The 144,179-nt window shown below is 37.3% G+C and overlaps 1 protein-coding gene across 1 annotated transcript; it reads left to right on the top strand.

Moving 5' to 3' along the window:
* Nucleotides 1-103,096: 103,096 nt before the first annotated feature.
* Nucleotides 103,097-105,639, top strand: LOC107609297 (7-deoxyloganetin glucosyltransferase). The gene is made up of 2 exons (XM_016311189.3): nt 103,097-103,828; nt 104,457-105,639. Exons 1-2 carry the CDS (start codon nt 103,300-103,302, stop codon nt 105,398-105,400), a joined length of 1,473 nt encoding a protein of 490 aa, XP_016166675.1. The 5' UTR covers nt 103,097-103,299; the 3' UTR covers nt 105,401-105,639.
* Nucleotides 105,640-144,179: the final 38,540 nt, after the last annotated feature.

Here is a 144,179-nt window from a genome sequence, read left to right as displayed (position 1 = left end):
AATCTTATCTTTTCAAATAAAATCTCTTTCAATTCAATTCTTTTTCAAATCTTTTTAATATCTTATCTTTCTTATCTTTTCTTTATGAATATCCTCTCTTTCCAAATGATCCTTTTTCAAATAATTTTTAAATATTTCTTTATTCAACTTGATTTATTTCATATCTTATTTTTTCGTTAATCATATCTTTCAAAATTCAAAATTTATAAAGACCTACCCTCCCTCCTCTTCCTCCACATTCGAATCTCTCTACCCCCTTCATGCCACTCTTGCTCTTTTCACACGTCCTCTCTTCTCCTTCTTGCTCAGGATGAGCAAACCTTTTAAGTTTGGTGTGGCAAAAGCGTTTCTCTTTCAATTATTTACAATCCATGGCTCCAAGAAGTGGAAGATCTACCTCAAGAAATAAGAAAGAAAGCGCTCCACCAACAACTACCTATAAACCTTACAGATTCTACTCCAAGCTTCATGAAGAATATTACTATGAAGTAATGTGTAAAAAATCAGTGATTCCGGAACTCAAGTTTGACTTGAAAGAAGATGAATACCCGAAAATCCAAGAACAGATTCAAAAGAGGGGTTGTGAAATTCTGGTCAACCCCACAACCAATATTGGAATAGTAAGCATCCGTGAGTTTTTTGTAAATCTGTAGATGACAAATAAATAAAAGAAAGAGGGACAAGGATTCCATACATGGCGCACCATAGTCTGAGGAAAGACTCTGCATTTCAATCTGGATAAGGTGAGGGAGATTTTCAAATTACCCCTGCAAAAGGATGACCCTTAATCCTTTAATAGGAGGATACTAGCTAATCCGAAGCTAGATCAAGTCCTTGAAGATATATGTCTGCTCGGAACCCAGTGAATCAATGACAAGAAAGGCAAACCAAACCAATTGAGGAGAATGGATCTCAAGCCAGTTTCTAGAGGATGGTTAGACTTCATTGGACGTTCCATCCTCCCCACTAGCAACTGTTCTGAAGTTACTATAAGGAGAGCTATGATGATCCATTGCATCATGTTGGGTAATGAGGTGGAAGTTCACCAAATAATCCCCTGTCAGTTGTACAAATTCATAAATAAGAATTCAACTCAAGCCAAACCGGCTTTTCTAAACCTTGTCTCTCCCTTGGGCAATGAGGCAGGAGTCCTGATTCACAAAGACACGTGCATCTCGGTGGAAGCCCCAATCACGAAAGAAGTTATGGAGAGCACCAAGAGGCCAGCACCAGAAAAAGTCAACAGCCAGATGAGCATTCGAAGAGGAAGACGCTTGAGCCACCTCAAGAGCAGAGTATCCCTCCAATTGAATATTGGACTCAACTGGCAGAATCCGTTAAACAATTGCAAGCTACTATAAATTAGTTGAGAGAGGAGCAAAAGAATCAGTCTTGCATGCTATAGATATTGGTCGAGGAACATGAGAAGAAGGGGCAAGCATTAGAAGAGCAGAAGCGCTAGAAAGTAGTTTCTAAAGAAGGCAATGACCACCATGATTAAGGTGGTTGAGTTTCATCTCTATCCTGTGCCTATTCTAAATTCCTGTTTCTCATATCTAATATTACATGAACACTAGGAGGATTTTTGTTTTTATTTTTATTTTATTTTCCAGTAATTAGTTTTTAATTTCCATCAAATAAGTATGAGATATTCCACTTGTCATTTCATTAAATTTAAATAAAATTTTGTTTCCTGTTAAGAAGCGGTAAAATACAAAACTTCTTGAGTTGATTATATTGAGTTCCTTCTAATTCAAAAGTGGTGGCATTGCATTTACTCTCTGAATGTATGAATTAACTGTGCACAATAGTCTTAAAGTTGAGAGCATTAGATCATGGAGAAACAATGAATCTGGAGAAATATTATTGGTTATCAGAAAAATCCAAATTATTTATATTCTTGAAGCAAAAGGAACAGAATTTCTATTAAAAAAATTTTTCTTTATTCAGGAAAACCAATAAAAGGATCCAAGGCTTTGAGCATCAATGGCTAGGAGGGTTAAAAAGTAGCCTAAAAAGCTCAATTGGGTTGTTATCCCTAACTAAATGCTTGTGGTGTGAAGGTGTCGGGTGAAAAGCTTGAGACTGAGCAATTAAAGTCGTGATCCAAAACAAAGGAGTACACTTAAGAACTCTGGGAACCACTGACTGGGAATTTAAGAACAGTTAAATTCGAATCCTAAGGGATCTCTCAGTTAAATGCATGTGGTATTTATGTATCCTGTGGTAATACGGGAAAACATAACACTTAGAGTCACGGCTAGGCTCAAAAAGGTGCAAAGCACCTAAAGGAAGTGTTCAAGAATAAAGAAGAGCTTATGGAAGAGAACCAGTGATATCATCCAGATTCCAATTCTAAGAGATGCCAATGCCTCTGAACTTCAAAAGAAATTGAGATGCCAAAGCTGTTCAGAAGTAAAGAGCTATTACTCCTATCCAATACTTGGAACTGAGCTTTATTAAAAAACTTTAAGACTTATTATATCTTTCTCTTCTTTTTAGTCCTACTTATTTTTGGTTGCTTGAGGACATTTTAAGTTTGGTGTTCTGATGAGTGGATATTTTATACGCTTTTTGGCACTGTTTTCTTAGTGTTTTTAGTATATTTTGTTAAGTTTTATTATGTTTTAGTAGGTTCTAATGCAAAATTTACTTTTTGGATACTACTTTGAGCTTTTATGTTTTTCTTATGATTTTAGGGGAATTTTGGGTGAATTTGGCAAGTTTTCGCAAAGTCTGATTCAGAGGCAAGAAAGCATAGCAGATGCTGTTAGATTTTGACCTCCGTGCATTCAAACGAGCATTTCTGGAGCTACCCCAGATGACGCATTCTCAACGGTGTTGGAAAGATAACATCCAGAGCTTTCCAGCTATATATAATAGTCTAGACATTTCTTTGGAAATAATGGCCCAAAATGGGCATTGAACGCCCCAACTACCCCCTTTCTGATGTTCAATGCCCCAAGAGGACTGAAGCCAACGTTGAACGCCCAAGACTGGTGTTCAATGCCACAAAAGGGGCAAAGAAGCAGCATATCTACCCCCTAGTTGGCGTTCAACGCCTACTCCTTCAATTTGGACGCCAAGCTCAACCGAAACACTCACCAAGTGGGCCTAGAAGTGGATTTTCGCACCTTTAGCTCAGTTTTGTTTATTTTTGTAATTTCTAATTATTATTAATATCTTTTTAGGTTTAGTATTAGAATACATAAGGGAAGATCACCATTTTTTAGGATCTTCTCCACCACATTCGAATATCACATATTACTTTTGTACTATATGAGCAACTAAACCTCCTAGGTTAAGGTTAAGAGCTTTGCTTATTCCTATGGATTAATATAATTACTTTTATACTTTAATATGTGTTTGACTCTATTCTATGATGCATTGTCATTCTTCATCCTTATGAATCCTGATTCGACATGAGTTCTTTACGAGTCCTGACCCGGATAGTATTAAGCTACAACTTGAGGATGCATCACGGGTTCCAACAAGTTATCTGGGCTAATTGAGGTATGTGACATAAAACCTCATTTGTCAAGGGTAATTAACGTTCCTGTGGTTCTAAGGGCTAGAACCATAAGAGCATCAGTCTCTGAGCCGGAAAATCAGACCTTGTCTGTGGTATTTTGAGTAGGATCAGCAAAGAGATTGAATTGCGCGCGCTTTACCCTCTCCCAGATTGATCTAGTCTGTTTGGATGTTTGGTTTGGACCTGAGGAGATTAATGACCATGACCAATGGCTTAATCACTTACAACCTTGCCATTGAAGGAATCATTCATCTTTGAAGTAGTTGGTATGATGTGTTAATTCAGAAAAAGAAGCATCTCCGAAGCCTTAACTGACTTCTCATTACTATCTCTATCTTAATTATTTATCGCTTTTGTTATTGCTTGTTTATGTGCCTACAACAACCAAAAATTATCTTTCTATTCACCTGATTAAGATCTGCAAGATAACTACAGCTTGCTAAATCTGACAATCCTCGTGGGATTTGACCCTTACTCACCTGAAGTATTACTTGGACGACCTGGTGCACTTGCCGGCCAGTTGTGCGAGTTACAAATTTGGGCACCACTGGACCATACTCCTTCCTTAAGGTTCTTTATCTCTCTTTCTATATTTTCTCTAAACTTGTCATTCCTCACCGATGAACTTTTCAAGCAAGGTTTCTAGTCTTGAGATTCTGTCGGTTTCAGAGGAGGATTGTGTAGCTGGTGGTGGTGGATTAGAATTGGGTGGAGGTTGGAAATGGTTATCTTGTGAAGGTTGGTGGGGTTGGAAGGGGGATTTGTGTATGCTTTTGAATTGATTCTGATTGGAAGGTTAGTGGGTGAAGCTGTTATAATAGTTGAAGTTTTGGTTCCTTTGGTCAGGGTTCTGATTTTGTTGGCCTCCCCACCCAAGGTTGGGTGGTTTCTCCATCCAGGGTTGTAAGTTTTTGCATGGTAATCATATGGTTACCTAGAGGAATTTCCTACAAAATTAGCTTGCTCCCAATCACACTCATCTCCTAAGGTTGTTTCTTCATGCATGTGAGGTGGTGCTGGGTTGGTAATGGCTGACACTTGTGCTTCTCCCATTTGCTTGGCAATAGTGCCTAGTTGTTGTATGATCAGCTAGTTCTGTGCTAACAAGGCATCAATCTGATTCACCTCCATCACTCCCTTCATTAAATGATTGTTGCTTTCCGAAAAGTGTAAATATTGGTTGTTGGCCACGGTTTCAATAAGCTCTATTGCTTCTTCGGGTGTTTTCTTTGTTGGAGCGAGCCTCCTAATGAGTGATCTAATGTGTTTTTTGTTGCTTTGGAGATGCCTTCATAAAAGATTTGGAGCTGCACCCATTCACTAAATATGTTTACGGGGCATTTTTTCATTAACCCTTTGTATATCTCCCATGCTTCATATAATGCTTCTCCATCCATTTATCTGAATGTTTGTACCTATGTTCTGAGCTTGATGATCCTCTGAGGGGAGAAGAATTTGGTCAGAAATTTGTTAACCAAGTCCTCTCAAGTAGTTATACTCTCCTTGGGAAAATTTTCCAACCATTGATAGGCTTTATCTCTTACGGAGAAAGGAAAGAGAAGCAGCCTGTAGATGTCCTTATGAACTCTATTCGTCTTCATTGTGTCAAATATCCTTAGGAATGTAGATAGATGCTGGTTGGGATCCTCTTGAATCCCTTCTCCATACTAAAAATTGTTTTGAACCAGGGTGATCAACTGCTGCTTGAGTTCAAAGTTATTTGCATGCACAGTGGGGGTGAGTATGCTACTTCCACAATTTCCAGGATTAGGATTAGTGAAAGAGCCTAGCACTCTTCTGACTAGTTGAGCAGGGTTGTTGTCAACCTCCTCATTGTGATTGTGCATTTCCTCGTCCATGACTGGGTCTATATACTCTTCCTCTTCTTCTTCTCTAACAACCCTCTTGCCTCTTGCCTTTTGCCTCTCTTCTTAATCTCAGGAATGTTCTCTCAGGTTCTGAACCAAAAGAAGAGGAGGTTGAGACACCTCTTCTACCACCTGGCATACACAAACAACTAGAAGAAAACTAGTGAAATACACCCTATCAAGAGTGTGTTAGAGTTAGTGAAGCAATAGAACAAACACTTAGTATGCTAGCTAAAGTGACTGCCTCTATATTAAGAGAATTAAATGGAATAAACTATAAATGAAAAATTGCATAAACAAAAGTGTTGAATTAATAAAATAAAAGAAAAGTGTTCAATCTAGGTAACCAATAGATTTAATCATTGTCAATCTAGATCAATCCCCGGCAATGGCGTCAAAAACTTGATACAGAAATTGTACAACTACAATTTTTCTCCAGCAAGTATACCGAATCATAGTCAAGTAATAACTCACTTAGAGTGAGGTCGATCCCACAGAGATTGATAGATTGAGCAACTTTAGTCAATTGGATATTCTTGTTAAACAATTCAATAATGAGTATTGGTTGCAGTAAAATAAATGACTGAATTGTAAATAGGCATTAAAGTAAATGACTAGATTAAAGAGCAGAAACGTAAAGAACTTAAAAGTAAATTGCAGTAAGTAAATGACAATAATGATAAAAGGGAAAGGGAGTTGGATTGACAAGAAATTAAACAGCAGTAAAAGAATAGGGGAGAATAAATAGGGAGAATCATTGGGTTCAGGAGATATTGAAATCTTTGGATCAATATAATTCTCACCTCTTCTTCAATCATGAAACTTATTGATCTCTTGGCAATCATGAGTAATTGAAACCCAATCCCTTGGTGAATTAATCTATCTTAACTTGATCAATTGTCAATTCCTTGATCTAATTGCTCATGAGAAAAGATGAAGATTGGTCCCTGATTTTACCACACAATCTCCTAGATCCAAGTATTGGGCAAATTACATGTCACAATATCAAACCCAAACCCAGATCTACTCAGTTGTGAGAAAGATTTTCTAGCATGACTCTATGATTCATTTCCCAAGGCTCACATAGAATCCATATGAACTCAACTTATTTTCCAAGACAATTGAGTTCTTGAATGAAAAACGAAATTCTTTCTAGCAAATCAACGAAAGATGAAGAGAAGAAAAAATTCAATTCACTATTGATCAATCAAAGTACAATAGAGCTCCCTCCCCCAATGAGAGGGAAGTTAGCTAATCACAGTTCAGAGAGAGTACAAGAGATGGGAAGAAGTGAAAATGAGTAAAAATGTCTAAAAGTCCCCTTGGTAAGTACCTTTAAGGGGTTTAAATATTACTCCTATCTAGAAGTGAAAATTACAATTAAAGAAACAAAATAACTAATTCTCTAACTAACTTCCACTTGGACTCCTTTCTCTGAGTGAAGTGTGTTGAGTGGCGTGCCACTCCATAGTGCATGCCCATGAAGGTGTACTGGCGTGCCACGCCTTCGAACACGCCAGTGGCACACCCATAGTGCTGGGTCAGGTTTGCCTTTCAGTTGGATAAGCCTGGCGTGCCACGCGCAAACATGCCAGCTCGCACTTCTGAAGTCCTAACGTGCCACACCCATGCAAGTGCCAGTGGTAGCCCATTATGCTGCAACCATGTTTTTTCTCTGGATAATTGGCCTGGCGTGCCACGCCCAGGCACACCCTCAATGATGCCTCTATTTCCCCATTCTGGAAGATTGGCCTGGCATGCCACGCCCAGGCACGCCAACTTTAAGATCTTGGCGTGCCACGCCTTCGCAAGCGCCAGTGGCATGCCCTTAATGTTGCATCAATTTCTCCCTTCTGGAAAATTGGCCTGGCGTGCCACGGCTAGGCACGCCAGCATACACACCGGTTTGGAGGTTTTGGCATGCCACGCCTTCGCAAGCACCAGTGGCACGCCCTCAATAATGCACTCATTTTGCTCTTCTGGATCACAAGCCTGGCGTGCCATACCCAGGCATGCCAGCATACATGCCAGCCTTGAATTCTTGGCATGCCACACCCACGCAAACACTGGTTGGCACGCCCTCCTTATTGTTGCAGTGTCTCTTCCCTTAGGTCCGGCATGCCACGCCCAGGCACGCTGTTAGACACGCCCACTTAATGGCTTGGCGTTTAGGCCCGAAGTGCCAAGCCAACTGACACGCCCAGCCACTTTTGCTTATTTCCATCCTCTTTGCTCCCCTTTTCTCCTGAAATTAATGCAAAACACAATTTCAAAGTAGTATTCTAACAATTCATGATTTATCCATCAATAATACACTAATTCAATGAGAAATCATTCATTCTGTGGATAAAAACTCTATGAGAAATAGACAGATGATGTAAGTCATCAATGAGCACCTATATGCCCATAACACATGGCTCAAGGTATTATGTCAGTTTTGAGGTTGTCTCCCTATATGCTTTTTAATTAAATATATCAAAATTTTATTGACAACCTTGATGAATCCACATTTCATGATATTTATTTGCTCTATTTGGATGGATTTCATCAACTTTTCTTGCATTTATCTATTGAAATAGCATAGTTTCATAATTTCTTCCTAAATTATGCTTGAAAGTAAAAACATGCTTTTTAGGCCTAATAATTGCTAAATTTTATTCACTTTAAACCCATTTGATGTTTTGATGTGTTTACTAAGTTATTTCAGGTTTCCAAGGCAAGTATGGGTTGAAGAAGTGAGAAAAGAGCATGCAAAAGATAAGAAACCATGAAGAAATGGAGTTTGGAAGTTTTAGCATCCGTGTGTACGCACATTGATGCGTGCGCACGCACAAGTATGAGCTCAAGGCGACGCATACGCGTGACCCATGCGTACGCGTGACCCTTGTCACGTGAGCTTATTAATTGTAATTCGCTGGGCTGAATTCTGGGCCTCGAAAACCCAGTCCAACTCATTTCTGAAGCTATTTCAAGCCAAAGTGAAGAAGAATAAAGGGGGGAGCAATTTGGTTTAGGTTTTAACATGTTTTATGGTAGTTTTCTAGAGAGAGAAGCTCCCCCTTCTCTCTAGAATCTAGGGTTTCTAGCTTAATTTCTCTTTAATTTTAGTCTTTAATTCTTGTTTTAGTATAGTTTCATTTATGTTTTCATGCTCTCTTGTCTTGATCCTCTTCATTTCTTTTGTTATTTTCTTAATTTTGCCACTTTTATGTTTATGAACTTTTGTTGATTTTAATTTTCATTTAATGCAATTTGATGTTTTTATGTTTATTGTTATTTAATTGATTTGCTATTATTATATTCTTGCATTTGGTAGTTTTAGATTTTATTTTTATTGCAATTTAATATGCTTTTATTTTCATGCACACCAAGTGTTTGATAAAATGCTTGGCTTAGTCTTTGTGTAGTTTTCTACACTCTTGGCTTGGAATTGAGGACTTTGGTGACCTTGAGTCATTGATGTCTATTCTTGATTGATATATTAGGGTAGTTAGTTGATTTGGTCTGCATTGACGCTAGTCTTTCACTAAGTTAATTAGTGAGTTGACTAGGACTTATGGATTGAGATTAATTATGCCTATTTGACTTATCCTCTATGTTAGGATTGACTAAGTAGGATTAACTCTTCATAATCATCATATGTTTGTGGTGAATGGCTAGGATAGGTAACCTTAACTCTCAATCCTTGCCAAGAGATTTCTAGCATTTAAATTTCCCTTTTCCTTGATTAATTGCCTTGAGTTCAATTCTTTTCATGCTCATTTACTTTCTTGCTATTTACATTACTTGCATCTTGCCATCAAACCCCCATTTCCTCATAGCCAATAATTGAGAACTTCATTGCAATTCCTAGGGAGAACGACCCGGGAGTTTAAATAATCTTGGTTATTTGATTTGAATTGTGACATCTTTCATTTAAACTTTGATTGAGAGTTAATTGTTGGTCTAGACTATGCTTGCAACGAGATTATATTTTTGTGAAATTCTAGATTAACAATAATTCTCTCGTCCGACTTGGCCATTAGCTTGTGCATAGTTGGGAGTCGAGTGTATTACCTTAATACCTTGTGATTCAGCAAACCTCTTTATTTGTCGACCTGTAAACATAGTTCCTTGATCTATGGTCAATGTTTGGAGAATAACAAATCTATGAATTATCGACTCTTTAATAAAATCAATTATCTTGTCTTGATTGACCTCTTTCATGGCCATAGCTTCAACCCACTTCGTGAAATAATCGACTGCGACCACAATAAACTTATGCCTCTTAGTCGAAGGAGGATGAATCAGTCCTATTAAGTCGAGAGCCCACCCTCTAAAAGGCCAAGGCCTAACTGTAGCATGTAAATCAAAGGCAGAAAATCTTTGAATAGGTGCATGTCTTTGGCATGGATCATAGTATCGATCAAATTCAATACAATCCTTCATCATGGAAAGTGATGATGAGATTTACTCGATGGTCTAGATTTTCTTCTTGTAGAAAAGAATTACTTCGTTGTAAGCATAGCTCCAAACCAACAAACAATTCTCACATCAAAAATTTTAGTTGTCATAAGTACAAACCCCAATGAAAATTAACCGAAGTATTTAGACTCTGGGTTGTCTCACAAAGAATTGCAATGAAGTGCTCAATTATTGGCTATGAAGGTGCAAGGGGTTTGGTTTGATAAAAGGGAAAGAAATAAATGACAAGAAAAGTAAATCAAGCAAGTATTTAAAGAAGACAAGTAAATAAGAGAAAGCAAGTAATAAAGAGAGAGACATTCATGGCAAGGATTGAGAATATAGGCTTTCTATCCTAGTCATACAATGATTAATTCATCTTATTTAGTCAACTCCAACAAATGGAAGAAGGTATCATGTCATCTTCACATAGGGAGGATGTCAAACAAGACTAATCAATCATAGCACAATAATAAACAAGAATCTATCTCATTATGTCATCCTCGAAGATGGAAGAAGGTATCATATTATCTTCACACTCAAAGAAAGTATAACAAGACTAGCTAATCTCAATCTAAAGGCCCTAATCAACCCACTAAGTGAATTAGCAAGAGATTAGAGTCAATGAAAATGATATTAACTAACAACTCTAGATCACCAACATGGGTTGGGTTTTCATGAGTCAAGATTGCCTAATTACTCTTTCCAAGCCAAGAATGCTCAAGATCTACTCTAAAGCCCAACCAAGCATTTTGTCAAACACTTGGTGGGTGTGCAAGGAAAGCATAATAAATGTGCAAGAATAATAAATCTACCAACTACCAATAGCAAGGAAAGTAAATTCACAACTCAATTCATCAATAAAAAGAAACATCAACATCAAATTGCATTAAATGTAAACCAAATCCAACATGAGTATTCATAAACATGAAAGAAGCATAAAAAGTAAAATTAACACTACAAACCATGAGAATGAAATAGTAGAAGCGAGAAATCATAAAGGAAATGAGATGAAATCATGAAATCAAAGCTAGATCTAAGAGAGATTAACCTAAGAACCCTAATTCTAGAGAGAAGAGGGAGCTTCTCTCTCTAGAAACTAACCTACATGATGCTAAGTTACAAACAATTGCTCCCCCTTGCTTGGACTTTAATTCTGCATGAAATACACTTAGAAACAAGTTGGACTTGGGCCTGGACAGCTCAGAAATTGCCCCTAGCGTTTTCCTTTTAAGTGGGTCACGTGTGAGTATCAGCGCGTACGCGCCATGTGCGCGTGTGCGTCGATTAGTTGTTTCTTCATCCGCGCGTACGCATCATATACCCGTGCGCGTCTCTATGCGAAGCCACTTTTGTGCGCGCGCGCCTAGTACGCGTGCGTGCCCATCGATGCATTCCCAATTCTTGTTTCCTTATGCATTCTCCACTTTGTATGCTTTTCTCCTCATTTCTTCCATCTAATACTTGCCTCATGAACCTGAAATCACTCAACAAACACATCAAGGCATCGAATGGAATTAAAGTGAGTTAAAATCACCAATTTAAGGGCCTAAAAAGCATGTTTTTTACAACTAAGCACAATTCAATGGAGAATTGAAAAACCATGCTATTTCATTGAATAAATATGGGAAAAGGTGATAAAATCCCCTAAAATAAGCACAAGATAAACCACGAAATCGGGGTTTATCAAATCTCCACACACTTAAACTAAGCATGTCCTTATGCTAAAATCAAGAAAGAAGCAAAGGGGTATCAATATTTATTCAATGCAAGCTAACCAAATGCAATCTATCTATATGAATGAATCCACTTGGTCAAAACAAGTCAATTTCCAAGAATACATATGTAAACACAAGGGCTAAGGCAATAGCAATCAAATCAACCCACAATTGAATTGAATCATTGAAAGATATTACAAACTTGCAAGGAAAGATGATCATGGGTGGAAACATGTAATCGAGCGATCGAACCCTTGCCGGATGTGTATCCGCTCTAGGCACTCAAGTGTATGGAGTTAATTCACTCAATTCTCCTCTAATCATGTTTTCTGAGATTTCTTTCTCATCTAACAATCAACAATTACTTTATGCATGCATACAAATATCATAAGGACTTTCCCATAGGTTGTAATGGGACAAGGGTTAAGGTAGGGTGCATATGGTCAAGTGAGCTTGAGATTTGAATCTTTGATTAACTTAAACTTCCCACCTAACTTATGACTACCTATACAATTCTAAAAAATCCTAGTTATCCATTCTTTACTTTTCTACACACTCATGCATTCTCTTTTGATCACCACACATATGCATTGATCATTATTAAACTTCACCTTGGGGCCTTTTTGTCCCCTTTTTTTCATTGTAATTCTTTTTCTTTCTTTTATCATTTCATTTTTTTTTCAAACTAAAATATACAAGAACGTCAATGCATATGGTTTACACATGATTAATATATGAGTATGTACCCAATTCTCAAGATTCTCAAAAAAAACACACTTTTATCTCTACCCAATGTTCCCAACTCTCCCACAATCAAATGACAAACACTCTCACTAGCCTAAGCTAATCAAAGATCCAAATTAAGGGATATTTATTATTTTTCACTTAGGCTTGTAATGTGCTACAATTAAGAACAAATGGGTTAACCATAGGCTCAAGATTGGTTAACAATGGAAGATAAAAGGTAGGCTATTTGGGTAAGTGAGCTATTTGAACAATGGCCTCAATCATATAAATGCATGTATACATAAAGTAATGGACATAAAGAATCAAACAAATCAAAGATTACAATCATAGGAGGAGAATAATGCACACAAGAATGAAAGTAAGTGGTTATGTATGATGTAACCACACAATTAGGCTCAAATCTAACATGCTTGTGTTCTTAGCTCAAAACATGATCCACAAAGTATATAATTCAAGCAAGTTCTAGAAAAAAAAAAATTTTCAATCAATAGGGGTGCCCTATAGATAAAATCCTTGGAAAATATCATGATTTTGACTAAGCTTAATATATACTTATGCAAAATGAGAAAGTGCAACTAAAAATCCTAAAATGAAATGCAAGAGTGTTGGGATTAGAAACTTGTTACCCAAAAACGCCAACTGGTCGGACGACCTCCCCACACTTAAAAGTTTGCATTGTCCTCGGTGCACTAAAAATGAGCAAGGGGGTACGGCAACTTTCCGAGTTGCCACCTTCAGCTGGCGGGTTAACCAGTGCTGCGTGTTCTTCCTTCCGCTTCCATTTTTGCTTATGGTGCATCAATCATGAAAAACAAAATAAATACCGTAAGATGAAAACATACAAAAGCAAGGAAGCGTGAATTGTTGGAATGAGGTAAGAACCACTAGAATGGAGTGAGTGAATTAGTGTGACATTAATGAAAAATAGGTGTGTGGGTTCTAAAATTGCGCGCGGTTTAGAATACACACACACGCTAGTATAAAAGTGATGTCACAATTACATAAAAGAGAACATGCACTTCACTCATTCTAGTGTGCTTGGGATACTTTAAAAGACTTGTAGGTTTAAGGCAACCAAACAAGTAGTGAAGAAGCATGAAAGCATTCAAGCAAAAATCAAGCAATTGTTAAATTGGATAATACATGGACATTGATTGATGTGCAAGTAAATTTGATGAACAAAATGGTATAGAAAGCTCACACATCAAACAATGGCACATATTGAAGTTGTTGCAACATCTAAGTGACATAGAGGTGAAACACATGGATGCTATGGAACTTAGGAAAAAGGATATAGAAGTTAAAAATCATTTCACATAGCAAGCATGGTCCACAAAGCTTGAAAAGCTCAAAAATACGTCACTAGGTAAGCTTTTAATCCAATTTCACAATTCCACAATCTCAATGCATGAAATAGGTGATGATCAATTAGAACAAGCATCCAAAAAAAATGCATTGATAATGTACAATTTCCTAACAATGGATGATGAATGCATGGAGGCCAAAACATGCAATTCAAAGAGTTAAGATGCATGAAGGCAATGTAACATGTACTTGGTATTCACAAATGTTCAATATGAAAATTCAAAACCAAGTAATAAATTACAACCTCAACAAAGGAATCCAAGAATGACAATAACAACAATGATGTTAAACTAACATCCTATTAGTAATAAGCAGCAGTAAACAGTAAACAAGATTAGTAATCCAACACTTATAATGGAAAACAAAAATTAAACAAACTAACTAACTAAAAAAATGGTGTTACATGATGCTTGGTAGTGTTGGATGATGTTTGAAGGGTGGAAAGAGAAGAGAAGAAGGAAAGGAAAGGAAAGAAGAGAAGAAAATAAGGTGAGTGAAACAGGGCAATCCACGCGTGCGCGTCAGTGACGCGTGCACGTGGAACGGTAAAATGGAAGCGACGCATACGCGTCAGGCACGCGTGCACGTCGATGGGTTATTTTGCAAACGACGCGTACGCGTGCAGTGCGCGTACGCGTGAGTAGCCTTGCGCGAGAGGCACAAAACGCGCACAGTGTAGGCACAACTCTCGGGAAAATGGCTGGGAAGTGGAAAAATTCAATCCACGCGTACGCGTGCATGACGCGTGCACGTGGATGGCCAAAGATACTTGGGCACGCGTACGCGTGAAGCACGCGTACGCGTGGATGGTGCTCTGTTTTTCAAAATTTTTCTATGTTTTTGCACCAAACCAAGCATTCCAAACCTCCAAATAGCTACCAAAACATCATAAAACCTTATTGAACCTACTAGATTCCCAAATAAACTCAACTAAGCAATCAAAACAATGAATTAAACCTATTTTACCAATATTTACAAAAGAGAAAATGAAAAGATGTTACCATGGTGGGGTGTCTCCCACCTAGCACTTTTGTTTATTGTCCTTAAGTTGGACTTATGGGGAGCTATCCATCAAGGTGGCTTGTGCTTGAATCCTCCTTGAACATCCACCAATGCTTGGACTTCCATTGCGCTTCATCATTCAAAGTTAATAACTCCAAGCTTTGATAGAGTTCTTCACAAACCATGGGCTCCCAAAGTTGATTTTCCTTGTTTGATCCGGGATCCCACACTTTGTTTTCACACCTGTCCTTGAGTTGATCATGGTGATTTCCTCCGGGTGGCAAGAGAGATGAATTCTCATGGAAGCACCAAACTATTCTCCTAGACCCATTCAATTGAGCACTAGTCCAACCTTTGCTCCTTGAAGCTTCAACCATAATGAGCCTAGACTTACAACGCCAACCACTAAACATCCTCCTCTTTCACTAAATTCCACAAAGCGCTCTAAGTTGGCCATCCATTTCAAGCAAACCAAATTCAAGTGGGATAATAAAGCTAAGAGTTAGAAGTTTTACCCACTCAAACGAAGTATTGGATGACAACCTAGGTGGAGGAGTTCCCAATGATCTTGACAAGGCGCGCCCTACTCCCGTGCATCCTCTCCTAGAGGCTTCCACCACTTGGCAAGATTCTTCAAGCTTTACCTCTTGCCAAGCTTCCTCAAGTTCAAGTTCTTCTTCACCAATGTCCTCTAGCTTTTCCCCATCACTCAAATCATACATAAGAGGTTGAGTGAAATCTACCTCATCATCAATTTCGAGCATAGTGGGGAAGGATTCTTCAAGCTCAAAAGGATCATATGTTGGTATGGAATCATCATAAATAGGAGGGCCTATTACTTGGGACACTTCTTCCAATTCTTCAATCACATTGTGCCTTGGAGGTTGTGCACTCTCCTCCTCAACATCAACTTTGAACTCCATGGAAGAAGGCTCTTCAATTTGTGCTTCCTCTATGTACTCAACATATCCTAAGGCTCCAACCACTACTTCCTCTTGTTCAATAATCTCTACCTCCTCCTCTTGTTGCATTTCTTGCTTTAACTCCTCTTCTTCACCTTAGAGCTTCAAGTTCACTCCCTCACTAAGCTCCTTGGTTGCTTCTCCACATTCAACAATGGGAGTGCCTTGATCGCATAGGCTTAGGCGGGATGAGACTATGTTGCCAATGGCTTCCACCATGATAGCCATTTTTGCTCTTAACTCCTCAAACTTCTTTTCATCCTCCTCGTGTCGCCTTAAGATATGAAATTCAAGATCTCTCAATTCTAGCATGTGGGCTTCATCGGGAGGTGATGGTGGAAGAGAGGGTTTATTGTTTGAGGGAAGGTTGTTGTAATTGGAAGGTGGTCCATATTGGTGAAATTCTTGAGGTGGTGTGTGTGGACTTTGTGGTTCTTGGGAGTATTGGTGTTGGAATGGTGGTGACTCTAAGTATGGTTCATATGGTGGTTGGTATGGTGGGTATGGGTTAGGATCGTATGGAGGTGGATGGTGGTATGGGGCTTGTGAGTATGGTGGAGGGCTATATTGAGGAGTGGGATCATGTGCATATGATGATTGTGGTTGACAACCACAATGAGGACCATCACACACATTAGATTGGTATGCATCAAGATTTGAATTGTACCCATAAGAAGCCGGAGGAGGTTGTTGCCAAGAAGGTTGTCCATAAGCTTGGGACTCCTCCCATCTTTGATTTCCAAATCCTTGATGCACATCCTCATTGAAGCTTCCATCTACAACATTGTTTGAACCACACTCATAGCCAAAGTGATGAGAATTCATGGTGATAAGAGAAGACAAAAATAAAACCAACAGGAAACAAAGAAAACAAAGTCCTACAACTAGCAAAAGCCAACAAACAAACCAAAAATCAAGCTATTCACAATATATACAATAGCCAATAACAAAGCACCATTGCAACTCCCCGGCAACAGTGCCATTTTGATGATGAGATTTGCTCGATGGTCTAGATTTTCTTCTTATAGAAAAGAATTACTTCGTTGTAAGCATAGCTCCAAACTAACAAACAATTCTCACATCAAAATTTTGGTTGTCACAAGTACAAACCCCAGTGAAAGTTAATTGAAGTATTTAGACTCCGGGTCGTCTCACAAGGAATTGCAATGAAGTACTCAATTATTGGCTATGAAGGTGCAAGGGATTTGGTTTGGTAAAAGGGCAAGAAATTAATGACAAGAAAAGTAAATCAAGCAAGTATTTAAAGAAGACAAGTAAATAAGAGAAAGCAAGTAATAAAGAGAGAGACACTCATGGCAAGGATTGAGAATATAGGCTTTCTATCCTAGTCATACAATGATTAATTCATCTTATTTAGTCAACTCCAACAAATGGAAGAAGGTATCATGTCATCTTCACATAGGGAGGATGTCAAACAAGACTAATCAATCATAGCACAATAATAAACAAGAATCTATCTCATTATGTCATCCTCGAAGATGGAAGAAGGTATCATATTATCTTCACACCCAAAGAAAGTCTAACAAGACTAGCTAATCTCAATCCAAAGGCCCTAATCAACCCACTAAGTGAATTAGCAAGAGATTAGAGTCAATGGAAATGATATTAACTAACAACTCTAGATCACCAACATGGGTTGGGTTTTCATGAGTCAAGATTAACTAATTACTCTTTTCAAGCCAAGAATGCTCAAGATCTACTCTAAAGCCCAACCAAGCATTTTGTCAAACACTTGGTGGGTGTGCAAGGAAAGCATAATAAATGTGCAAGAATAATAAATCTACCAACTACCAATAGCAAGGAAAGTAAATTCACAACTCAATTCATCAATAAAAAGAAACATCAACATCAAATTGCATTAAATGTAAACCAAATCCAACATGAGTGATCATAAACATGAAAGAAGCATAAAAGTAAAATTAACACTACAAACCATGAGAATGAAATAGTAGAAGCAAGAAATCATAAAGGAAATGAGATGAAATCATGAAATTAAAGCTAGATCTAAGAGAGATTAACCTAAGAACCCTAATTCTAGAGAGAAGAGGGAGCTTCTCTCTCTAGAAACTAACCTACATGATGCAAAGTTACAAACAATTGCTCCCCCTTGCTTGGACTTCAATTCTGCATGAAATACACTCAGAAACAAGTTCGACTTGGTCCTGGACAGCTCAGAAATCGCCCCCAGTATTTTGCCTTTAAGTGGGTCACGTGTGAGTATCGGCGCGTACGTGCCATGTGCGCGTGTGCGTCGATTGGCTGTTTCTTCATCCGCGCGTATGTGTCATGTACGCGTGCGCGTCTCTATGCGAAGCCACTTCTGCGTGTGCGCGCCTATTACGCGTGCGCGTCCATTGATGCATTTCCAATTCTTGTTTCCTCATGCATTCTTCACTTTGTATGCTTTTCTCCTCATTTCTTCCATCCAATACTTGCCTCATGAACTTGAAATCACTCAACAAACACATCAAAGCATCGAATGGAATTAAAGTGAGTTAAAATCACCAATTTAAGGGCCTAAAAAGCATTTTTTTACAACTAAGCACAATTTAAGGGAGAATTGTAAAACCATGCTATTTCATTGAATAAATGTGGGAAAATGTGATAAAATCCCCTAAAATAAGCACAAGATAAACCATGAAATCGGAGTTTATCAGAAAGCCAATACAATCCTTGTCGACGTAAGATCCAATGCATCTTTCGACCTGATTGGTGAGCTCCACAAATACCTCATGTACCTCAGCCATAGTTAGATGAGCTTGTTGAGTATGAATACATTGGAGTAAAGAGCCATCGATACTTTTCTTAAATAAATCTCTCTAATTAATACAAAGCTCAACGCAAAGTATTTAACCTTTCGATTTGTTCTTTGATTGGGATTTTTGACATAGTCAATGATCTTGAACCTCCAATCACTTGGATTAATTATGTTTACACAACAAACTCTTCTTAATTCCAAAGGAGTTAAGTTACTTTCAATTTCAGTAAACTCTTTTATCAAATTAGGAGATATTTTATAGCCAGAAGCTATTTAAGCTAGGTCATTGGCTTCTTGATTTGACTTTCTAAATATATGCTTTATTGAAACAAGGTTGAATTCAGCTAATAGTCGAGTTGCTATCACAAAATATTTAGCTAGATTTTGACTTATAACTCGGTAATTTCTAGCTAACTATTGAATTACTAGTTGCGAATCTCCTATGATTTCGACTAGTTGAGCCCCTTTTCAATTAATAGTTCTAGACCAATAATTAAGGCCTCATATTCTGCTTCATTATTTGATAATCCTGGCTCTAGTTGAAACATAAACTTAGTTGGCATGTCATCAGGAGTGATTATTATTATCCAGACTCTTATCCCTACTGGTGCTTAGATCCATCGACAAATTATTTCCAATGCTTAAGTTCTAAGTATCCTGTGATATTTTCAACGATCCTATCATCAATGTCAACACAAGGGTGTCTAGGAAGTTAGCAATCAGTTGACCTTTTAAGGTCCTAGTAAGGACATAGAATCAAGAATATTCGATTAATCCTAACTTTCACTTGCCAATTTGACCTCTTAAAATTAGATAAGAAGGCATGTATTTAATAAAATTAAATTTCGACATGATATAAATATTCCTTCCAATTCAATAACTTTTAAGTTTAGACGAGAAATAAAGGGCTAAGCAAAGCTTTTCGACTGCATTATATGTAGTTTCTACATCAGTCAACATTCGACTTAAATAGTAAACTACTCTCTTGTTACCATCTTCATCTTGTTGGACCAGCATGCTCTCTAAAGTTATTTCTGATGCAGCTATGTATAATTTCAATGCTTGGCACTCCGTAATAGGTGCTAGGAATGGTGGTGAAGCAAATATTACTTTATCTGGTCGAATGCCTCTTGGTGCTCATCCTCCCATTTGAATTCTTCCCTTGTTTCGATTTCAGCAAAGGAGTAAATATCCTTCTTTTACCTGAAAGGTTTGAAATGAAACGTCGAAAAAAATTTACTTTACCTAAGAAAGATTGAAGTTCTTTCTTGTTCTTGGGAGGTGCTGAGTCGAAAATAGTCTTGCACTTGTTAGTGTTGATGGCTACTCCTTTTTTTGCACTATGAATCTAAGAAAATTTCCTATAAATACACTGAAAGCACATTTTAACAGATTTATTTTAAGTCGATGATATCTCATTCATTTAAAAGCAATTTCTAAATTATTTAAATGAGATTCTTTTAACTCGGACTTCACAACCACATCATCCATATAATATTTCCATAAATTTACCAATGTATCATAAAAAATTGAGTTCACTGGTCTCTAGTAAGTTGTCTTTACATTCTTTAATCCAAATGGCATGACTAGCCATTCATAGGTGTCGATATCTCCTGGGCATTGAAACGTCATCTTCGACACATCTTCTTGGGACATGAATATTTGATTGTATCCTGAGTATCTATCCATGAAGCTCAGAGGTTTGCTTCCTGCTGCAAAGTCGATCAGCATCTCTGCAACTGGCATGTGATACTCATCCTTTGGTGTTGCTTTATTCAAATGCCTGAAATTAATACACACTCTTAATTTTCCATTTTTCTTAATTACATGCACAATATTAGAAATCCATTCAAGATACCTGGCAATTCGAATAAATCCTACTTTTAGCAGTCGCTCGACCTCTTCCTTGATCTTGACCATGATTTTAGGTGCAAAGCATCTGGGAGCTTGCTTAATGGGTCAAGCATTATCCATGATGGGAAGCTTATGCTTGACCAAAGATCTATTGATAAACCACTATTTTATAGTTTATCTTGTGCTTAATTGAGTGGGTTTTATCAGGTCTTTGCACACTTATTCATACAAATTGCATGATTTTACAATCCCTTCCCAATTTTGTTCTATGATTGAAAACTTGCTTCCTAAGCTTTTAAATTGTACATTTTTAACTCCCCTTTTTACCATTCGATGCCGTGATCCGTACGTTAAGTGTTTTCAGGCTTTATAGGGTAGGAATGGCTTAGAGGATGGAAAGGAAGCTTGCAAAAATGGAAGGAGCACAAGAAATAAAGGAGACAACCAGCGAAGAGTGACGCGCACGCATGGCTTATGCGTGCGCGTGAATTGGAGATTTTCATGGCGACGCGTGTGCGCACCTGACGCGTACGTGCGAAAAGCGAGTTTGCATGGCGACGCGTGCACGTACCTGACGCGTACGCGTGACTGACGCGTACGCATGACATGCGCCATGTGCAGAAAATGCAGAAGATGCTGTGGGCAATTTTGGGCTGAGTTTGGACCCAGTTTTTGGCCCAGAAACACATACTAGAGCCAGGTGACAAGAAGAGACTCAACACACATTCTCATTCGCATAGTTTTTTTTTTAGTTTTAGTTTTGAATCTTAGAGAGAGAACACCACCTCCTCTAGGTTTCCCTCACATTCGTAGTTTTAGGATTTTATACTTTTGATTTGGATATTGAGAAGAGTTACTACCTCCGTTGAAGTTTCTATTATTCTAGTTTGTTTTCTTATTCCCTTACTCTTTTAATTATTCATTAACCCTGTTCAGATAAGTATGTTTATGTAACACCCTAACTACCAAAGCTCACGCTTCCGGCTGCGCAACTCTAATAGCTTGGATATTACGACGACTCTTATACTATTTAATACTAAAATATGAGCCTGTCTAAAACTTTAAACCGCAATACCGCTCCCAAAAATACTTTCGTTCGATAACGTACATCCATAAATACCATACAACTTACAACAACTCATAAAGAGTACATCCATATATATATATATATATATATATATATATATATATATATATATATATATATATATATATATATATATATATATATATATATATATAACTTTACAAGCATTAACTAATACAATTCCTATCCCTCTTACAGAATATATCAAGATAATGGCGAGGGTTCAATAAACCATAACTAAAACAATACAGAGCATCTCAACAACAACTAAATAAACTCTTCGTGACTTCTGCGCCCATGTCCTGAAAGGGGAAAAATGTAGGGGGGGTGAGAACATCATCCTCGAAAGGGTTCTCAGTAGAGGGTTTTTGGGAATTACTGTAATAGGATACGTGAAGATAAGCCGTACCAGTGATTAATAACCTTCTTATGCCTCTTTTCAAAAACAACGGTTTTCAATAAAAGTAAAGTCGAAAATCTTTTCTGAAAGAGGAACCATTCAATTCTCAAAAACATCAAAAGCCTTTCAAAAAGGTTTATCTATACTGAACCAAAATAGCCTTTCATATCTTTCCAAACCATAACCACAAAATCGAAATCAACCATCGGTCCATCTCAATTCAACCACGGCCCTAGGCCCAAACAATCCATCCAACAACCTATCACCACAATCCAACAGAGCCCCAATTGCAAACACAGATAGGAAGTTCAAGCACAAACAAACAGTTACAGCAAGTAGAACAAGTAGCAGTTAATCTCAAGTAATCAGATAGGCAAATCAAGTACAATATGCACACGCAAACAATGTCACATAGATGCATATGATGCATGCCTGTCCCTAGTGGCTTATGATATCATCTGTCGGTTCTATAGCCAACCTGACACGTCCTGGTAGCTAACCATGGACAGAAACACCCATCGCGGAACAAGTAGGTTTGAGCTACAACCCAATTGCTACTACCCGCTCAACCCAGAGCCAGTGGAATAACCACTACTGTGGCTACTACCCAGGCGGGTGTTTAAAAGCTCAACCTGGAGCGAGTGGAATCACCACTACTACCGCTACTTCCCAGGTATCACAGTCTCTGACCTGGAGCAAGTGGAATGAACCACAACCCTTGCTACTACCCAGGTATCTCAAGCATATATTCATTCAGTCCCAGCCATGGATCAACATCCATCTCAGCCATCCGGCTTAAATTCATAATTCATAGTCAGCCATACGGCCCATAACTCATTTGGCAATCAGCCATAAATCAATATCATACACAGCCATCCCGGCTCACGGTTCAATCCAGAACCAGCCTATATTCATAATCATACATAGCCATTCCGGCCCATAACAAAACAGCACTTCAACCATTCAACATCATCAAATTCATAAAACTGGCATTTAAGCCACAAATCACTTTTCTCAAGCCATTTCACTTTGAAATCAAATTTCAACTCTTTTCAGCCTTGGCTTTAAAAATCTCATTTCTCAAATCATCTCAGCCTCATAAGCCAAATTTACTCAAAGTGAGTTCCTTGTATAAAACAAAGCCACCCTCGGCATTCTCTTTCCAAAACTTCCAAAACCATGGCAAGTTAAGGATTTATTTCAAAGTATTAAAAACCATCCGTCCAACAATGGGATTTTATAACAAAAGCTTCTCGGCAGAGTCCCAAGTCTTTAGGGGAGAATAACATAACTCATTTCGCCAAATTCATTTAAAATCATTAAAACCTTTGCTTTCCGATTTGAGTAATAAAATAGGATCTAAGCCAAACCGAGTCACGTAATCATTTACTTCTTTCAAAGCCGTTTCCTTTACTTAAGCAAAACCAACTTCAACCCCCATGATAAATTTGAGAACGTTTCAACTGTTCAAAATTGTTTTAGTCTTGCAAGAATTCAAAATTCAAAGAGTACTTGAAACATTTCTCAAAACATTTCAAAATGAAACTTGTCAATAGACATCCAGGTTCTTTCAAAGTCATTGAAACTCCTCCAATTGAAACCCTCAAGTCAAATTCAAAAGCATTGCCCTTATCACATTTAAAACAGCTTTAAAACATAAAGTCTCATCTAAATAACTTCCTCCTGAAAGAGATACAATGCCTTTCTTAAGAAGCAAGACTAAATCACAATTTCCTCTTTAATAATTCATTTCAAAAGCATGAATCATCCTTTTCTTGATAATTCAAATAAAATAGTATAAGTCTTTAACTCATCATTTTTCCCGACAACATTCAATAAAGACTCGGATTTTATAGAAATTTCGGCAGCACCTCCCCTAAAACTTGGACTTTTGCCACCCGGTTTGGGTCCCAACTAAACCGTTCCTCGTTCCTTTTCAACAACTCAAAACCAGAAATCAATTCAAAAACAAGTTAAATCCAACAGTCACCTCAGTGGCATATCTCAAGGAAACTATTTCAAAATCAACTCAATATCAACCGATTTAACTCATTTCCAAAGCTTTAAAGAATCGGTTCAGCAACAAATCATTTATCAAAACCAAATCAATTAAAGCAAACCAGGTTGAATTTCAAGAGTATTCTATCTTTTTCACATTCTCAAGAAAATCAACTCAACTCAAATCAATTCCCAACGGATTAAACTCGATCTCAAAGCTTTAAAAGAATCAACTTCAAAAGCATTTCGTTTCATAAAACCACACAACAATTCAGCCAAACAAACATTCATAATCACTCGAGACAATCAAATAATACATAAGGCTGCTACAACCACCAAATACACATTGTCTCACATCAGTATCCATATGTAATAATTCCAATATAAAATATAGTTTTCAGAAAGCGCCCCTACCTCAAAACGCAAATCCATAATCCAAACGCCTCATAAGTTCTTTTCGCCTCAACTCGAAATCAAAGGCAGCTTCAAAGCACAGCCCCACAAATTTTCGTAGCAGCATAAACAGCTCTAAATTACAACAAGCAACCTCAGTTACTAAACTCTAAGAACATTAATACCGTAAAGGCTTTAATACACGTACGGGACACTAAAGTAGGGCTTTCGAAACATAATTTCTTACCGGAATAACAACACGAACCAGCTGCGATTTTGTACCGGCCCCGACAACAGCTCCGGCGGCGGCCAGAAGCTCCGGTGGGTCATCTATAAAAACCGTGCAGCATCAAAACCTTCTCAAAATCCAAAATGGTAGAAACCTCAATTAAAACCCTTACCGGAAGAGTTCTCCGGCGACGGCAGCGAGGATCTCCGGCGACGGCAGCAAGGTTCCCCAGCGACAGAAACGGGCGAAAGCTCCGGCGATGCTAACCGAGGCTTACCGGCGGCAGAAACGGCGGCGATAGCTCTGCGCAGTGGGTCGCATTCCCGCACGCGCCACTAGTCCGCATCTCCCACCCTCAACATCGCGCGACCTCTTTCTCTCCTCTGGGCTCTCTCCTCTGCGACGGGAAATGCAGCGACAGCCCGGCTCCTCACGCCCGGCGGTCTGGCACGGTGACGCCGCGACAGAGTCTCCCTCTTCCTCTGTCTGGTTCGGCGACATCAGCAGCGGGACGGACTTGATGGAAAGCAGAACGGCGAGGCTGAACGCAGAAGGCGCGACGCCGACGGGCATCACGGCGAAGGGCGATCGCAGCAACCCAAGCCCTGCGAAGTTGGCAGTGGACGCGTTTCTGGGCAACGGCAGTAGCGCGGGGTCCCCACTCTGCCTCCTCCTTCCACTGGTGGCGGAACCCTCACTCTCGAATCTCCCCTTTTTCCTGATTCTGTTTCCTTCTTCCACAGAACAAGAAAAGGAACCGTGGGTTCTACTATGGGTTTCAGGTTTGGTGAACTTGCTGAAGGTGAAAGGGAAGACAGCGTAGGGTTTTCGGCTGCTGGGATGAAGGCCTTGGGGTTTCATTTTTGAAAATTAGGGTTAGGGGCATTTTAGTAATTTCAAATAAAATTGGGGAAAATATAGTAATTGAAACCCAATTTAAATCCAACACTATTTGTATATAGAAAAATACTATTTGCTCATCAATCTTACAAATTATTTTCCATAGAATGCCCAAATCAAAATAATTAGAAATAATATAATTAAACCCTTTATTTTCCAAAGTAATAGTATTAATATTTAAAATATTAATTATTTAATCCAAATCATATAAAAATTCTTATTATTTCACAACTACCAACTTTATAATATAATTATAGAAAATAATCCAATAATTATCAAATTTGGATAATAATCATAACTTATCTCAAATTCAATAAATCAAAACTTGCTTTAATTTTATTTAATAAAGAAATTTCTGAAATTAAAGCTACGGAAACACTGAATTTGAAATTAGCTATTGATGGCCCTTTTTCAAAGGTTTTGGGTCTTACAGTTTATGGTTTTGGAATTTATTAATGCAAAGAACTATTTTTACCTTTAATTAATTTTCAATTATTATTTTATTTTATTTATCATGTCTTCTTTTTATTCCCTTTTATGGTTTACGACTATGGCATTCATATCAATAGAGTAGATTCCCAACTTGACTTAGGAGTTGATTAAAAGAAGACCCTTGAGTTGGAATACTCAAGAGTTAATGTTAATTGGAAATTGTTGGTCAATTCTCTAGTCACTAACGCTAATCCTTCCATAAGGAGAGGATTAGGACTTGTGAATAAGAGTTAGCTTAATTACTTGACTTTCCTTTATTCGGGGTTAACTAAGTAAAAATAACAACCTCTTATTATCATACTCGAGGAATCCAAAAAGGATAGAACTTCCGATTAATCTTCTCCCGGTCAAGGCTTTTATTTTATTTATATAAATTCTCTCGTTAATTTTTATTGCTTTAGATAATCATTATTTTAATTTCCCGTTCTCCAACTCTAAAATTTCTCAGAAAATTCCTGACTAATAAAATAGCACTCTTTTGTCAACTCGTTGAGAGATGACCTAGGAATTCTACTCCCAGCATTTTTATTCTTAATTTGTGATAACCTTTTTAAATTGAGAAGCGAAATTTTTGTTGGTTAAGAACTGTACTTGCAACACTGTTCTTATTATAAATTCTTAATCGGCAACTTTCCGCCACGTCAATTTTTGGCACCGTTGCCGGGGAGTTGCAATAGTGTGCAAAATTATTGGTTGGTGTAAATATTTTTAATTTTACATATTTGCATTTTATTTTATTTTATTACCATGAGCTTTATGTTTCTTTCATTGAATGACGTGTTCACTGCCTGATCCGAGCTTAGCCACATTTGATCCTGAAATTGAAAGAAATATTTCACGTATTAGGTGAGGTCGGCGTCGGTTAGCCTCTAAGGGTGGTGAAGTGGTTACTACCAATTCACCAGTCTTATCTGAGAGCAAATCTGAAGCGCCATTTGAGGAAAAAACTAGCTCTTCTTCTACTGATTCTGTTGATTTACGTGCAGGTAATATGGTGGAGCCCAGAAGGGTTACTCTCCAGGAAGCAGGAGCTCCAGACTTTACACTACAACCGTATCAAGCACGTCACTCAAATCTGGCTGCAGATTTTAAACTGAAGACTGCGCTAACCAACTTACTACCCAAGTTTCATGACTTACCTGCTCAAGAGCCTATCAAGCACCTCAGGGATTTTCAGACAGCCTACTCATCTATTAGGCGTCATGGTGTAGATGAGACTACTATTTGGCTATATGCCTTCCCGTTCTCTCTTGAGGGAAAGGCAAGGGAGTGGTTCTACACTCAACCTGAAGTAGTTGTTACTAATTGGGATCTGCTCAGATGGGAGTTCCTGGAAAAATACTTTCCAGCTGAAGGTACAGAGAGACTGAGGAAAGAAATTTCTTGCATTATCCAAGGCGAATCAGAGACTCTTTATGAGTATTGGGAACGCATCAGGAATCTCTTAGACTCATGTTTCCACCACAAGATTGACCAGTTGGTGTTGATCAACTACTTCACACAAGGCATGAAGCCTCGGGATAAGACTACATTAGATGCTGTGAGTAATGGTTCTCTGAAGAAGTACAAGACGGCGACAGAAGCTTGGCAACTGATCATCGATCTAGTTGAGTCTACCCGGAATGTCAGGCACAGAAACAACCATCCCAAGGCTATTGTGGAGGTTTTCTCTAGTAGTGAGACTGCTGCTCTCACACAGACTCTGGGAGAGATGACCAACATACTGAAGCAGCTACAGCTGAATCAATAACAACATCAGCCTCCCCCACAACAACAGTGTCAACAGTTGGTTCCTCAGAGAGTATGCAGAATATGTGCCTGTTATACTCATTACACTGACGAGTGCCCGCAGCTCCAACAGGAAGACAACACCTTGGCAGCTACTCATAATTTCTATGACCGTCCGAATCAAGGATACTATCAACAAGACGGCAATTATAACCAAGGTGGAAGCTACAATCAAGGTTGGTAAGATAACTCCAACCAAGGTTGGAGAGACAATTCCAACCAGGGGTGGAGAAATAATTCCAACCAAGGATGGAGGGACAACTATAACCGAGGAGGAAGAGACAACAGTGGGAATCAGAGGTGGAACAACAACAACAACAGGCAGCAGAATCCTCCTTACCAGCAGCAGAACCAAAACCAGCCTTATAGAGCACCTCACCAAAGGCAGCCCCAAACGCCTCAGAACAACCAACAACAGGCCCCTCAAATCACTTACCCCCCTTCTTCTTCTAATGACAAGATACTTCGCTCTCTTGCGCAAGGACAACAAGACATTCAGAATATACTTACCTCTACCATAAACGGTCTGAACGCTACCTTACAAGCGCTCATCTCCCGGATGGAATCATTATCTACCCCCAACAATCAACCTTCAAGCTCCAGTGTAATTCCTTCTCAACCTTTACCCAACCCCAAAGGTGGAATCAATGCCATTACTTTGAGGTCTGGAATCACATTGCAAGAGAGGAGTCATAAGAAGCCAAGCTCAAAGGAAGACATTCAAGTGGAAGACATTGTTGAGGTAGAGGATGTTGAAGAAGAGGAAGATGAAGTACAAGACATGGTTGAAGAAGAAGCAGCTCAGCCGAGGAATGGAGTACCAAAGAAAGATGAAGCTACAAGAGAAGCCATTCACATTCCATTTCCACATCTTGCTAGGAAATCCAGAAAGCAGATGGAGCTAGACCCCAAGATGGTGGAAGGAGCACAAGAAATAAAGGAGACAACCAGCGAAGAGCGACGCGTACTGAAGAACTGAAGATTGATGGTTTAGAGGTTATGGTAAACTCTCAATGCAAGTATAGTTACTAAACCAAGCAATCAACCTTTCTTACAAACGTTTTGGTTGTCACAAGTAACAAACCCCTTTTAAAATTGATAACCGAGTATTTAAACCTCGGGTCGTCTTCTCAAGGAACTGCAGGTAAGTATGTTCTTATTATTGGATATGGGGATTGTAAAATTGGGGTTTCAAGAATGAGGAACAAGTAATTTAATGACGAGTAAATTAAATGGCAAGTAAAAATAGATAAATAACTGTAAAGCAAATTTTTGGTAAGGTATGAAAAATTAGAGGTCCTATCCTGGCTATCCTTATCAATGATGATAATAATTGAATCTTAATTCCACTTCGTTAGCCTTTACTAATATAAAGGAAGGTCAAGGGATTAATTGGTTTGATCTTCGGATCCTATTTATTTCTTAAGAAAAGATTGGGATTATTGAAGTTCAATTCAATTAACAAGATAACAATTATCAATCGTGTTTGAGTTTGACAACTCCTGAGTTACTGATTTCTTAACCAAAACCAAAAGGGAAAGTAAATCTACTGGAATAAAAATGTCTTCAGAGTAAAAGCAACAATAGCATAAATAAAAGAAATCAATATTAAACTGAAATACCTCAAATAACATTAATAAAAGAGTAATCTGTAACATGAAAGGATTCATAAAGTAACTTGCAAAAGTAAATAAAAGGAATATTGAACCTGATCAAAAGAAATAATCCTGAAAGCAAATAAAAATCCTAAATCTAAATCCTAATCCTAAAGAGAGAGGAGAGAACCTCTCTCAAAACTAAATCTAAATCATGGAAAGTAAAAATTGGTGAGCTCTCCCTAAATGGATGCACTCCCTCACTTCATAACCTCTGGTCTATGCCTTCTGGAGTTGGATTTAGGCCAAAAAGGGCTTCAGAATTCGCTATGAGCATTTTCTACAATTTCTGGTGCGTGGCCTCTGTCACGCGTCCGCGTGGGTCACGCGGTCGCATCAGTTCGGAGCTTTTCTTGTCACGCAGTCGCGTCAGTCATGCGGCCGCGTCATATGTATTTTGCTTAAGGCGCGCGGTCGCGTCAGTCATGCGGCCGCGTCGCTGTTGATTCGCGCTTGGCATGCGATCGCGTCGCCCATGCGATCGCGTGGATGCCAGTTTCTTCAAGGACTCCGTTTTGTGCTTTCCTTCCATTTTTGTATGTTTCCTTTCCATCCTTTGAGTCATTCCTGCCTTAGAAGATCTGAAACTACTCAACACACTAATCACGGCATCGAATGGAAATAAAGGTAATTAAAATAATTAATTTTAAATAATAGGAAACATGTTTTTCACATACATCACATAATAAGGAAGGGAAAGTAAAACCATTCAATTAATATGAATAAGTGGGCAAAGGGTTGAATAAATCACTCAAACTACGCACAAAATATGTCATAAAATATGGGTTTATCAACCTCCCCACACTTAAATAATAGCATGTCCTCATGCTAATTCCAAGGTAAAGAGTAAGGTAAGGTTAAAGTGGTGGAATGTCATGCAATGTAACCTAACCTAAATGCAACTACCTAAATGAGTCATGCATCATGCAATTATAATTTTTATTCACTCACTTGTATATAAGGCTTACATGTAGTTGAATTAATTCACATTCTCAAGGGGTCATCATATACATATATATATAACCTTACCTTAGATAGTAATATAGTGCCTTTACAATTGAGATGGGAGAGAAAAGCATTTTACAAATTTGCAAGACAATTAAATAATTTAAACAGAGATAAATGTTAATGAGCTATTGAACCCTCACTGGATTTGTGTTTACTCTCTAGTCACTCAGTGTTTATTGGGTTAATCACTCTATTCTTCTTTTTATTCTTCCTTTCTATAACTTTGTTCTTCATCTAACCAATCAACAATTATAGAATATAGACATACCAAAAATCATGAGGTCTTTAATTAAAGTTGTAATGGGGACAAGGTAAAGGTAAGGATATATGTATAAGGCTAAGTGAGCTAATAAGTGAATCCTCAATTAGACTAAGATCTCACCTAACATACATACTTAGTAAAACAAAACTACTTTACCTGTTTTCCCATCCTTTCCCACTTTTAATGTTACATGCTCATGTTTCAATTTTTATTTTTATCCCATGTGCATTGCTTTTATTTTTGCATTTGGGGAATTCTTTTGTATCCCCTTATTCATATGCTTGAAAAATAAATAACTCTCTCTTTTTTTTTTTTGAATGCACATGGTAATTCTTTCAATTTGATTTCTCATGAGCATGCTTCCCGAAAATTCTCATTTTGATTTATTTTTTTGTTCTTTTCAACTCTGCTACCTTTTATTTTTATCATCCATGTTCCCAATAGGTTTCTCACATTTCAAACTATACAAGATTTTCTATCTTAAGCTAACCAAGGATTCAACTTGGGATTTTTTATTTATTTTTCTGCTTAAGGCTAGTAATGTGGTTTATAGAATAAAAAAAAGGGATTTAAAGGCTCATGGGGGCTAACAAGGGTGATGTGAAAGGTAGGCTATTTTTGGGACAAGTGGGTTAAAATCAAATAATGGCCTCAATCACTTTCTTGGTATGTATCTATATTCTACAACTGGACATATAGATTAAAACAAAGTAAAGAACATCAGAATATAAAAGAAGGGCGGAACACACAGGAATAAAAATTATGGTTTGAATGTAACCATACAATTAAGCTCAAAACTCACAGGCTGTATGTTCTCTAGCTCAAAAATCATTTATCAGTTATGTATGTCATGCAGGTTTAGTTAAAAATTCCCATTATTCTCAATGTAAAACTTAAGGTGGCTTTAAAGTTCTAGTGTTTCTCCTTGATGAAATGTTGTTAACTAACTAACATGTAATGCTATATATACAAGGTGTGTGGATTGTTTTAATTCTGTTAAAGTCTCTAGTTTACTTCCTTTTTATATTTTCAATTTTAACTAAGCTATCTTATGCTAAAAAGGGTAAACTATACTAATTAATCCACAGTTTCTGTAACTAATAAGTTAGAATTACAAGCTAAACTAAATAACTAAAATATGAACTAAAGTGCAAAATGCAGAAATAGAATGAAAATACATAAAAGTAGCAGTGTATAAGTACTCAGAAAATAAAAATAAAAATAAAGAGAAAAATACAGAAAAATAGCCAAAATAAAAGAAAAGAGTATGTAGTGGTTCACCAAAAAAGAAACGCCAGAGATGGCGACCTCCCCACACTTAAAATGTAGCATCGTCCCTGATGCTCAGTCAAGCGGGGTGTGAAGGAGTGTCATCACTGGAAGGAATGGTAGCTGGAGTCTCTGTGGTGGTGGTCTGAGGAACTGGCTGCTGCAGAGGAGATGCTGTCTGGATAGGGATCTCAGGATCTACAGCCTGAATCTGATGTGGAACCTCTGCCTGTGGTGAAGCCTGCTCTATGCCTGCCTGCTCTGTCTCTCCCTGGGGATGGGTCTCAGCCTCGGGATCATCCGCCTCCTCCTCAGATGCCTCGGATGGTGTGTCAGGCTCGGAAGGGATGTCGCTAGAGCGTATCATCAGCTTCAGGTGCTCATAGCGTCGCTTGTTGCGACGCTCCATCTGGTCAAGTCGTCGAAACAAGCAGTGCACTAGATGAAAGATGGGCTCTGGGGCAGGTGGAGGTGCAGTGGTGGTGCAGGTGTGGATGTGGAGGAAGAGGGACCGGCAGAAGGTGTGGCTGTCTCAGTAGTGGCAGTCAGGAATGGAGGTCTGTAGCCCAAGGCCAGAAAGTTTCTACTGTGCGGGATAATCTTCTTGCATTCTGCAGCAGGTGGCCTCTCATCAGCATCCTCCCATGGCACGTCAGCTCGACGGCCCAGCTGTGTAACCAGATAGGGAAAGGGAAGAGTGCCTCGGACGTGGACCCTGGCCATATAGTGCCGGATAAAGCGTGGCAGGTATAGGTCCTTACCCTCCATCACACACCAAAGGAGGGTGATCATAGCGGCTGGTATCTCAGTCTCGTGAGTACTCGGCATATTGTAGTTGCAGAATATCTGATGCCATAGCCGAGCCTCATCGTTCAGGTAAATCCGCTTGATCCCCTTGGGCATGGTGGTGTTCTGACCCATGATCCAAGGAACTGTCGGGTCAAGGGCGATCCTCGCCTTTACTGCATCCCAGTCAAATCGCATAAAGCGCATATCCTCCTCAGCTTTCTGATAACCATCTGTCTGATCAGTCTTAGGCAGAAGTTTCAGAACATCTTCTATCGCCTCCTCAGTAACCAGAATCTGCTTCCCTTTGAGGTTCACTGCATCTAGGGAAGTTTTGAAGTAGTTACAGTAGAATTCCCTAACCCAAGATGCATTGACCTCTGTCAGGTTTCTCTCCAGGAAGAACCAGCCTCTTTGTTTGATTTGATCAGAGGTGTACTGCTGGAGTTCTTCTGGAATCTTCAAAGTTCTCTCCAAGTATAGGTTCCTGGAGGTTGCAAACACCAGATACTTAAGCTCACAGTATCGGTTTGCAAATTTAATCGGATCAGTGGCGGGAAGTAGCTGGTCGACCTTCTCCTGCGGGGTGAAGTTTTTCTCCCGCCAGGAGGCATCATGCATGAGATCTATGATAGACAAAGATGATTCTCCTCTTTTACCTTTGCCAGTGGTAGCCTTTCCTTTTCCCTTTCTCTGGGAATCTGACATCCTAAAAAACAGAAAACCAGGATATAATAAAAATAGGAAAACAAATAGGCAAATAGTCAAAAGAAACACAAAGTGGCAAAGGAGAATTAGAATGAGGTAAATGAGTTAAGTGAATGTGCATTAAGGATTGTATAGGAGTGAAAAGTTTGAAAGGAAGAATTCACAATCCAAAATGTAATAGAAGGCATGTTAAGTAGGAAAAATTATCAGTATGCCATGGTTAGAAAGTTAAAAGAAAGTGAAAAACCAGAAAAGAGATTTTAAAAGCTGAGTTTGGTTAGAATTGAAAAAGAGTGTTAGAAAATTAGAATTAGTGAGTTAGTGAAAAATGGGTTAAGGTAAGTGGCATAAGGATAAGTTTTTTAAGTAACAAGCATTCACAATTAGAAGTGATAAGTAACTCAAAACCAAACAAGGAAAACAAGTGGATGATGATTCAGATAGATATAGAAATAACAAAAAATAGAATCAAACATCAAAATTGCAATTTAGAACCAGGAGATCAAAGAAAATAAGAATGCGTGCCTAAGCATTCATGAATTGGTTTGGTGAAATATAAGGAAAGCACAGTTGAAAATGCCAAAACCAAGACATGAAGGGAAATATTTTACAGAAATTTGGGAAGCATTCTGGCTAAAATTGGACTGTCCCGGAAAATAAACAGCACATAATAGTTCATATGAATCAAAATTAAAGCTTGCAGTTACATATAAGGAATATAATCATGAAAAATCAATGTAAAGAGCAGCAATATACAGGAGAGTACAGCATATGAACTAACATTACAGCAGCAGCAGGATTGCGAAAACATAAAGCAATAAACATGAACAGCGCAAATAAACAGACCTAAATCCACTAACCACAGCCTAGGCTACCTAGCAACCTAAAATCCACTACAACATGCATATCTAACTAGCCTAAATATAAACATAAACAGAAAAATATGAACTAACTACGGATAGATAAAAGGGGTGACGTTCTACGGAACCTGGAAGGCCGTAGAATGAGATTGGGCAGAAAGGTGGCTGGTGGTGGTGGTGAAGGCATTTGGCACGGTGGCTGGCGGTGGTGGGGACGGCGGCGCGGCTGTTCGGGGAAGGGGAAAAGGGGTAATGGGAGATAGGGGGGATAGGGGAAGGGGTGGTGGTGCTGGTGGATGGGAGGCGCGGCTAGGACGGGCGGCGGCGGTGGTTGGTGGTGTGCGGAGGAGCAGTCGCAGAAAGGGGGGGAAGAGGAAGAAAGAAGGAGAAAGAAGGGGAGGGAGGAAGGGGGGAAAGGTGGCGGCGGCGTCTGGGAGGTCGGCGGCGTCTTGGGGTGGCGGTGGTGGTGACTGGGTGGTGGTGGTTGGATATGAGAAGAGAGAAGGGAGGGGAGGGGGTTCAGGGGGGGCGCGATAATAGGGTTTCGCGTGACCTGGGAGGGGTTATAAATTTGAATCCACGCGGCCGCGTGGGGCACGCGGTCGCGTGGCTGGTGCGAAATGGGGGTGACGCGATCGCGTGGGTCGCGCGATCGCATGGAAGGGATAAAAGGGGATAGGACGCGATCGCCTGGGGCATGCGATCGCGTCGCTGGAATTTGTGCTAAACGCACGAATCCAGCGTCGTTCTAGCCCAACTCTCTGTCTCCTTTTGGGATTTGTGGAATCCATGCGACGCGATCGCGTCGCTCATGCGGTCGCATGGGATTGATTGTGTGCAAGTGACGCGATCGCGTCAGGCACGCGATCGCGTGGGTCATTTTGTGCTAGACGTACAATGGCCGCACGATTCCAGCCCAACTTTCTGGACGTTGGATCCTTACGCCAATTTCCAGGTCACGCGGCCGCATGGAGGACACTGTCGCGTGGATAATGTTTTACGCCATTCGACGTGATCGGATGGATGATGCGGTCGCGTGAATCTTTTTTATATATATATGCATGAAAAGTGCATAATGCAATGATTAATATGAGTGAGATGCAAAATTCCAGGTTCAATATAATAAAATAAAATAAAACTTGAAAACAAATAAAACTAAATAAAAATTAAAAAGAAACGATCATACCATGGTGGGTTGTCTCCCACCTAGCACTTTTAGTTAAAGTCCTTAAGTTGGACATTGGAGGAGCTTCCTGTTATGGCGGCTTATGCTTAAATTTATCCAAAAATCTCCACCAATGCTTGGAATACCAATAGCCTCCGGGGTCCCAAATTAGGCATGTAAAGCTTCTAAGCAGCTTCAAACAGATTGTCAAGCTCCCGGGGTGACGAATGTCAGAATAGAATCCATGATCCCAAGCCTTGTTTTTAAATCCGCCTCTGTCTTGATCTATATTTTTCCATCCGGACGGTTTAGAAAGTAGATTCTCACCATAGTGACCAAATATTTTCCGAGATCCATTCGATTGAACGTGATACCAATCCGTGCACTTCGAGTTGAAGCGTGGAACCTTATTGAACCTTGTGCACAAGCTCTGAGTACGAGCTATTTCCCTCTTACTCTTAAAGCCGCAGAGGGCTCTAAGCTGGCCATCTGTTTTAAGTAAACCATATTCAAGAGAATAAGTAAAGTTAAAGGTTAAGGATTGTACCCACTTGAAGCCTGTATTAGGCGATAATGACCTTGGGGTAGGTGTTTCTGGTGGTTCTGTAAGTTCTACTCCCTTGTGCTCTTCTGTGAATTCCTCCACTTCTTCACAAGATTCTTCAAATGCATCTGTATCCTGGTCAAAGTCTTCTATGTCTTCCTCATCACTCGAGTCATAGATTGGAGGTTGAGAGAAATCTACCTCTGCATCATCTTCGTATTCATTTGAGAAAGATTCTTCGATCTCAGAGAATTCACTTGCGGATGCAAGTTCATTACTAAGAGAGCTAGACTTGTGACTATCATCATCAAGGAAATTTGTGTCCTAGGTTATTCCGTCTAGTTCTTCATAAACGACTTGCCTCGGGGATTGTGCTCTATCCTCCTTAGCATCAACTGTAACGTCCTTGATGGAGTTCTCCTCAACTCTGGATTCCCATGGAGGTTCAGCGTCTCCTAGATCTTCAACCAACTCTTCTTCTTGTACAATGACAGCTTCTTCTACTTATTCTAGTACGAATTCATACTCTGTCTTATCCACTGGAGTTTCTAGTGTCTCCTTTATGCTACGCTTTTCATTAGATTGTCCACATGGGGCTGTGGTTGGTCCTTGAATGTTCGCGCGTCTAGAAGCTAATTGAATTACTGCTTGCTCCAGTTGTCAAATGGTTGTTTAAAGTTTATTTACTGTTGCCTTGAGGCGAACTTCTGATTCTCGGGGGGATGGATTTGGACATGAGACATAGGGAAGTGGTGATGCCTGGGAGTGATTGGATTGGAACTGGGGTAGGAAAGGATCATACGGTGGCGAATGGTGAAGAGAAGCTTGTGAGTGTGGTGGTTCGAGGTTATGTTCAGAGGATGGTCTATAGGCACGGGGTGGGGCTTGTTGGTAGTTACAAGATTGTCCACCATATCTTTCAGCTGGGTATGCATTGTAGAATGGTTGTTGTCCATCATATCTTGGAAGGTGTTGTTGCCTGAAGGGTTGATTAGATCCTCTTGGCTCCATCCATCCTTGATTGGTTTGACCTTGATGCATATTCCTGCTGTAACTTCTATTTCCATCAACAAAGTTAGAGCCAAACTCAAAGCGAGAAGGGTGAGAATTCATGGTAGCAAATAAAAATAAAAAGGAGAAACAAAAATAAATAAACAAGCAAAAGAAAAATATTTAAAATAACCAATAATAAGGCACACGTTAGCAGTTCCCCAGCAACGGCGCCATTTTGAAGAACTGAAGATTGATGGTTTAGAGGTTATGGTAAACTCTCGTTGCAAGTATAGTTACTAAACCAAGAAATCAACCTTTCTTACAAACGTTTTGGTTGTCACAAGTAACAAACCCCTTTTAAAATTGATAACCGAGTATTTAAACCTCGGGTCGTCTTCTCAAGGAACTGCAGGTAAGTATGTTCTTATTATTGATTATGGGGATTGTAAAATTGGGGTTTCAAGAATCAGGAACAAGTAATTTAATGACGAGTAAATTAAATGGCAAGTAAAAATAGATAAATAACTGTAAAGCAAACTTTTGGTAAGGTTTGAGAAATTAGAGGTCCTATCCTGGCTATCCTTATCAATGATGATAATAATTGAATCTTAATTCCACTTCGTTAGCCTTTACTAATATAAAGGAAGGTCAAGGGATTAATTGGTTTGATCTTCGGATCCTATTTATTTCCTAAGAAAAGATTGGGAGTTCAATTAACAAGATAACAATTATCAATCGTGTTTGAGTTTGACAACTCCTGAGTTACTGATTTCTTAACCAAAACCAAAAGGGAAAGTAAATCTACCGGAATAAAAATGCCTTCAGAGTAAAAGCAACAATAGCATAAATAAAAGAAATCAATATTAAACTGAAATACCTCAAATAACATTAATAAAAGAGTAATCTGTAACATGAAAGGATTCATAAAGTAACCTGCAAAAGTAAATAAAAGGAATATTGAACCTGATCAAAAGAGATAATCCTGAAAGCGAATAAAAATCCTAAATCTAAATCCTAATCCTAAAGAGAGAGGAGAGAACCTCTCTCAAAACTAAATCTAAATCATGGAAAGTAAAATCTGGTGAGCTCTCCCTGAATGGATGCACTCCCTCACTTCATAACCTCTGGTCTATGCCTTCTGGACTTAGATTTGGGCCAAAAAGGGCTTCAGAATTCGCTATGAGCGTTTTCTACAATTTCTGGTGCGTGGCCTCTGTCACGCGTCCGCGTGGGTCACGCGGTCGTGTCAGTTCGGAGCTTTTCTTGTCACGCGGTCGCGTCAGTCATGCGGCCGCGTCATATGTATTTTGCTTAAGGCGCGCGGTTGCGTCAGTTATGCGGCCGCGTCACTGTTGATTCGCGCTTGGCATGCGATCGCGTGGATGCCAGTTTCTTCAAGGACTCCGTTTTGTGCTTTCCTTCCATTTTTGTATGTTTCCTTTCCATCCTTTGAGTCATTCCTGCCTTAGAAGATCTGAAACTACTCAACACACTAATCACGACATCGAATGGAAATAAAGGTAATTAAAATAATTAATTTTAAAGCATAGGAAACATGTTTTTCACACACATCACATAATAAGGAAGGGAAAGTAAAACCATGCAATTAATATGAATAAGTGGGCAAAGGGTTGAATAAATCACTCAAACTACGCACAAAATATGTTATAAAATATGGGTTTATCACGCACGCATGGCTCACGCCTGCTCGTGAATTGGAGATTTTCATGGCGACGCGTGCGCATACCTGACGCGTACACGTGACTGACGCGTACGCGTAACATGCGCCACGTGCAGAAAACACAGAAGACGCTGGGGGCAATTTTGAGCTAAGTTTGGACCCATTTTTCGGCCCAGAAACACAGACTAGAGCCAAGGGACAAGCAGAGACTCAACACACATTCTCATTCGCATAAGTTTTGAATCTTAGAGAGAGAACACCACCTCCTCTAGGTTTTCCCTAACATTCATAGTTTTAGGATTTTATGCTTTTGATTTTGATATTGAGAAGAGTTACTACCTCCGTTGAAGTTTCTATTATTCTAGTTTGTTTCCTTATTCCCTTACTCTTTTAATTATTCATTAACCCTGTTCAGATAAGCATGTTTATGGTTTTGGAATTTATTAATGCAAAGAACTATTTTTACCTTTAATTAATTTTTAATTATTATTTTATTTAGTTTATCATGTCTTCTTTTTATTCCTTTTTATGGTTTATCACTATGGCATTCATATCAATGGAGTTGGCTCCCAACTTGACTTGGGAGTTGATTAAAAGGAGACCCTTGAGTTGGAATACTCAAGTGTTGATGTTAATTGGAAATTGTTGGCCAATTCTCTAGTCACTAACGCTAATCCTTCCATAAGGAGAGGATTAAGACTTGTGAATAAGAGTTAGCTTAATTACTTGACTTTCCTTTATTCGGTAAGGGTTAACTAAGTAAAAACAACAACCTCTTATTATCATACTCGAGGAATCCAACAAGGATAGAACTTCCGATTAATCTTCTCCCGGTCAAGGCTTTTATTTTAATTATATAAATTCTCTCGTTAATTTTCATTGCTTTAATTAATCATTATTTTAATTTCCCGTTCTCCAACTCTAAAATTTCTCAGCAAATTCCTGACTAATAAAATAGCACTCTTTTGTCAACTCGTTGGGAGACGACCTGGAAATTCTACTCCCAGTATTTTTATTCTTAATTTGTGACAACCCTTTTAAATTGATAAGCAGAATTTTCGTTGATTAAGAACTGTACTTGCAACGCTGTTCTTATTATAAATTCTTAATCGGTAATTTTCCGCCACGTCATCTATCCAACCCAGGCATCTATTTATAATGCCAGGAAAAACATTCTTGATATTTCTTTAACACCTCTATTAGCTCTTCTTTGAAAAAAGGATCTAAATGCTTGCTAACATAGGTCACTTGACCTTTTCTACTAATTTCAACTTCATCGAATGGATTTTGTACCTCAACTTTTTTATTATGCAAATCTTCTGAAAATAAGTCAGATTTCTCAAACCCTAAAGAGTCGAGGTCATATATACAATCTAATGTATGTTCCCTGTGCATTCCTTCTTCTCAGCCATATAGGCTGTGAGTCAAGCCCAATGGCTCGATATATCCATCAAATGGATTGTGTGGCCAAGTTTTTCTTGGCCTTCGGGACTAGTTTCATACCATGGGCCATAACATAACAACCTTTGATAAGATTTGGGTCAAAGGTGATTATATCAATATCTAGTGGTCGAACACTAGCATGATATTCCTTGAAGGTGACATTCATTTGTTCAATGTAGCAAGGGCTGTTGCCAGCTTCAATCTCCTTGATTCTTCCATCTTCATCCCAAAGCACCAACTTTTGATGCAGAGTCGAGGGAATTGCCCCTACTTCATGGATCCAATCTCTTTCCAACAGCATATTAAAGTTTTCCTTGGTAGATACTACTATAAACACTGTTGGTCGTTCAACACTACCTACTTTGACCCAGAGTGGGATCATACCTAGGGCAATTTCAACTTACCAATGAATCCAATAACAGCCAGGTTTGTCTTGATTAAATCTTTGACCGTCTTTTGGAACAACAGCAACATGCTTTCAAGAAGCAAATTAATCGTTGCTCCACTAGTGCACGAATCTCCACACTTTCGTACAGCTGTACCAGCAACTACACTGGATCGTCCAAGTAATACCTGAGCAAGTCAGGGTCAATCCCACAAGGATTGTGGTTTGAAGCAAGCTATGGTTATCTGGCAGGTCTTAGTCAGGCGGATAGAAGAATTGGATTTGGAAGATGGAATTATAATGATAATCTTAAAACCTAGATGAATGTCTGAGATGGATGAGGCTTGGAGTTACTTTGTCTTTCTGAATTAACTCTGGTATTTCTGTGTTCTTTGCTTGTGAGTGATCTCTTCTATTGCAGGCTATATGTGATGAACGCCATGGGCCGTGGTCATTGATCTCCTCTGCTACAGATTAAAAGCCATTGGCCGTGGTCATCCAATCTGTTGGAGGGTGAAGCTCTAGTAGTTCATTCTCTTGGTGATCCTACTCAAAATATCACAGACAAGGACAAATCTTCCGGATCAGAGAGTGCTAAAATCCAGATGACTATTAAGGGTAAAATAGTCAATACAGTGCTAAAATCCACTTCTAGGGCCCACTTGGCGAGTGTTTGGGCTGAGCTTTGGTGAGATCCATGTGCTATGAGGCTCTTAGGGCATTGAACACTGGCTAGGGGGTCCTCTCTGGACGTTTGGACACTGGGCTCTGCTCTTTGGGCACTGGACGCCTGGAAGGGGGTAGGAAGCTGGCGTTAGACACCAGTTTTGGGCCTTCTAATATGAAGCAAAATATAGATTATTATACATTTCTGAAAATCTCTAAAAGTCAGCTTTCTATAGCCTTTAAGAACGCTCCATTCAGACTTCTGTAGCTCTAGAAAAACTCTTTCGAGTGCAAGGAGGTCAGATCCGGACAGCATCTGTAGTGCTTTCTCTGTCTCTGAATCAGACTTTTGCCCCAGCTCCTCAATTTCAGCCAGAAATTACCTAAAATTACATAAAAACACACAAACTCATAGTAGGATCCAAAAATGTGAATTTAACACTAAAACCTATATAAACTTAATAAAAACTAAACAAAATATACTAAAAACTAAATGAAAATGATGCCAAAAGCGTATAAAATATCTGCTCATCACAACACCAAACTTAAACTGTTGCTTGTCCCCAAGCAACGAAAAACACAGTAGGATAAAAAAAGAAAATTAAGATACAAATAAATTTCAAAGTTTCCAATGAAGGTCAGTTACAATTAGATGAGCGGGACTTAGTAGCTTTTTGCTTCTGAATAGTTTTGGCATCTCACTATCCATTGAAACTCAAAATGGTTGGCATCTTTAGGAACATAGAATCCAGATGATATTATTGACTCTCCTAGTTCAGTTCTTTTTTATTTTTGAACACAGCTTTCAGAGTCTTGGCCGTGACTCTAAGCACCTTTTTTTCCAGTATTACCACCGGATACAATAATACCACAGACACTTTAACTGCGTGAAACTTTTCAGATTGTGACTCAGTTTTGATAGAGTCCCCAGATAGAGGTGTCCAGAATTCTTAAGCACACTCTTTTTGCTTCGGATCACGACTTTAACTGCTCAGTCTCAAGCTTTTCACTTGACACCTTCACGCCACAAGCACATGGTTAGCAACAGCTTGTTTAAGCCACTTAGACCAGGATTTTATTCCTTTAGGCCCTCCTATCCACTGATGCTCAAAGCCTTGGATCCTTTTACCCTTGCCTTTTGGTTTAAAGAATTAATGGTTTTTTGCTCTTGCCTTTTGGTTTAAAGAGCTATTGGCTTTTTCTGCTTGCTTTTTCTAAATTTCTTTTTTTTCTATTTATTATTTTTTTTCGCCACTTTTTTTTGTATGCAAGCTTTTTCTTTTTCTTTTTGCTGCTTTTTCTTGCTTCAAGAATCAATTTTTAGATTTTTTATATTACCAATAATACTTTTTATTTTTCCTTATTCTTTCAAGAGCCAACATTCTAAAATTCCAACTTCAAATATGCACTGTTTAATCATACATTCAGAAAACAAAAGCAATGCCACCACATCAACATAATTAAACTACTCTTATTTTAAACTTGAAATTCATGTATCTCTCAATTATTTTCAATTAAAATTTTCTTTTAAGCAATATGAGAGATATATGGAACATTTTACATTTTTAAGGCATAAATGCAAATGATCATTGATAAACCACATGACGCGCACGCGTGAATCCACGTGCACGCGTGGATCTGCGCAAATCCAGCGACCTGTACGTTTCTGAATTCGCCCCCAGAAATTTCTGGGCTATTTCTGACCCAGTTTTTGGCCCAGAAAATGCAGATTAGAGGCAATAAAGTGGAGGAATCCATTCATTCATACACACAACTTTCATATTCACAATTTTAGGTTTTTAGATGTAGTTTCTAGATAGAGAGGCTCTCTCCTCTCTCTAGGTTTTAGGATTTAGGATTTCTCTTATGTTAGGTTTACTTCTTCTCCATTCCAGGTTCAATGTTCCATTAATTTAGTTTCTCTTCTACTTTTATTTATTCTATTACTTTAGTTTGTTTCTTTTCTAATTTGGTTTATGAACTCCATGTTAGATTTGATTTCTTATTTAATGCAATTTGAGGTATTTCATATTTATGATTTTAATTTAGCTTTTAACATTCTTAGCTTTGATTCATGAATTGATTAATTGGAGACACTTGAGTTATCAAACTCTTTTGTTGATTGATAATTGGAATTTGCTGGTTGGTTTGGATTCCTCTAAAGCTAGTCTTTCCTTAGGAGTTGACTAGGACTTGAGGAATCAAATTGATTAGTCCACTTAACTTTTCTTTATTTAGTAAGGGTTAACTAAGTGGGAGCAAAAGCCAATTCTCATCACAATTGATAAGGATAACTAGGATAGGACGTCCAGTTCTCATACCTTGCAAGGGTTTTCATGATCATTAGTTTACTTTCTTGTTATTTATATTCCTTGTTCAAACCTTTCAAAAATCCAAAAAGATACTTTTCTCATAACCAATAATAAATACACCTCCCTGCAATTCCTTGAGAGACGACCCGAGGTTTAAATAATTCGGTTATTAATTTTATTGGATTTGCTTTCTTGACAAACAAGTTTTTGTACGAAAGAATTCTTTGTTGGTTTAGAAACTATACCAACAACAAGAGCTTATTTGTGAAATTCTAAACTAGCAGAAAATCCGTTCGTCAAAGTGGCACCGTTGCCGAGGAATTACAAATGTATGCCTTATTTTCAACCACCATACTCACAAGCCACCTACAACCATTCACCTCCTTATGACCCTAACCCCTATCCACCCGATCAACCACCCTATGAGCCATATGAACCATATTTAGAACCACCCCAATTCCAATCCCATTACTTCCAAGAACCACCACTTCCATATGCACCATGTCCATATCCATCGACCTGAGAGCCATATGATCCTAATCATGCAATCCGAGCAGAACAAGAATCACAGGATCGTCTCAAGGAAACAGTGGATCAATTTCATGCAACCCTTCATCAACTGGAGCAAGCAATAAATCAATTAGCTTCCCGATGTTCGGACACTCAAGGAACCCCCATGGCTTCATGTGGAGAATCTAATGAAGAATGTAGTATGAAGGAGACACTAGAAACTCTGGTGGACAGTAAGGAGCATGACTTTGTATTGGAACAAGTGGAGGAATCCAGAATTATCGAAGAAGAAGAATTGGTTGAAGACTTAGGAGATGCAGAACATCCATGGGAAAGCCAGTCATAGAGCCCCCTTCTAAGGAGTTTGAATTTGATGTTGAGGAGGGTGTACAACCTCCAAGGCATATCATGGTTGAAGACTTTGAAAGGGATGATCAAGAGATGGATTCAATCATTGATGAATTCTTATCTACATTTGAATCCTCTCCCATTGGACTTGACATAGAGATTAAAGAAGAAGAAGCACAACCTCCCATGCCCTTGGTGAACAATGAAGAAGAGATCGAATTGGAAAAAAGCTACCAAGAGGAAGAGGTTGATATTGAAGAAGCTTGCAAAGAGGTTGAAGTTGTCAAAGAAGAGCCCAAGGGAATGGAGCTGGAGATCACCTTGCCAAGGTTGTCGGAGACCTCTCCCCCAAAGCCATCATCATCCATCCCTTCATTCAAGTGGGTAAATCTCTCATCCCTAAGCTTAATTAGCCCACTTGAAAATGCTTTGCTTGAGACAGATGGGCAACTTAGAGCTCTTTATGGCTATAAGAGTAAGAGGGAGATGGTCAGTGGTTTGCAACACAATCCTAGGTTCATTGTGGTAGGAAGCTCACGGTTGAATTATCATGGTTGGAAGAATACTAAATTATATGGGTCTAGGAAGCTGTTTGGATGCCTCAGTGAGAATTCGGATTGCTTACCACCCGGTTGGAACAAAGATGGTCAACAAGAAGACGGGTGCAAAAGCAAGGTTTGGGACCCCGGAATTCAGTCTAGCAATCAACTCTCTTGGGGCCTTGTCACTTGCTTAATCTTGCTTGAAGGCTCTTTGCACCTAGTTTGAGATCCCGGAGGCCATTGGAATTACAAACATTGGTGGGGATTCCTGGATGAGTTCAAGCACAAGTCACCATAACAAGGGGCTCACCGAATGTCCAACTTAAGGACTATAACTAAAAGTGCTAGGTGGGAGATAACCCACCATGGTATAATCATTCCTTTTTATTCTTAATCTTATTTTATTTTATTTTTACTAGTGTTCATTCATAATTTCTGCATATTCACCTGCATTCTACATACACATAAAAAAAGGGGGGCAAATCACGCGTGCGCGCAGGCCACACGTGGGCGTTGATAGCAATCTCGCTCCCCCATCCAACGAACAGAAAGTTGTGATGGAATCGTGCGGCTGGTGTGCTCTGCGCACAATTCGACCCACGCATACGCGTCTATGACGCGTGCGCGTCATCTGCCACAAGGGAAATCCACGCGTACACGTCAGGCACGCGCACGCGTGGATAAGGAAATCGGCGTAAATAGCATTTTGGACAGAAAGTTGTGCTGCCCCCACGCTGGAACTGTGCTAGAGGCACAAGGTCATCCACGCGTATGCGTCCCTGACGTGTGCGCGTCCTTTTGCTTCCAAGACCACCCACGCGTACGCGTGGGCGATGAGTACGCATCACATGGCGAATACAGTTCTCATGCGCACGCGTGCCTTGCGCGCGCGTCGCGTCCCGACTTTTCATTCCCTTCTCCTTTCTTCCTTCATTCTTCTTATTGCATTTAATTACTTTTCTTTCTTCAAAAATTTTTCTCTCTCATGCTTAGTTATTTATGGTTTCTTTTTCATTCTTTTCTTTTTCTTCATGTATTTTTATGTTGGTGTTGGAACTTCATTTGGGTCTTATATTATTATACTTGAGCCTGTGGATATCATCAATAGTGATTTGACAATTAATATTAATTTTTGGGGTTGCATGCATGTTTGGAATTCTTGCTTTCCCTAACGAATTTTACATGCATACCAAGTGTTTGTGAAAAGCCCGTATGGCATTGTGAATTCTTACTTATTCTATCCTTCTACTCTAATGCCTGTTTTTCATAAAATTGTTCCAATATTTTATTAATTAAATATAATTGTCAATACAAATGTTATTGTTAGTTTGTTACGAGTGATAATACATTTTGGCTTTTAATGCTTGATCTACGCTACTCATGCCTTTGCCAGCATGCCAATAAACATCTTGCATTTAATTGCCTCAATATATCATGCTATATTTCCATTGATGTCCTAATTACATGGAGTTGCGACCATGTGTTAATGAAATTCTTCTTTACCTTGGCATGATTATCACTCATACTACCCTCTTCCTTGCTCTATCCCTTTGAATTCATGCCCCTTTCTCTTCTCCCTTTTCAGGATGGCCACCAGAAAGGGTACAGAGAGAGCCTCTAACAAACCACCGGCGAGGAGAGGAACGAAAAGCACAAGCATCTTCAACAAATCAGCTGCTCCTTCAGAGGTTGGACCAGCTTGACCAGTAGGCAAAGCAAATGGAGCGCCGTAACAAGCGCCGATTTACATACCTCAAGGAGCTGATTGTTGGCAACCACCCACCTGAAGAAGAACCAGACACTCCGAACTCCACCTTACCTACCAGCACCGGGAGCCATGACGACCCCGACTCTGGAGATGCTGTTACCAACCCCCCTTTGTTCCTGACTGATGACATCGAGGACGGTGCCAAGCTTTAAGTGTGGGGAGGTCGGTCAGTACCTAACTTCCAGAGGTAATTGTGTTTCTCAACACCAATAGCTTATTTTTCTTTTGTTAGGATAGGATAGATTGCATAGTAATAAGTATTTGCATGTATGTTCTACTTGGTTTGAAAAATAATAAGTTTCTTTTTAAGACCTTATTTTTGAAAAGAAAAATATTTCACTAATTCAAATTAAAATTTTGTGTTAAATTTGTTTGAAGACTATAAATTGGAACATAAATTATAGCAAAGAACACACAACCTATGAGATTTGAGCTTAATTATTTGGTTACATTATTTAACCATAATATTTTATTCTTGTGTGTTTTCTTCTCTATGGCTGCAACATTTGCTTTGTTTCATTCTATATGTCCAATGTTTAGTGTATTTACATGCTTGTATATGATTGAGGCCATTAATTATTATTAGCTCACTTATCCCAAATAGCCTACCCTTTCAATCACCTTTGTTTGCCACCTTGAGCCTTTTAATCCCCGTTTGTTCTATATTTTACCACATCACTAGCCTTAAACATTAAAACAAATTAATTACTCCAAATCAAATCTTTGGTTAGCTTAAGTTAGAGATTGTGTATCAATTAAGTGTGAGGAACTGTGGGAACTTGGGTTGATGAAAGTGTATAGTGTTTCATTGACAAAATATTAAGAATTTGGGTACCTACTCATGTGAGACCAGAAAAAATTAAAAATCCATGTGCATTGATATGTTATGTTTACTTTTATATTTTTAATCAATAGAAAAAATTAAATACAAAAAAAGAAAAAAAAGGAAAAAGAAATATATATATACAATATAAATAAATAAATTAAATAAATAAATAAGGGAATAAAATTACCCCAATACTAAGTTGAATAAAAGATCAATGCATATGTGGTAAAACTAAAGAAAAGTTTATACATGAGTATGTGATGCAAAAGTGGGAATTTTGGGCAGCTAGGCACAATTTTAGAGTTACATAGAGTGTGTGTGTGTTAGGTGAGAACTTAGGTTAATCAAAGATTCATATTTTAGCTCACTTAGCCATACATGTACCCTTACCTTTACCTTAGCCCCATTACAACCTTGAAAAGACCTCATGATGTTTGTATTGGTATACTAAATATTTGTTGATTGGTTAGATGAAGAATAAAGTTTAGAAAGCATGATTAGAGAATAGTAGAGTGATTCACCTTAGACACTTGAGAGATTAGAGTGCATATACACTACAAGTGAGGGTTCAATGCTTGATTCTATGTTCCCTGCTTTCATGAGCTATCTTCTTACAAGTTTACTTGTCCTTACTGTATGATTTAAATTAGTGGAATTTGATTTATATTTGTCTTGAAAGACTTATTTACTTTTAACCAAGTAGATAGAATTATCTTAGCACATAGTTGTATTCACATATAGTTGCATTCGTAGGTTGCATCTCATGAGTCTTACTTTCCCTTATTTAGTCCTTTGATCCCCTTGAGCTAAGCATGAGGACATGCTAATGTTTAAGTATGGAGAGTTTGATAAACCACTATTTTATGGTTTATCTTGTGCTGATGTGACTGGCTTTTATCAAGTCTTTACTCACTTATTCATATGATTTGCATGGTTTTACAATTCCTTCCTAGTTTTGTTCTATGGTTGAAAACCTGCTTCCTAGAAATCTATAATTTGTGTATTTTAATTCTCCTTTATACCATTCGATGCCGTGATCCGTGTGTTAAGTGTTTCAGGATTTATAAGGCAGGAATGGCTTAGAGGATGGAAAGGAAGCATGCAAAAGTGGAAGGAATACAAGAAGTTGAAGAAATTACTAAGCTGTCCAGCCTGACCTCTTCGTACTTAATTGACCATAACGTGAGCTATAGAGGTCCAAATGAGGCGGTTCCAATTGCGTTGGAAAGCTAACATCCGGGGCTTCGAAATGATATATAATTTACTATAGTTTCCCTAAAGATAAGTGATGCGCACGCGTGGATTTGTGCAAATCCAGTGACTTGTACGTTTCTGAATTCGCCCCAGCGATTTTTGGGCTGTTTCTGACCCAATTTTTGGCCCAGAAAACACATATTAGAGGCTATAAAGTGGGGGAATCCATTCTTTCATACACACAACTTTCATATTCACAATTTTTGGTTTTTAGATGTAGTTTCTAGAGAGAGAGGCTCTCTCCTCTCTCTAGGTTTTAGGATTTAGGATTTTTCTTATGTTAGGTTTACTTCTTCTCCATTCCAGGTTCAATGTTCCTTTAATTTAGTTTCTCTTCTACTTTTATTTATTCTATTACTTCAGTTTGTTTCTTTTCCAATTTGGTTTATGAACTCCATGTTAGATTTGATTTCTTATTTAATGCAATTTGAGGTATTTCATATTTATGATTTTAATTTAGCTTTTTACATTCTTAGCTTTGATTAATGAATTGATTAATTGGAGACACTTGAGTTATCAAACTCTTTTGTTGATTGATAATTGGAATTTGCTGGTTGGTTTGGAACCCTCTAAAGCTAGTCTTCCCGTAGGAGTTGACTAGGACTTAAGGAATCAAATTGATTAGTCCACTTGACTTTTCTTTATTTAGTAAGGGTTAACTAAGTGGGAGCAAAAGCCAATTCTCATCACAATTGATAAGGATAACTAGGATAGGATGTTCAGTTCTCATACCTTGCAAGGGTTTTCATGATCATTAGTTTACTTTCTTGTCATTTATATTCCTTGTTCAAACCTTTCAAAAACCCAAAAAGATACTTTTCTCATAACCAATAATAAATACACCTCCCTGAAATTCCTAGAGAGACGACTCAAGGATTAAATACTTCGGTTATTAATTTTATTGAGTTTGCTTTACTGACAAACAAGTTTTTGTACGAAAGGATTCTTTGTTGGTTTAGAAACTATACTAGCAACGAGAGCTTATTTGTGAAATTCTAAACTAGCAGAAAATCCGTTCGTCAATCATGCAACAAGAACAAGAGAACAGATAAAACATAATAGAAAATAGAAAAATAATAAAGGAAAATGAAGTAAAAGAAAACGAATCCACATTTAATGGTGGCGGCTAGTGCTCCTCCTTGAGGATCCAATGTGATGCTTGATCTCTTCAATGTCACTCCTTTGCCTCTGTTGCTCTTTCCTCATAGCACTTTGGTCTTCCCTTATGGCTCTTTGATCTTTTCTTATTTCATTGAGGGTAATGGAGTGCTCATGATGCTCCACCCTCAATTGCTCCATGTTAGTGCTTAGTTCTCCAAGAGAAGTTTTCCATTGATCCTAATAGCTTTGGGGAGGAAAATACATCCCTTGAGGCATCTCAGGATTTCATACTGAGGCGGCTGCACAGGCTCTTGTGCATGCTCTCTAGTTTGCTCCATCCTCTTATAAGTGATGGGCTTGTCCTTTCCAATGGAGATATCTCCTTCTATGACAATTCCAACTAAATTGCATAAATGACAGATAAGGTGTGGGAATGCCAACCTTGCATTGGTGGAAGGCTTCTCAGCTACCTTGTACAATTCCTGAGGAATCACCTCAGGTACTTCCACCTCACTTCCAATCATGATGAAATGGATGATGATGGCTTTGTCAACAGTCACTTCTGACCGGTTGCTAGTGGGGATGATGGAACGTTAGATCAATTCCAACCATCCTCTAGCTATGGGCTTTTGGTCAACCGTTCTTAGTTGAATCGGCTTGCCTTGGGAATCCCTTTTTCACTGTTCTCCTTTCAAACAGATATTTGAGAGCACTTGATCCAATCTCTTATCAAATTTGACTCTTCTAGTGTAAGGATGAGGATCTCCTTGCATTAGAGGCAAGTTGAATGCCAACCTCACACTTTCCGGGCTGAAATCTAAGATTCTCCCTCAGACCATGGTGATCCAATTCCTTGGATTTAGGTTCACACTAGTGTCATGGTTTTTAGTAACCCAACATCTTGAATGGGATTGGTTAGGATTTCCCAACCTCTTCTCTGGATCTCACTTCGGATTTCCGGATACTCATTCTTCTTAAGTCTGAAAGGGACCTCGGGGGTCACTTTCTTCTCTGCCACTACTTCATAGAAGTGGTCTTGATGAGCTTTGGTGATAAATCTTTCCATCTCCTAAGATTCAGAGGGAGTGGCTACTGCCTTTTCTTTCCTCTTTCTAGAGGAGTCTCCAACTTTGGGTGCCATGAATGGTAATGGAAAGAAAAAAGCTATGCTTTTCCAACACCAAACTTAAAACTTTGCTCATCCTCGAGCAAAAATGAAGAAATGAGAAGAATAGAATAGAAGAAGAAGAAAATAGAAGGATATAGAGGGAGAGAAGGGGCTCATCCTTGTGGGGTGTATAATGGTATAAAAGGTGTGTGTATGAAGGGTTATGAAGTGGGGTATTTATAGGAGTGGGGAAGGGTATGGTTCGGCCATAGGGTTGGTTTTGGGTGGAAAATTTGATTTTAAAGTGGGTGGAGGTTGGTAGGAGTTATGATGGTTTGGGAAAGTGAAATGGATGTGATTGGGCTACGGTTTATAGTGAAGTATGTATGGGAAAGTGTGAAAGTCAGTGGGGTAGGTGAAAGATACTGTGGGACCCACTGGTCCTGAGAGGTTAGGGAATCCAGATTCCCTGCTTCTCTGCGTTGGCATTTGAACGCACAGGGGCTGCTCCCTGGCTGGCGTTCAACTTTAACACTCCATCCAGAGTGTTCTATTTTCACTGCTGTGAAATTCTGTCTCTATTCTGACTGTTGCATATGATTATGACTCTAAAAATAACTGAAAGAAAAACAAAGTGAAAAAAAATAAAAATAATTAATTAAGGTTGGGTTGCCTCCCAACAAGCGCTTCTTTAACGTCATTAGCTTGACGGTTAGCTCCTTACAGAGGTGAGTATGGGCTCAGAATTTTGCCCCTTACAGTGAATTTTCTTGCTGTCTTCTCATGAATGAGCTCCACATGCTCTAGAGACAGGATACGACTCACTGTATGTGGTAAGGCTGGCTTCTTAGTGAAGACAACACTCATGCTAGGTGAGAGGCCTTCAGTTGGAACTTTCTAGTCCCTCCAGCCTTTAGGTACTTTCTTCTTAGTACCTTTGTGCTTAGAGCTTGTTGTAGGTTGGCCAATACCAAACTTAGAATTGATGTCTGGGGGCTCTGTAAAGCTTTGCACAGAAAGAGAGGGTTGGAACACTAAGTGTTACACAGTTATCTCTCTTTAAGAGGGAGAATTGGGATGAGGCATCTGAAATAAGATGTGATCCTCCCCTAATTGTAGGGTTAGTTTCCCCTTAGCCACATCAATGATAGCATTGGCAGTGGCTAGGAAAGGTCTTACAAGGATGACAGAGTCATCCTCTTCCTCTCCTATGTCCAAAACTATGAAGTTTGCAGGAATGTAGTGGTTTTCAACTTTTACTAAGACATCCTCTACTAAGCTATATGGCTTCTTCATTGTCTTGTCTGCTATCTCTAGTGAGATGTTTGCAGCTCGTACCTCAAAGATTCCCAGCTTCTCTATTACAGAGAGTGGCATGAGGTTTATACTTAACCCTAGGTCACACAGAGCCTTTTCAAAGGTCATGGTGCCTATGCTGCAAAGAATCAGAAAGCGTCCAGGATCTGGAAGTTTCTGAGGTAGCCTCTGCTGAACCAAAGCATGGAGTTCTTTGGTAAGCAGTTGAGGTTTTTCCTCCAAAGGCTTTGAACTAAATAACTTGGCATTCAACTTCATAAGAGCTTCTAAGTACCGAGCAACTTGCTCTTCCCTAGTGTCTTCATCCTCATTAGAGGATGAGTAGTCATCAAAACTCATGCACTGTAGAAGTGCATACAAAGGAACCTCAATGGTCTCTATGGTTTCCTTTGGTTCTGGGCTAGAGGGTTCTTGAGTGGGACTTAAGCACTCAGAGGGTGTACTTCCACTGGCGTTCAATGCCAGCTCTGATAGCTCTTTAGGCGTTGAACGCCCTTGCTGTCCACCCTTACTGGCGTTAAACGCCAGTCCCTCTAGCATTTTGGGTGATGAACACCCAGCAGGGATAGCCTTGCTGGCGTTCAACGCCAGCTTCCCTCGGTGTGTGGGCGTTGAACGCCCAGTGAGGGGTTCCTCACTGGCATTCAGCACTAGAAAGCCTGGATGTTTGGGCGTTGAACGTCCAGCCATGGCTCCCTGGCTGGCATTCAACGCTAGCTCTACTGCCAGGATGGGCGTTGAATGCCCAGTGAGGGGTTCCTCACTGGCGTTCAGTGCCAGGCTTGCTGCCATTGAGGGCGTTGAACACCCAGTGAAACCTTCTTCACTAGCGTTTAATCCCTCCCTAATCTTCTCAGATTCGGCCTCTACCTCCATGGTTATGGCCTTGCACTCTTCTTTAGGATCTACCTTAGTATTACTAGGAAGAGTTTCAGGAGGAATCTCAAGGATCCTCTTGCTTAGTTGACCAACTTGCACCTCCAGATTTCTAATGGAAGACATTGTTTTATTCATGAAACTCTGAGTGGTCTTAGAGAGGCTGGAAACTAGAGTAACTAAGTCAGAAAGGCTCTGCTTAAAGGTTTCCAGATTTCTTTGAGAAGATGAAAATGGTGGTCTGTTGTTGAACCTATTCTGGTTCCTTCCACCTTGATTGTTACTGAAACCTTGCTGAGGTTTCTGTTGGTCCTTCCATGAGAGGTTAGGATGGTTCATCCATGAAGGGTTTTAGGTACTTCCATAGGGTTCTCCCATGTAATTCACCTCCTCCTTGTTGGGTTGATCAGGATCATAAGCTTCTATTTCAGAAAAAGCTTCCTGAGTACTACCAGCTGCAGTCTACATTCTAATCAGATGCTGGGAGATAATATTGACCTGTTGGGTCAAGATCCTGTTTTGAGATGACATGGAATTCAGAGTTTCACCTTCATGAACTCCTTTCTTCTGAGAGATCCCATGGTTTACAGGATTTCTCTTAGAAGTGTACATGAATTGGTTATTTGCAACCATTTCAATGAGTTCTCTTATTTTTGCAGGCGTTTTATTCAAGTGGAGTGATCCACCTGTAGAGCTGTCCAATGAAATTTTGGACATTTCAGATAGACCATCATAGAACCCACCTATGACAGACCATTCTGAGAGCATGTCAGGAGAACATTTCCTGATCAATTGCTTGTATCTTTCCCAAACTTCATAGAGGGATTCACCTTCTCTTTGTTTGAAGGTTTGAATTTCTACTCTAATTTTGCTAATCCTTTGAGGGGGAAAGAATTTAGCCAGAAAAGCATTAACTAGCTTTTCCCAAGAGTCTAAGCTCTCTTTTGGTTGGGAATCTAACCATATCTTAGCTCTGTCTCTTACAGCAAAGGGAAATAGCATAAGCTTGTAGACTTCAGGATTAACTCCATTAGTCTTTACAGTATCACAGATCTATAAGAATTCAGCTAAGAACTGATGTGGATCTTCCAATGGAAGTCCATGGAATTTGCAGTTTTGCTGCAGAAGAGAGACTAACTGATGCTTAATCTCAAAATTATTAGCTCCAATGGCAGGTACAGAGATGCTTCTGCCATAAAAGTCAGAGGTAGGCATGGTGAACTCACCAAGAACCTTTCTGGCATCATCTTGAGGTTCGGCCATGTCTCCCAGTTCTTGTTCAAAACTTTCTGAAATATCTCTTCCAGAGTGTTGTGCTTTAGCTAGTTGTAAACACCTCCTTAGAGTTTTCTCAGGTTCAAGATCAGGAGTCAAGAGGGATTCTTTATCCATATTCCTGGTCATAAACAAGAAAAAGAAAAGAAAGAAAAGAAGAAAGCTTTTTGTGCTACTTGGACAAAAGAGCTTCCAGTGAGATGTGAAGAAGGAAGAAGAAGATAGAAAAGTGAAGATGGAAGAAGAGAGAAGGATAGAATTCGAATATAGAAGTGAATAGAAGAAGAAGTATAAATAGAAAAGATAAATAAGAATTAAAATATTTTTGTTTTTATTTTATTTATTAATTTTTTTCGAAAATTAAGGTTATTAATTTAAAAATAATTGAAAATTAGTTCGTGAATTTTCGAAAATAGAAGAGAGAGAGAAGAAGAAATAGTTTTCGAAAATTGAGAGAGAGAATAGATAGTTAGGAAGTTGGAAAAAGAAGAGAGAGAAGAGAAGTGGTTAAGAAAAGATTTGAATTTCAAAATAAAATAAAAGAGAAGAGAAGATTTGAATTTTAAAAATTTGAAATTTAAAAAGATAAGATAAGAAATTAAAAAGATATAGGAAAGATTTGATTTTAAAATTTGAGACTTGAAAAGATAAGATAAGAAACAAAAAAGATTTGAAAAAGATTTTAAAAGATAAGATTTTGAAATTTGATTTTGAAAAAGATTTGATTTTTAAAATTTGAAATTTGAAAAAGATAAGATTTTGAAAAAGATAAGATTTGTTTATTTTGAAAGGATTTGATTTTTTTGAAAATTAAAAGCTAAGATAAGATAAGATAAAAATTTGTAATTGAAATCTGAATTTTTGTTTTAAAATTTTCAAATATTTAATAAAAATAAAAATAGAAAAGATTATTTTTTTATTTTTGAATTTAATGATGAAAAAGAAACACAAGTAAAAGACACAAGACTTAAAATTTTTAGATCTAGTGCACCTTATTTTCGAAAATTTTGGAGGGAAACATAAAGGGACACCAAACTTAAAAATTTTAAGATCAAAATACAAAGAAAAATAAGAACGCTTTGAAGATTGACAAGAACACAAAGAACAAGACTCAAAAAATTTAAAGAACATAAGAACATATGAAGAACACCAAACTTAAAATTTTTTTAGAAAACTAAACACAAATTTTCGAAAATTAAAAGAAAAATAACAAGAAAACACCAAACTTAGAAACTTGACACAAGATTTAACCATAGAAAAACTATTTTTGAAAAATTTTTTAAAGGAGGATACTGAAAAATCGAAAATTGCAATAAGAACAAAAACAAAGACTCAAACAAAAAGACACTAAATTTAAAAATTTTTTAGAAGAGGGACTCAAAGGTTTAGAAAATTACCCGTGACACAAACAAAAAGACTCAAATAAAAGAAGAAGGTGACAAAAAAAAAAGATAAAGGTTTTTGGTAAAGTTTTAAAATTTTTGGAATTGAAGGACAAAAAACAGGTAAGACTCAAACAAATAACAAAGATTAAACAAAGAAAATAAAAATATTTTTGAAAAAGCTTTTAAATATTTTTTCGAAAAAATAGAGAAGAAGAAAATAAAAATAAAAAAACTCAACTAAAATCAAAAGACTCAATTAAAAATTATCAATAAATAAAAAGTACCTGATCTAGGGAGCAAGACAATCCGTTAGTTTTCCAAACTCAAACAATCCCCGGCAGTGGCGCCAAAAACCTGGTGTACGAATCCCCACACTTTCGTATAGCTGTACCAGCAAGTGCACTGGGTCGTCCAAGTAATACCTGAGCGAGTCAGGGTCGATCCCACGAGGATGGTGATTTGAAGCAAGCCATGGTTATCTTGTAGGTCTTAGTTAGGTGAATAGAAGAATTGGATTTGGAAGATGGAATTATAATGATAATCTTAAAACCTGGATGAATGTCTGAGATGGATGATGCTTGGAGTTACTTTGTCTTTCTGAATTAACTCTGACATTACTGTCTTCTTTGCTTGTGAGTGATCTCTTATGTGGCAGGTTGTATGTGATCAACACCATGGGCTGTGGTCATTGATCTCCTTTGCTACAGATTAAACGCCATTGGCCGTGGTCATCCAATCTGATGGAGGGTGAAGCTCTAGCAGTTCATTCTCTTGGCGATCCTACTCAAAACGCCACAGACAAGGTCGAATCTTCTGGATCGGAGAGTGCTGCTTCTTTGGATTCTAGCTTATACCACAGAGACCCTAATCTCTCCGAAAATCGGCTGAACTGGTGTCTCGAGAAGTCCCCAACAAAGTCGTGGATTAGCCGTCTAAGAGATGTATAAACATAGCTGTTGGTTTGCGCTTTCTAGTCACGTATTCACACGAACCCAAGTAGACGCGGTGTTTTTCAGGCACGTTTGTCTTAGTATGATGAACAGAGCTGATTGTCACTGATCATCCTATTCACCATGTTGAAAATCAAGTATACATCTTAGAAATAAATCAAACACGGATCGAAGAAGAAACAGTAATACTTTTATTAATTCATAGGACTCAGCAAGGCTCCTCCCCTCAACCTAGGAGGTTTAGAAACTCATACTGAAAAGAAAATACAATCTAAAACTTGAAAATATGATGAATGATAGGTGTCTCTCTTTAGAGAGATGTAAAATACACTTTAAATACTAAATAGATGACTAGTAAGGGTAAAACAGTCTATCTAGTGCTAAAATCCACTTCTGGGGCCCACTTGGTGAGTGTTTGGGCTGAGCTTTGGTAAGATCCACGTGTTATAAGCCTCCTAGGGTGTTGAACGCTGGCTAGGGGGTCCTCTCTGGGCGTTTGGACACTGGGCCTGCTCTTTGGGCGCTGGACGCCCGGAAGGGGGCAGGAAGCTGGCGTTGGACGCCAGTTTTGGGCCTTTTAATCTGAAGCAGAATATGGACTATTATATATTGATGGAAAGATCTGGAAGTCAGCTTTCCTTATCCATTGAGAATTCTTTATTTGGACTTCTATAGCTCCATAAAAGCTCTTTCGAGTACAAAGAGGTCAGATCCAGACAGCATCTGCAGTGCTTTTCTCTGTCTCTGAATCAGACTTTCGCTCCAGCTCCTCAATTTCAGCTATAAATTACCTGAAATTGCATAAAAACATAAAAACTCATAGTAGAATCCAAAAATATGAATTTAACACTAAAACCTATAAAAATTTAATAAAAACTAAACAAAACATACTAAAAACTATATGAAAATGATGCCAAAAAGCGTATAAAATATCCGCTCATCATCTACCATCGACCAGGATGCAATTAATCACCAGTCCTTCCACCTTAGCCTTAATGTATAAAGGTTGAAGATGACCCTTTGTTATCTCATCAAGCCTTTCAAATAGTCCTTCTTTGATCAACCCATTTTTGACAAATCTGCACTCATCTCCTGGGTAACATCATCACAATCTCCTTCGAGAAAATTCCAATTGCCTTCAAAGTTACCTTGGAAGTCGAAAGGAAGTACTGACACTGTGGCTACATAGCCAAAGCCAGTCTTGCCAAACATGACATCCAACTCACCCTTAAATCCAAAATCAAAAGTTTTTGTCAATGCCTCTTCCTCTTCTTTACTCTTGAGAATTGGATTGATTGTCAATGTATCTTTCGATGCCTCCTTTGGTTCTTGGCTCTTGACCAAGGATTCTTTACCCTCATTTTGTTCTTGCTTATTAAGTGTCTTGCTCTCTTTACTCAACTCTATATACGGACCTTTTGTGTCGACATAAACCCCTTGCGCTTGAGCCATAGCTCTAGGGATGAAGGAATCTATGTCCTAAAAAAGTTTCATCGAGATCTAGCTCGACCGCCACCTCTTCTGCTTGTCCCTCATCGAGAAGCGCCTCATTTCTAGTTTTAAGCCCAATTTCCAAAGCCTCCTCTAGGAACATTAAAGTTAGAATTCCTTGAGTAGTTTGGAGCATTGTTCTATACCCACTTATTGTTCAACATGTTAGCGAGCAGCACTCTAGTTTGATTCGACACTGACTTGAGGTTTTAGATCGACAATGACCATTATGGGCATTTGCTGCTTAACAGGGATGCTTGCAGAGTCCTGACTCTTATCACTCTGCTTCAGTCGAGCTTGCCTCAACTCTTCTTGATGAACGTGTCCTCGATTCTTTTTGTATGAGTCAAAAGCTTTGGTAGCTTAGCCATCAAACAAAGAACTACATTGAGGGTATATGGCAACATTTCCCTCATCTTCTCTTTTTCTTAGCAAAAATTTCAGTAGGTCCTCCCCTGCTTTTGGGTAAACAAGCCTTTCTGCTTCTAACATATCAAGTTCAAATTGATCATCCTTTCTCGTAGGCTCGACAGAAGCCATGTTGACTGAGAAAACTATTTTCTCAGTTTCAACAAAGTTCGATGTGACCTGGAAAGGATAAGAATCCACTTTCATCTCTGGTTTCTCTGTGAACTTTAGTCGACCATCTTCAATTATCTTCTGTATCATGTCCCTATACACAATTATTAGTATAATGACCATGAGCTTGATAAAATTTAAAAAATTTCTTATTTCTAATTTCAGAAATAGATGGCATACGTTTTCCTTCAGGATGTACGAGTTGTTTATCTTTTAAAAGCATGTTGAATTTTTATTCTACTTTTGCAAAGTTGAAAGAATAACTTCCTCCTTCTGACAAAGGAGTTTTGTCTTTTGCTGGGTTAAGAGATCGAGTCACATAAGGTGGTCTATCTTTTAGTTCTATAGCAAAGGCAGACTCATTATTTAACTCTTCACTCATACAATCAATATAATTCACTTCTTTTTAAAGAAAGTTTCCTTTTATGAACTCATGTTCTTTGGTGCACGAATTGTAAATCACACTTTTTACAACTCGTACCACTAACCAGCAAGTGCACTGGGTCGTCCAAGTAATACCTTACGTGAGTAAGGGTCGATCCCACGGAGATTGTTGGCTTGAAGCAATCTATGGTTATCTTGTAACTCTTAGTCAGGAAAATAATAAAATAATTCACTGATCAAATTTGATTGCAAGGAATAAAAGGGCAGAACATAAATTATACTTGTATGCAATGATGGAGAATATGTTGGAGTTTTGGAGATGCTTTGTCTTCTAAAATTCTGCTTTCCTCTGTTTCTGATTCACGCACGCACGTCCTCCTATGGCAAGCTGTGTGTTGGTGGATCACCGTTGTCAATGGTTACCATCCATCCTTCCAGTGAAAAGGGTCCAGGTGCGCTGTCACCGCACGGCTAATCATCTACAGGTTCTCAATCGTACCGGAATAGGATTTACTATCCTTTTGCGTCTGTCACTACGCCCAGCACTCGCGAGTTTGAAGCTCGTCACAGTCATTCAATCCCTGAATCCTACTCAGAATACCACAGACAGAATTTCCGGATTTTCTTGAATGCTGCCATCAATCTAGCTTATACCACGAAGATTCCGATTAAGAGATCTAAGAGATATTCATTCATTCTACGGTGGAACGTAAGTGGTTGTCAGGCACGCGTTCGTGGAGGAATGATGATGATTGTCACGTTCATCACATTCATATTGAAGTGCGAATGGGTATCTTAGATAGGAACACGCATGTTTGAATGGAAAATAGAAATACTTGCATTAATTCATCGAGACACAGCAGAGCTCCTCACCCCCAACAATGGAGTTTAGAGACTCATGCCGTCAAAAGGTACAAAGTTCAGATCTAAAATGTCATGAGAGATACAAAATAAATCTCTAAAAGTTGTTTAAATACTAAACTAGTAACCTAGGTTTACAGAAAATGGGTAAACTATGATAGATGGTGCAGAAATCCACTTCTGGGGCCCACTTGGTGTATGCTAGGGCTGAGACTTAAGCTTCTCACGTGCATGGGCTGTTTTGGGCGTTCAACGCCAGGTTGTAACCTGTTTCTGGCGTTGAACTCCAACTTGTAACCTGTTTCTGGCGCTGGACGCCAGACAGCAACATGAAACTGGCGTTGAACGCCAGTTTACGTCGTCTATCCTTCAGCAAAGTATGGACTATTATATATTGCTGGAAAGCCCTGGATGTCGACTTTCCAACACAATTGAAAGCGCGCCATTTGGACTTCTATAGCTCCATAAATTCCATTCCTAGTGCAGAGAGGTCATAATCCAACAGCATCAGCAGTCCTTTTTCAGCCTGAATCAGATTTTTGCTCAGCTCCCTCAATTTCAGCCAAAAAATTCCTGAAATTACAGAAAAACACACAAACTCATAGTAAGTCCAGAAATATAAATTTTGCCTAGAAACTAATGAAAATAAACTAAAAACTAACTAAAACATACTAAAAACTATATGAAATTAACCCCAAAAAGCGTATAAAATATCCGCTCATCACAACACCAAACTTAAACTGTTGCTTGTCCTCAAGCAACTAAATAAATAAAATAGAATACAAATAATTTAAGAAGCAATAATATCTCAGAGTTTTTGAGTGAAGCTCAGACTCTAATTAGATGAGCGGGGCTAGTAGCTTTTTGCTTCTGAACAGTTTTGGCATCTCACTTTATCCATTGAAGCTCAGAGTGATTGGCATCTATAGGAACTCAGAATTCAGATAGTGATATTGATTCTCCTAGTTCAGTATGTTGATTCTTGAACACAGCTACTTTATGAGTCTTGGCCGTGGCCCTAAGCACTTTGTTTTCCAGTATTACCACCGGATACATAAATGCCACAGACACATAATTGGGTGAACCTTTTCAGATTGTGACTCAGCTTTGCTAAAGTCCCCAATTAGAGGTGTCCAGGGTTCTTAAGCACACTCTTCTTTTTTTTTTTATTTGGACCTTGACTTTAACCGCTCAGTCTCAAGTTCTCACTTGACACCTTCACGCCACAAGCACATGGTTAGGGACAGCTTGGTTAGCCGCTTAGGCCAGGATTTTATTCCTTTAGGCCCTCATATCCACTGATGCTCAAAGCCTTGGGGTATTTTTTATTACCCTTGCCTTTTGGTTTTAAGGGCTATTGGCTTTTTGCTCTTACCTTTTGGTTTTAAGAGCTTTGGCTTTTTCTGCTTGCTTTTTCTTTTTCTTTCTCTATTTTTTTTTTCTGCAAGCTTTTGTATTCACTGCTTTTTCTTGCTTCAAGAATCATTTTTATGATTTTTCAAATTATCAATAACATGTCTCATGTTCATCATTCTTTCAAGAGCCAACATATTTAACAATCTTAAACATCAATTCAAAAGACATGTGCAATGTTCAAGCATTCATTCAGAAGACAGAAAGCATTGCCACCACATGTAAATAATTAGAATTTATCTTATTAAAAACTCAAAAAATATTGCCTCTTATTCTAAAGAAATTCTTCTATTTTATTCATGTTTAATGATGATGATAAAATTAAATTATAGCTTAATTGGGGATAAAATCAAAAATATAGATACTAATTACTACTATATGACTCCTAAGGTAAAACTAAAATAAAAACAGTTATCACAGAGTTAAGGCTAAGATTGGAATTTAACAACCTTTGTTCTGGGAAGTGGATGTTCCTCTAATCTGCGGGGTGCTTGGTCCTTCAAGAGATAATTTCTGGCGCTTTAATTCCCTTAAATCACGCCCTTGCTCCTCCTGTCCTTTAAGCAAACAGCAAAGAATGCTACTTTGTTCCTTCTGTTCTTTCTGTATTTGTTCCATAGCTTCTTGCATCTTGGTGATAGATGTTTCAAGATACTCCCAGTATTCAGATTGAGGGATTTCTGGGAGAATTTCCTGTGTTCTCTTCTTGATGGGGTCATCTTGTGCTTGTTATTTTTCCATTGATGCTTTGGTGATTGGCCGCTCAACTGAGATATACTCAGTTATTCCCATGCTTACTCCAGCATCCTTGCAGAGTATAGAAATCAAGCTTGGATAAGCTAACCTGGCATCTTTGGAATTTTTGTTTGCAATTTTGTAGAATTCAGTTGAAATCAGTTGATGAACTTCCACTTCTTTTCCATCATGATGCAATGGATCATCACTGCTCTTCTAATAGTGACTTCAGAACGGTTGCTTATGGGCAGCAGAGAATGCCCAATGAAGTCCAGCCATCCTCTGGCGACTGGTTTGAGATCTTCTCTTTTGAGTTGATTTGGGACACCCTTCGTGCTAGTGGTCCACCTGGCTCCAGGGATACATATATCCTCTAGAATCTTCTCTAGGCCCTTGTCTGTTCTCATCATTCTCCTATTGAAGGAGTCTGGATCATCTTTCAGCTGAGGTAGCTTTAAGATCTCCCTGATCTTATCAGGGTGGGTATGAACAATCTTTCCTCTGACCAAGGTCCGATAGTCATAGAGAGCAGATCCAGATAGTCTTTGCTTGTCTGTTTGCCACATATTAGCATAGAATTCCTGGACCATATTCCTTCCCACTTTCGTTTCAGGATTAGCCAGGATCTCCCAGTTCCTGATTCGAATTTGCTCCTGGATCTCCGGTTATTCGTCTTCTTTCAGATCGAATCTAACTTTCGGGATCACTGATCTTAGACCCATTATTTTGTAATAATGGTCTGAATGTTATTTAGTTAAGAACTTCCCTTGATTCCAAAGTAGTTTTGGAACACTCTTTCTTACCTCTTGGAGTGGGTTGTTTTCTTTTAGGAGCCATGATCTTAGTGGGTATGGTTTAGTGATCACGGATAAACACACCAAACTTAGAGGTTTGCTTGTCCTCAAGCAAAAGAAAAGAAAGGAAAGGGATAGAAGGAGAGCTAGTGTAGAATGGTGGATGAGAAGAAGGAGGCCGAATGGGTTTTTAAAAAGGGAGGGGGGTTTTCGAAAATAGGGAGAAAGATAAGATAGAAGATATGATTTTTAAAAAAGATAAGTATGATAAGAAAAGATATGATTTAAAATTGAAAAGATATGAAAGATATTTGAAAAAGATAGATTTGGATTTTTGAAAAAGATAGTATGGAGATTTGAAAAAAAATATTGATTAGTTGAAAGGATTTTTGAATGAAAAAAGATAGATTTGTTTTGAAAATTTTGAAAAAGAGTTGAATTAGATTGAAAAAAAGAATTTGTGCTTATGAATTAAGATACATTTGATATTTTTAAAAAAGGGTTTTTAGAAATTAGGGATTTTAGAAATCAAGGTTTGTAACATGTTTATGCAAGAAATCATGAATTGAAACATGAAAATTAGGATTAAAATGAAAAATATGAAGAAAAAACGAATTTACCTCCTCCCCACCATCCTGGCGTTTGAACGCCCAAACGCTGCATGTTTTGGGCGTTCAACGCCCAAATGTTGCCTCTCCTGGGCGTTCAACGCCCAGCTGTTGCTTCTTTCTGGCGTTGAACGCCAGGAACTCCTTTGTCACTGGGCGTTTTTCTGAACGCCCAGAAGGAGCTTCTTTCTGGCGTTCAACGCCCAGAAGATGCTTCTTTCTGGCGTTTAACGCCCAGATGGCTATCCTTACTGGCGTTCAACGCCTAGTGGATGCTTCTTTTGGGCATTGAACGCCCAAAACAGACTTTTACTGGCGTTTTCTTGCCAGTGAGCTCTTTTTCTCTGTTTTGTGTGCAGAATCCTTCTATAACCCTGTGAACTTATACAATTGACTCTTTACCTTAGTATCAGTGAACTTTACATAAACAAATAAAATCAAGAATAGGGCAAAATGCTTAGAGGAAGTGATGCCCCATGGCTGGGTTGCCTCCCACCAAGTGCTTCTTTATTGTCTTTAGTTGGACCTTGCTGAGCTTTTAATCTAGCTTCAGCCTTGAGCACTCTTGCTCAATATTGCCTTCAAGATAGTACTTGATTCTCTGTCCATTAACAATGAACTTCTTGTCAGAATCAATATCTTGAAGCTCCACATAACCATATGGTGATACACTTGTAATCACATATGGTCCCCTCTACCGGGACTTTAGTTTCTCGGGGAAAAGCCTGAGCCTAGAGTTAAACAACAGAACCTTTTGTCCTGGTTCAAAGATTCTAGATGACAGCTTTCTGTCATGCCACTTTTTTTATTTTTCTTTATAAAGCTTGGCATTTTCGAAAGCAGTGAATCTGAATTCCTCTAGCTCATTTAGCTGGAGTAATCTTTTTTCTCCAGCTAATTTGGCATCAAAGTTTAGGAATCTGGTTGCCCAGTAGGCTTTATGTTCCAATTCCACGGGCAGATGGCATGCCTTACCATACACAAGTTGGTATGGAGAGGTCCCTATAGGAGTCTTGAATGCTGTTCTGTAAGCCCACAGAGCATCATCCAAGCTTCGTGCCCAATCCTTTCTACGGGTACTTACAGTCCGTTCCAGGATTCTTTTTAGTTCTCTATTAGAGACTTCAGCTTGCCCATTTGTCTGTGGATGATATGGTGTAGCCACCTTGTGGCGAATCCCATACCGGACCATGGCAGAGTAAAGCTGTTTGTTGCAGAAGTGAGTGCCCCATCACTGATTAGTACTCTAGGGACCCCAAACCTGCTGAAGATATATTTCTGGAGGAACTTCAGCACTGTTTTAGTATCATTGGTGGGTGTGGCAACGGCCTCTACCCGTTTTGATACGTAGTCAACTGCCACCAGAATATAAGTGTTTGAGTATAATGGTGGGAAAGGTCCCATGAAGTCAATTCCCCATACGTCAAACAACTCAATCTCCAAGATTCCTTGTTGAGGCATGGCGTAACCATGAGGCAGATTACCAGCTCTTTGGCAACTGTCACAGTTACGTACAAACTCTCGGGAATCTCTATAGAGTGTGGGCCAATAGAAGCCATATTGGAGGACCTTGGTGGCTGTTCGCTCACCTCCGAAATGGCCTCCATATTGTGATCCATGGCAATGCCATAGGATCCTCTGTGCTTCTTCTCTAGGCACACACCTACAGATTATTCCGTCTGCACATCTCTTGAAGAGATAGGGTTCATCCCACAAGTAATACTTCGCATCAGTGATTAATTTTTTCTTTTGTTGCCTGTTGTACTCTTTGGGTATGAACCTTGCAGCTTTATAGTTTGCAATGTCTGCAAACCATGGTGTTTCCTGAATGGCAAATAATTGCTCATCCGGAAAAGTCTCAGAGATCTCAAGAGAGGGTTGGGATGTCCCTTCTACTGGCTCTATCCGGGACAGATGATCAGCCACTTGGTTCTCTGTCCCTTTTATGTCTCTTATTTCTATATCAAACTCTTGCAGAAGCAACACCCATTTGATGAGCCTGGGTTTTGAATCCTGCTTTGTGAGTAGATATTTAAGAGCAGCATGGTCAGTATACACAATCACTTTTGATCCTACTAAGTATGATCTGAACTTGTCAATGGCATAAACCACTGCAAGCAATTCTTTTTCTGTGGTTGTGTAATTTTTTTGGGCGTCATTTAAAATGCGGCTAGCATAATAAATGACATGCAGAAGCTTGTCATGCCTCTGTCCCAATACTGCACCAATGGCATGATCACTAGCATCACACATTAGCTCAAATGGTAATGTCCAGTCTGGTGCAGAAATAACTGGTGTTGTGACCAGCTTGGCTTTCAGCGTTTCAAACGCCTGCAGACACTCTGTGTCAAACACAAATGGCGTGTCAACAGCTAGCAGATTGCTCAGAGGTTTTGCGATTTTTGAAAAATCCTTTATAAACCTCCTATAGAATCCTGCATGCCCCAGAAAGCTTCTTATTGCCTTAACATTGGCAAGTGGTGGTAATTTTTCAATTACCTCTATTTTTGCTTGATCCACCTCTATTCCCTTGTTTGAAATTTTATGCCCAAGGACAATCCCTTCAGTCACCATAAAGTGACATTTTTCCCAGTTTAAAACCAGGTTGGTCTCTTGGCATCTTTTCAGAACTAGTTTCAGGTGATCAAGACAGGAGCTGAATGAGTCTCCATATACTGAGAAGCCATCCATGAAGACTTCTAGAAATTTTTCCACCATATCAGAGAAAATAGAGAGCATGCATCTCTGGAAGGTTGCAGGCGCATTACACAGCCCAAACGGCATCCTTCTATAAGCAAACACTCCAGATGGACATGTGAATGCTGTTTTCTCTTGATCCTGAGGATCTACTGCAATCTGATTATAGCCTGAGTAGCCATCCAAAAAGCAATAATAATCATGACCTGCCAGTCTTTCTAGCATCTGGTCTATGAATGGTAAAGGAAAATGATCCTTTCTGGTGGCTGTATTGAGCCTTCTGTAGTCAATACACATGCGCCACCCTGTAACTATTCTTGTAGGAACCAGTTCATTCTTTTCATTATGAACCACTGTCATGCCTCCCTTTTTGGGGACAACTTGAACAGGACTCACCCAGGGGCTATCAGAAATAGGATAAATAATCCCAGCCTCCAGTAATTTGGTGACCTCTTTCTGCACCACTTCCTTCAGGGCTGGATTTATCCGCCTCTGTGGTTGAACCACTGGTTTAGCATTATCCTCCAATAAGATTTTGTGCATGCATCTAGCTGGACTTATGCCCTTAAGGTCACCTATGGACCACCCAAGAGTTGTCTTGTGTGTCCTTAGCACTTGAATAAGTGCTTCCTCTTCCTGTGGATTTAAAGCAGAGCTTATGATCACTGGAAAAGTGTCACCTTCTCCCAGAAATGCATATTTCAGGGATGGTGGTAATGGTTTGAGCTCGGGTTTAGGAGGTTTTTCCTCTTCCAGAGGAAATTTCAGAGGCTCTTTCATTTCCTCTGAATCCTCCAAATCAGGCTAAACATCTTTAAAGATGTCTTCCAACTCTGATTCGAGACTCACAGCCATGTTGATCTCTTCCACCAAAGAGTCAATAAGATCAACTTTCATGCAGTCTTTTGATGTGTCTGGATGCTGCATGGCTTTGACAGCATTCAACTTAAACTCATCATCATTGACTCTCAGGATTATTTCTCCCTGTTGGACATCAATGAGAGTTCGTCCAGTTGCTAGGAAGGGTCTTCCTAGAATGAGAGTAGCACTCTTGTGCTCCTCCATTTCCAGCACTACAAAGTCAGTGGGAAAGGCGAATAGCCCAACTCTGACAATCATGTCTTCAATCACGCCTGATGGGTATTTAATGGAGCCATCATCAAGTTGGAGACATATCCGGGTTAGTTTAACTTCTTCATTTAAACCAAGCTTTCTGATAGTGGATGCAGGTATTAGGTTGATGCTTGCCCCAAGATCACATAAAGCTGTCTTGGTGTAATTACCTTCTAATGTGCATGGTATCAGAAAACTCCCAGGGTCTTTAAGCTTTTCAGAATGACTGCACTGCATTCTTCAGTGAGGAGAACTCTTTCAGTTTCTCTCCAATCCTTCTTATGACTCAAGATCTCTTTCATGAACTTGGCATAAGAAGGTATTTGCTCAAGTGCCTCTGCAAATGGAATCTTTATTTCAAGAGTCCTGAGATAATCTGCAAAGCGAGCAAATTGCTTATCCTGCTCCTCTTGGCGGAATTTTTGAGGATAAGGTATCTTGGCTTTATATTCCTCAACCTTAGTTGCTGTAAGTTTATTTCCTACAGAAGTGGTTGAAGAAGCCTTTTTAGATGGGTTGTCATCAGCACTTGTGTGTGTCTGATCCCTCACTGGCAATTGAGTGCCAGAGTTAGAAGCTGGAGTGACGTTAGACGCCAGCTCCTCATCTATTCCTGGCATTTGAACGCCAGAACTGTGCTTCTTTTGGGCGTTCAACGCCAGATCCTTGCTTGTTTCTGGCGTTGAACGCCAGTCCTGAGCATGGTCTGGGCGTTCAGCGCCAGCCTTCCACCCAACTTCTGGCGTTTTGGCGCCAGAATTATTTTTTCCTGGGCTCTTACTGTCCTCAGATGAATTTTGGGTGGTTTGCTCATTTCTTGGTTTCCTGCTGCCTTGAAGTGGGGTATTTAGTGCTTTCCCACTTCTTAATTGAACTGCTTGGCATTCTTCTGTTATTTGTTTTGACAGCTGCTGCTTTGTTTGCTTTAATTGTACTTCCATGTTTATATTAGCCATCCTTGTCTCTTGTAGTTTATCCTTGAATTCAGCTAACTGCTTTGTTAGAAAATCCAATTGCTGATTGAATTCAACTGCTTGCTCTGCAGGACTGAGTTCAGCAGTTACTGTTTTAACCTCTTCTTTCATGGAAGGGTCACTGCTTAGGTACAGATGCTGATTTCTAGCAACTGTATCAATGAGCTCTTGAGCTTCTTCAATTGTCTTCCTCATGTGGATAGATCCACCAGCTAAGTAATCTAGAGAGATCTGAGCTCTTTCTGTAAGCCCATAATAGAAGATGTCTAACTGAACCCACTCTAAAAACATTTCAGAGGGACATTTTCGTAGCATCTCTCTGTATCTCTCCCAGGCATCATAAAGAGATTCATTATCTCCTTGTTTAAAGCCTTGGATGTCCAGCCTTAGCTGTGTCATCCGTTTTGGAGGAAAGTATTGATTCAGGAATTTTTCTATCAGCTGTTTCCATGTCCTTATGCTAGCCTTAGGTTGGTTATTTAACCACCTCTTGGCTTGGTCTTTTACAGCAAATGGAAACAGTAATAATCTGTAGATATCCTGATCTACTTCCTTATCATGTACTGTGTCAGCAATTTGTAAAAACTGTGCCAGAAACTCTGTAGGTTCTTCCTGTGGAAGACTGGAATACTGGCAGCTTTGCTGCACCATGATAATGGGCTGAGGATTCAACTCAAAGCTACTGACTCCAATGGAGGGTATGCAGATACTACTCCCATATGAAGCAGTAGAGGGGTTAGCATATGACCCCAGAGTCCTCCTGGACTGTTCATTTCCACTTAGATCCATGATGGAGAAAGGGAGATGATGTAAAATAAAAAATTTATTTTTATTTATTTATTTATTTATTTATTTAATTATTTCAAAAATAAATTAAAATAAAATAAATAAAAATAGGTGAAGATTTTTCGAAAAAATGAGGAGAGAGAAAGTGGTCAGGAAGTTTTGAAAAAGATATGATTTGAAAAAGATTTTAAATTTTTTTAAAAAAATCTGAATTTTAAAAATAAATTTCGAAAATTTGTTTTAAAAGTAGAGAGAAAAGATATTTTTGAATTTAAAGAGGAAAGAGAGAAACAATAAGATAGCACAATATTTAAAATTTTTAGATCTAATGCTCCTTATTTTTGAAAATTTTGGAGGAAAAACACCAAGGAACACCAAACTTAAAAATTTTAAGATCAAGACACAAGGAAAACTCAAGAACACTTTGAAGACTCACAAGAACACAAGAACATGAAGAAAGAACACCAAACTTAAAATTTTTAGAAAACCAAAATAAAATTTTCGAAAATCAAAGGAAAATCAACAAGAAAACACCAAACTTAAAGTTTGGCACGAGATTTATTAGTAAAATTATTTTTGAAAAAATTTTTGAAAAGAAAATAAAAGACTCTGACCCAAAAGACAAAAATTTCCTAATCTAAGCAACAAGATTCACCGTCAGTTGTTCAAACTCAAACAATCCCCGGCAACGGCGCCAAAAACTTGGTGCATGAATTGTAAATCACACTTTTTACAACTCGTACCACTAACCAGCAAGTGCACTGGGTCGTCCAAGTAATACCTTACGTGAGTAAGGGTCGATCCCACGGAGATTGTTGGCTTGAAGCAATCTATGGTTATCTTGTAACTCTTAGTCAGGAAAACAATAAAATAATTCACTTATCAAATTTGATTGCAAGGAATAAAAGGGCAGAACACAGATTATACTTGTATGCAATGATGGAGAATATGTTGGAGTTTTGGAGATGCTTTGTCTTCTGAAATTCTGCTTTCCTCTATTTCTGATTCACGCACGCACATCCTCCTATGGCAAGCTGTGTGTTGGTAGATCACCGTTGTCAATGGTTACCATCCATCCTTCCAGTGAAAAGGGTCCAGGTGCGCTGTCACCGCACGGCTAATCATCTGCAGGTTCTCAATCGTACCGGAATAGGATTTACTATCCTTTTGCATCTGTCACTACGCCCAGCACTCACGAGTTTGAAGCTCGTCACAGTCATTCAATCCCTGAATCCTACTCAGAATACCACAGACAATGTTTAGACTTTCCGGATTCTCTTGAATGCTGCCATCAATCTAGCTTATACCACGAAAATTCCGATTAAGAGATCTAAGAGATATTCATTCATTCTACAGTGGAACGTAAGTGGTTATCAGGCACGCGTTCGTGGAGGAATGATAATGATTGTCACGTTCATCACATTCATATTGAAGTGCGAATGGGTATCTTAGATAGGAACACGCATGTTTGAATGGAAAACAGAAATACTTGCATTAATTCATCGAGACACAGCAGAGCTCCTCACCCCCAACAATGGAGTTTAGAGACTCATGCCGTCAAAAGGTACAAAGTTCAGATCTAAAATGTCATGAGAGATACAAAATAAATCTCTAAAAGTTGTTTAAATACTAAACTAGTAACCTAGGTTTACAGAAAATGGGTAAACTATGATAGATGGTGCAGAAATCCACTTCTGGGGCCCACTTGGTGTGTGCTGGGGCTGAGACTTAAGCTTCTCACGTGCATGGGCTGTTTTGGGCGTTCAAAGCCAGGTTGTAACCTGTTTCTGGCGTTGAACTCCAACTTGTAACCTGTTTCTGGCGCTGGACGCCAGACAGCAACATGGAACTGGCATTGAACGCTAGTTTACGTCGTCTATCCTTGAGCAAAGTATAGACTATTATCTATTGCTGGAAAGCCCTGGATGTCTACTTTCCAACGCAATTGGAAGCGCACCATTTGGACTTCTGTAGCTCCATAAATTCCATTCCGAGTGCAGAGAGGTCAGAATCCAACAGCATCAGCAGTCCTTTTTCAGCCTGAATCAGTTTTTTGCTCAGCTCCCTCAATTTCAGCCAGAAAATTCCTGAAATTACAGAAAAACACACAAACTCATAGTAAAGTCCAGAAATATGAATTTTACCTAGAAACTAATGAAAATAAACTAAAAACTAACTAAAATATACTAAAAACTATATGAAATTAACCCCAAAAAGCGTATAAAATATCTGCTCATCATTCTTCTTTTCCTTTTTCAACTTTTCAATTTGTTGAACCATATCAGCTAACTAAGCCAAATCTAGAAATTGCTGGTTTACTAATTTCTTTTTAATATTGAAGTCGAGACCACTGATGCCCATTTTGACTATTTCAATTCAGGAATAGGAGTCAAACATTTGTTTCTCATATTCTTGAATCGTATTAACTAGTCGTCGATAGACTCAGATTTTTCCCTTCTCACTGTGAATAAATCAGACAAATTTACTTTCATTTCACCTCGAAAAAATTGATCATGAAAACTTCTTTCTAACTGAACCAAACTATGGATTGAGTTAGGTTGTAAATTTGAAAACCACGTAAATGCATTCTTTCTCAGAGAAGAGGGAAAATATCTCATTTTTCAAATATTCATCACAGTCTAGCTTACCAATTTCGACTCTATAGCGAGCCATATGCTCAACAGTTGATTCTCCACTTTTTCCTACAAATTTAGTGAAGGATTTTGGGATTTTGACTCCCGTAGGAAGTTCATCTTGCAAAACATAATCTGAAAAAGGGAGAGATAAAATATGGTTGATTTGTCACCCTTATATTAAATCCTGCCCTATTCAAGATTTGCTCGACAACATGGGTTATATTTTGACCATGTGCTTGAGCAACATTATTTGCTCTAGCCTCATTCAAAACCGTATTTGGATTATCACCTCTATTTAGAATTACTTGAGGATTTTTCGCATGCATTCCACTTATCAGTGGTAGAAACAGTCGATTAATTGCTCTTGGAATATCATCGACAGATTGAGCTATTTGCTCTATTCTGGCATTATTATTTTTTATTGTTGGATATAAGACTATAGCCATCTACTGAGTAAGCATATTTACTAGATCATAACGGCTATCTTCTATTTGTTGTCTAAACACAACCAGGAATTCGACTGTGTTAGGAGATGTTGTTCCGACGAGAACTTGCCTCGACATTTCTGAAAATATAAAAGCATGTTATCCATCAATTGGTAACCTTACTTGGGTTGCTCCTATACCTTATGTTGAAAAGATTTGGCATTATCAAGGTAGATTGTGAAGACATGGGTACGAATCCTAAATACGGGAGATTATTGATCAAGTACTAATAAGTATTATAATTTGCCATATTAGGATTACAGTTAGCTGGTATACCCACTAGAGGGTAACCTGGAGGAGGTGTCGAATTATACAAGGGGTTGTTCATTATAGTGGTTGTGCCTCATATATATCCTATATTGGGATTTTCCAATGGTGAAGAATAATTTGAAAGCAATCCGTATGGAGGCCATGTAGTGGCTACAGTCATAGGGATTCCTTCTATGATCACAAGGTTAATCCTATGACTTGAAGAGCCTACTGAAGAAACAGCCTTTGTTTTTGTGCCTCTTGTATGTTCTCCAGTATCATTATTCGACATATCAGTTGAAGTAGAAGCTCTATCAGATATTATTAATTTGTCACTGTGTAATCGCATGCAAAGTTTGAGACGTTAACCTAACTCAGTATCCCACTGGGCGTGCTAATATGTTTCACTTAATTTTTGGTAACCTCGACATGGTGTCAAATCAAGCTTGTATCAGGATCTCAATTCAGAGAGCCGATACGACTCCTCTAAAAACGAGTGGGCTCGACCCAAAAATTGCTTAGTGTTTGTCAAAAAATGTATGAAACTCTCAATGATATTAAACTATGGCAAATAATATAAAGAATTATGATAAAAAAATATAAAATAAATAAAAGCTTTAAATAAATAAAAAAGTAAAATTAGAATTGTAAAAATGAAAAATACTTAAAGAAAAGAAAAGAAATGCTCAAAGAAAATTAAGATAAAATAAATTAACAGGAAAAGAAAGAACAAAGGAAATAAAAGAAAAGAAAACAAAGGAAATAAATCAAAAGTGGACTCCAAACACTCACATGCACTTGCACTCCATTGGCTTCCGTTGCGTCAGTTTAAATGGAAATTTGCAGATTTTTGTGTGATGATGAAGTGTTCAAATTGAAGTCTCTGATTTCTTTTGAACGTCACCTATTGATGAATCCGTATTTGACGATATATTTTTATTTGATTTGAATGGATTTCATCATATAAACACACATTTATTCATCCAACTAGCATGCTTTTGTGTTTTCTCTCTAGATTGTGCCTAAATGTGAAAACATGCTATTTTGTGCTTAATTTAATAACTTTTATCCCACTTTTATTCCATTCGATGCCATGACATGTTTGTTGAGTGATTTTAGGACCTAAAGACAAGTTTGGCAAGGCAAAAGTGGAAGGAAGCATGTACAAAGGGAGAAAGCATGAAGAAAACAAAGGAGAAGCACACATTGGAGTGTGTGTGCGCACAACCACCTGTGCGTACGCACAAAAGCCACAAAACCATGTGTGCGTATGCATGACCACCTGTGCGTCCGCACACATCCCAGCACGTGATTCATTTATTGCAAATCGCTGGGAGCAATTTTTGGGCCTCCAGGGCCCAATTTTGGGGCTTTTTGAAGCTGATTGAGTGCTATATGAAGGAAGGCCTTACTCCATGTGAAGGGGGGAGAAATTAGGGTTAGATTTTGTTATGTTTTCTCTTAGTTTCTAGAGAGAGAAGCTCCCCCCTCTCTCTAGAATTAGGGTTCTTTAGTTTAATTTCTTGTAATTTCTACTTTTAATTCTTGTTTCTATTTACTTTTCTTTGTCATTTATTGTTATTGCTTCTTGTTCTTCTTCATTTCTCTTGTTATCTCCTTTATTTTGTCAATTTATGTTTTATGATACTCTTGTTACATTTTACTTTTAATTAATGCAAATTTATGTTTCCATGTCATTTATTGCTTTCTTTAGTTGTTGTTATAATTTTCTTGCTTTGGTAGCTTTAGAATTTATTTTAATGCATTTTAATAATATTTTATTTACATACACACTAAGTGTTTGATAAAATACTTGGCTTAGTTTTCACTTAGTTTTTCTTCACTCTTGGCTTGAAATTGTTGACTTTGGTGCTCCTTGAGTCGTTGATGTCCATTCTTGTTTGATACATTAGAGTAGTTAGTTGATTTGGTTTTCCTTGACTCTATGTGACCCCTTAGTGTTGACATAGGACTTATGGATTGAAATTAGCTATGCCTATTCGACTTATCTTCGATGTAAGGTTGACTAAGTAGAATTAACTCTTCATAATCATCATGTGTTTGTGGTCAATGGCTAGGATAGGTAGCTTTAGTCCTCAATTACTTGCCAAGAGGTTTTCTTGCACTTTAAGTTTTCTTTCCTTGCACTTAATTGCTTTGACTTTTATTGCTTTGATGTTTAAATTCTTGCATGTTTAGTTTTCACACTCTTGGTTGAGAAATTGGATGTTTGGGTGGAATTGAGTTGTGGATGTCCATTCCGCATTGTATGAGAATAGTTAATTGGTTTGGTTTCCATTGACGCTAGTCTTTCACTAAGTAATTAGTGAGTTGACTAGGACTTATGGATTGAGATTAATTATGGCTTTTTGACTAATTCTCAAGGAGGATTGACTAATTTGGATTGATTCCACACAATTGCCATGTTTGTAGTCTATAACTAGGATAGGAATCCTAAACTCACCAATTCTTGCCAAGAGTTGCCATTTAATTTCATGCATGCTTGTTTCAATTCCTTGCTACTTACATTTCTTGCTTTCCATTTAATTTCTTACTATTTACATTTCTTGCTCTCTTTCTTTCATTCCCAATTTTCCATGCTCTCTCTCATAGCCAATGATTGTATACTTAATTGCAACTCCTAGGGAGAACGACCCAGGAGCTAAATACTCTCAGTTATTTTGTATTGAATTTATTATTTAATCTTGAGAATTCATTGTTGATCTAGACTATACTTTCAATGATGGAATTTTATTTTGTGAAAATCTAGACTAAGAATAGTTTTCTTCTCACCTATTTATAGACCACAAGGATAGACTTGCAAAATATTTCTCTCTTCCCACGATCTAGCTTCCTCTTTTTTTCAGGCTCTCACAACCCATGACCTTGCCTTAAATGTGAGTTTTTCACTGGGAATACCCCACGTCCTTGCATTTTTCTTGATCTCCAAGACCCACGTTCTGTCAAATTAAACCATGTGTAAGTATAAAATTTTGACCTAGATCCTTCTCGACTCGACTAATCTCATAATCAAAGTTCTATTTTCTTATGATCGAGTTCTTACTCCGTTGAAATTTTGACCACGTGTGTGTCAACCAGTTTCATCCCAAATTCTTTTTTTACTTAATTCATATGAGTTAGTCGACACCCAGTTCTATCATAGTTGAATTTCGTAACAAGTCAAAATTTGTACTAACACTATTAATATATAATAAGAATGTAGCAGATGATTCTTTGATCGACATGTGGTGCGGAAAGTATTCGACAAGTGTGTATTCCGATTGAATGAAACATGCATGGACGGATCTATTAATAATGTTATGGGGCAAGTATCCCCACTACAATTTAAATTTTTTTTTAGTAGTATATGATAATAATATTTATTTGTCCCCATTAAATTATTAAATTTGATCCCACAATAATTTTTTACTCAACTTTTGGTACTTAATAGTCAATGTAAAAATTTTATATTAGATATTTATTAAATTGATCAATTCTCAATTTAAATGAGATTGGTATTTTTTCTTATAAATCAACCCGAAAGAATATTATTTATCTTTTTTAAAATTAGCTTTAGTTTTTTTCTGTAGCAACTGTATTAATTGAAAAAACTTTCTCAACTATGAATATGAGTAAGAGATGACTTTTAATTATATGAGAAGTAAATTTTTAAATAATTGTTTGCATATATATATATATATAGAGAGAGAGAGAGAGATTTCGATTATATTATTAAGAAGAAAGATTACTCAATTTTTTTAAAATATGAAACTTAAAAAATAAAATTATATATTATATGCTATTATTAAATTACTATTTTAATATTTTACTTTGTAAATTAGATATTTTGAAGACTACTCTTATTTTACAATAATAAAATATAATTATAATAATAATCATGCTATATGTATATAAAAAATAACTACTCGATAAAATAGGGTTGATTTGTCACCCCAATATTAAATCCTGCCCTATTCAAGATTTGCTCGACAGCTTAGATTGTATTTTGACCATATGCTTGAGTAGCATTATTTGCTCTAGCATCATTCAAAATCCTATTTGGATTATCTCCTCTATTTAGAATTACTTGAGGATTGTTTACATGCATTCCACCTATCAGTGGTACAAACAGTCGATTAATTGCTCTTGCAATATCATCAACAGATAGAGCTATTTGCTCTATTCTGGCATTGTTATTTTTCATTATTGGATTTCAGACTGTAGCCATCTACTGAGTGAGCATATTTACTAGATCATGACGGCTATATTTTATTTGTTGTCTAAACATAATTAGGGATTCGACTGTGTTAGGAGACATTTCAATGAGAACTTGTCTCAATATTTCAGAAAATATAGAAGCACGTTCTCCACCAACTGGCAACCTTACTGGGGTTGCCTCTATACCCTGTGTCGAAAAGACATTTGACATTATCAAGGTAGGTTGTGAAGACATGGGTACGGATCCTAAATACGGGAGATTATTCATCAAATACTGATAAGCATTATAATTTGTCATATTAGGATTATAGTTAGCTGGTATACCTACTAGAAGGTAACCTGAAGGAGGTGTCGTATTATAGAATGGGTTGTTTCTTGTAGTGATTGTGTCTCATATATATCCCATGTTAGAATTTTTCAATGGTGAAGAATAATTTGGAGGTAATCCATATGGAGGCCATGTAGCTACAGTCGCAGGAATTCCTTCTACGATCAAGGGTTAATCCTACGACATGAAGTGCCTAATGAAGGAACAACCTATGTTTCTACGCCTCTTGTATGTTCTCCAGTATCATTATCCGACATATCAGTCGAAGTAGAGGCTCTATCAGATGTTATTAATTTGTCACTGCATAATTACATGCAAAGTTTGACACGTTAACCTAACTCAGTATCTCAATGGGTGAGCTAATATGTTTCACTTAATTTTTGGTAACCTCGACAGAGTGTCGAATCAAGCTTGTATCAAGAACTCAGTTCAGAAAGCCGATACGACTCCTCTGAAAAAGAGTGGACTCGACTCGAGAATTGCTTAGTGTTATATCGAAAAATGTATGAAATGATCAATGATATTAAACTATAGAAACTAATGTAAAGAATTGTGATAAAAAATATAAAATAATAAAAGCTTTAAATAAATAAGAAAGTAAATTTGGAATTTTAAAAAAAAATACTTAAAGAAAAGAAAAGAAATGCTCAAAGAAAATTAAGATAAAATAAATTTAGAGGAAAAGAAAGAACAAAGGAAATAAAAGAAAAGAAAACAAAGGAAATAAATCAAAAGTGGACTCTAGACACTCACATGCACTTGCACTTCATTGGTTTTCGTTGCGTCAGTATGACTGAAAATTTGCAGAATTTTGTGTGATGATGAAGTATTCAAATTAAAGTTCCTGATTTCTTCTGAACTTCACGTTTTTATAGACTACAAGGATAGACTTCCAAAATGTTTCTCGCTTCCCATGATCTAGCTTCCTCTTTTTTTTTCGGCTCTCACAACCGATGACCTTGCCTTGAATGTGAAGGACCTTGTTTTCCATGAAAAAGACTCCATGTCTTTGCATTTTTCTCTATCTCCAAGACCCACGTTCTGTCAAATAAAACTACGTATAATTATAAAATTTTAACCTAGATCTTTCTCGACTCGATTGATCTCATAATCAAAGTTCTGTTTTCTTATGGTTGAGTCCTTACTCCATCGAAATTTTGACCGCGTGTGACCAACTGGTTTCATCCCAAACCCTTTTTGACTCAATTCATATGAGTTAATCAACACCCAATTTTATCATAGTCGAATTTCACAACAAGTCGAAATTTGTACTAACACTATTAATATATAATAAGAATGTAGCAGATGATTCTTTGATGACACGTGGTGCGGCGAGTATTTGACAAGTGTGTATTTCGATTGAATGACACATGCATGGACGGATCTATTACTATTGTAATAGGGGCAACTATCCCTATTACAATTTGAAATTTTTTTCAGTAGTATATAATAATAATATTTATTTGTCTTTATTAAATTATTAAATTTAATTCCACAATAGTTTTTTACTTAATTTTTTGTACTTAATAGTCTATTTAAAAATTTATATTAAATATTTATTAAAATAATTAATTCTCAATTTAAATGAGATTGATTTTTTTTATAAATCAACTAAAAAGAATATTATATTCTTTTTTTTTTAGTTAGTTTTAATTTTTTCGTAGCAACTGCATTAATTGAAAGAACTTTCTCAAACTATAAATATCAGTAAGAGATGGCTTTTAATTATATGATACATTTAATCAAGGCACAATTAGATATAATTAACCTAAAAACTTTTTACTATTAACTGTTGTTATAAATTGCATTAATGTCTCATTATAACAGCAATTAAATGTCTAAAAGTCATATAATTAACCTCATCTTTTTGTTGAGTTTCTTAATATTTGGAACTATGATAATTTCATAATTTGACTATTAATTTTATTGATGAGTTCTGAAACCTTGTTCATAATGGATTTAATTATATTGGTGGTCACATCTGAAATTCCTAGAAAATGCTTTCATAGTATTGTATTGGTCATAATGAATTGTATGTTCAAAACGTAAGATTAGTCTAGGATTTATTTATTTTTAGGGATGTGGGAAAATATGAAATGATTTCACTTGAGTCATCTCTAATTGTGTCTGATATTATATCACTAATACTAATTAACCGTGTTTATGTAGTTTAATTTTGTATATTATAGGACTAAAAGATTATAATAGGCTAAAGCCTTTGAGTTGCAAAGGAACAGTATTGATTCAAATTTATTTTTAGAGTAAACTATTAATTTTACACTCAAATTATTAGAAAACTGACAAAAATTATCTCTATTTTTATTAATAACAAAAATATTCTTAAAATATTCTAAAACATGACAAAAATACCTTACGTAAAATATATATTTTTAAAAAAATTTTTAAAAATTGGATTCTAATGCAATTTTTTACAAGTATTATTAAAAAAATAAAATAATTTTATCTCTAAAATTTGACGATTTTATGCTAAGTAAATTTTTTATATGAATTTTTTTTATCAATAACTAAGAATATTTTTAAAAAATAAAAAAAAAAATTCTAGAGGTTAGATTTTTATTCGATTTTTCGTACATACTTTTTAAATAATTATTCAAATATTTATACAAAATTTTAGATCAAATGTATAAACAATTTGTCAAATATAAATATTATTTGCTACCTTTAAAAGAATAGTATTATTTTTAGTTATTTTTGTTATATTTTATAATATTTTAAAGATATTTTTGTCGTTCTAAAAATTAAAGTTTTTTTGTGATGGGGTTCTATTTTAATAGTTTTTCCTTTTATTTTTAATCTATTTAAATTAAAAATAATGTGATTTGAATTGAAAAATAAATTGGATTGGATTTGTCTGTAACCATTGGTTTAGAACATCTCATTTTATCTCTTTGTACATTGTAACCAGGGATGGATCTACATTAAAGGAGGAGGGGGCATCTGCCCCACAAAATTTTACAAAAAAAACTAATATTATATTATATTTATCCAAAATAAAATATAAATAATTTTTTGTATTTTATGTTAAAAAAATATTTTGTTAAACTTAACAATTAATAATAATTATATTGTTAAATTTGATTTAGTATAAAAATAAAAAAAATAAATTCAAAAAATAATGATAACTAATTTTATTATATTAGTTAATTAGTTGATAACTAAATTGAAACTTAGTTTTCTAACTAAATACAATTTAAATTATTAGTAATTTTTTAAAAAATATTTAACATAAAAAATATATTATTTATATATTAATATACTTTATTAATATTTATTATTAAAATAATTTTGATTATAGTAATTATTTTAGATAAAAGATCTATTTATACCATAAAAACTATAATAAGTAGATTTTATAATTAAATATGAGATAATAAAAAATAAAATAATTGTTTAAAAACATATATAAAAAATAATATTTAGTCATATTAAAAATAAAAAAATTATTATAAATTATTTTTTTATTATTTTAAATATTATACTGAGTGAAATTACTTTTTTATTATTTTAAATATTATAATAAATAATTGTGTGTATGTTTCTAATTCTTATCAATATGTATAGATAGTTCTAATTTAAAATTTTAAATATGTCTAAATAAATTTGGGTTGGTCGAGTAATTAGTTTAATTGTCCGCTTAAACAAGTATTAGGAGTTCGAATTTTATTTCGTATGTGTAGCAACTCATTGGCCTCTTAAATAAAACTCAAAGTCATAATAGATTAATTCTTAACTTATTGAATATTTTGAAAAACCAAACAAAATATATATATATCCAAATTTTATTATTTTTTTGCTCATATAACTAAATTTTTCTGGGTCTGTCACTGATTGTAACCAATATAAATGTATATTTTTAAAATAAATAATAAAATATAAAAGTATAAATAGTTTTAAAACTGCATATAATTTGTTTCAATTGTTTAAAAAATTCCAAGAAAAAGTTAGGAAAAAAAAGAAGCCGAATCTCCAGAAATAAATCTCAATTTGACTTTCAAGCTTTCAGATGCACGAAATTGGCAAATTCTTTGTAATTCAAGGTCGGTTCCGACTTCTGCGACAGATATAGAATGTGAACAATTTCAGGAAGCATTGCCCAATTTGGCTCGATCATTTCTCAGCTCACATATTTTATAAATAAAATATTTTATAATTAAATATAATTTATAGTGCGTCACTCATCCGCTATCAAATCGTCATTCGTCACCTGTCACAATTTAGCGAATAAAATCCGCTCTTATCTTAATCTTGCATTCTTTGTTTTGTACGTGAAATTGCTATCATGCCTCTTTACGCATGACTAATCCAAATCTGACTTCTCCCAATAAAATTGGTTTTCATAGCCGCCTCCTTTTAAAATAAAAATTATAATTTTATCGACAGGCATAAGTATAATTATTAGAATTGGACTGCACCTCTCGGTTAACTAAAAAATCAATAAATCAAATTTTTAATCGATCAAATTCAATTTTAGAACTGTTCTAGATTTTAAATCAACAAAAATTGGTCAAATTCTATGAAAATCGATCAAAATCAATAGAAATTGATATAAATCGATCTAACCGAATCACTAAGTTAAAAATTTTAAATTCGATAATGATAAAGTTTAAATTCAAGTCTTTTTTGTTATTATATATTCTTTTTATTCTAGTCTATATTATTCCTTCGGATTCCGCTAGGGAGACAATGAACTATTGAGTTACAATATGAATATCCACATATTATCTAGAATTACCATCCGAGTACTAGCGATAATAAACATCTTCCCAAAAGCTTAAATTGATTTTGGAATTCACTAAAGATTTAACTCTTGACCTTTTGGATTTAAGACTCTAATACCATGTCATGATACCAGTCATCCCAAAAGCTTCAGCTGATGAGAAAAGGTAACACTAATGATTATATCTCTAATACTTCCTAAACCTCCATTGTACACATTGTATGAATATTCCATTGGCTCCTCATACTTTCCCTATTCCTTATTATTTTATATAATAACTATTACTTATATTGTAAAAACATAGAATAACTTTTTTAATATTATTTTAATTTTATATTCACTTATTTTAAATTAATTATATTTTTTATTATGCATAATTATTAATACAAATATAAATGTTATTAAATATGTATTGTTCTGGCAAGGATACTTCTTCCGATTTATAGGTCGGCTTTGTGTCGATCTTGATGAGTCTGACAGCTCAAACTGAAATGGGAATATCCTCGTGAACTCAGACCCGAGCGTGGTACCTGCAAAAAGGACTCTAACACCCAAGTCAGTACGGAATTATCAAAAAAAGCGAGTATATAATCAGTTTGTTGCTTTTTTTGTGATCTGCCTCTCATCATCTGTCTTGTTCATGTTATATAGATTGGTTGAGACGGAATAAGTCATCGGCTTGAGTCAAGATATTCGTGATCGGCTTTGGGGCGAGATTCTGGGGAAGAGGTTGTTGGAATAGAGTCATTAGTTTTTGAAACGTGGGCGAGCGTGTCGAGGTATAACTCGGTCCATCCGATGTATTAGGAATACAGTACAAAGCCTCCAAGGTTGACTTGGAAAACGTAGTTTAGCAAGTTGAGCTTATCCTTATGGAGTTATACCTTGGTGTTTTAAGGGGAGGTATTGTAGCTCCCAAGCTCAACGTGTGTTTTAAGTTTGTATTTCAAAATTATTAATTTTCATAATCTATTTTTATTAATCGTTTCAGAAAAGAAAACGAAAAGAAAAGAAAAGAAAAGACCGGTTTTAATAATGACTTACCTTGTTAACTGGGCCGCAATAAATTTTGTTTGGCTAAGTGGGATACGAACCGTTCGTATTGGGCACATAGGCAGTTTTACTTCCCACTAAAGTAGTGGGTTGCAATTAAACTTTATTGCCGTTTCCTTCTTGAAAAAACACAATGCGCTACGCTAGTTGAATTTACATAAGTGTGTAAAAAGGCATGTCTTCGAAAGGTTTGTCTTCTCACCTTCTCTGACTCATTCACTCCTGAAAAATGGCTAGAGAAAAGGAAAAGGACAAGATTAAAGTAGTCAAAGTGAACAAAGAGAATCCGTACCATTGGGTTCATGTTGATGTGAAGACTCGCGCGTCATTATACTATGATGCCGAGTTGCTTCGTGAGTTGGAAACTCTGAAGCTTGTAAGGGAGGGGGTCCGAGGTTCGCGTCGAACTTCTCCCCTGTACCAGTGAGGAGAGAGTCTGTGAAAGGAGAGGGGATTGGAAGTATTTTTATATGTATACTCCCTATTTTATTGAGTTACATGTAAAATTTTCTTTTTTAATTTTGAGTGTAAAGTCTTGACTCAGCTTAATTGTGCACCTTCGTAGTTACACCCTAATTCCTGGGTGTTTCTGTGTGCGTTTGAATGTTTGATGGATTTCCTGGAGTTTCCTTCTTCTTTTAACGTTTTCTTTTCTTTATTTCAATCGAAAGGGATGCAGAAAGGGCTTTGGATTTTTCTCAGTAGCTATCCCAGGCATTCCATTTTCCTGTTGTATAAATCTTCTTTTAAAAACTTTAAGTCCATGTTTGTGAAGGTTTGGTTTTTAGAGTCTGAGTATCCATTTTATTTAGATAACGAACTGATAGAGAAGTACCTTCTGTATTGGTGCTCAGAGTCGATGCAGATCCTTAAGGCTACTAAGAGGAGTGAGGAGGAGGACCTTTTTATTAGAATTTCTAATAGAAAATTTTGCTGCTGGAGAATGTTTGTCTATTCCCGATCTGCTACATTTTGAAAAATAAAATGACAAAGATGGATTGTAAACATATATAAGTAGTGAGAACCTGTATTTTTATGTTAGATGTTTTCTGGTTTGCTGACGTATAATTGCCGTTTCTTGTAGGTAGACGAGTCATTCATTTGAACACATCTCGACTCCAATCCTATCTACATAGGAAGAAAGAGAAAGGTGGTAGAATTTTTGGCGTTGTGAAGGAAGTTGGTGGAGATGATGCGCATTCTGCTGTTCAAGTTTCAGCATTTTTGAAGAGGAAGAGGAATGAGTCGGATAAGTCTCTAGAGGTGATATCCAAGGAGTATAAGGATGATAAGTCGGTTTTTGAAAGACAGAAGAAACTTCATAGTTTTATTGAAGGGGTGAATCCACATTCCCTCTGGAACGACCATTTTCCAATCGTTGAGCTTGCTGATAAGGTTTCTCATTACCCCGGGAATATGCGTTTGACTCGCCGAACTGGTATGGAGGGAATGGGAAAGTTTATCCAGGTTAGCAAGTGTTTGTTTATTATGTTTTTGCTGGTATTGAACATTTGGTATGTACTTGTTATTGACTAAGTGATATGTAGATTGTGGCCTCCCGCCTTCTTTATGTTAGGCGTACTACTGAGCTGTTGGAAGCGGAACAGCAAGTTGCTATCGATAAAGTGGTTAACTTGGAACGATCCGTGAAAGAGAGGGACGACGTCATTTTTGATGTGACGACGAAAATGAAAAGTGGGGAGGAGGAGATTCTGAAACTTCAAGAACAAGTTCGCCTCCTTCAGGTCGAGATAAAGGAAAACGACAAAACTAAAGGCGAAATGACGTCACGGATTCATGAGCTGGAGGATGAGGGGCTTGAAATTTTTGCTGCAGGGTTTGACCGTGTTGTTAGTCAAGTCCTTTTATTTTCTCCAGAGTTTGAGGTCAGAAAGCTTGACGTGACGAAGATCGTGATTAATGGATAGCTTGTGGAGGATGAGGCGGGTGAGGATCATGCTGAGAGTATTCCTCCCCCTTCTTGAAAAAATTATTGATGTTTGTAATTTTGGAACATATGACTATTTTTCTGACTTTTGGATACTGATTTTAGAATCGGTTTTATTTTGGACATCTTTGCCCGACATATAGGGTCGGTTTTGACTTTGAAAATTATTTTGAATAGCTGTTGCACATGTGTGAATGGGATTTCCAAATGTTGTTTTGTTGGTTTGACATTATTTGATTGACAAGTATAATTTTGTAAGTAATCAAATCGAGACATAGAGTTAGATTTATTCATATGCGAAAAAGAGAACCCTTCCGTTTGGAAGGTGTGAAGTGGTCGGCCTCGTTAAAACCTATCTGAGTAAAACCCTCCTTAGGGATAAAACCTCGTGATTAGGAAAAAGAGTACCTAGCCACTCTACTGTTACAATCAATGGTAGTTCAACTGCAATAGATCTTTAAAGATGAAATATTCCAAGTATTGGGGAGAGCCATTCCTTCCAATGTTTTAAGAGAATATGCTCCTTTTTCGACGACTTTGGAGACTCGGAAAGGGCCTTCCATGTCCTGGTGGTTTCCAAACTTCTTCGATTTGTCTCAGCACCAAGTCTCCCTCTTTTAGGGTCCTTGGCCATACTTTTTTGTTGTATTATTTTCGCATGGCTGCCTGCATGGATTTTTTCCTGATTTCGGTTAGGCATCACTCCTCACTTATTAGATCAAGCTCGACCGACCTAGTTTGCGTGTTGTTCTCTTCATCAAAGTACTCGGTCCGGGTAGACCATTGACTAATTTTGATTGGGATCATGCATTCTGCGCCATAGGCTAGTCGGAACGGGCTTTCTTTTGTTGAAGACTGTGGTGTTGTGTTATAGCTCCACAGCACTTCTGGTATAATCTCTGTCCATCGACCTTTAGCATCTGTTAGTTTCTTTTTTAAGGCCTGCAAAATAACTTTGTTAGCTATCTCCGCGAGCCCATTAGTTTGTGGGTGTTCAACGGAGGAAAAATGATGTTTGATATGCAGATGGGTTAAGTATGAAACAATTTTCTTATCTGTGAATTGCAGGCCATTATCAGACACGATTTCTCTAGGTAATCCGAATCTACAAATAATTGATTTCCAAATAAAACTTTGTACCTTTTCTGCTGTGATTTTCGCAAGTGGCTGCGCTTCTATCCACTTTGTGAAGTAGTCAACGGCTACCAAGAGGAACTTTACCTGTACTGGCGAGACTGGGAATGGTCCAAGTATATTCATTCCCCATTTGTGGAACGGCCAGCTGACATCTGAGGTGTGCAATAGTTCGGCCGGGTTGTGAATGAGCAACGCACATTTTTGACATGCATCACACTTTTGCACTTTAATCTTGCAATCTTCTCTCAACGTCAGCCAGTAGTATCCTGCTCGGAGGATTTTTGTGGCCAAACTTCTACTTCCTGTATGGTGTCCACAGGTTCCTTCATGTAGTTCCTCTATGGCGTTTTCCGCTTCTGCTCGTCTGAGGCATTTTAGTAACGGCCTAGAAAAACCTCGTTTGTATAGGTCCGCTCCCATCATAGTGTAGTGGTTTGCTTTGTATCTGAATGACCTCAGATTTTCATTTTTTGGCATTTCTCCAGTTCTTAGGTAACAAATAAATGGGCTTCACCAATTCTCTTCCTGTGACACTCTTAGAATAGATTTGATATCTAAACTTGGTTCTGTTAGTGTGAGATGGTTTAACTTGTCTGACTGATTGGTTACTCTATATGTGGCTAATTTAGATAAAATATTGGCCCTACAATTTTGTTCCCTAGGTATATGTGATATTTCAAAATTTTGAAAAAATTGTATCATGATTTTGACCGAGTCTAAATACTTTTGCAAGAGTGGATCTCATACCTGAAAGTGGCTGTTTACCTGCTGTACTACTAGGAGTGAATCGTAGTATACCTTTAGGCTTGTGACTTCTATTTTCTTGGCTAGCCGTAGGCCTGCTAAGAGAGCTTCATATTCAGCTTGGTTATTGGTTGTTTCAAAGAGGAATTTGATTGACTGTTCGGCTTGAACTCCAGTATCGTCCTTCAGAAGGATTCCTGCTCCACATCCGTTTTCATTCGATGCTCCATCTACGTATAGTTTCCATGTTTTGGGTGTTTTCTCTTTGTTCGTGAACTCCGAGATGAAGTCGGCCAACGCTTGGGATTTAGGTGATCCTCGTGATTGGTATGAAATATCGAATTCAGAGAGCTCTATCGCCCATTTTGTGACTTGGCTTGCTAAATCTGGTCGTGATAACATTTGTCGCAGGGGGTGACTAGTTCGAACTATTATTGGATGTGTTTGAAAGTAATGTCGCAGTTGCCGAGCAGTAATGACCAAACCAAATCCTAATTTTTGTATCATCGGGTACCTTTTGTCTCGGCATTTTGTAAGACTTTGCTCATGAAGTACACTAGGTATTGCTCTTTCCCTGTTTCTGTTACAAGCATGGAACTGACCGTGTTTGTGGAAATTAAAAGGAATACGAAAAGCGGTTTACCTTGTTCTGGTTTTTTTAGTATAGATGGTGACCCTAGGATGTGTTTGAATTCAGCGAAGGCCTTTTCACATTCTTCCGTCCAAATGAACTTATCAGCCTTCTTCATGGTGTTGAAGAAATGGTATGATCTGGCTGCTGCCGCTGGTAAAAATTAGGACAGAGCGGCCAAACAACCTGTGAGGCGTTGTACTTCTTTGATAGTCCGAGGTGACTGCATGCTTATGACGGCCTGGCATTTATCGGGGTTGGCTTCTATTCCCATGTTTGTGAGTAGAAATCCCAGGAATTTACCTTTTTATACCCGAATGCACATTTTTCTGGGTTTAGCCTCATATTGTATTTTCTAAGCTGTCGAAAAACCTCTTGAAGATCGGCTTCATGCTGTTTTTCTGAACTTGATTTGACGATCATATCGCTGACATATATCTCGATGTTTCGTCCAACTTTATCTTTGAAGACTTTGTCCATCAGTCTCTAATAAGTTGCCCCCGCATTTTTTAGTCCAAAAGGCATTACTTTATAGCAAAAGTTACCTTGGTCAGTTACAAATGCCATCTTGTCTTCGTCATCTGAGCACTTGATATCCTGAGGTGTCGTCTAAGAGCCTGTCAATGTTTGGCAGTAGATAAGAATCCTTCAGGCAAGCTTTATTCAAATCTGTAAAATCTACACACATTCGCCATTTCCTCGAGCTCTTCTTGACCATTACCACGTTTGCTAGCCATGAGAAAAAACGGATTTCTCAGATGAAGCCTGCATCAAGCAATTTTTGTATTTCTGCTGCTGCTGCATTTCTTCTCTCCGTGCCAAGATTTCACTTCTTTTGTCTTATAGGTCGGGCGTTAGGGTTGACTGCCAACTTGTGACATATAAGGTTCGGATCGACCCCTGGCATATCAACAGGGGTTGATGCGTGAGCATTTTGTACCCTTTTTCATATCATTTTCTTAGTGTTTTTAGTTATTGATAAACCACTATTTTATGGTTTATATTGTGTTTAATTGTGTGGTTTTATCATGATCCTTACCCACTTATTCATTAAATTAGCATGCATTTATATTTCCTTGCTGAATTTATTACATGTTTGAAAACTGCTTCCTAGAGACTTTAATTATTTATTTTTAATTCTCTTTTATTCCATTTGATGCCGTGATCTGTGTGTTAAGTGTTTCAGACTTTATAGGGCATGAATGAGTTGGAGATTGGAAAGGAAGCTAGCAAAAATGGAAGGAACACAAGAATTTGAGGAGATAACCAACGAGAAGTGACGCGGTCGCATGGCTCACGCGACCGCGCGAAGGAGAGCAAATCGCAGCGACGCGGTAGCATGGACGACGCGAACGCGTGGCGAGGAAAAACGCGAATGACGTGTCCGCATGGATGACGCGATCGCGTGACATGTGCGATATGCATAATCTGCAGAATTCGTTGGGGGCGATTTTGGACCCCATTTCGGCCCAGTTTTCGGCCCGGAACAGCAGACCAGAGTCAGAGAACATGCAGAAACAAAAGACACATTCATTCAGTAGTTTTAGATCTAGTTTTTCACTCTCTTAGGTTTTTCTCTCTAGGTTTTTAGGATTCTAATTTTGAATTGATCTGAGCATTGGAACATTGAGAAGAGTTATTTCCTCATCAAGACTTCATCATTCTAGTTTGTTTTCTTAACTTGGTTTTATTCTTCCATGTTCTTTGTTTTGTTCAATTTTGTCATTCAGATACTTTTATGATTAATTAATGCGAGGATTATTTCTTTTTAATTCAATTTCAATTCCAATAATCATGTCTTCTTTTAATTCCCTTTCATGTGCTATGGATTCTTTATTTACAATGCGTGAGTAGTTTCCTTACTTGATGGGGAGTTGATTAAAAGGAACTCTTGAGTTGGAAGGATTGAAAGAAAATTTGTAATTGGGTTAAATGTTGGATTGCTATCCTGTCACCGACGCCAATCCCTTTGAACTAAGTAGGTTGCAACTTGTGAATAGATCTGGCATTCCAACTTGTTTGACTTTCCCTTACCTAGTAAAGAATAACCAAACAGAATAACCATTAATTATAAATTAATCTTACAATCGCACCATCAATAGTAGAAATTCTAACCAATTAACTCCCAGTCAAGGCTTTTATTCATATTATTTAAATTTCCTCAATTTACATCCCAATTTACTTAGCTCAACTTCTTGGAACATCTGATTAATAAGATAGCACACTTTTCTGCAACTCGTTGGGAGACGACCTGGGACTTAAAACTCCCAGTAATTTTAATTGAAATTCTCTGTGACATACTTTTAAATTGATAGGCAGATTTTTGGTGAGTTAAGAACTATACTTGCAACGTAACCATTTTAATAATTTTTAATTCACCAGCTTCTGCGTCCCATCAATTTTTGGCGCCGTTGCCGGGGAGTTGCAATAGAGTGCTAATTTTATTAATTAGAATTTATTTATTTGCATTTTATTTAATTTTGCTACTATGAGCTGCATGTTTCTTCCGTCAAATGACGCGTTCACTTCCTGATCCACACTTGCTAATATTCGATCCTGAAATTGAAAGGACTATTTCACGAATAAGGCGAGAACAGCGTAGGTTAGCCTGCTCTGAGGGCGAATCTGAAAGTGAATCTGAGGAAGAAACCAGCCCCCGTTCTACTGATTCGGTTGTTTTACGTGCAGAAAACATGGCAGCTAGAAGAGTTACCATTCAGGAGGAAGGAGCTCCTGATTTTACAATGCAACCGTTTCAAGCGCATCATCCAGCGGTAGCTACAGATTTTGAAATAAAGACCGCACTGTTAAATTTGATGCCCATGTTTCATGGCCTACCTGCTCAAGAGCCTATCAAGCACTTGAGAGATTTCCAGGCAGCCTGTTCTACTATCAGGCGTGATGACACTGATGAAACTTCAATTCTGCTGAAAGCTTTTCCGTTCTCTCTTGAGGGAAAAGCAAGAGAGTGGTACTACACTCAACCTCTAGCAAATGTATCCAACTGAGATACACTCAGAAAGGAGTTTCTGGAGAAATTCTTTCCATCTGAAGTTACTGATAAACTGAGGAAGGATATCTCTACGATTGTTCAGGATGACAATGAGACTCTCTTCGAATACTGGGAGCGCTTCAATAATCTTCTGGAAGCATGCCCCCACCACATGATTGACAAGATCGTGCTACTCAGCTATATCACACAAGGTATGAGGCTCCAAGATAAGACCACATTGAAAAGTGCCAGCAATGGGTCTATGAAGAAGTACAAGATCACTGATGAAGCTTGGCAATTGATCAGTGATTTAGCTGAATCTACTCGGAACCACAGACAGAAGCAAGGCCGTTCAAAGCCGTTGCAGAAGTATCTTCTGGCAGAGAGACTGCTGCTCTAACTCAAAGCATCTGTGAGATGACCAACTTGCTGAAGCAAATGCAGTTGAATCAACAAGCTCAGCAAACTCAACCGCAGCAAAACCAACAACTAGTCCCACAAAGAATTTGCGGAATTTGTGCTGATTACAGCCATTACACTGATGAATGCCCGCAGCTCCAACAAGAAGACAACATGGTGGCATCCACTCACAACTTCTATGACCGCCCCAACCAAGGGTACAATCAAAGTGGAAATAATAACCATGGATGGCAGGACAATTCAAACCAGAATTGGAGGGACAATAATAATAAGGGAGGTAGAGATAATCAGGGAAATCAGAGGTGGAATAATAACAACAACAGGCAGCAAAATCAACCTTACCGAGCACCTCACCTGAGGCAAAACCAAGGACCACCGAACAATCAGCAGCAAACCTCTCAATTTACTCATTCTTTTGTATCTTCTAATGAAGATTTATTACAAGCTTTTGAGAAAAGACAACTGGCCATGGAAAGTACCATCGTGAACAGTATTAACGCCAGTCTGAATGGTCTCACCTCTACTCTGCAAGCTTTTATGACACAGCTTGGTTCAGCACAAAATTCCAGTAACCAACCTTCAAGCACCACTGGAATCCCCTCTCAACCATTACCCAATCCAAAGGGAGGCATTAATGCCATCACCCTGAGGTCTGGAACTACACTACAGGGGAGGAATCAGGAGGAACCAAGCTCACCAGAATACGCCTCAGCTGAAGAGGTGGTGGGAATCGAAGATGTTGAAGAGGAAGAGGATATACAGGACATAGCTGAAGAAGAGATAGCTCAACCACAAGAAGAAGCACCAAAAGGCGCAGGCACCACGGAAACCACTGTTCCCATTCCATTTCCACAACTTGCAAGGAAGCCCAGGAAGCAGCTGGAACCTGATCCTAAAATGGTAGAGATATTCAAAAAGGTCGAGGTAATTGTCCCCCTTTTTGATGTTATTCAGCAGGTACCTAAATATGCAAAGTTTCTAAAAGACTTATGTATCCATAAAGACAAGATTAATGAATTAGAAACTATTCCTTTAGGTAGTTCTATATCTGCTTTAATGGGAGGATTACCTGAAAAATGTAGTGATCCAGGTCCTTGCATAGTTAGTTGTACTATTGGTGGTGTAGTAATTTATGATTGCATGTGTGATTTAGGAGCATGTGTCAGTATAATGCCTTTGTCCATATATGATGTTTTGAGGCTCCCTCCCTTAAAAAGGTCAGCAGCTCGTTTTGTGTTAGCAGATAAAAGCATTATTACAGTGGCTGGAGTTGCTGAAGATGTTTTGGTGAATATTAAAGGGCTCACATTTTCCACTGATTTTTATATCTTGGAGATGCCCCATAATGATTTAGATAAGCCATCATCGATCCTACTTGGAAGACCATTCCTGAAGACATCAAAATTCAAATTGGATGCTTTTTCAGGAACATACTCCTTTGAAATAGATGGCCGCATAGTGATCTTCAATCTGAATGGAGTCATTAACAACCCCCCAGAAGATTGTTCTATCTTCCAGTGTGATGTCATAGACGAAAGTGTGGCTGAAGTTCAAAAAGAAGAGTTTGAAGAGAGGCATACTGGACAAGGTCCGAGTGTGGGGACCCTCTTAACTAACAGTGAGGGCACTTCGCCATTTTCACGAGCTCCAGATAATCCAGAGCCTGCCCATGATCAAAAGTTAGAATTGAAACCTCTTCCTCCACACCTCAAATATGCTTATCTCGAGGACGAGCAGAAGCTTCCGGTTATTATTGCAAGAGAACTGGCTTCTCAATAAGAAGAGCAGCTACTTGATGTGCTAAGGAAGCATAAGAAGGCAATTGGGTGGAGTTTGGCAGACATAGTAGGAATCAACCCTCAAGTATGCGAGCACAGAATATTTTTAGAAGAGGGAGCAAGACCTGTCCGTCAACCCCAGAGAAGATTGAATCCCACCATCTTGGAAGTTGTCAAGAAGGAGGTGACCAGACTATTAGAGGCCGGTATCATATATCCCATTTCAGACAGTGAATGGGTAAGCCCAGTACAAGTGGTGCCCAAGAAGTCCGGAGTCACTACCGTGAAGAATGAGCATGGAGAGCTCATAGCAACTAGAGTTCAGAATGCTTGGAGAGTCTACATTGATTACAGGCGTCTCAACCAAGCTACTCGTAAGGATCACTACCCACTTCCATTCATTGATCAAATGCTGGATCGCCTGTCAGGTAAATCACATTACTGCTTTCTAGATGGTTACACAGGTTATTTCCAGATTCATATAGCTCCTGAGGATCAGGAAAAGACTACTTTTGCATGTCCTTTTGGGACCTATGCTTATAAGAGAATGCCCTTTGGCTTGTGCAATGCACCAGCTACTTTTCAAAGGTGCATGATGAGTCTTTTCTCTGATCTTATTAAGGACTGTATGGAAGTTTTTATGGACGATTTTAGCGTTTATGGTGATTCTTTTAGCCTTTGCTTAGATGGGTTATCTAGAGTATTAGATAGATGTGTTAATACAAACCTTGTATTGAATTTCGAAAAATGCCACTTTATGGTAAAACAAGGGATTGTATTAGGACATGTGGTATCTAATAATGGCATTTCTGTAGACCCAGCAAAGGTGAATGTTATTTCTAGTTTACCTTACCCCTCTTCTGTGAGGGAAGTCCGTTCATTTCTTGGCCATGCAGGTTTCTATAGGAGGTTTATTAAGGACTTTAGTAAGGTGGCACTTCCCTTATCCAGATTACTGCAGAAGGATATTGAGTTCGAGTTCAGTGAGGATTGCAAACAAGCGTTTGATAAGCTGAAGACTGCTCTAACGCAAGCTCCAATTGTGAGAGGACCAGACTGGAACCAGCCGTTTGAAATCATGTGCGATGCTTCCAACCATGCAGTAGGAGCAGCGCTGGCTCAGCGTGAAGGTAAGGATCCTTTTGTTATTGCCTATGCGTCTAAGACTTTAGACACTGCCCAGTCCAATTATACTACTACTGAGAAAGAACTTCTTGCTATTGTTTTTGCTCTGGATAAATTCCGGGCCTATTTACTTGGTACCAAAGTAGTAGTGTATTCGGACCACGCAGCTCTAAAGTATCTATTAGCTAAAAAGGAGTCCAAACCAAGACTTATATGTTGGATACTACTGCTACAAGAATTTAATTTAGAAATAAAGGACAAGAGTGGTAATCAGAATTTAGTAGCAGACCACTTGAGTCGCCTTGAACATATTAAGGATGATTCTACTCCTATAGATGATAATTTTCCTTTTGATAACCTACAAGCAGTATCTGAGGTAGTCCCTTGGTATGCACCTGTTGCTAATTATTTAGTTAGCCGCACATTTCCTCCACATTTTTCTAAACATCAAAGAGACAAGCTGAAAAGTGAGTCTAAATATTATATATGGGATGACCCATATTTATGGAGATGTGGCGCTGACCAGATAATTAGACGTTGTGTGCCTCAATCAGAATTCCAGTCCATTTTAGAGGCCTGTCACTCATCTGAGAGTGGAGGACATTTTGGCCCTCAACGAACAGCTAGAAAGATCTTAGACTGTGGATTCTGATGGCCTACTCTTTTTAGAGACGCTGCTGAGTTTTGTAAATCCTGCCCCCCATGCCAGAAATTTGGTAATATATCCAGGAGGGATGAGATGCCTCAACAATATATGCTCTTTTGTGAAATTTTTGATGTTTGGGCCATTGACTTCATGGACCCATTTCCAAATTCTAATGGATATTTTTATATATTGTTAGCTATGGATTATGTTTCCAAATGGGTGGAAGCAATTCCTACCCGCACTGATGACACTAACACTGTTGTTTTCTTCGTGAGAAACCATATTATATGTCGCTTTGGATCACCACGAGCAATCGTGAGCGATCAAGGCACCCATTTTTGTAACAGGAGACTAACAGGATTGATGAAGAAGCATGGGATAATCCATAAAGTTGCAACTACTTACCATCCCCAAACTAATGGGCAAGCCGAGGTGTCAAACAGAGAAATTAAGCGTATCTTGCAAAAGATAGTAAAGCCTCATAGAAAAGACTGGAGCACCAGGCTACAAGATGCACTGTGGGCATATAGAACAGCATACAAGACACCCATTGGGATGAGCCCCTTCCGCTTGGTTTATGGAAAAGATTGCCATCTCCCAGTTGAAATCGAACACAAAGCCTTCTGGGCAGTTAAGGAGTGCAACATGGGAATTGAGAATGCCGGAGCTGAAAGGAAGTTGCAACTGCAGGAACTGGAGAACCTTCGCCTAGAAGCTTATGAGAATTCCAGAATTTACAAGGAAAAGACGAAAGCTGTGCATGATCAAAACATCAAGAAGAAAGAGTTTCAACCTGGAGATTTTGTCCTCCTTTACAAATCTCGACTAAGGCTCATGCCCGGTAAGTTGAGATCAAAATGGGAAGGTCCATACAGAGTAGAGAAGGCTGAACCATACGGAGTCTATCACCTAAGCCATCCTTCAAGCTCTGAACTTATTAAGGTTAATGGACAACGCCTGAAGCTGTACCATGGTGAGAAGATGCAGAAAAATAAGGAGCTTGAGATCTTCCGCCTGGAAGATCCCCACATCGCAGCAGATTGAGCTAGTGGAGCGTCCAACTTACGGACGTTAAAGCAAAGTGCTTGGTGGGAGATAACCCACCGCAGTATGATCATTCTTTTCTTCACTTTTAGTTTTTCTTCTTTAATAACTCTTTTATTTATTAGTGCTTTCGTGCTCTTTCATTTACATGTCTTTATACTTCTTTTTAAAAAATAAATAAATAAATAAATAAACAGAGAGTCCGGCTGGATCGGGGCTGGAGGCGTGCCAATGGCACAAATCGACCCACACGACCGCGTCCCTGACGCGTTCGCGTCGCATGGGAATCATGGCCTCCCACGCGTGCTCCACGCGGCCGCGTGCCCTGAATTTTCGACGTAAAAGGGTGCACATCAACATTTTGTGCGAGAGTGATGCTGGATTGGTGCTGAAAGCACAATCCTTGTCACGCGACCGCGTCACCCATTTTATGACGCACATTCATGCGATCGCGTGACCCACGCGATCGCATCACCCCAATTTGGCAATTGAATTAAATTGAACAGAGAGTTGTGCTGGAGCGAGGCTGCACTCGCGCCAGACGCATAACATGGGTCACACGACCGCGTGACCGACGCGATCGCGTCCCCCTCCCTGACGCGCACCCACGCGAACGCGTGCCCCACGCAGCCGCGTCGCATGCGCCGCACAGCTCAACCTAAAATTGCCACATATCTTATCTTCTTCTCCTCCAAATCCTAATTTTTCTTTTCCCTCCTTCTTTTTTCCTTCCCCCTTCCACTTTCTATCTCATCTTTCACTCTCTATCTCTCTCACCATCATTAACAAGGTTTTACCTTCTTCTTCCTTCTTCTCTTTTCTATCATTCTTATTATATTATGTATATATATTATTATTTTCTTTTTCTTTTCTTTTTCTTTTCAAATTTTTATTTTTCTTCTTCTTCTTTTCTTTTCTTTACATGGTGTTAGAAACCTTTTGAGTCATCATCCCTCATTATATGCTTGTGGATTATTGCAAATTATTTGACAATTATTTTTCTCCCATTTAAGGGATTGCTTGCATGTTCATCTTTATATTTTCTATACCCTATTCACCATGCATGCTATGTGTTTGTGAAAAAGCCCATGTGGCATTATGCACTTCTCTATGTTACTATACTATTCAATGCTTACTTTTCACAACTTTCCCTTATTATTTTATTAATTGAATTCAATTGTCAATACAAACGTGATGGTTTGTTACAAAGTAATGCTTGGTCTATGCTACTCATGCCCTTTGCCAGCATGCCAATAAACACCTTGCATTCACTTGTCTTTTTATGCACTAGCTATTTTCCATCGATGGCTTTTCATATGTACTCGAGAGCATGTGTTAATGTCATCTACATTTTACTGTGCATCATTCACCCTCTTTTCCGTTTCCTTCCTTGTTGTATCTCTCTTTAAATTTATTTTTCTTTCTCTTCCCTTCTTTCAGGATGGCCACCAAGAAAGGAAAGGAGAAAGCAACTTCCAGACCACCAGCAAGAAGAGGAACTAAAAGAGCATTAGTGGCAGAGCCTTCTTCAACCGCAGTCAAGCCCTCAACAAAACGAGTCAAGAGGATAATAAAGGTTGACGAAAAGGAGAAAGCCTTTCCAGCAAAGGACGCTGCGCGATTTTCCAATCGCTACTGTGAGCAGATGTTCCCTATCCTGGCAGAAAGGAACTATAACAATGAATACCTTCTTATCCTGCCGTCCAATATTGCCACCTTTGTTGAGCTGCAAGTTGAGCGAAGACAATGGGGTTTCTTACAGAAACAGCCAAGGCAGGTCAATCTTTCTTGGGTAGTTGAGTTCTACTCCAACTTCTACATGCCGATCCTGCAGTCTGTTTATGTCCGGCAGAAGCAAATCCCCATCACAGAAGAGGCCATTCAGCAAGCTCTGAGTCTTCCCCCTATTCCAGCAGGAATGGACGCTTTTCAAGAAGCCGCTGAGCTCGCTATCTTTTGCTCCCTGGCTAGCGTTGGACTAAAAAATGAGGAAATGGACTCTATTTGATAATGGCACTAAAAAATGAGTACATAATGTCATTAACTTTGAAAGGCAAATATACCTGATTGTGCTACAGTTCAGTGGTCTCAACGTTTGGGTTTGAGACTCTGAAAGTCCCATCCTTATTGTAACACTGAGTTACATTAACTACCAAGGGAAGAGGTCCTATTTCTTGGACATCGTCTTTTTTCTCATCATGTTGTTGTGTTGGAGGTGCAACAATTATAGCAGAAGTAGTGGTAATGACAATGACAGGATAGAAGAAGATAAAACAGCAACAGGTAGTTGCAGAAGTTGTTGCAGTAGCAGAAGTGGAAGCATTAACTTGATGAGCCCGTTGGGAATCCATAAAGTGAAGAGAAGTGGAAATATGAAAGCACAATAGGGTTTTAGAAAAATGATGAAGATAATGACAATGATTAATAATAGGATTGCGCTTTTCTCTTATGTGTTAATAGGCCCATAATAGCCCAAGAAGGCATTGCGAATTCCTAAAAAAATGTGCATGCTATTTTTCAATCTTTAGTCTTTTTAAATTCTGAAAATTCAAAAGAAAGCATGTGATGGCACGTTAGGTGTAAAACTTTGATTTTTCTTCTGAAATGATAAGTTTTAAAGATATTTTGTTAACACAGAAAGTTCGACGCAGCATAACTGCTTCGATTATAGCAAATAGAGGACCATTCAAAAGAGTTAACCGAAGAGTACTGTTAAAGTTGAAAAGGGAATTTTCTAAGTCGTACTAAGTAAAATGCAAATAACATGTAAAAAATAGAATTGACTCTTAACTAGAGATAGACATGAGGGCTATTACTTGACCACCAAAATATGATAAAAACGTGGATAGTTAAACTTGGAGAATAAATAAAATAATAACGTGAGTAAGAGATTAATAACTACTCAATACAGTATAAATTTTTTACTCTATAAATAAAGGAGTTAAAAGAAATGCAAAGGTCAACATCTCAAGCTATACTAAAACTCTCAAAAAATTCTTAACTCACACTCACTTAAAAAAAGCCCTATGAGTACATATGAATTTTTGAAGTCAATTCATTTTCATTTATTTCTTTTGTTTTTTTTTTTTTGTTTATTTCTTTTTCCAGTATAGTTGTTTATTTGCACATTTGAGCCTTTGTTCATAATTTTATTCGTTATTTTTAAGTTCTTTTTTCAAGTTGTTTTACTTATGCCTTGAGTTCATTTGATTTCATTTCAGTCATTTCCTTTCGAGTTATATTTAATTGTATTTTAATTTTGTTTAAATTCAATCAATACTATCATTATGGTGATATGATTTAACTATTAATACAAATTTTATTATTTTAAATTATTTTTCTACTAAATTAATAAATTTTGGGTCAAACTTATTTTTTTTAAAAAAAATTATATCTATTCTTCGAATTAAGATCTTTAATGCAAATTTGATCGACTCCATCTATTAAATTTGACAAAAATCAAGCAAAACAGTTTTTGGTCTTTTTATTAATATATATGATATATATTAATTAGATTTTTTAAATATATTATTATATTTTTTAATTAAAGTCAATTCATGAGTGAAATTAATAATTCACTGAACCAATAACTTAGTGTCTTCACTAATAAGATGTTTAAGTTAGATTTAATTTATAAGTATGCTTATCCGATCACAACAAAAAGCCAAAAGTTGAGCATCGTATAATTAAGTCAAATTACTAACTTGCCGCCTTCTTTAATTATCCGAAGGGTAAAGATATTTATTGAGCAATGCATCCTAACAAATAATTTATTATTTTTTATTAATATTTAACTAATTTTGTCAACGAACAATAATTTAAATGACAGTAATATTTTTATATTCATCTAAAAATTATAGATTCGAGTTTCAATCCTAACTTTGGTAAAAAAAAAAATTAATTTTAAATATTAAAGACTAAATATATAATAATGTATCGCACAAAAGATATTTTATCCGCTAATTTTTTAGGGTTATAATAGAGCAATTGGCGAGTTAAATTGTATACGTTTTTCGTTGTAAAGAAAACCGACCGTTTTTCTTGTTGGATTTTAAATAAAATAAAAATAATAAAGCAGCCTATTTGTCTCCTTTTGCTGTATTCAGACGTGAGCCTTTGCGTATTGCGTTGTATGAGTGCAAATATGAGTAATGTGTCTGGCCACAACAACCAAAAAAAGGATAAAGCGAAATATCATGACGAGAAAAACTCACGAATTAATAAAATTTATTATCTTTTATTAATATTTTAGTTATTAATTTAATTTTTTAATTTAATAATTTAATAATATATTTTTAGTCTGAATTTTAAATATTAATAATTAATTATTAATAAAAAATAATAAGTTCTGTTAATTTTTTAATATTTTTTTATTATTAAATAATAAGATAAATAGATGTCTCATCATTTTTGGATTTTTTTTTTATCTAAATACGCATGAAAAATGATTTATTCTCTAAATGCGCATGATTTGAAACTGTGCTTAAAATATGCAGTCCTATTTCGTGGTCGACAAAAATAAAATGAGACTCCGTATTTTAAGTACAGTTTCAAACTATGCACATTTAAAGAATAAATCATTTTTTTCATGATTTAGATTAAAAAAAATTTCATTTTTGCTGTGATCTATATGTTCTTATTAGCGAAAAACATACCAAGTCAATCTTAAATAATTGTATCATCAGTTATAAATCATTAACTTGTAACGGTAGACATAATTAAAGAAGTTATAGATCTACTATTATAATTTTATAATAACTTATTTTATACTTATTTTTCTTCAAAATTCTAATCTATCAGAAACAATTCTCAATAATTTTAATACTTTTTTTTATTTTAAAACCTATACTTTTATTACAAAAGGTTTCAAACTTGCTTATATTATGATTAATAGTCAAATTGGTCTCCGAAAGATAACCCGATCTTCAAACGAGTCCCCGTAAAAAAAAGATAATAAAATTTGTCCCCGAAAAATTTAAAATTGGTAACGTTAGTCCTTCCGTCAGTTGGATGATGATGTGGAGGGCAAGTGCCACGTGTCACAAGATGATTGGTTGACATGTCAGATCGGTGACACGTGGCATGTCACGTGTCAGGTCAGTGAGTCAGGTCAGTGACACGTGGCATGCTACGTGGCACTTGACATGTAAAAAAGTTATTTATAATCAAAATAGTCCTTAAAAGTTCAGACGTAAGTCATATTCATCCCTAAAATTTTAAAAATTAATCAAATTAATCCTTATATATATTTTTTTTTATTTTTTCTTGATAATATTAAATTTAAAATATTGTTTGATACTACTAATTTTAATAGAAATGTAATTGACAATAAAAAAATTAGTAATTGTATCTTTTCTTCTTAAAAATTTGTTCAATAAAATTATCTCTCTCCTCTAATTCTTGTCAAAATCTCTCTTATTCTTTTCTATTCTAAAACCTTTTTCTTACATTATTACATTTTGCTGGAATATATATACTCAAAATTGAAATGTATGTATTTGTTACCCTAAATAAAGTTATATGCTCAAAATAAAAATTTATGTATATTAACCTAAACAAATTTAATAAAAATTTATACATCTTTTTTTTTTCATTACGTTATTACTTTCATTTAGATTAACATACATAAATTTTGATTTTGAGCATATAACTTTGTTTAGGTTAACAAATACCTACATTTCAATTTTGAGTATATATATATATTCCAACAAAATGTAATAATGTAAGAAAAAAGTTTTAGAATAGAAAAGAATAAGAGAGATTTTGACAAGAATTAGAGGAGAGAGATAATTTTATTGAACAATTTTTTAAGAAGAAAAGATACAATTACTAATTTTTTATTGTCAATTACATTTCTATTAAAATTAGTAGTATCAAAAAATATTTTAAATTTAATATTATCAAGAAAAAATAAAAAAAATTATATAATGACTAATTTGATTAATTTTTAAAATTTTAGGGATGAATATGACTTACGTCTGAACTTTCAAGGACTATTTTGGTTATAAATAACTTTTTTACATGTCAAATGCCACGTGGCATGCCACGTGTCACTGACCTGACACGTAGCATGTCACGTGTCACCGATCTAACATGTCAACCAATCATCTTATGACACGTGGCATTAGCCCTCCACGTCATCATATGCCACGTGGCACTTAACATAACACGTCATCATCCAACTGACGGAAGGACTAACGTTACCAATTTTAAATTTTTTGGGGACAAATTTTATTATCTTTTTCTTACGGGGACTTGTTTAAAGATCGGGTTATCTTTCGGGGACTAATTTGACTCTTTACTCTTATTATTATCATCAAAACTTTCATAGGAAATAAATGCATTTTTTTAAATTAATTTATTTTTTCAACAACAATATCATACCAATGCTTATTTAGTATCACTAAACCCAATTCACTGGCAGCACGGGAAACAGGTTTGACATTTATATCACATGTCGACACGATCGCAATCTTTTTGCAGTTATTTAATATAAATTAATATACAACTCCGATCCTCGTGCGTAATATATTATAGGATTATGATATGTATACTAAAATTAGTCACTAAAATTAATTATCAGTATAAAATATATATTAAAATATAAATATATATTAAAAATAAATTAAACCACACATATATTTATATATAAATATATTAGTAATTAATTTTAATGTATAAATAATATTTTTATATATTATTTATGAAATATTAAAACATGACGGGATATATATAAATTTTTTATTTAAATAAATTAAAAAAAAATTTTATATTAATAAAATAAATAATTTTAAAAATAATTACAAAAATATAAAATATATCTTATTTGTAAATAAAATATGTGTAAATTTATCTCGTTTCCAGTATAAACGAGATAAATATGAGTGAGGTCTATATGTACATTTGGTTCACAGCGTGGTTTTCGGCTCTATTTTCTTAAAAGATATACCCTTAATAATAACAACAGTATTTTTTAATTAAAGAGCTATAATATCATTAAAGCTTGTCCTTTTATGTGAGTACAATTCTACATATTTATATAATGTTTTATTATTATGAAAATAATCTTTATTTTGAAGAATTATTATAAAACGGAGGAAGCGTCGTCTTGAAATGATTTAAGAGTGTTTTAAGAACATCTAAAAAAGAAAAGAACATCTACAATATAATAATAATAAGAATAATATATTTTTTTAATAAATAATAATATATATTATTTTTAAATTTATTTCAAAAATACATGTTAAGAATAAAGTTAGATATACTGACACGTGATGATATTTAAATATATATGTCTAAATGTATTTTGAGAAGAATTTTTTATTTTTAATTAAAATACAGTTAGACACAGCAAATATACATGTTGAACGAGTGTCAATGAATGTGGTGTCTGAAATATGTCCGACACGCGAACATGGCAACTCAGTGAAGGATCTATGCTTCATAACTAGATAACTATCATAATTTATTTTTTTTATCATTAGTTAACCATCCATATTTAAAAATATAGACTAAAATTATATTATTAAATTATTAAATTAAAGATAAAATTAATAACTAAAAATAATAAATTTGGATGACTTATTATCTCCAGTAATATTAATGAAACAACAATTATAAATATTCTTTGGATAAGCCACAAATGTATTGTACAATAATTTCTTTGTAATCCAATGTGAAAGAGTCGTCTAGTATCCTAAATCCGAATCCAGAAAATGTTTTTCCAATGCATTCTTGTGACATTCTCGTATTATTTTTTCAAAATATTTTATAATTAACTTTTTATTTATTAATTTTTAAGTTTATAAATTAAAAAATAATAGTTATAAATACTTTTCCAGTATATATTAGACATGCATGATGCATGTCAGCATGTGTAAGGTTGAGGATGATAAAATTTTGTGTTATTAGAGGTCAAAAGTCAAATATACCTATCATAGATATAATATAATATATTAATCCAAAAACTGAACACCGCCATCAAGCTTTCTCTCCTATAAATTGCGGTCCAAGTTAGGTGTTCCATGCACCAACAATCTTAAATATTCCTTCATTTCTTGAAGGAACATAGTAGTAAGTAGCAACATACAAATACAACTCCTCAATCTCAAGAACCAAAAAGAAAAAAAGAAATAGAAATGGGTTCTTTGAGCATAACAGAAAAGCTTCATGCTGTGTGCATACCATACCCAGCACAAGGCCACATAAACCCAATGTTAAAACTAGCAAAGCTTCTTCACTTCAAAGGCTTCCACATAACTTTTGTTAACACCGAATACAACCACAAACGCCTTCTCAAATCAAGGGGCCCTGATTCCCTTAACGGCTTACCTTCGTTCCGTTTCGAAACCATCCCTGACGGTCTACCTGAGCCCGATGTGGATGCGACGCAGGATATTCCTTCCCTCTGCGAGTCCACTAGGAAGACATGCTTGCCTCACTTCAAGAATCTCATTTCAAAGCTCAATAGAAATAGTGAAGGTTCAGATGCCCAAAACGCCCCTCCTGTTACTTGCATAGTCTCTGATGGTTGCATGAGTTTCACCGTTGATGCTGCCGAAGAGTTTGGAATCCCCGAGGTTCTGTTTTGGACCACAAGTGCTTGTGGCTTCATGTGCTATATGCAGTATCGCCATCTTGTTGCCAAGGGAATAACTCCACTCAAAGGTAACTACTACTAATTTCACCGATTGGTTTCTTCTTTTATTTTATTTATTTATTTTTTCATGTTTAGGCCTCCAATATAAAACTGCTTTTGGATTCTGCCGTTTTATATCAAATAAATTATCATTTAAGCAACTTAGATCCATGGAATTAGTTCAATTGTCTGCTTAAATAAGTATTGAACGTTAGAAGTTTGTAGTTAACTTTATAGTAAACGAGAAACTCTTAAACAAAATTTAAATTCGAGATCTGGTGGTTAAAAAAAAAATTGCATTTCACTAATAAAGAACTGTAAGGAAGAATTTATATATATTAATAATATAGGTATATGTTCAAGTCAATGAAAAGATCACTAAGTAGAATCTGAGTTCCCCACGTTTTATATACTTCAATATGACCTTTTTGTTTCCATGTCAGATTTGCAAACTGAAAACACAAAAACATTATTACGCCTACATATTATTATTTGTCCCGTAAAAATTGTCTTACAAGTAAAACTCTAAAACTCGCTACAAACAAAGTGGTGATGGGTTTACATAAGCTTTGTTGAATATGGAAGGAAGTTATCAAACTTGCCTAAAAGAAGTAATAATTAGAGCAAGGTATTAAATTATTGTTTCTTAACATGCAGATTCAAGTTATATCACAAATGGTTATTTGGAGAACACAATCGATTGGATCCCTGGAATCAAAGATATTCGATTGAGGGATGTTCCAAGCTTCGTGAGGACCATAGATCCCAATGACCTAATGCTTGATTTCATATTGGGTGAGACGAAAAGAGCTTCCAGAGGGTCGGCAATCGTAGTGAACACATTTGATGCTTTGGAACACGATGTTATGGAAGCACTATCCACAATTCTGCCACCGGTCTATTCCATTGGTCCCTTGAATCTTCTACTCAACAATGTTACCGACAAAGATTTGAAGAAAATTGGTTCCAATCTATGGAAAGAGGAGCCAGAGTGTCTTGAATGGCTTGACAACCAAGAACCAAATTCAGTTGTTTATGTGAACTTTGGCAGCATAACGGTTATGACAAGTGACCAATTAATTGAATTTGCTTGGGGACTTGCCAACAGCAAGAAAACATTTTTATGGGTTATTAGGCCGGATCTAGTGGCCGGCGACAACGCCGTGTTGCCTTCTGAGTTCATTGAAGAGACCAAGAACAGAGGATTATTGTCAAGTTGGTGTCCACAAGAGCAAGTTTTGGCGCACCCTTCGATTAAAGGGTTCTTGACGCACAGCGGTTGGAACTCGACGTTGGAGAGTATTTGTGGTGGTGTTCCAATGATATGTTGGCCATTCTTTGCTGAGCAACAAACAAATTGTAGATTCTGTTGTAAGGAGTGGGGGATTGGGATGGAGATCGAGGATGTTAGAAGGGACAGAATTGAGAATCTTGTGAGGGAGTTGATGGATGGAAAAAAGGGTCAAGAGATGAAAAACAAGGCATTGGAGTGGAAGAATTTGGCAGTTGATGCTGCTTCTAGCCCAAATGGATCATCTTTGAAGAATTTGGACAGCATGGTTAACCAAATTCTTTTGAGCAGCAAAGTTGCTAAAAAGTAGTGTGAAAATGTCAGATTTCAAATTTGTACTTGATGCCATTGGGTTTTCTGTCAGACTATAGTCTAGTGCATGCATGTAGTATCCCAACATAATTTCTTTTGTTTGTTTGTTTGTTTTTCCTCTTTTCTTTTATTTTTATATTATGATGAATGTCAATATGTTTAATTTGTTGGGTGAGATATTATATATGTCTTGCTGTTTTCACTAATTGATTAAATAAACTTTGTTCTTTAGTGGAACATCCTCCAATACTAATTCATAGTGAGATATCATATGCCTTGCAAGGGTCAAGACTGAAGAGAGGCTGTATATGAACTACTAGTTCATAATATCTGTTTTTATTGGGTTCTTTTTGTATTTATTATTTAGGTAAATCACTAAAAATATATCTAAATAATTTTGTAGTTGACAAAAATATATTCAAATTTTGTTATCCATAAAAATGTTCTTAAATAATTTAAAAATACGATAAAAATATTCAACATTAAATATATATTCTCAAAAAATGTTTCAGAGATTGAATTTCGATGTAAATTTTTGTAAGCATGATTGAAAATATAAGATATTTTTATCGTTAGAATTTGATAATTTTTTGCTAAGTATATATTTTGTGTAATTTTTTGTCAACAACTAATAATACTTCTAAAAAATATAAAAAAAAATACAGATATCAAAATTTTATTTGGTTTTTTGTGTATATTTTTTAAATAGTTCTCTAAATATTCCTATAAAGTTTTGAATCAAATGCATAAATAGTTTGTCAAATATAAAAATTGTTTGTTATTTACAAAAAAATAATATTTATTTTGGATATTTTTGTTATATTTTTAAATTATTTGAGTACATTATTTTTATAACAAAATTTGAATGTACTTTTGTAGCAATAGAATTATTCGGATACGTTTGGGTAGTTTATCCTTATTATTTACAGAGTAATTGATTTTTCATTGTTAATTAAATAATGTTAAAATGTCCGAAAGTGCAAAATATAGTGAAATAAGGAATGCATTTATTTATTTATAGAAAAGTATAGGAAACAATGATAACTACGAATAATATGAATAATGGAGTTAAAAAAAAGTAAAATTAAAATTAAAAATTAGATTATTAATTAATTAGGTAATTTTAGATTTTTAAATTTGAAAAATTAGGATTAGCAATTAAACACATTACAATAGGTTCAGTTACTCCCAATGTCATGTTAACCTCCCAATCTTTGATTGCGATCTCCAGTCCACGACAACGTGCATGCTGCCGCAGACTCATCCCGCACTGCTGCACTTCCCGCGGCCGCTCCAGCCTCCCACCGACAAGCGACAAAGCCTCTCTTCGTCCCGCTGGCGCTCCGTAGCAATGGCAATTCGCTCCGCAGCAGCACCCGTTCATCCTCCTTCCCACTACCCCGCCGGCCATGCAGACCCTACCATAGCCCCCCACCTTCATCGTCGCAGCCACACCGTCTGCGGCAGTTCCACCAGCATCCAGGGGCATACGTAGCTACAACCGGATCTATGCATCCCCCTCACATGCCCGTTGATGGAGTCCTCGTTGGTTGATGGACTTTGTAATGCCCTATCCTCATTCGCCAATGACAATTTCACTCATTCAACTGACAACCTTCTCAACTTATGCGATGTGGAGGGTGAACAATCTAATAAGGTAAGCAATGAAGGTTCATTCATTTATAACAAATGCTTATTTTCATATAAATGAGATGGTTGTTCTTGGTGCAAGTAAATTATTCTATTATATTTTATCCGTATAATTAGGCGCACGCACTACAAGAAATAGTGTAATTATCGACGCTAAAAATCGACGGTCAAGTTTTTCGTCGATATTTTTTGACGGCCTGTTGTCGATAAAATAGAAAAGAGATGATTAGAAATAAAATATTAAAATCGACGATGATGTCGTCTATTATTTTGGCAACCTTCTAATACCTTAATACTATCGTCACATTACCGACGAAATAGTGGTTGAAATTTTTTTCCCTTTAAAATCTACGGACTGGTTGTCTAGTTTAATAATTAAAATATCGACGATTTTTGCCGTCGATAAATTTAGACGATAGAGATTTCTTTTGTAAGTTAAATAAACGGTGTAGATTTATTATATAAAATAGATGGCTAAAGTGTTGATTTTTATTTTAACTAAAATCGACGAAATAGCCATCGATTTTTATCCAAACAAACATCACTCCCGCGTTTGCTTTCCGCGTCCCTTGTTTCACTCATTTCCCCCAAAATTTAACCCCAATCCTTCAGACAATCAGGGTTCAGGGTGAGGCTTCTTCTCCTCCAACGCCTGAGAGTAGAGAGTAGAGACAGAGTCACGGTCATGGAGAGAGGTAGAGAGCAGAGCTGCTTCTCCTCCGCCGAGTCTGCCGTCGCGCCATCCTCTTCATGTAAGTTCCTCTCTCTCTCTCTCTCTCTCTCTCTCTCTCTCTCTCTCTATCACATTGTTATTTGTGAATCTGCATGTAAGTTCTTCTTTTTTCACAGATTCGTCGTTGCAACGTCTTTGCCGATCACCGTCACTGTGAGCCCGTCGCCAGAGCACGTCGCCATTGCAGCTTCTTGTAAGTTCTTCTCTGTCTCTCTCTGATTATTATATTTATTTTTGCAATTTTTGTATCTACTATTTTCATCATGAAATTTTGAATTTGCGTTTGTTAAACCTAATTAGCATAATCAATTCATCACATTACTTCAGCTCAACTAGTTTGTTAAACCTAATTGCGTTAGTTTGTTAATGTGGAATCTAGCTTGGCAAAACTAAATTATATTTTGAAATTTAAATCCCTTTCAATGCTGACTTACCAGACTGAATTGCACTGCAATGTTGATGAAATAGTTAATTAAAACAATTATTAGACAGAGGAGAAAACAGTGAAGCAAGAGGTTCTTTTAGTTGATCAATTTTGCATGATACTAGTTATATAAAAGTAGGGTAAGAATCCGTAGAGAGGGTTGCAAGTAATTAATTGCATATTAGTATATATATAGTGTAATGATGATAATAATATTTTGTCTTGCAGCGCAGTCACGGTGGCTCAAAGTCATAGATTACACTATAATTAAATATGCATATATATATATATATATATATATATATATATATATATATATATATATATATATATATGTATATAAAATAGTATGAAGTATGAAGTATGAAGTTCATAGAAAGGCAGAAGAAAGATGTGGGAAATTAAAGTGAGAGACATTAACATCATAATGGAAGATACTTGGAAAGACATAAATGTTGTGAGTAACAGGATCATGATTGGTGAGATCCAGAGATTAAAAAATTTTCTCAAACAAGCTTAGTTTCCATTGAGTTAGAATCCAGCAGCCTCTTGATGAAGGGAAAATTGATGTTGGTAAAGAATGAATAAAATCTCATCGTAAGTATAGTTCTAAACCAACAAACAATCTTCCTCAATCAAACATTTGGTTGTCACAAATAACAAACCCCAATAAAAATAACTGAAGTATTCAAACCTCGGGTCATTCTCCCTAGAATTGCAGGGTAGTGTTCTTGTTGTTGGTTATGGACATGTATATTTTGGGGTTTTGGATAAGAAACAAGAAATGTGAATTGTAAGAAGGTAAATGAAATTCAAATAGTAAAAAGGTCTTGGCAAGGTTTGGTGGTCAAGAATCTCTATCCTTATTACTAACCACAATATGATAATTGTAAGGATCAATCCCATTAAATCATCCTCTAACAAGTAAAGGAAAGTCAAATGAGCTATATCAATCCAAGTCCATAAATCCTAGTCATTCACTAATCGAATTAATGAGAGCTAAAGTAAATGGATACCAATTATCAATCACTTGGACGTTAGTAACTCAAGAATTCCTAAGTTACCATCCCAAGCCAAGAACATAAAATTCTACTCTAACATCCTTCCAAACATTCTATCAAACACTTGGAAGGCGTAAAAGGAAAGCAAGGTAAAATGACAAGAAAATTAGATCTACAACTAATCAACACAAGTAATCAACAACAACAACTAAAGAAAACAAGATTAACATGAATTACCTCGATTGCATTAAAAGAAAATGAAATGGAACAAGAGTGCATCTACAACAAAGTAAACAAAATAAAGGAGATGAATACAAAAGAGTACAAGAACAAGATGTAGCAACAAGAAATTGAGAAGGAGAAGTAGATGAAAGTAAGAATTGAACCAAGATCTAAGAAATTCTAATCTAACCCTAATCCTAATTCTAGAGAGAAGAGACAACTTCTCTCTCTAGAAACTAACAACTACTTCTAGAACTAAACTAAAACTAATTGGTCACTAACTAGTTCATTCCCCTTCAATTCTTGAGTTAAATAGCATCAGAAATGAGTTGGATCTGGGTCTGGGCTGCTCAGAAATCGCCCTCAACGTGTTCACTTTAATGAAGTCACGTGCGAGCACCGATGCGTACGCATGGGTCACGCGTACGCGTCGATGGCATTTTTTGTCCACGCGTACGCGTCTGTCACGCGTACGCGTCTGTCATGCGTACGCGTCTGTCACGCATACGTGTCACCATGCGATGCCACTTTCCACGCGTGCGCGTCGATGATTGCATCCCAAATCTTTGATTTTTCATGAGTTCTCCACTTGCATGCTTTTCCTCTTCATCCCTTTGATCCATTCCTAGCCTTCTCAACCTGAATTCACTAACAAACATATCAAGGCATCTAGTGGAATCAAAGGTGAATTAGGTTTAGCTAATTAAAGGTCTAGAAAGTATGTTTTCACACTTAGGCACAAATAAAAGGAGAATCACGAAACCATGCTATTTCATTGGATAAATGTGAGAAAAGGTGATAAAATTCCCTAAAATCAACACAAGATAAACCCGAAAATGGATTTATCAACCTCCTCACACTTAAACCTAGCATGTCCTCATGCTAGAATCAAGAGAGAAACAAAAGGTATGAACATTTATTCAATGTAAGCTAATTAGATGCAATCTACCTATATGAATGCAATTGCTTGGTAAAAATAAATCAACTTCCAAGAAAACATATATGAGCATAAGGCTAAAGCAATAGCATCAGATTCACAATTGAATTGAGTTATTAAAGATTTTTATAAACTTGCATGAAAAGTGATGATTCTAGGTGAAAACATGCAATTGAGCAATCGAACCCTCACCGGAAGTGTTTGCACTCTAGTCGCTCAGTGTTTAGGGTTGATTTACTCAATTCTTCCCTAATCATGACTTCCAAGATTTGTTTTTCTTCTAACAATGAACAATTATTTCATGCATGCATACAATTATCATGAGGTCTTTCCCATAGGTTGTAATGGGGTTAGGGTCAAGGTAGGATGCATATGGTCAATGCGGACTAGAAAATTCGAATCTTTGATCAGCTTAAGCTTCCCACCTAACCTATGACAACCTATACAAATTAAGTGCTAACCTTTTTCACATACTCATGCATTTTCTTTTGATTCACTCAATGCATATGGTTTTACATTTATGCATGAGCATGTACCCAATTCCCAAAATTTACAACAAAAATACAAAAACATCCTTTTACCTCAACCAATGTCCCAAGTTTTCCCACACTTGAATGATACACACACTCACTAGCCTAAGCTAATCAAAGATCCAAATTAAGGACATTTATTATTTTCCTCTTTAAGGCTTGTAATGTGCTGAATTAAAGAACAAAGTGGGTTAATCGTAGGATCAAAATTGGCTAACAATGGTTGATAAAAGGTAGGCTATTTGGGTAAGTGAGCTAAATGAAATGACGGCCTCAATCATATAAATGCATGTATACACAAAATAATGGACATATAGAATCAAACAAATCAAAGATTACAATCATAGAAAGAGAATAATACACACAAGAAGTAAGATAAGTGGTTATAAGATGTAACCACGCAATTAGGCTCAAAATTCGCAAGGTTGTGTGTTCTTAGCTCAAAAACATGTTTCACAATGTATATAATTCAAGCAAGTTCAATGAAAAGTTTTTACTTAAATCAATTGGGATGTCAATGCCCTATAGAATAAATCCTTGAAAAATATCATGATTTTGACTAAGCTTATTTTATATATATATATGCAAAATAAGAAAATGCAACTAAAAATTCTAAAAGACCTAAAAATGAAATGCAAAAGTGTTGGGATTAGAAATTTGTCACAAAAAAAAATGCCGACTGGTCGGACGACCTCCCCACACTTAAAAGTTTGCACCATCCTCGGTGCACTCAAAGATGAGCAAGGGGGTATAGCGACTCTTCGAGTTGCTACCTTCAGTTGGTAGATCAACCGGTGCTGCATGTTCTTTCTCCCGCTTCCGTTTTTGCTTATGACAAAACATCCTGAAAATAGAAACAGGATAAGAAGAAAAGTAAATGTAAAAGCAAGGAAGCATATATTGTTGGAATGAGGTAAATCACTAGAAAGAGGTGAGTGAATTAGTATGACATTGATAAAGACAAATGTGTGAATTCTAAAGTAGGCGCCGTTTAGAACACACACACTAGCTTTACACAAAAGAAGAATGCACTTCACTCATTCTAGTGTGCTTGAGATACTTTAAAAGACTTGTAGGTTAAGGTAACCAAACGAGAGATAAAGAAGAATAAAAGTATTCAAGCCAAAAGCATATGGATGCATATGGATGCATATGAGCAAGAAACACAATGCATTAAGATAAATGCATGACATCCTCAAGAAATTGCCTAATCAAATAAAAGAATTCAAATCACATGGTGGCTAGCTACAACATGCAATTCAAAAAGATTTAGAGTGCTTGAAAGGCAAATCTCACGTACTTGGTATGCATAAATGTTAAACAAAGAAACTCAAAACCAAGTAACAATATATAACCTCAATCAAAGAGTCCAACAATGAGTGTAAACACAACGATGTTAAGATAATATCCTGTTTAGTACTCATCATCCGTTAATAGTAAACAAGACTTATAATCCAACACTTATAATGAAAAATAGAAAATAAAATAAAAAATTAAACTAACTAAACATCTAACTAAAAGAAGTGGTTTTAGATGGTGTTTGGTAGTGTTGGATGATGGGTGAGAGAAGGGAAGAAGAGAAAAAAAAGAAAGGAATAGAAAGAAGAGAAGAAAGGAAGGTGCATGGAACACGGCGATCCACGCGTACGCGTGTGGCACGCGTACGCGTGGATGGATTATTAAGGGAGGCGACGCATACGCGTGGATGGACGCGTACGCGTGGATTGGCTTGTGCTAGAGGCATAATGCTAGCCCAACCCTCGCACAACTCTCAGGTTTGATGTATGGAGGTGAAAATTTGGGATCCACGCGTACGCGTGGGGGACACGTGTGCGTGGATGGTTGAAAATGCTTGGGAAATGCGTACGCGTAGGTTGCGCGTACACGTGGATGGTACTCAGTTTTTCAAAACTTTTCCATGTTTGTGCACCAAACCAAGCATTTCAAACCTCCAAACAGCTACCAAAACACCATAAAACCTTATTCAACATACAAAACTACCAATTAAACTCAACAAACTAGAAGAAACATGAAATCAAACTAATTTCTACCAATATTTACAAAAGAGAAAAATGAAAAGATGTTACTATGGTGGGGTGTCTCCCACCTAGCACTTTTATTTATTGTCCTTAAGTTCGACAATTGGGAAGCTCTTTGTCATGGTGGCTTGTGCTTGTATCCATCCTTGAACATCCACCAATGCTTGAATCTCCAATAAGCTCTACTCTTCAAAGATAATAACTCCAAGTCTTGATGGAGTTCTGCACAAGCTAAGGGCTCCCAAATTTGATCCCTATGTATGCCTGGATCCCAAATCTTATTTCCACACCCGTCTTCAAGTTGATCATCGTTAATCCATCCGGGTGATAAGCAAGATGAATTCTCAATGAAGTGCCTAACAATCCTCCTAGACCCATCTACTTGAACACTAGTCCAACCTTTGTGTCCCATCTTTGACGTGTCAACCATAATGAGCCTTGATTTGCAACGTCAACCACGAAACATCCTCCTCTTACGCTTCATCCTGCAAAGCGTCCTAAGTTGACCATCTGTTTCAAGCAAGCCATACTCAAGTGGGATAATAAAGCTAATAGAGATGATTTTTACCCTCTCAAGTGAAGGAATAGATGACAAGCTAGGTAAAGAAGCTTCCAAGGATCTTGACAAAGTGTATTCAAGTCCCGTCCTTCTTTTTCTAAGGACTTCCACCTCTTCATAAGATTTCTCAAATTCAATCCTTCCTTCATCAATTTTATCTATGCCTTTTCCCCTACTAAGACTATAATTGGGGGGATGAAAGAAGCTTACCTCCTCAACACTTTCAAATTCACCGGGAGAAGGTTCTTCAAGTTCAAAGGATTCTTCACCACTAAGACTTGATGCTTTATCTTCATTGCCAGGGGAACTCGATTCTTGCTCTATCCCATCCAATTCTTCATATGGGATATGCCTTGGAGGTTGTGCACATTCCTCCTCAACATCAAATTCAATATTCTTGGAGGGATTTTCTTCGACTCTATGTTCCCATGGAGGTTCCGCATCGCCTAAGTCTTCAACCAATTCTTCCTTTTCTTCAACAATCATAGCTTCCTCCAATTGTTCCAATATAAAGGAATTTTCCTCATTATCCACTGGAGTTTCCAATCTCTCCCTCATGCTATATTCTTCAATTGATTCTCCACATGTAGCCATGGGAGTTCGTTGAGTGTCCAAGCATTGGGATGCTCGGTTTAACATCTCGTTCAAGGCGGCTGTGAATTTTTGTACATTCCTTTGCATATCTTCTTGCCCTTGAAGAATAAGACTAAGGGTTTCATCTATTGGAGGTTGGGGTGGATGGAAGGGTTCATTATCTTGGAGGAAGGGTTCATAATAGAAAGGTGGTTCATCATAGTAAGGATGTGGTTGTTCTATGTTCTCCATTTGTTCTACTTGTTGCACAACACATTCCAATCCCTTGTTCTCAAGCTGAGATTCTACAATCCCCTTCATACTCCCCTCTTCGGTTGCTCCTCCACAACCATCCTTGGACATGTGGTATGAATCCCATAAGTCTAACTTTTGACGCACGGTTGCTTGAAGCCGATCCATTGTTTCCTTGAGGTAATCCTTTAATTCTTGTTCAAAATTGCTAACATAAGTAGGATCATATTGCTCTTGGATTGATGGACATGGATATTCTTCCATGGAGGGTAGTGGTGGAAAGTAAAACTCATCTTGTGGTTGAAAATTTGTGTACATTGGAGGTGGTTCATCTTGGTCATAGTATGGAGGTGGTTCTTGGAAGTATTAAGGTTGGAATGGTGGTGGTTCTATGTGTGGCTCATATGGTTCAAAAGATGGTTGGTATGGTGGATATGGATTAGAGTCATATGGAGATGTTTGGTGAAAAGGGGCTTGTGAGTATGGTTTAAGGTTATGTTGAGGATATGGCTCATAGACATATGGTGGTGGTTCTTGAAAGTCACAAGGAGATTCACCATAATTATTTGATTGGTATGCATCATAGAATTGCTCTTGTTCATAGTTCAGTGGTGGGGGTTGTTGCCAAGAGGATTGATCATATGCATATGGCTCCTCCCCACCTTTGATTGTCCCATCCTTGATGCATATTGTCATTGAAGCTTCCATTTCCTACAACATAGTTATAATCACACTCATAATCAAAGTGAGAATTCATAGTGAAAAGACAAAATAAAATCAAAAGCTAAAAAAAATAAGTAACAAAGTCCTAAACCTAACAAAAACTAACAAACAAGCAAAGGGCACACATATTCACAATATTCACATATATACAATAGCCAATAACGAGGCACACAATTGCAACTCCCCGGCAACAGCGCCATTTTGATGAAGGGAAAATTGATGTTGGTAAAGAATGAATAAAATCTCGTCGTAAGTATAGTTCTAAACCAACAAACAATCTTCCTCAATCAAACATTTGGTTGTCACAAGTAACACACCCCAATAAAAATAACCGAAGTATTCAAACCTCAGGTCATTCTCCCTAGAAATTGCAAGATAGTGTTCTTGTTATTGGTTATGGACATGTATATTTTGGGGTTTTGGATAAGAAACAAGAAATGTGAATTGCAAGAAGGTAAATGAAATTCAAATGGTAAAAAGGTCTTGGCAACGTTTGGTGGTCAAGGATCTCTATCCTTATTACTAACCACAATATGATAATTGCAAGGATCAATACCATTAAATCATCCTCTAACAAGTAAAGAAAAGTCAAATGAGCTATATCAATCCAAGTCCATAAATCCTAGTCATTCACTAATCGAATTAATGAGAGCTAGAGTCAATGGATACCAATTATCAATCACTTGGACGTTAGTAACTCAAGAATTCCTAAGTTACCATCCCAAGCCAAGAACATAAAATTCTACTCTAACATCCTTCCAAACATTCTATCAAACACTTGGAAGGCGTAAAAAGAAAGCAAGGTAAAATGACAAGAAAATTAGATCTACAACTAATCAACACAAGTAATCAACAACAACAACTAAAGAAAACAAGATTAACATGAATTACCTCGATTGCATTAAAAGAAAATAAAATGAAACAAGAGTGCATCTACAACAAAGTAAACAAAATAAAGGAGATGAATACAAAAGAATACAAGAACAAGATGTAGCAACAAGAAATTGAGAAGGAGAAGTAGATGAAAGTAAGAATTGAACCTAGATCTAAGAAATTCTAATCTAACCCTAATCCTACTTCTAGAGAGAAGAGACATCTTCTCTCTCTAGAAACTAACAACTACTTCTAGAACTAAACTAAAACTAATTGGTCACTAACTAGTTCATTCCCCTTTAATCCTTGAGTTAAATAGCATCAGAAATGAGTTGGATCTGGGCCTGGGCTGCTCAAAAATTGCCACCAGCGTGTTCACTTTAATGAAGTCACGTGCGAGCACCGACGCGTACGCATGGGTCATGCGTATGCGTCGATGGCATTTTCTATCCACGCGTGCGTGTCGATGATTGCATCCCAAATCTTTGATTTTTCATGAGTTCTCCACTTGCATGCTTTTCTTCTTCATCCCTTTGATCCATTCCTAGCCTTCTCAACCTGAATTCACTAACAAACATATCAAGGCATCTAGTGAAATCAAAGGTGAATTAAGTTTAGCTAATTAAAGGTCTAAAAAGCATGTTTTCACACTTAGGCACAAATAAAAGGAGAATCACGAAACCATGCTATTTCATTGGATAAATGTGAGAAAAGGTGATAAAATCCCCTAAAATCAACACAAGATAAACCCTAAAAATGGGGTTTATCACCTTTGTTTTTAATTAGCAACAAGAATTCAGACATTAGAACATCATTTTGTTAATGGTTTAATTAATTATTGATTAAGATTTTATGGATTTTTCTTTTCAGAAATTCAGCTCCAATGAGCATGACCATTATTTATTGCCGGGTGACAATTATCCTGATTGGTTGACCTTCAATTCTGATGGTGCTTCTATAATTTTCAATGTTCCTCACAGGAATAGATGTGACTTGAAGACAATGACAATGTGCATTGTATATTCTTCTTCTGCGGACACCATCTCACTAAAATGTCTCAAGAATGTGTTGATAACAACTTACACAAAATCTACCATTCAAGTATATAAGTGTGACACACTAGCTTCTCTTGAAGATGACGAGTGGCAAAGCATAATTTCAAGTTTGGAACCCGGAGACAGAGTTGAGATTGTGATTGTTGTTTATGGGACATAATTTGTTGCGAAGAAGACATCAATTTATCTCATATATGGTGAGCCAAATAATGAAGAAATGGAGAACAGCCACGTCAGAGGTAAGAATAATGTTGATGATATGAGAATAGTTGAATACATGAGTCATAAAATCATTTATGAGGACTAATATATGTATCTTGTGATGATGATATGGCAGGAGATAGGGATGCTACTAATATGACTGAAGATAAGAATGTTATTACTTTTGGGGTATAAAGGGGTATGATTGATATAAAAATAGTTTTACGAGTCTCCATATATCAATATAATTTTTTTTGCCTTTTATTTTGTTTCTTTGTTTGATTATAGCACTTTTATTTTAATTATACTGCTGTTGTTACATAGGGCTTTTTGATTTCTGACTGGGAGGGACTTGACCGTCTTTGCCATCCTTATGGATCAAATTATCCCTACTGCATTAAATCTGCTATCAATGCTGGAATTGACAAGGTATAGATCTTCAACAAGTGGAATTTTTTAATAGAACTTTTTGAAATTGTTCATTTATTTAAGATTACATATAGGTAATGGTGGGTGTACAATTTGAACCATTGATTGAAGATTTGACCTCTCATGTTAAATCGGGGGAAGTACCAATAAGCAGAATTGATGATGCTGTTGAGCGAATTTTGAGAGTGAAGTTCACAGCTGGTCTTGAGAATTTTCTTTTAGTAACAGATCCTTGCTAGATACGGTTGGATGCAAGGTAAGAAAATAATCTCTTTGACCCTTTCTAAGTTGAATTTTATTTCATGATTCAAATATCAACATCATTACAGGTAATTGTGTAAAAAATTACTGCTTAACTATGTCTATATTTAAATAAAGTCAAGTGAGAAATAGTTAGAAAATTTGTTCTAACTCTGTTTACCCTCATTGTTTAGCAACATAGAGATCTAGCACGCGAAGCAGTTCGAAAGTCCTTGGTTCTGTTGAAAAATGGAAAAGATATTAGCAAACCCTTTCTTCCATTGGATAGGAAAGCAAAGAGAATCCTTGTTGCTGGGACTCATGTCGATGATCTTGGATTTCAGTGTAGAGGTTGGACCAATTATCATTTGTTTTAAGATTAGTTGAAGGTTTGAAGATGGAGTTACCAAGAAATGTGGAAAATGTGCACACTGAAAGAGAAGATCATTCTCAGTTCATCACACATAGAGCTAAAGATTTTGTTACTAGCATGAAAGAAATTGAGCATAGATTCTTTTGTACTTATGAATCTGGTAGAGAGGTTTCTAGGCTTCTAGAAGCTAACAAAATCATGGTTGGATATTTTGAATACAAAAGTAATTTGCTACTTAATTTGAGTTACATGTTTAATGTCACATTGCAGAATTTTGTTGGTTAGTTGGTAATATTTTGAGCCTAATTATGAATCTAAGTGCTGATATTCAAATTGTTTAGGGAAGCCTTTTGCAATGGCATTGCTAAGAGCTTTTCGTTCTGTTTTCCATGGGGGAAAAGTGAGACCTCTTTCTAAAGGTAAGTTCTTATTTCATTTCTGTGAACTATGAAGTGAAACTGATTACGTTGTAACATCTAAAATCCAAAATGAATATATAATCACCTGATAGACATACAAAAATATCAAACTCAAATTCCAGATTAATAAAAGATAAGAGCCATCTATCAATGAAGGAAAGCTTAATTAACACAATTTCTAATATTGAATTCATATTTTAATCAGAAAAATAGATTAATAAAATATCATACTCTATCTATTTTAAAGTATCGTTTTACGTTTTAGATTCATTAAAAATTATAACTATATTACATATATATAAAAAATTAGCCACCAAATAAATTATTTGTATAAAATATATATTATTAAAATATAAAATATGTATTAAAATTAAGTTAGATAGTATATATTTAATATAGTTGAAGGTTTTAAGAATGCCATTATGTTTAATCTTGGATGCTGTCAAGGCAACAGTGGGAGATGAAACTGAAGTTATTTAGGCCCAGTTTGGGTAAATAACTTAAATAAGTTTTTTTGGAAAAAGAGCTTAAAGCATAAGGACTTTTATTAATAGCAGCTTATAAGTAAGTTATTTTGTGTTTGGATTTTTATTTATAAAAGTACTTATTTTAAAGTTGTAGCGTTTGGACAAATAACTCAAAAAATACATTTTTTTTACAAAAGAGAATGAATATTAAAATAATGATGATAAAAAATACTTTCTAATATTGAATGTTGATTTTACATAACCTAATCACTAATATTGTGTATGATATGGTAAGTGAAAATAAAAAATAAATATAAAATGTGTCAATGTATATTTTGTTGCTATTTTCTATTTTTTTTACTCCTATTAAAACTCCCTTCTCCTTTATTGAGGCCAGGAACTTGCTATAATTAACTATGAAAATAATAGCAAGCTATAAAATCACATGTGAAAAAAATAAAATTAAAACTGAAATTTCATACCACAGTTAAATACAAATTTAATAATAAAAAATAGAGAGATAAAATGATAAAAAAATACCTAGAAGCAATATATGCAGTAGGTTGTTCAGATGCAATATTGTCTGAAAATGGTGGTAGAGGATCAATACTTCCATCAGATGAATCATTACGTGAAAATGGTGAGATTTGGAATATTGCGTGAGAATGATGGTGGAAGGCCAGTGCTTCTTGTAGACCTTACGTGAAGATGGTGGTGAAGGGTCAGTATTTTTCACAGAGTCAAGAAGGAAAGTAGATTTTTTTTGTTTTGAAATTAAATTTTTTTTAAGGAAGTGGTAAAATGACTTATCGAGAAGCAGAGAAGTCATATAATTCTACTTCTTCAAAAAGCTGTGAATTAACTTTTCTGAAAGTTAAAAGCTTTTTTTAAAATGTTGCCAAACAAGTAGATTTTGACTTTTCATAATCCAAAAGTAAAAAAAAAAAGTAGCTTCTGCTACTTCCCAAATGGGCTCTTAATCTTGTTGGTTAGTTGCTGAACAAATCCCAACATTGGTTATTCTGATATCCGAGAGAGCCTTACTCTTGGAGCCACAGTTGTTGGAAAAGATTGATTCATTTGTCGCTGCTTGGTTGCCTGGTTCCGAAGCACTGGGAATCACGGACGTTATCTTTGGCGAACATGACTTCAAGGGTCAATTACCAGTGACTTGGATTCGACGTGTCGAATAGCTCGATCAACCAACCAATAGAGTTAGTTCACAAGAACAGTTGTTTCCTCTTGGTTTCGATCAATCAACCTGTTATCTAATATTCTGTAAGGAAAAGTCTAGGGGACCAACAATTTTTGTATTTTTTGACCAACACTTAACCATCAAAATAAAAGTGAGTGATCTCCCACCATTAGATGTAATCTCACACCATTAAAAACACTATTGATGGCCAATTGATGGTTACAAAACACCAAAATTGCTGGCCCCCTAGCATTCCTCATTCTGTAAATTTTATTTCTATATTTAAGAGTTTGTTTGTATTAATTGATTACTATTTTATAAATAGAAAAAATAATTAGAAAAATATAGCTATTAAAATCGACGGTAGCGTTGTCACTTTTTGTCGGTATCTAAATAATTAAATCGACGGCAGTTATGTCGATTTTATTGAATCAAATATCGATAGAAATGACGTCGATTTTATATAATAATATCGACGGCAATGTTGCCGATTTTATTGAATCATATATCGACAAAAATAGTGTCGATTTTATATAATAATATCGACGGAAATGTTGTCGATTTTAGTAAGTAGTTAAAATTCTCAAACTCATATTATAGACGGAAATAATGTCAATTTTATTAAATTATTATCGACGGCCAGGCAAGCCGTCGATTTTATTCGAATTTTGAAAAATCGACAAGTTTAATAGCGACCACCACCGCCGTCCATTTTGCCGTCGATTTTTAATATTATCGACGGCTTAGCTATCGATTTAGCCGTCAATTTTAACGATGTTTCTTGTAGTGACGATAATAATAATTTTCAATTCATCCAAATTTTTTATGGCAATAAATTGATAATATACACACATGTATGAAGAATGTAAACGTGTTTATTGAAACCAATCATCTCATCTATATTTTACTTTGATTAAAACTAATGAGATTTCTAATTTTATAATTATACTTATTTATCTCATTTCAGTCATGCAAAATTCATTTGTTTAGACTTATTACCTTTCTGTAAATGTGTTGGATTATGTAAATTGAGAGTCATAACAATTACGATGAAAAGTTGAAAAAAATAATTATAATTTTTTAACTAAGACCCGGTATACATGTAAAATTAGCAAGATATTTTGATTTTATAAGAATGTGTAGGAGTTTTAATAAGCAAAATTTTTAGATGGTTATTTATTGTTGGAGTCTTTAATACAACTAGAGGTCTCTTGTTTTGTCTTTGTTTGGTTTTAGTTTTTGGTTGTTGAGTGGAGTTTTTTTTCCTGATATTTAGTTCATGGTATGGTATCTCATTTGGTTTCTTTTTTGGCTTTGTGAGTTTTTGTTCGATTGCAGGCCGTGAAGGTTTTGGATGTTACTGAGTTCGATAGTGATGAGACAGATCTTGGTCATGAGGTTCGAATTGTAGCTTACTTTTTTTTTCATGAACTAGATGTTGGAATCGATGATTAATCATCTTTGTCATCGAGTGATGTTTGTTTTGAATTGATACGCAGTTACCGAATAACAGTTGCCTTCGCAAAGACAAAATATCAAGAGTTGAAATGCGGTTTGAGTATTTGCAACTGGTGCAAGAATTTTATGTGACTTACGCAGAGAAAGTCGGTTTCGTAAGTAAGATACGGACCACTACATTTGACAGGACGACAAAGGAATCGATTAACCAAGCTATCCAATGTAATCAGGAGGGTTTTCGTGGGTCTCGTGTCAAAGCACCAACAAGGAAGAACACGATTTTAGCCATGCGATGCAGAGCAAGGATATTGCAAAGTTTGATAGGGAGAAGCAAGATTGGGTGTTTTGGAAGGTTGATTTGAGGCCTTCGCATCCATGTTCAACCAAAAAGGTGGTGCACTACCACGAGTATAAAGAGCTGAACCTGCATGCCAAGTGCGTGGTTAAGGATAACGATGAGGCTAAAATACGACCCAACAAGACATTCCTAGCACTGGCTAATGAGGTTGGTGAGTCGTCGAAACATGGCTTCTCAGAAAAGGATGTAAGAAATTACATTACATTGAAATTCTGATCCACTAATATCAATGTGGATGTTAAGGAGACGTTGAATTACTTCATGCGAATGAAAGAGATCAATCCAAACTTCTTCTACGCAGTGAATGTTGACGAGGATTATAAGTTTAGAAGCACAGTTTAGGTAGATGCAAGGTATAGGGCATCTTATGAATATTATGAAGACTTGGTGTCGTTTGATACCACATACAACACAAACCGGTAATATTTATTTACATTGGAGTTGTTTAACATTTTTGTTGTGTTTTGTAATAGTCGGATGTTCTTATATGTGGTTGTTGTTTGTGTAGGTATGGATTGTTGTTCGCCTCTTTTGTCGGTGTGAACCACTGGTGCACGAAATTAGAACTCGCATAATTTTACCGGCAAGTGCACCAAGTCATCCAAGTAATACCTCAGGTGAGTGAGGGTCGATCCCACGAGGATTATTGGATTGAGCAAGCAATAGTTATCTTGCTGGGCTCAGTCAGGCGAACAGTAAAAGATGGTTGTTGTGAAAACGAATAAGACAAGTAAATAGGAAACGCAATAAAAGGTTGATGCAAAATAAATATAAGGAAACAATTAAGGTCTCGGAGATGTTTATCTTTCTGGATTAAAACTTCTTACTAACTATTTTACCAATGAATGCTTCATTTTATGGCAAAATGTAAGTGATTAAACCCAAATTTCTTAGCAATTTAATCTCCTCTGATCCTCATCAAATGCCATGGTCAGTGGTCATTCAATTCGAATTAGAGGGTGAAGTTCAGAAAACTAGTTTATACCACAAAGGCCCTAATCACCCCCAGATCCCGGCTAAACAGATGTTTCCATGTCCCCAACGAGTTGTGGATTAGCCGTCTAGGAGGTGTGTTCTCAAGCTGTAGTTCAGGCGACCTTGGTCAAAGTATCACAAGAACTCATGTAGAAAAAGGGTCATACTTTCGTTCCACCCAATTTCACTAAATTAAGAACGAGACACACCTTAGAATTGAATCAAACACATATTAAAATAAAAAAAGTAATAATATTAATCCATAGAAATAAACAGAGCTCCTAACCTTAACCAGGAGGTTTAGTTGCTGATAACTTTACAAAGAAAATAGGTTTCTGAAAAGATGTGGAAGGAAGAATATTGATTCTAAACCTAATTGATCTTCTTCCTTAAATACTAACCTAAAAATAAATGCTAAACCTAAAAGATATTATTTAAAAATAAAAATTATAAAGATAACATAAGATAAGTGTAAGAAGTGCTAAATCCACTTGGAGGTCCAGTTGGTGGGTGGCTCGGACAGCAAGCTGGCGTTCAATGCCAGGATTGGGCATTGAACTCCCATAAAGGAAGAGCGCCTCTGACTTTTTGCCCCCTGCTGGCGTTGAACGCCAATTTGGGCGTTCAGCTCCCAGGGGGGCTGACAACATTTTCGTTTCTTGCTCTAGACTTTTCCAAACTACTCCGAATTGCACCTAAAACCATAAAAACACAAGAAAAACTCAAAGTAGCATCCAAAATTAAATTTTGCACTAAAATCAAGTAAAAGTAATTAAAATCTAACTAAAAAAATGTAAAAATAACTAGAAAAAGGGTATAAGATGCTCACGCATCACAACACCAAACTTAAATGGTTGTTTGTCCTCAAGCAACCAAAACAATATAGGACCAAGGAAGAGAAAAACATACAAAATCAGAGTCGTCATTCATGCTCAAATCTAACTACTGAATGGAGCTGTCAATACTCTATTTCTAAATAGCTTAGGCACCTCACTTTCCTTTGAAGCTCAGAAATATTGGTATCCCTTGGAACTAGAACTCAGATCATATTATTGACTCTTTTCTTTAGTTATTGTTGATTCTTGAACACAACTTTTATTTCTTTTGGTGCTTTGCACCTTTGAGCCTAGCCGTGACTCTAAGTGTTTTGTTTTCAAGCTTAACTTGATACATAAACACCACAAGCACTTAATTGGGGGAACCATTTGGATTTGACTTTTACTTTGCTTTTATTCCCAGATAGTGGTGCTCAGAACCTTAGGTGTACTCTTTAATAGCATTGGGTCACGACTTTAAGTGTTCAGTCTCAAGATTTACTTGAGACTTTCGCACCACAAGCATATAGTTAGGAAAAACTACTCTTTTGAGCTTTTTGATCAATTTTGACCCTCCTAACCATTGATACTCAAAGTCTTGGACCCTTTTCTTTTGATTTTTTTCTTTTTATTTCAAATTTTCTTTTTTTTGCTGTTTCTTTTTGCTTCAAGAATCAATCATTTTAGTATTTCAGAGAATCAATAATATTTCTCTAAATTCCTGTTCTTCCAGAACCAATATACTCAACTTCAATATTAAGTATGCACAGTTAAATCATACATTCAGAAGATAAAGATAAGGTCACTACATCAAAGTAATCAGAATACTTATAATATAACTCAAGATCTTATACATTTTACTACTTCTTCTTCAATAGATTTTTCTTTTTAAGTTTGATGTGGAATACATAAGACATCTTTAATTTAAAAGAAAAATAAACTACTACTAGAAAACAGGAAAATCTTAAGAGTGATCATGTAATTTAGAATGGAAAAATAGAAAATAGAATAAAGTACTGAAAACAAAGATAAGATAAGGAAGATAAAACTCAACCACCTCAGTCATGGTGGTTGCTGCTCAATTAGCTTATGAAGAATGAGAGACTGGCCTCTGTGTTCTTCTTTCAGTTGGTCCATAGTGGATATCAACTATCTAATGGATACTGCCAGTTGAGTCCAGTATTCACGCGGAGGGATGCTTTGTTCTTGAGGCCACTCAGGTTGCTTCCTCTTAGGAAGGGGAACTGGCTTCTGAATTGGTGCTTGAGTGAGTTCCCTAGTGTGCTCCATGCTCTTCTTGGTGATTGGGTTTTCCACTATAATAAATATATCTCTGTCAATCTGGACTTGCGCCTTTTCACACAAGTAAGAGATGAGATGGGGAAAGCCAGCTTAGAGAGGGTTGAGGTATTTGCTGTGAGATTATACATCTATAGAGGGATCAACTGATGAACTTCCACTTTATTACCAAGCATAATGCAGTTGATTATCATAGCTCACCTCAAAGTGACCCCAGAGTGGTTGCTAGTGGGGAGGATGGAGCATTGAATGAACTCCAGCTATCCTCTAGCAATTGGCTTGAGATCATTCCTTCTCAGTTGGAGTGGCTGACTGATAAACCATTATTTTATGATTTATATTGTGTTTAATTGTGTGGTTTTATCAAGTCTTCACCCACTTATTCATATGATTTGCATGTATTTACAATTCCTTCCCAAATTTGTTCTATGGTTGAAAACTTGCTTCTTAGAGATCTTTTAATTATGTATTTTAATTCTCCTCTATACCATTCAATGTCGTGATCCGTGTGTTAAGTGTCTCAGGTTTCATAGGGCAGAAATGGCATAGAGAATGGAGAGGAAGCTTGCAAAAATGAAAGGAACACAAGAAATTAAGGAGATGACCAGCGAGAAGCGACGCAGACGCATGGCTCACGCGATCGTGCGAAATGGAGAAATCGAAGTGACGCGCTCGCGTGCCTGATGCGAACGCATGGATTGGAAGCTGCACGAGTGACGCGAACGCGTGGACGACACGTACGCGTGGCAAGGAAAAACGCTGAACGACGCGCACGCGTGGACGATGCGTACGCGTGACATGCGCGATCTGCAGAGTTAACAGAATTCACTGAGAGCAATTTTGGGCCGTGTTTTGACCCAGTTTTCGGCCCAGAAACACAGACTAGAGCCAGAAAACATGTAGAGACTCAAGAAGAGAATGCATTAGGATAGTTTTGAGTTTTTAGATATGATTTTACTCTTCCTCTAGGTTTTCTCTCTACACATTCATAGTTCTTATAATTTTGCTTTATTGCTTTTTGTATTGGGATATTGAGAAGAGTTATTACCTCCGCCAAGACTTCATCATTCTAGTTTGTTTTCCTTACTTTTCACTTACTCTTTCATATCCTTAATTTATCCAGAGTTACAATTGGATTATTTTTATAATTTATTAATACAAGAACTATTTTTATTTTTAATTAATCTTTTTTATTATTGATTATCATGTCTTTCTTTATTTTCCTTTTTAATTTCGTGAAGTTTACATTTATGATAATGGAGTAATTCCCTAACTTGATTGGGAGTTGATTGAAAGGAGAACCTTGAGTTGGATTACTCAAGAAGTAAATTGTAATTGAGTTTATTGTTGGTTGTCTTTCTAGTCATTAACGATAATCCTTCCCAAGGGAGAGGATTATAACTTGTGAATAGAAGTAGACTTCCAACTTACTTGACTTTCCTTTACTTGGTAAAGGATAACTAAGTAGAAGCAACCTTCAATTATCAATTGATCTTGAGAGAAATCCAATAAGGATAGAACTTCCAATTAATCTACTCCCGGTCAAGGCCTTTTTTTGAATTATATAAATTCTCTTATTTATTTTTCTGTTTCTCAAACTCAAAATTTCCTAGAAAACGTCTGACCAATAAGCTGCATTCTTTCCTGCAACTCGTTGGGAGACGACCTGGGATTCATACTCCCAGTAATTTTATTCTAATTTTGTGACAACCCTTCTAAATTGATAAACGGATTTTTGGTTGGTTAAGAACTGTACTTGCAACGTATCTCTTACATTAATTTCTTAATCTGCCAATTTCTGCCACGTCAATTTTTGGCGCAGTTGCCGGGGAGTTGCAATAGTGTGCTAACTTATTGGTTGGAATTTATTTATTTTCATTTCATTTTATTTTGTTTTATTACCATGAGCTGTATATTTCTCTCGTTGAATGACGCGTTCATTGCCTGATCCGAGTTTAGTCCCATTTGATCCTGAAATTGAAAGAACTCTTTCACATATTAGACGGACTCGACGTCGGTTAGCCTCTGAGGGTGGTGAAGTGATTATTATCGATTCACCAATCTCATCTGAGGGTGAATCTGAACCGCCATCTGAGAGCGAAACAAGCTCATTTACTACTGACTCAGTTGATTCACATGCAGGTGACATGGCAGCACCAATGAGGGTTACTCTCCAGGAAGCTGGAGCGCCAGATTTTATATTGCAGCCGTATCAAGTGCATCACCCAACTATGGCTGAAGATTTTGAACTAAAGACTGCACTAATCAACTTGTTGCCCAAGTTTCATGGCTTACCCGCTCAGGAGCCTATCAAGCACCTTAGGGACTTCCAAACAGCCTGTTCTACTGTTAGGCGTCATGGTGTAGATGAAACTTCTATTTTGTTAACCGCTTTCCCATTTTCTCTTGAGGAAAAAGTGAGGGAATGGTACTACGCTCAGCCACAAGCGACTGTTACTAACTGGGATACGCTTAGAAGAGAGTTTTTGAAAAAATACTTTCCAGCTGAAGTTACTGATAGATTGAGGAAAGAGATTTCAATGATTATTCAAGGCGAATCCGAGACTCTCTATGAATATTGGGAGTGCTTCAACAATCTCCTAGATGCCTGTCCCCATCACATGATTGATAAACTAGTATTAATTAGCTACTTCACTCAAGGCATGAACCCCCAAGATAAGACTACACTGGAAGGTGCTAGCAATGGTTCTTTGAAAAAGTACAAAACCGCAGATGAAGCATGGCAGCTGATCAACGACTTAGCTGAGTCCACTAGGAATCACAGACAGAGGTGCGGCCATCCCAAGGCTGTTAACAAAGTTTCTTCCAGCAGGGAGACTACTGCTCTTACACAGAGTATATGTGAAATGACCAACCTACTGAAGCAGATGCAGTTAAATCAACAACAAGCTCAACCTACCCCACCACAGCAAAGTCAACAGTTAGTCCCACAGAGAGTGTGTGGAATCTGTGCTGATTATAGTCATTATACTGATGAATATCCGCAGCTCCAATAGGAAGACAATACTGTAGCAGCCACTCACAACTTTTATGACCGCTCGAATCAAGGATACAATCAACAAGGCGGCAACTACAACCAAAGTGGGAACTATAACCAGAGTTGGCAAGACAACTCCAACCATGGCTGGAGAGATAATTTCAACCAGGGCTGGAGGGACAACTATAACAGAGGAGACAGAGACAATCAGGGAAATCAGAGGTGGAATAATAACAACAACAGGCAGCAAAACCAGAACCAGCCTTACAGAGCACCTCACCTAAGGCAATCCCAAGGACCACAGCACAACCAACAACAAGTTCCTCAGATCACTTATTCTAATTCCTCCTCTAATGATGAGATGCTTGAATCCCTTGCACAAGGACAAAAGAGCATGGAAAGTTCACTTAACGGTCTAACATCCGCTATACAAGCTCTCATCTCTCTAATGGGATCATCCAATACTTCTAACACTCAACATGCAAGCTCCAGTGGAATTCCTTCTCAACCCTTACCCAATCCAAAGGGTGGCATCAATGCCATCACCCTAAGGTCCGGAACAACATTGCAAGAGAGGAATCAGGAGGAGCAAAACCCACCAGAACACGCCCCAGCTGAAGAGGTGGTGGAGGTAGAAGATGTTGAAGAGGAAGAGGACGTACAAGACATAGTTGAAGAAGAAGAAGCTCAACCACAGAAAGAAGCACCAAAGAATGCAGACGCTGCAGAAAATGCCCTTCCTATTCTATTTCCACAAATTGCAAGGAAGCTCAGAAAGCAGATGGAACTTGATCCCAAAATGGTAGAAATATTCAAAAAGGTTGAGGTAACTGTTCCCCTTTTTGATGTTATTCAATAGGTACCTAAATATGCGAAGTTTCTAAAGGATTTATGTATACATAAAGATAAAATTAATAAATTAGAAACTATTCCTTTAGGTAGTTCTATATCTGCTTTAGGGAGGTATACCTGAAAAATATAGTGATCCAGGTCCATGTATAGTTAACTGTACCATTAGAGGTGTGATATTTTCTGACTGCATGTGTGATTTAGGAGCGTGTGTTAGTATAATGCCTTTGTCTATATATGATACCTTAAGGCTCCCTCCCTTAAAAAGGTCGGCAGCTCATTTTGTGTTAGCAGATAAAAGCATTATTACAGTGGTTGGAATTGCTGAAGACGTATTAATGAGCATTAAGGGGCTCACATTTCCCATTGACTTCTATATCCTGGAAATGCCCCCTAATGACTCAGGAAGGCCATCATCAATCTTGCTTAGAAGACCATTCCTGAAGACTTCAAAGTTCAAGTTGGATGCATTCTCAGGAACTTACTCCTTTGAGATAGATGGCAGAGCAGTGAAGTTCAGCTTAAATGAAGCTATGAAGCACCCTCCAGAAGATCATTCTATCTCCCAGTGTGACATCATTGATGAAACTGTAGCTGAAGTTCACCAAGAAGAATTAGAAGAGAAGTACATAGGGCAAGGTCCAAGTGTGGGGACACTTTCTGAAGACAATGAGAGCACTTCGCCATTATCACCAACTCCGGATGATCCAGAGCCTAGTTATGAGTAGAAATTAGAATTAAAGTCCCTCCCTCCACACCTCAAGTATGCTTACCTTGAGGACAAGCAGAAGTTTCCAGTTATCATTGCAAGGGAACTCACTTCTCAACAAGAAGAACAGCTACTCAGTGTGCTGAGAAAACATAAGAAAGCAATTGGATGGAGCCTGGCGGATATAGTAGGCATCAACCCTCAAGTTTGTGAGCACAGAATATTCTTAGAAGAGGGAGCAAAGCCTGTCCGTCAACCTCAAAGAAGATTGAATCCCACCATCTTAGAAGTTGTCAAGAAAGAAGTGACCAGGCTACTTGAAGCAGATATCATTTACCCCATCTTAGATAGCGAATGGGTCAGTCCAGTACAAGTAGTACCCAAGAAGTCTAGAGTCACAACAATAAGAAATGAGCATGGAGAGCTTCTGACAACTAGAGTGCAGAATTCATGGAGAGTTTGCATTGACTATAGGCATCTCAACCAAGCCACTCGCAAGGATCATTACCTCTTACCATTCATTGATCAAATGCTTGATCGCCTATCAGGTAAATCCCATTATTGCTTTTTAGATGGTTATACAGGCTATTTTCAAATTCATATAGCTCCTGAAGATCAGGAAAAGACTACTTTTACATGTCCTTTTGGAACTTATGCTTATAAGAGAATGCCTTTTGGCTTATGCAATGCACCTGCTACGGTCCAAAGATGCATGACGAGTCTTTTCTCTGACCTTATTGAGAACTGTATGGAGGTTTTTATGGATAATTTTAGCGTATATGGTGATTCATTTAACCTTTTCTTGGATAGTTTATATAGAGTGTTAGATAGATGTGTTAGTATGAACCTTGTATTAAATTTTGAAAAATGTCACTTTATGGTAAAACAAGGGATTGTACTAGGGCATGTTGTGTCTAATACTGGCATTTCTGTAGATCCAGTAAAGCTGGACGTTATTTCCAGTTTACCTTACCCCTCCTCCGTGAGGGAAGTCCGTTCGTTCCTTGGCCATGCAGGTTTTTACAGGAGATTTATTAAGGACTTCAATAAGGTAGCATTGTCTTTATCCAGATTGCTGCAGAAAGATATTGAGTTCGAGTTCAGTGAAAGCTGCATGCAAGCATTTGATAAGCTGAAGACCGCCCTAACTCAAGCTCCAATTGTGAGTGGACCAGACTGGAGCCAGCCATTTGAAATTATGTGTGATGCTTCCAATCATGTAGTAGGAGCGGCGCTGGCTCAGTGCGAAGGTAAGGATCCTTTTGTAATTGCTTATGCGTCTAAAACTTTAGACGCTGCTCAGTCTAATTACACTACTACTGAAAAAGAGCTTCTTGCTATTGTTTTTGCTCTAGATAAATTCCGAGCCTATTTACTTGGTACCAAAGTAGTAGTGTACTCAGACCATGCAGCTCTAAAATATTTATTAGCTAAAAAGGAGTCTAAACCAAGGCTTATACGTTGGATACTGCTACTACAAGAATTTGATTTAGAAATTAAGGATAGGAGTGGTAACCAGAATCTAGTGGCAGACCACTTAAGTCACCTTGAGCACGTTAAGGATGACTCTACTCCTATAGATGATAATTTCCCATTTGATAACCTACAAGCAGTATCTGAAGTAGTCCCTTGGTATGTACCTGTAGCTAATTATCTAGTTAGCCACACTTTTCCTCTAAATTTTACTAAGCATCAAAGAGACAAGCTGAAAAGCGAGTCCAAATATTATATATGGGATGATCCATATTTATGGAGGTATGGTGCCGACCAGGTAATTAGACGGTGTGTGCCTCAATCAGAATTCCAGTCCATTTTAGCGGCCTGCTACTCATCTGAGAGTGGAGGACATTTTGGCTCTCAAAGAACAGCTAGAAAATTCTAGACTGTGGATTCTGGTGGCCTACTCTTTTTAAAGACGCTGCTGAATTCTGTAAATCTTGTTTTCCTTGCCAAAGGTTTGGTAATATATCCAAGTGGGATGAGATGCCTCAACAGATTATGCTTTTCTGTGAAATTTTTGATGTTTGGGGCATTGACTTCATGGGTCAATTTCCAAATTCTAATGGTTACTTTTATATACTGTTAGCTGTAGATTACGTTTCTAAATGGGTGGAAGAAATTCCTACCCGCACTGATGATGCTAACACTATTGTTTCCTTTGTTAGAAACCATATTATCTGTCGCTTTGGATCACCACGAGCAATCGTGAGCGATCAAGGCACCCACTTTTGTAACAGGAGACTAACAAGATTACAGAAAAAGCATGGGATAATTCATAAAGTAGCAACAGCCTACCATCCCTAAACTAATGGACAAGCCGAGGTGTCTAACAAAGAAATAAAGCGTATATTGCAGAAGATAGTCAAACCTCATAGAAGAGACTGGAGCACCAGGCTACAAGATGCACTCTGGGCATACAGAACAGCATACACGACACCCATTGGGATGAGTCCCTTCCGCTTAGTTTATGGAAAGGCCTGTCACCTCCCAGTTGAGATAGAGCACAAAGCCTTTTGGGCAGTGAAAGAATGCAACATGGGAGTTGAGAAAGCCAGAGCTGAAAGGAAGTTGTAACTGCAAGAATTAGAAAGCCTTCGCCTAGAAGCTTATGAGAACTCCAGGCTGTACAAGGAGAAGATAAAGGCTGTGCATGATAAGCACATCAAGAGGAGAGAGTTCCAACCTGGGGAGTTAGTCTTCCTTTACAACTCTAGACTGAGGCTCATGCCAGGCAAGTTGAGATCAAGATGGGAATGTCCATATAGAGTAGAGAAGACTGAGCCATACGGAGTTTTCCACCTGAGTCATCCTTCAAGCTCTGAATTCATCAAAGTCAATGGACATCGCTTAAAGCTATATCATGGTGAGAAGATGAAGGAAAATAGGGAGCTAGAGATCTTCCTCTTGGAGGATCCACCAACAGCAGAAGACTGAGCTAGTGGAGTGTCCAACTTAAGGACGTTAAAGCAAAATGCTAGGTGGGAGACAACCCACCATGGTATGATCGTTCCATCTCATTCTTAGTTTTAGTTCTACTTTAATTTTTTCATTATAAATCTTCTCATCATCCCTGCATATAGCTGCTTATAGTTCGCATGAGCATTCTACATATTTAAAAAAAAAATGCACGCGACGCGACAGCGTCACTGACGCGTCTGCGTCACAGGTGCATAAGGAAGAAAAGATAATTGAACAGAGAGTCACGCGAAAGCATGGCTGGAGGCATGCCTTAGGCACAAATATGTCCACGCGACCGCGTCAACCACGCGTTCGCATCATTTACGAAATAGCCTCTCCACGCGTCCGTGTCACCCACGCAAACGCGTGGCTCTGTGAAATCGACGTAAATGTGTGTAAGGCAGTAAGTTGGGCTGGAATGGGGCTGGACCCATGCTGGAAGCACAAGCCCACTCATGCAAATGGGTGCCCCATGCGTCCGCGTCATTTTTCAAAGTATAGCCATTCAGGCGATCGCGTCAACCACGCGACCGCGTCACCCTAAAATTTGGCAAAAAGAGTTTTGAACAGAGAGTTGCGCGAATGCGAGGCTGCCCTCGCGCCAATCGCACCAATCAACTCACGCGACCGCGTGCCCCACGCGTCCGCGTCATTTAGCAATCGCGCCAACCACGCGAAAGCGTGACCCACGCGTCCGCGTCACATGCGGCGCACAGAATATCCAGATCAGCCAAAATATCTTATCTTTTCTTCTCCAAATCCTTATTTTTTTTATCCTTTCTTATTTCTTTCTTCTTCCTTCTTCCTTCTTCCTTCTTACTTCTTTCTTACTTTCTCCCCCCTTCTTTTTCACCACCATTATCAAGGTTTTTATTTTCTTCTCCCCCTCTTTACTTTTACATTATTATTCTTATTTTATTATGTTTTCTTCTTCTTTTTCTTTTTACTTTCTTTATCTATAGTTTCTTTTTCTTTTTCTTTCTTTCTTTTTACTCCTTTTTATTTGGTGTTAGAAATTTAATTCGGTCTTTAGTTTTTATATTTTGCTTGTGGATTATCATGGATCTGTTTGACAATTAATATTACATTTTAAAGGGGTACTTGCATGTTCTATTTTATATTTTCAAAAACATATTCACCATGCATGCTATGTGTTTGTGAAAAAACCCGTATGGCATCATGCAATACTTTTATGTTATCCTACTACTTTAATGCCAGTTTTTCACAAAATCTCTTTTATATTTTATTGATTAAAATATTATTGTTAATACAAACAGATTGTTAGTTTGAATGATGTGATAATCTAACTTGGACATTGTATGCTTGATCTATGCTACTCATGCCTTTGCCGGCATGCCAATAAACATCTTGCATTCAATTGCCATCACATGCACTTGCTATATTACCATGAATAAGCTTTCACATGTAGTTATAACCATGTGTTAATGTCATCATTATTTACCGTGTATTGCTTATCCCATATCCTGTTCTCTTTCTTGCTCTAACCCTTAATTTTACAAAAGTTCCTTTCTTTTTCCTTTTTCAGGATGGCCACCAAGAAAGAAAAAGAGAAAGTTACTCCCAAACCACCAGCAAGGAGAAGAACAAAAAGAGCATTAGTGGCAGAGCCATCTTCAACAACAGTAAAGCCCCCAACAAAAAGAATAAAGAGGATCATCAAGGTCGATGAAAAAGAAAAAGTATTCCCAGTAAAGGACAGTGCGCGGTTTCCTAACCGCTACTGTGAGCAGATGTTCCCTATCCTGGCAGAGAGGAATTACAACAATGAGTACTTTCTTATCCTCCTGACCAACATTGCTACCTTTGTTGAGCCGCAAATTGAACGAAGACAATGGGGATTCCTACGGAGACAGTCACGGTAGGTTAATCTTTTATGGGTAGTAGAATTCTACTCCAACTTTCACATGCCAACCATGAAGTCTGTCTATGTCCGTCAGAAGCAAGTCCCCATAACTGAAGAGGCCATTCAGCGAGCTTTAGATCTTCCCCTTCCTCCAGAAGGATTGGACACATTCCAAGAAGCCTCACTCAAGTGCCAGACATACCACTTTGACTGGGACGCTGTTCTCAGAGTTATCGCACAACCTGGTAGCAGATGGATCTACGGATACCATCGATCCTGACCCAAAGGGATATCGGCTTCAGCACTTACCTTGGAAGCTCGGGTATGGGCACAGATCATATCCCATTATGTCTTTTCGAGCACTCATGAGTCCTCCTTCACTGCAGACATGGCTGTTTTACTATGGTGTATCCTTACAGACCAGCACCTAAACTTACCAAGACACATCCGGAATGCAATGGGACACGTACAAATTGCGGGCAATCTACCTTTTCCCTCCTTGGTTTCAGATCTCGTCTCAGCAGCCGGAGTCTCCTACAGAGCTGGGGACACCAAAGCCATGCTTCCACGGGATGATCAGTACGTCCCTAACAGGAAATATATTAGACCACCAGCAGCCACTACAAGCCAGCCTACAGTACCAGCTGAAGATATTCCTCCATCAGCACCACAAGCACCTACAACAAACCAACTGCTCTATCAGATACTTGAAAGGTTGGATCAGCAGGAACACAAAGCAAAGTTAAGAGAGCGTTGAAACAGGCGCCGATTCACATACCTCAAGGAGCTACTTATGGGAAACTACAAAGACCCAGACACCTCAGACTCCACTTCATTTACCAGCACAGGGAGCCATGACGGTCCCGATGGTGGAGATACTGCTACTAGCCCCCCTCTGTTCCTGACAGATGGCACCGAGGACGGTGCAAAACCTTAAGTGTCAGGAGGTCGATCAGTACCTGACTTCCGGAGGTAATTTCTCTTCCTTAACATCAATAAAATAGAATATTTAGTTAGTTTTTCTTTTGTAGAATACGATAGATTGCATAGTAATAGGTTAATTGCATGCAGTTTCTACTTGATTGAAAAGATAATAAGTTTCTTCTAAGACCCTATTTTTTGAAAATTTTCACTAATTTTAATAAAAACTTTTATGTTAAATTTGCTTGAAGTTGTATTTGGAACATAGTTTAAAAATCCAAGAACACACAACCCGTGAGATTTTGAGCCTAAGTACATGGTTACATTATCTAACCATAAATATTTTATTCTTGTGTGTTTACTTCTTTATGATTGTAATCTATATTTTGTTTCATCCTATATGTCCAATGTTTAATATATTTATATGCTTGCATATGATTGAGGCCATTATTTGTTTAGCTCACTTATCCCAAATAAGCCTACCCTTTAAATTACCTTTGTTAACCACTTTGAGCCTTTTAAAATCCCATTTGTTCTATATTTTACCACATTACTAGCCTTAAGTGGAAAAACAATTATATATCCCAATTGAATCTTTGGTTAGCTTAAGATAGAAATTATGTGTTAACTGAGTATGGGAAGATTGTGGGGACAAGGGTTAATAAGGAAATGTGTCATGATAAAATAATGGGAATTTGGGTACCTACTCATGTGAAACTATAAAAATAAAAAATCTATGTTCGTTGAGAAGCTATGTTTATTTTCATGTTCAAAAAAAAAAAAAAAAACAAAAAATATTCAATAAATAAATAAGGGGACAAAATTACCCCAATGCTAAGTTGAAGTTCAAAGATCAATGCATATGTGATAAAATTAAAATAAAGGTTGATGCATGAGTATGGAATGTGAAAGGGATATTTTGGGTAGCTAGGTATAAAATTTGAAGCTATATATATATATATGTGTGTGTGTGTGTGTGTGTGTGTGTGTGTGTGTGTGCGTGTGTTAGGTGAAAGCTTAAGTTAATTAAAGATTCAATTTATAAGCTTACTTAGCCATATATGTACCCTTACCCTTACCTTAGCCCCATTATAACCTTGAAAAGACCTCATGATGTTTACATTGGTATATTAAATATTGTTGATTGGTTAGGTGTAGAACAAAATTTAGAAAGCATGAGTAGAGAAGAGTAGAGTGATTAACCCTAGACACTTGAGAGATTAGAGTGATATACACTACCAGTGAGGGTTCAATGCTTAAATTCTATGTTCCCTACTTTCATGAGCTACCTTCTTGCATTTTAATATGTTCTTACTGTATAAGAATTGAATTAGTGGAATTTGATTTATGATTGTCTTGAAGAGCTTATTTACTTTTAAGCAAGTGGACAAGAATCATATAGTTGCATTAATATATATAGGTTGCATTGTATTGCATGAGTTTTACATGTTCCTACTCATTTACTTTATCTCCGTCAACTAAGCATGAGGACATGCTAATGTTTAAGTGTGGGGAGGTTGATAAACCATTATTTTATGATTTATATTGTGTTTAATTGTGTGGTTTTATCAAGTCTTCACCCACTTATTCATATGATTTGCATGTATTTACAATTTCTTCCCAAATTTGTTCTGTGGTTGAAAACTTGCTTCTTAGAGATATTTTGATTATGTATTTTAATTCTCCTCTATACCATTCGATGCCGTGATCCGTGTGTTAAGCGTCTCAGGTTTCATAGGGCAGAAATGACTTAGAGAATGGAGAGGAAGCATGCAAAAATAGAAGGAACACAAGAAATTAAGGAGATGACCAGCGAGAAGCGACGCGGACGCATGGCTCACGCGATCGTGTGAAATGGAGAAATCGAAGTGACGCGCTCACGTGCCTGATGCGAACGCGTGGATTGGAAGCTGCACGAGTGACGCGAACGCGTAGACGACGCGTACGCGTGGCAAGGAAAAATGATGAACGACGCGTACGCGTGGACGACGCGTACGCGTGACATGTGCGATCTGCAGAGTTAACAGAATTTGCTGGGGGCAATTTTGGGCCGTGTTTTGACCCAGTTTTCCACCCAGAAACACAGACTAGAGCCAGGAAACATGAAGAGACTCAAGAAGAGAACGCATTAGGATAGTTTTGAGTTTTTAGATATGATTTTACTCCTCCTCTAGGTTTTCTCTCTACACATTCATAGTTCTTAGAATTTTGCTTTATTGCTTTTTGGATTAGGATATTGAGAAGAGTTATTACCTCTGCCAAGACTTCATCATTCTAGTTTGTTTTCCTTACTTTTCACTTACTCTTTCATATCCTTAATTTATCCAGAGTTACAATTGGATTATTTTTATAATTTATTAATACAAGAACCATTTTTATTTTTAATTGATCTTTTTGATTATTGATTATCATGTCTTTATTTATTTTCCTTTTTAATTTTGTGAAGTTTACATTTATGATAATGGAGTAATTCCCTAACTTGATTGGGAGTTGATTGAAAGGAGAACCTTGAGTTGGATTAATCAAGAAGTAAATTGTAATTGGATTTATTGTTGGTTGTCTCTCTAGTCATTAACGATAATCCTTCCCAAGGGAGAAGATTAAAACTTGTGAATAGAAGTAGACTTCTGATGAGCGGGTATTTTATACGCTTTTTGGGGTTAATTTCATATAGATTTTAGTATATTTTAGTTAGTTTTTAGTTTATTCTCATTAGTTTCTAGGAAAAATTCATATTTCTAGACTTTACTATGAGTTTGTGTGTTTTTCTGTAATTTCAGGTATTTTCTGGCTGAAATTGAGGAAGCTGAGCAAAAATCTGATTCAGGCTGAAAAAAGACTGCTGATGCTGTTGGATTCTGACCTCTCTGCACTCAAAATGAAATTTCAGGAGCTACAGGAGTCCAAATGGCGCGCTTCCAATTGCGCTGGAAAGTAGACATCCAGGGATTTCCAGCAATATATAATAGTCGATTCTTTGCTCAAGGATAGATGACGTAAACTGGCGTTCAACGCCAGTTCCATGCTGCAGTCTGGCGTCCAGCGCCAGAAACAAGCCAAAAGTTGGAGTTCAACGCCAGAAATGGATCCAAAGCTGGCTTTGAATGCCCAAAACAGCCCTATGCACGTGAGAAGCTTTAGTCTCAGCCCCAGCACATACCAAGTGGGCCCCAGAAGTGGATTTCTGCACCATCTATCATAGTTTACTCATTTTCTATAAACCTAGGTTACTAGTTTAGTATTTAAACAACTTTTAGAGATTTATTTTATACCTCATGACATTTTAGATCTGAACTTTGTACCTTTTGACGGCATGAGTCTCTAAACTCCATTGTTGGGGGTGAGGAGCTCTGCTGTGTCTCGATGAATTAATGCAAGTATTTCTGTTTTCCATTCAAACATGCGTGTTCCTATCTAAGATATCCATTCGCACTTCAATATGAATGTGATGAACGTGACAATCATCCTCATTCCTCCACGAACGCGTGCCTGACAACCACTTACGTTCCACCGTAGAATGAATGAATATCTCTTAGATCTCTTAATCTGAATCTTCGTGGTATAAGCTAGATTGATGGCAGCATTCAAGAGAATCCGGAAAGTCTAAACCTTGTCTGTGGTATTCCGAGTAGGATTCAGGGATTGAATGACTGTGACGAGCTTCAAACTCACAAGTGCTGGGCGTAGTGACAGACGCAAAAGGATAGTAAATCCTATTCTGGCACGATTGAGAACCTGCAGATGATTAGCCGTGCGGTGACAGCGCATCTGGACCCTTTTCACTGGAAGGATGGATGGTAGCCATTGACAACGGTGATCCACCAACACACAACTTTCCATAGGAGGACGTGCGTGCGTGAATCAGAAAACAGAGGAAAGCAGAATTTCAGAAGACAAAGCATCTCCAAAACTCCAACATATTCTCCATCATTGCATACAAGTATAATTTGTGTTCTGCCCTTTTATTCCTTGCAATCAAATTTGATAAGTGAATTATTTTATTGTTTTCCTGACTAAGAGTTACAAGATAACCATAGATTGCTTCAAGCCAACAATCTCCGTGGGATCGACCCTTACTCACATAAGGTATTACTTGGACGACCCAGTGCACTTGCTGGTTAGTTGTGCGAAATTACATAGTGTGAAGTAATTTTCGTGCACCAAGTTTTTGGCGCCGTTGCCGGGGATTGTTTGAGTTTGAACAACTAACGGTGAATCTTGTTGCTTAGATTAGGAAATTTTTGTCTTTTGGGTCAGAGTCTTTTATTTTCGTTTCAAAAATTTTTCAAAAAATAATTTTTCTATTAAATCTCGTGCCAAACTTTAAGTTTGGTGTTTTCTTGTTGATTTTCCTTTGTTTTTCGAAAATTTTATTTTGGTTTTCTAAAAATTTTAAGTTTGGTGTTCTTTCTTCATGTTCTTGTGTTCTTGTGAGTCTTCAAAGTGTTCTTGAGTTTTCCTTGTGTCTTGATCTTAAAATTTTTAAGTTTGGTGTTCCTTGGTGTTTTCGCTCCAAAATTTTCGAAAACAAGGAGCATTAGATCTAAAAATTTTAAATCTTGTGCTATCTTATTGTTTTTCTCTTTCCTCTTTAAATTCAAAAATATCTTTTCTCTCTATTTTAAAACAAATTTTCGAAACTTATTTTTAAAATTCAAAATTTCTTAAAATCTTTTCCAAATCGTATCTTTTTCAAAACTCCCTAACCACTTTCTCTCTCCTCATTTTTTTCGAAAATCATCACCTATTTTTATTTATTCTATTTTAATTTATTTTATTTTCGAAATAATTAAATAAATAAATAAATAAATAAATAAAAATAAAATTTTTATCATCTCCCTTTCTCCATCATGGATTTAAGTGGAAATGAACAGTCCAGGAGGACTCTGGGGTCATATGCTAACCCCTCTACTGCTTCATATGGGAGTAGTATCTGTATACCCTCCATTGGAGTCAGTAACTTTGAGTTGAATCCTCAGCTCATTATCATGGTGCAGCAAAGCTGCCAGTATTCCGGTCTTCCACAGGAAGAACCTACAGAGTTTCTGGCACAGTTCTTACAAATTGCTGACACAGTACATGATAAGGAAGTAGATCAGGATATTTACAGATTATTACTGTTTCCATTTACTATAAAAGACCAAGCCAAGAGGTGGTTGAATAACCAGCCCAAGGCTAGCATAAGGACATGGAAACAGCTGACAGAAAAATTCCTGAATCAATACTTTCCTCCAAAAAGGATGACACAGCTTAGGCTGGACATCCAAGGGTTTAAACAAGGAGATAATGAATCTCTTTATGATACCTGGGAGAGATACAGAGAGATGCTACGAAAATGCCCCGCTGAAATATTTTCAGAGTGGGTTCAGTTAGACATCTTCTATTATGGGCTTGCAGAAAGAGCTCAGATATCTCTAGATTGCTCAGCTGGTGGATCTATCCACATGAAAAAGACAATTGAAGAAGCTCAAGAGCTCATTGATACAGTTGCCAGAAATCAGCATCTGTACCTAAACAGTGACCCTTCCATGAAAGAAGAGGCTAAAACAGTAACTGCTGAATTCAGTTCTGTAAAACAAGCTGCTGAATTCAATTAGCAATTGGATTTTCTAACACAGCAGTTTGCCGAATTCAAAAATAGACTACAAGAGACAAGGATGGCTAATATAAATATGGAAGAACAATTGAAGCAAACAAAGCAGTAGCTGTCAAGACAAATAATAGAAGAATGCCAAGCAGTCCAATTAAGAAGTGGGAAAACATTAAATACCCCACCTCAAGGCAGCAAGAAGCCAAGAAATGAGCAAACCATCCAAAATCCACCAGAGGACAGTAAGAGCCCATGGAAAAATAATTCTGGTGCTAAAACGCCAGAAATTTGGTGGAAGGTTGGTGCTGAACACCCAGACCATGCTCAGGACTGGCGTTCAACGCCAGAAACAAGCAAGGATCTGGCGTTGAACACCCAAAAGGAGCACAGTTCTGGCGTTCAGACGCCAGGAAGAACTGGGAAGCTGGCGTCTAACGCCACTCCAGCTCCTAACTCTGGCATTCAATTGCTAGTGAGGGATCAGACACATACAAGTGCTGATGACAACCCATCTAAAAAGGCTTCCTCAACCACTTCTGTAGGAAATAAACTTACAGCAACTAAGGTTGAGGAATATAAAGCCAAGATACATTATCCTCAAAAACTCCGCCAAGAGGAGCAGGATAAGCAATTTGTTCGCTTTGCAGATTATCTCAAGACTCTTGAAATAAAGATTCCATTTGCAGAGGCACTTGAGCAAATACCTTCTTATGCCAAGTTCATGAAAGAGATCTTGAGTCATAAGAAGGATTGGAGAGAAACTGAAAGAGTTCTCCTCACTGAAGAATGCAGTGCAGTCATTCTGAAAAGCTTTCCTGAAAAGCTTAAAGATCCTGGGAGTTTTCTGATACCATACATGTTAGAAGGGAATTGCACCAAGTCAGCTTTATGTGATCTTGGGGCAAGTATCAATCTAATACCTGCATCCACCGTCAGAAGGCTTGGTTTAACTGAAGAAGTTAAACCAACCCGGATATGTCTCCAACTTGCTGATGGTTCCATTAAATACCCATCAGGCGTGATTGAAGACATGATTGTCAGGGTTGGGCCATTCGCCTTTTCCACTGACTTTGTAGTGCTGGAAATGGAGGAGCACAAGAGTGCTACTCTCAATCTAGGAAGACCCTTCCTAGCAACTGGACAAAATCTCATTGATGTCCAACAGGGGAAATAACCCTGAGAGTCAATGATGATGAGTTTAAGTTGAATGCTGTCAAAGCCATGCAGCATCCAGACACATCAAAAGACTGCATGAAAGTTGATCTTATTGACTCCTTGGTAGAAGAGATCAACATGGCTGCGAGTCTCGAATCAGAGTTGGAAGACATCTTTAAAGATGTTCAGCCTGATTTGGAGGATTCAAAGGAAATGAAAGAGCCTCTGAAATTTCCTCTGGAAGAGGAAAAACCTCCTAAACCCGAGCTCAAACCATTACCACCATCCCTGAAATATGCATTTCTGGGAGAAAGTGACACTTTTCCAGTGATCATAAGCTCTGCCTTAAATCCACAGGAAGAGGAAACACTTATTCAAGTGCTAAGGACACACAAGACAGCTCTTGGGTGGTCCATAGGTGACCTTAAGGGCATAAGCCCAGCTAGATGCATGCACAAAATCTTATTGGAGGATAATGCTAAACCAGTGGTTCAACCACAAAGGCGGCTAAATCCAGCCATGAAGGAAGTGGTGCAGAAAGAGGTCACCAAATTACTGGAGGCTGGGATTATTTATCCTATTTCTGACAGCCCCTGGGTGAGCCCTGTCCAAGTTGTCCCCAAAAAGGGAGGCATGACAGTGGTTCATAATGAAAAGAATGAACTGGTTCCTACAAGAACAGTTACAGGGTGGCGCATGTGTATTGACTACAGAAGGCTCAATACAGCCACCAGAAAGGATCATTTTCCTTTACCATTCATAGACCAGATGCTAGAAAGACTGGCAGGTCATGATTATTACTGCTTTTTGGATGGCTACTCAGGCTATAACCAGATTGCAGTAGATCCCCAGGATCAAGAGAAAACAGCATTCACATGTCCATCTGGAGTGTTTGCTTATAGAAGGATGCCATTTGGGCTGTGTAATGCGCCTGCAACCTTCCAGATATGCATGCTCTCTATTTTCTCTGATATGGTGGAAAAATTTCTGGAAGTATTCATGGATGACTTCTCAGTATATGGAGACTCATTCAGCTCCTGTCTTGATCACCTGAAACTAGTTCTGAAAAGATGCCAAGAGACCAACCTGGTTTTAAACTGGAAAAAATGTCACTTTATGGTGACTGAAAGGATTGTCCTTGGGCATAAAATTTCAAACAAGGGAATAGAGGTGGATCAAGCAAAAATAGAGGTAATTGAAAAATTACTACCACCTGCCAATGTTAAGGCAATCAGAAGCTTTCTGGGGCATGCAGGATTCTATAGGAGGTTTATAAAGAATTTTTCAAAAATCGCAAAACCTCTGAGCAATCTGCTAGCTGCTGACACGCCATTTGTGTTTGACACAGAGTGTCTGTAGGCGTTTGAAATGCTGAAAGCCAAGCTGGTCACAGCACCAGTTATTTCTGCACCAGACTGGACATTACCATTTGAGCTAATGTGTGATGCCAGTGATCACGCCATTGGTGCAGTGCTGAGGCAGAGGCATGACAAGCTTCTGCACGTCATTTATTATGCTAGCCGCGTTTTAAATGATGCCCAAAAAAATTACACAACCACAGAAAAAGAATTGCTTGCAGTAGTTTATGCCATTGACAAGTTTAGATCATACTTGGTAGGATCAAAGGTGATTGTGTATACTGACCATGCTGCTCTCAAATATCTACTCACAAAGCAGGATTTAAAACCCAGGCTCATAAGATGGGTGTTGCTTCTGCAAGAGTTTGATATAGAAATAAGAGACAGAAAAGGGACAGAGAACCAAGTGGCTGATCATCTGTCCCGGATAGAGCCAGTAAAAGGGACGTCCCTCCCCTCTCCTGAGATCTCTGAGACTTTTCCGGATGAGCATTTATTTGCCATTCAGGAAACACCATGGTTTGCAGACATTGCAAACTATAAAGCTTCAAGGTTCATACCCAAAGAGTACAACA

The sequence above is a fragment of the Arachis ipaensis genome, chromosome B7 (genome assembly GCF_059453495.1).
Source record: "Arachis ipaensis isolate K30076 ecotype BB chromosome B7, ASM5945349v1, whole genome shotgun sequence".
NCBI classification, from domain to species: domain Eukaryota; kingdom Viridiplantae; phylum Streptophyta; class Magnoliopsida; order Fabales; family Fabaceae; genus Arachis; species Arachis ipaensis.
Note: the sequence above shows the minus strand (reverse complement) of the source record. Positions and strands in the feature narration are given on the sequence as shown.

Coding starts and splice junctions, on each gene's coding strand:
- LOC107609297 (XM_016311189.3), top strand. CDS start 103,300: ATGGGTTCTTTGAGCATAACAGAAAAGCTTCATGCTGTGTGCATACCA. Junction 103,829..104,456: donor GGGAATAACTCCACTCAAAG/GTAACTACTACT, acceptor CTTAACATGCAG/ATTCAAGTTATATCACAAAT.